The sequence below is a fragment of the Planococcus citri genome, chromosome 1, assembly GCF_950023065.1.
Source record: "Planococcus citri chromosome 1, ihPlaCitr1.1, whole genome shotgun sequence".
NCBI classification, from domain to species: Eukaryota; Metazoa; Arthropoda; class Insecta; order Hemiptera; family Pseudococcidae; genus Planococcus; species Planococcus citri.
The window spans coordinates 33,742,899-33,847,968 of NC_088677.1; the positions used below are offsets into that span (position 1 = coordinate 33,742,899).

At 33.0% G+C, this 105,070-nt stretch overlaps 18 protein-coding genes and 1 long non-coding RNA gene across 28 annotated transcripts; 8 read left to right on the top strand and 11 right to left on the bottom strand.

Annotated features, from left to right (window-relative positions):
* The first annotated feature begins 8,239 nt into the window (after nt 1–8,239).
* On the top strand, nt 8,240–11,390 carry LOC135831516 (RNA-binding protein 1-like). Of its 2 annotated transcripts, none has more exons than XM_065344075.1 (5): nt 8,240–8,460; nt 8,770–8,984; nt 9,079–9,234; nt 9,798–10,414; nt 10,774–11,390. In XM_065344075.1, exons 2-4 carry the CDS (start codon nt 8,779–8,781, stop codon nt 9,883–9,885), a joined length of 450 nt encoding a protein of 149 aa, XP_065200147.1. In that variant the 5' UTR covers nt 8,240–8,460; nt 8,770–8,778; the 3' UTR covers nt 9,886–10,414; nt 10,774–11,390. The 2 variants fall into 2 exon arrangements, with proteins under 2 accessions (XP_065200147.1, XP_065200146.1); XM_065344074.1 differs by lacking the exon at nt 9,798–10,414 and having other exon boundaries at nt 8,245–8,460; nt 10,774–10,907; nt 11,070–11,390.
* An 80-nt stretch (nt 11,391–11,470) lies between these two features.
* On the bottom strand, nt 11,471–13,792 carry LOC135831515 (3-hydroxyacyl-CoA dehydrogenase type-2-like). The gene has a single exon (XM_065344073.1). The coding sequence runs from the start codon at nt 12,332–12,334 to the stop codon at nt 11,567–11,569; it is 768 nt and encodes a 255-aa protein (XP_065200145.1). The 5' UTR covers nt 12,335–13,792; the 3' UTR covers nt 11,471–11,566.
* Nucleotides 13,793–13,934: 142 nt separating this feature from the next.
* Nucleotides 13,935–14,776, bottom strand: SmF (small ribonucleoprotein particle protein SmF). The gene is made up of 2 exons (XM_065344076.1): nt 14,588–14,776; nt 13,935–14,279 (listed from the first exon to the last, which is right to left on the bottom strand). The coding sequence occupies exon 2, from the start codon at nt 14,256–14,258 to the stop codon at nt 14,004–14,006; it is 255 nt and encodes an 84-aa protein (XP_065200148.1). The 5' UTR covers nt 14,259–14,279; nt 14,588–14,776; the 3' UTR covers nt 13,935–14,003.
* Nucleotides 14,777–15,003: 227 nt separating this feature from the next.
* mew (multiple edematous wings) lies at nt 15,004–37,717 on the top strand. 3 transcript variants are annotated; one of them, XM_065344070.1, is made up of 19 exons: nt 15,004–15,432; nt 17,128–17,255; nt 21,541–21,567; nt 26,731–26,834; nt 29,266–29,378; nt 30,001–30,206; nt 30,350–30,566; nt 30,734–30,877; nt 31,133–31,274; nt 31,352–31,608; nt 33,049–33,265; nt 33,376–33,619; nt 33,700–33,857; nt 33,927–34,171; nt 34,242–34,477; nt 34,567–34,823; nt 34,901–34,995; nt 36,118–36,244; nt 36,335–37,717. In XM_065344070.1, exons 1-19 carry the CDS (start codon nt 15,233–15,235, stop codon nt 36,536–36,538), a joined length of 3,321 nt encoding a protein of 1,106 aa, XP_065200142.1. In that variant the 5' UTR covers nt 15,004–15,232; the 3' UTR covers nt 36,539–37,717. The 3 variants fall into 3 exon arrangements, with proteins under 3 accessions (XP_065200142.1, XP_065200143.1, XP_065200144.1); XM_065344071.1 differs by lacking the exon at nt 21,541–21,567; XM_065344072.1 differs by lacking the exons at nt 21,541–21,567; nt 26,731–26,834 and having other exon boundaries at nt 15,292–15,432.
* On the bottom strand, nt 16,995–20,161 carry LOC135831518 (uncharacterized). Its single transcript, XR_010556190.1, has 2 exons — nt 19,938–20,161; nt 16,995–17,370 (listed from the first exon to the last, which is right to left on the bottom strand). It is a non-coding gene; the product is annotated as an uncharacterized LOC135831518 (long non-coding RNA).
* Nucleotides 37,718–49,014: 11,297 nt separating the features above from the next.
* Nucleotides 49,015–51,353, top strand: LOC135831532 (uncharacterized). The gene is made up of 4 exons (XM_065344096.1): nt 49,015–49,962; nt 50,109–50,229; nt 50,724–50,905; nt 51,101–51,353. The coding sequence occupies exons 1-3, from the start codon at nt 49,877–49,879 to the stop codon at nt 50,877–50,879; spliced, it is 363 nt and encodes a 120-aa protein (XP_065200168.1). The 5' UTR covers nt 49,015–49,876; the 3' UTR covers nt 50,880–50,905; nt 51,101–51,353.
* kraken lies at nt 50,925–53,893 on the bottom strand. Of its 2 annotated transcripts, none has more exons than XM_065344089.1 (6): nt 53,741–53,893; nt 53,132–53,302; nt 52,900–53,060; nt 52,581–52,819; nt 52,005–52,191; nt 50,925–51,929 (listed from the first exon to the last, which is right to left on the bottom strand). In XM_065344089.1, exons 2-6 carry the CDS (start codon nt 53,205–53,207, stop codon nt 51,645–51,647), a joined length of 948 nt encoding a protein of 315 aa, XP_065200161.1. In that variant the 5' UTR covers nt 53,208–53,302; nt 53,741–53,893; the 3' UTR covers nt 50,925–51,644. The 2 variants fall into 2 exon arrangements, with proteins under 2 accessions (XP_065200161.1, XP_065200162.1); XM_065344090.1 differs by lacking the exon at nt 53,741–53,893 and adding an exon at nt 53,459–53,658.
* A 150-nt stretch (nt 53,894–54,043) lies between these two features.
* LOC135831526 (transmembrane protein 19) lies at nt 54,044–57,003 on the top strand. The gene is made up of 8 exons (XM_065344086.1): nt 54,044–54,519; nt 54,618–54,786; nt 54,863–54,967; nt 55,040–55,177; nt 55,257–55,406; nt 55,477–55,581; nt 55,649–55,864; nt 55,948–57,003. Exons 1-8 carry the CDS (start codon nt 54,517–54,519, stop codon nt 56,103–56,105), a joined length of 1,044 nt encoding a protein of 347 aa, XP_065200158.1. The 5' UTR covers nt 54,044–54,516; the 3' UTR covers nt 56,106–57,003.
* A 472-nt stretch (nt 57,004–57,475) lies between these two features.
* melt (melted) lies at nt 57,476–62,356 on the top strand. Of its 2 annotated transcripts, none has more exons than XM_065344080.1 (18): nt 57,476–57,776; nt 57,900–57,955; nt 58,033–58,193; nt 58,273–58,417; nt 58,496–58,670; nt 58,748–58,911; nt 58,984–59,193; nt 59,264–59,478; nt 59,560–59,703; nt 59,776–59,897; nt 60,018–60,288; nt 60,429–60,535; nt 60,672–60,827; nt 60,897–61,018; nt 61,104–61,239; nt 61,320–61,588; nt 61,666–61,917; nt 62,007–62,356. In XM_065344080.1, the coding sequence occupies exons 2-18, from the start codon at nt 57,908–57,910 to the stop codon at nt 62,247–62,249; spliced, it is 2,940 nt and encodes a 979-aa protein (XP_065200152.1). In that variant the 5' UTR covers nt 57,476–57,776; nt 57,900–57,907; the 3' UTR covers nt 62,250–62,356. The 2 variants fall into 2 exon arrangements, with proteins under 2 accessions (XP_065200152.1, XP_065200151.1); XM_065344079.1 differs by having other exon boundaries at nt 57,477–57,776; nt 59,776–59,918.
* A 191-nt stretch (nt 62,357–62,547) lies between these two features.
* On the bottom strand, nt 62,548–64,723 carry LOC135831525 (caspase Dronc-like). The gene is made up of 8 exons (XM_065344085.1): nt 64,361–64,723; nt 64,119–64,255; nt 63,863–64,025; nt 63,630–63,800; nt 63,311–63,549; nt 63,124–63,239; nt 62,937–63,046; nt 62,548–62,842 (listed from the first exon to the last, which is right to left on the bottom strand). The coding sequence occupies exons 1-8, from the start codon at nt 64,496–64,498 to the stop codon at nt 62,735–62,737; spliced, it is 1,182 nt and encodes a 393-aa protein (XP_065200157.1). The 5' UTR covers nt 64,499–64,723; the 3' UTR covers nt 62,548–62,734.
* Nucleotides 64,724–65,301: 578 nt separating this feature from the next.
* Nucleotides 65,302–66,149, bottom strand: LOC135831534 (U6 snRNA-associated Sm-like protein LSm7). Its single transcript, XM_065344098.1, has 3 exons — nt 65,991–66,149; nt 65,670–65,850; nt 65,302–65,598 (listed from the first exon to the last, which is right to left on the bottom strand). The coding sequence occupies exons 1-3, from the start codon at nt 66,003–66,005 to the stop codon at nt 65,465–65,467; spliced, it is 330 nt and encodes a 109-aa protein (XP_065200170.1). The 5' UTR covers nt 66,006–66,149; the 3' UTR covers nt 65,302–65,464.
* Nucleotides 66,150–66,269: 120 nt separating this feature from the next.
* par-6 (partitioning defective protein 6) lies at nt 66,270–68,382 on the top strand. The gene is made up of 5 exons (XM_065344091.1): nt 66,270–66,504; nt 66,677–66,899; nt 66,970–67,097; nt 67,158–67,424; nt 67,501–68,382. The coding sequence occupies exons 1-5, from the start codon at nt 66,469–66,471 to the stop codon at nt 67,699–67,701; spliced, it is 855 nt and encodes a 284-aa protein (XP_065200163.1). The 5' UTR covers nt 66,270–66,468; the 3' UTR covers nt 67,702–68,382.
* Nucleotides 68,383–69,295: 913 nt separating this feature from the next.
* On the bottom strand, nt 69,296–71,511 carry LOC135831527 (gamma-glutamyl hydrolase-like). Of its 2 annotated transcripts, XM_065344087.1 has the most exons (5): nt 71,045–71,511; nt 70,813–70,924; nt 70,463–70,692; nt 70,146–70,358; nt 69,296–69,489 (listed from the first exon to the last, which is right to left on the bottom strand). In XM_065344087.1, exons 1-5 carry the CDS (start codon nt 71,335–71,337, stop codon nt 69,330–69,332), a joined length of 1,008 nt encoding a protein of 335 aa, XP_065200159.1. In that variant the 5' UTR covers nt 71,338–71,511; the 3' UTR covers nt 69,296–69,329. The 2 variants fall into 2 exon arrangements, with proteins under 2 accessions (XP_065200159.1, XP_065200160.1); XM_065344088.1 differs by having other exon boundaries at nt 69,296–70,358.
* A 189-nt stretch (nt 71,512–71,700) lies between these two features.
* LOC135831531 (fer3-like protein) lies at nt 71,701–73,686 on the bottom strand. Of its 3 annotated transcripts, XM_065344095.1 has the most exons (6): nt 73,168–73,686; nt 73,048–73,062; nt 72,516–72,732; nt 72,282–72,414; nt 72,036–72,199; nt 71,701–71,965 (listed from the first exon to the last, which is right to left on the bottom strand). In XM_065344095.1, the coding sequence occupies exons 1-6, from the start codon at nt 73,204–73,206 to the stop codon at nt 71,958–71,960; spliced, it is 576 nt and encodes a 191-aa protein (XP_065200167.1). In that variant the 5' UTR covers nt 73,207–73,686; the 3' UTR covers nt 71,701–71,957. The 3 variants fall into 3 exon arrangements, with proteins under 3 accessions (XP_065200167.1, XP_065200164.1, XP_065200166.1); XM_065344092.1 differs by having other exon boundaries at nt 71,701–72,199; XM_065344094.1 differs by lacking the exon at nt 73,048–73,062 and having other exon boundaries at nt 71,701–72,199.
* Nucleotides 73,687–73,828: 142 nt separating this feature from the next.
* Nucleotides 73,829–77,281, bottom strand: LOC135831524 (XK-related protein 7-like). Its single transcript, XM_065344084.1, has 6 exons — nt 76,477–77,281; nt 76,290–76,394; nt 75,993–76,210; nt 75,759–75,917; nt 75,404–75,674; nt 73,829–75,318 (listed from the first exon to the last, which is right to left on the bottom strand). The coding sequence occupies exons 1-6, from the start codon at nt 76,761–76,763 to the stop codon at nt 75,138–75,140; spliced, it is 1,221 nt and encodes a 406-aa protein (XP_065200156.1). The 5' UTR covers nt 76,764–77,281; the 3' UTR covers nt 73,829–75,137.
* Nucleotides 77,282–77,346: 65 nt separating this feature from the next.
* LOC135831523 (XK-related protein 6-like) lies at nt 77,347–79,879 on the top strand. 2 transcript variants are annotated; one of them, XM_065344082.1, is made up of 6 exons: nt 77,347–77,495; nt 77,605–78,251; nt 78,352–78,438; nt 78,515–78,723; nt 78,809–78,961; nt 79,044–79,879. In XM_065344082.1, the coding sequence occupies exons 2-6, from the start codon at nt 77,878–77,880 to the stop codon at nt 79,607–79,609; spliced, it is 1,389 nt and encodes a 462-aa protein (XP_065200154.1). In that variant the 5' UTR covers nt 77,347–77,495; nt 77,605–77,877; the 3' UTR covers nt 79,610–79,879. The 2 variants fall into 2 exon arrangements, with proteins under 2 accessions (XP_065200154.1, XP_065200155.1); XM_065344083.1 differs by lacking the exon at nt 77,347–77,495 and having other exon boundaries at nt 77,526–78,251.
* Nucleotides 79,880–80,053: 174 nt separating this feature from the next.
* Nucleotides 80,054–91,015, bottom strand: Ack (activated Cdc42 kinase). Its single transcript, XM_065344078.1, has 12 exons — nt 90,635–91,015; nt 88,646–88,757; nt 87,521–87,792; nt 85,172–85,363; nt 84,859–85,081; nt 84,476–84,778; nt 84,167–84,390; nt 83,870–84,096; nt 83,308–83,577; nt 82,035–83,221; nt 81,800–81,939; nt 80,054–81,271 (listed from the first exon to the last, which is right to left on the bottom strand). Exons 2-12 carry the CDS (start codon nt 88,739–88,741, stop codon nt 81,166–81,168), a joined length of 3,240 nt encoding a protein of 1,079 aa, XP_065200150.1. The 5' UTR covers nt 88,742–88,757; nt 90,635–91,015; the 3' UTR covers nt 80,054–81,165.
* Nucleotides 91,016–91,479: 464 nt separating this feature from the next.
* On the top strand, nt 91,480–97,124 carry LOC135831519 (E3 ubiquitin-protein ligase SHPRH-like). The gene is made up of 17 exons (XM_065344077.1): nt 91,480–91,892; nt 91,964–92,073; nt 92,155–93,144; nt 93,216–93,368; nt 93,464–93,668; nt 93,748–94,021; nt 94,096–94,195; nt 94,259–94,498; nt 94,572–94,894; nt 94,977–95,147; nt 95,225–95,370; nt 95,446–95,675; nt 95,758–95,919; nt 95,996–96,262; nt 96,346–96,453; nt 96,530–96,687; nt 96,765–97,124. The coding sequence occupies exons 1-17, from the start codon at nt 91,706–91,708 to the stop codon at nt 96,919–96,921; spliced, it is 3,981 nt and encodes a 1,326-aa protein (XP_065200149.1). The 5' UTR covers nt 91,480–91,705; the 3' UTR covers nt 96,922–97,124.
* Bet1 (blocked early in transport 1) lies at nt 96,723–98,007 on the bottom strand. Its single transcript, XM_065344097.1, has 2 exons — nt 97,669–98,007; nt 96,723–97,580 (listed from the first exon to the last, which is right to left on the bottom strand). The coding sequence occupies exons 1-2, from the start codon at nt 97,679–97,681 to the stop codon at nt 97,240–97,242; spliced, it is 354 nt and encodes a 117-aa protein (XP_065200169.1). The 5' UTR covers nt 97,682–98,007; the 3' UTR covers nt 96,723–97,239.
* Between the last annotated feature and the right edge of the window lie 7,063 nt (nt 98,008–105,070).

The following is a 105,070-nucleotide window of genomic DNA, read 5'->3' on the forward strand; positions in this document are numbered from 1 at the left end:
GGACATACAAGAATTTAAAATAGAATTCAATTCACAATACCTATTTGTCTCAAATTTAATGACCATCATAGCATCTTACCAGCATTCTAAACACACTTATGAGTTATGATTGTTTTAATTTTTCAGTTGATGGATGATGATCGAAGTTTCGAAAACGCTCTTCTCAATTATTTATTTGCGAAGCAGTTTTTGAGTCGACAGCGTCATCAAGGCGATGTCAGGGAATTACAGCAAAAACGCAGTTATTGGAAGCAATGTGCTTTTAACGCCGTTTCTTGCTTTGGTTGAATTCAATCTTTTAAATGATTAATGTATTCTAAGATATTTTATTATTTTAAAATGCTTGATGTATTTTAACTTTTAAGTACTAAATAGATAAGTATTATAATATGGTTGAAATAAAATGTTTAAAGCATATGTATGTACTGCTTGCACTAATTTTGTGAAATTAATTCATTTTTAATCAATCGTTGAGACATTTACTGAAGTTTTATTTTTACACCAATGTTAAGGGTGTAGTTTAGTAGGTAAAATGAGTAGATAAAAACCTTCAATTTTCATTACAAAACTACGCAAAAACTACTGTTCGGATAACTTTCATTTTTGGATATGTTGTTTAGACGGATGAAATCTTGGGTGCTACGAAGCCCTTTTTGAGAAATTTACTTTGATACATTAATTATAATGATTTTAAATATTGTAAAAATTAGCTATTTTCACTTGAAAATATAATGCTTGGAAACGAAAACTTCGAAAAAACGGCTTCGTAGCACCCATCATTGTAATCTTGAGAAGTTATGTTCCGAATTCTGAATAGATCGGTTTATTATTCGTTGCGTAGTTTTGTAACGAAATTATTCAATTTTATTAGTTGATATTAACAATGGCGGACCTAAAATTTGATTGTTTACAAATTTTAGTTGAAGCATTTCAAATGTAGAGTGCGTATCAATAGTTTTCGTTGATACCTGTACTTAAGAATGAGAAAATTCGTTCTTTTCATCATAAACCTCTCTGGCCACTTTCATTTATCATTCAAATCTTCAAAATTACTTCAAAAGCAAAAACAATTTCGAAAAAGTTATCAATTATCATTTTGAAGTGGAAAAAATTGCTTTTGTTCTCGATATAATTAATAATTCTCATCAATGTGTAACAAAATACATCTCATAGGTACCCTCACAACAACTAATAAACCATGTACCCACTTACATTTTATTCTTTCAAAGTTTCAAGTTCGTAATGCGGGGTGCTTAGTTATCAACTTATTTATTCAGAGTAAGTGAGTAAATTTACGAATTTTGACCAAACTAAAATCTCAAAATGAAGTATTCCTACTTGAAATAATATCATGGTTTTGAAAATTTACTATTTTTTGAACTTTCCCTGGTTTTAATTGATTTTGTTTGCATTTTGTCGAACTTTACTGAAATTTCACAGTGATGGCAAAACTTTTTCATTTCAGTTCAAGTTTTTAGTTTTTAGTTTCAGTTTCATTTTTTTCAGTTCAAGTTTTCAGTTTTTAGTTTCAGTTTTATTTTTTTCAGTTCAAGTTTTCGGTTTTAAGTTTCAGTTTTACTTTTTTCAGTTCAAGTTTTTAGTTTCAGTTTTCAGTTTTGCTTTTTTCAGTTCAAGTTTTCATTTCAGTTTTCTATTTCAGTTTCAGTTTTCAAAATTTTTCTTGAAGTTCAAAAGGAAATGAAAAAAAAAATTATTTTCTTTCATGAATTTTTTCATACACTAATCTAATTTGCTACTTGGCAACAAAAACTTCAAATTTCAAATTCAATTGGCAACAAAAACTTCAAATTTCAAATTCAAACATTTCAAACTCAAAAATTATGAATAAATATGCAGGGTTGTGCAGAGAAAATCCGGGCCTGGGGGGGGGGGGGCCAAAGAAAATACAAGTTATGCTATACTTGGGAGGAAGATCGCATCGTCCTTTTGCCGACAAAAAAATGTTATTTTGCCACAATAATCAAAATTTTAATTAAATGCTGAGCAGTGAGCACTGTATAGTATCAAAAAACTTTGAAAATCCAGTGGTTCTATTCTGTTCAGAAAAAGTGAAAAATTTGCATTTTTTGTACACCTACTTACAAGTGGGTCATTCCATGTCAACACAACCAAAAAAAGGCGATTTTGAAAGTCATGTCTTTCGATTTCGCTTAATTTTTTTTACAATTTCTACCCACACAGTAAGTAAGAAAGCCGCAATCAGTTTGGCCCCAGCCCCCTCAGGGGGCGGGTGGGGGGGCTTCCATTATTTTCACATTGTCTCGAGGTACTCAACTTCAGCAGCCCATTCCTCCAAAACTATGATACTTTGATCAAAACTGATTTCACAGTTCGAAAGGGCATTGAATTTTGAACTTTTTAAGTATTTTGAAATTTTCAAAAGTTGAAAGTTGAACTTTCAATTTGAAAGTTCAAATTTCAAAATGGTGCTGTAAAGGGGAGCTACCATTTAAAATTTTGAAAAAATTTCTATAGATGTACATTTTGATACTTTTTCGAAATATTTAGGTTTCGAGATGGTACTCGTTGACGGAAGGGGAGCACCCCCACCCACAATTTTGGGTGAAACGTTCGAAAGAAAATCTGGGGCATGTGATATATCGAATGGTATGTTTTTGGCGACGCTGAACACGAATATGACGTTAGATTTTTGATAGGACCCCATCCACAGCCCCCAGCACCTCCCCTAAGCGGGTAAAAGTTCAAAAAAGTGTTTTGTTCATGCGACACATGGAATAATATGTTTTTGGTGACGCTGAACACGAATATGACGTCAGATTTTTGATTGGGCCTCATCCACGGCCCCCAACAATTTTTTTTGACTTTTACCTATTGGGGGAGGTTCTGAGGGCCATAGGTGAGGTCGATTAAAAAAATTATGGCTATATTCGTGTTCAGCGATATCGAAAACATACTATTTCATGTCTCACACGAATGTTACCATTTTTTTTTTGGTTTACCCGCTTTGGGGAGGTGCAGGGGGCCGTGGTGGACGGGTCAAATCAAAAATCTGATGTCATATTCGTGTTCAGCGTCGCTGAAAACATACAATTCGATATATCACATGCCCCAGATTTTCTTTTGAACGTTTCACCCAAAATGGGGGGTGAGGATGCTCCCCCTCTGTCAACGAGTGCCATCTCGAAACCTAAATATTTCGAAAAAGTATCAAAATGTACATTTATGGAAATTTTTTCAAAATTTTAAATGGTAGCTCCCACTTACAGCGCCATTTTGAAATTTGAACTTTCAAATTCAACTTTTGAAAATTTCAACATACTTAAAAAGTTCAAAATTCAATGCCCTTTCGAACTGTGAAATCAGTTTTGATCAAAGTATCATAGTTTTGGAGGAATGGGCTGCTGAAGTTGAGTACCTCGAGACAATGTGAAAATAATAGAAGCCCCCCCCCATCCGCCCTCTGAGGGGGCTGGGACCAAACTGATTGCGGCTTTCTTACTTACCGGGTGGGTAGATATTGTAAAAAAAATTGAGCGAAATCGAAGGACATGACCCAAAAACGTTGGTTGAGTTGACATAGAATTACCCAAGTAGCATCTTGAATGGCCCCAGCGAAGCGAGGGCAAAAGTTTTCAGCTTTGGAAAATTTGTGATTTAAAAAGTAGAACGACATCAATTGATTTTATCGAGAAAAAAAAATGGGTTTTTCTTTTTGGTTTTTCTGATCTCAACATTTTTCAAATTCAATAGGTTTCTTGAAATTGTAACTCTGAGAAGAGTATCAAATTGACCCATGCAAAGCGAGGGCAAAAGATTGGATAATTTGCAGTTCAAAAAGTAGAACAATATCAATTTGAATGAGAGAATTCTTGGCCCGAGCGAAGCGAGGGCAAAAATTTTTGAAAAAAATAAGAATTTTGAGAATAGATTGATGATTTTGTCGAACAAAATTCAGTGAATGGCAAAACTTTTACATTTCAGTTCAAGTTTTTAGTTTTTAGTTTCAGTTTCATTTTTTTCAGTTCAAGTTTTCAGTTTTTAGTTTCAGTTTTATTTTTTTCAGTTCAAGTTTTCAGTTTTCAGTTTAAGTTTTTCTCATTTCAGTTCTAGTTTCAGTTTTAGTTTCAGTTTCTCCATTTCAGTTCAAGTTTTTAACCAGTTTCAGTTTTAGTTTCAGTTTCAGTTTTCCATCACTGAAATTTCATTTAATTTTTACAATTCTTAAACTGATTTTAATGCTTTTTCGAGTGTTTTCATATAATTTTGTCAACAAATCTTCACACATTTTTGTCAAATTTTAATGAATATTCGACATTATTTGGTGATTTTAATGACTTTAGGTAATTTTGGTGATGATTTACAAAATTTTTGCTGCATTTCATCGTTTACTTACAAGGGAACCCCCCCCCCCTAATGATAACCTCCAATTTGAGTGAAACTCAGACTGCTGGAAAGAGGACCTCAAAAAACACCCATCCCCCCCAATTTTAAGCTGCTCAAGTTGATTTTTACATTTTTGGCGAGCGTTTGAAATTTTGTGTACACAGCTAAAGCTGTTTAATAACTCAGAAAACGGAAAAAAATTAAAAATATCCATTTCTCCCGCGTATCAACTTCCAGAGCTCAAATTTTGACCAAATGCAATTTTTTAGATTAGCCGGATCCGGCCTTCCAGTCAGAAAACAGTTTTTTTTACTGTTTTTTCTCTTATTTTTGGTGAATTCAAAAAATGACTGTTTCTCCCCACCACGTAAACTTGAGTAGCTGAAATTTTGGCCGAAGGATATCAGAAATCAAATTTTCTGTCCATCCGGTGGTTTATAAATGCTATTGAAAAATTTGAAAATTCAATAAAATCAGCTCTTGTAATGAATTCAGGAGCTCAAAACTTTGGTTAAAAAGTCTGTGGTAGATACCAAATCGACCCATACACCATTAGCCGGATTCGGCTTTCTGGTCAGAAAACCGGATTTATTACTTGTTTTCTCGTATTTTCGGTGAATTAGAAAAACGACTGTTTCTCCCCGCCAAATATTAAAAATTTCAACTGCTCAAGTTCATGTGGTGGGGAGAAACACTAATTTTTCAAATTCAACGAAAATATGAGAAAAAAAGTAAAAAATTCTGTTTTCTGAGCAGAAGGCCGGATCCGGCCAAGGGTGGTATGGGTCGATTTGGTATCTAGCACAGACTGTTTGGCCGAAATTTGAGCACTGGAAGTATATAAGATGAGCTGGTTCAACTGGTTTTTCAATTTTATTTTTTCAATGACAGGCATAAAAAACCAGATGGACAAAATATATTATTTCTGATTATAATTCCACATCCGGCCGACGGTAGTGTTGAATGTTTTTCCAATTTTCAATATTTCAATTTTGGATTCAGTTTTTGTGAAATACGCACCGTATCTCCATACAATTTTGAGTAAAAATGAACTGATTGTATATTTAGCCGAAAATGTTTTTGTACATTTAAAAAAAGTTTAGAGGCAGACAGGTTTTGATTTTTGCGATTTTTGATAAAATGTCATGACCTATCAAAATGAAATAAAATTTCACGAGAAATTCTAATACTCTGACAAACAATTTTTTGAGCATTTTTGAAAGACTCTATTTGAGCCCATAATCGAGTCATGAATGTCATGATTTCTGAAGTTTCTGAAAAAGGCATCATGCAACGCGCAGAAATGGGTTAAAATATGGGGAAAAATTACAAACAAAACTTTTTTTGAGCATTTCAGAAGAATTTTGACCCAAAAACTTGATCATGTTTTTCAGAGTGCTCGAAAAATGTGACATGTGATCTATCAAAATGGGTTTTACCTCCCCACTTTTTTGAAATTCCTCTGTTTATTTCACAATTTGCCAATCAGAAGTCCTATTTTTGGCAAACTTACTTATAAGGTTCTGCTTTTTTGTTACCAAATTTGCCTAAGTCATGCTGTCATGTTTTTGGAAAAGTTGTCAAAAAGCATCAATTTTTGGTAAAATAATCAAAAAGTATCCATTTTCGTCGAAATTGTCAAAAAGTAAATATTCTTGGTAAAATTGTCAAAAAGGTATAATTTTTGACAAAATTGTCAAACTTTCCTGTTCTTGTCAAAATTCACCAAAAAAAATGCAGTTTTTGCCAAAATTGTCAACAAATTCTCGTTTTTTTACAAAATTGTCAGAGAGTGTTAATTTTTTACGAATTTAGCTTTTCGATGAAGTATAATCAAAATGGTTGTAATTTTTGCCATAATTGCTAAGGGACTTGTGCTTTTATGATTTGTTGGCCAAGACATCCAAAAAGCAATCATTTTTTTTGCCAGCCTAAAAAGTCCTCTTTTTGTTTTAATGTTTTCCGAACAACTAACAAGTCCTGTTTTCTCAGAAAATTGCTCGAAAGCTTATTCATTTCCCCTCTCCCCAATTTCATTTCTATCAATTTTTATGACAAAGTTTTGATACTTTTGGAATTTACTTTAGAGGCACTGCGGGCCCCCATAAAAAAATTTTCCATTAAAAATCATGTCAGAAAATTAAATTTTGAAAAATTGAAAAAAATATCCTCGTATTCAGTGTACTGAAAATTTTAAAAAATCATTCTGAAAATTAAACAAATCCGCCATTCGTTAAAAATACTTTGTGAACCCAGACATCAAATATTATAGCACATTAAAAATGCAGTAAATGAAAATTAAAATATAATTCTCCGGCTGAGCGCGTCAATTACAACTTTCCACGACAACGTCGTGGAGAAAAAGTGGTGACGCGCTTGGCCAGGGAAATTCTGTTACTCGCGGTTACTCGTGACAATCGAAATTCGGAATTATTTTGGAAAATTATTCGAAATTAAACGAAAAATTCGATTTGGCAACGCTTCCAACGTATTTAATAACAATGTGTGCGAGTGTGAGTGCAACAATTATTGCAGAAATGCGCACGCACAATTTTTAATAATTCATTCAAAATAAATTCACAAAAATTATTCATTTTTCGTTCGCGAACAAATCGGTAATTTGTTTACTGATAAAATTAAAAAGTATAATTTTACACTCTCGATTTGGCAGCCAAATATTTTTCAATAAAAGTTACTCATTACCTATTTTCTCGGGAAATCGGAAGCTAAAGTACACCCTTAAATCATACTTCTAGGCCCAAGTGCCAGTGGTCATTGATTTACATACTTGCTTCTTGACTTTTTGAAAACAGATTTTATCATCTACAAACTAAACCCCCGACCGAAGAAAATTAGTTATCATTCAAAATCATTTGAACCTTTAGCCTTTATGCATTAGTGTAGTGCAATCCAAAATCCAAACTCAAAACTTTTCAACCTCTAGAACAATGAGGGGCTGGCTTCAAAAAGCACCAATGTCAGAACAAAACTTGACACTATAGTTTAGCTTTTGATATTTTTATCTCACGAAAAAATGTTGCGAAAAAAATCAAACATCGTCATATCTTCAAGTACCCTCAATTCGTAAGGTGTATTTCGTTTTGTTTGTAGTTTGTACTAATGAAAATTACAAATTATTTTCAAAACATGGCTCTGATGCTCTGAAGTCTGAACTTTGCTCTGACTGAAGTGAACAGTGAACTTTCACTAATCATTAATCAGTATAATCTATATCGTAATAATTCGCAAGTAGGTAGATGTATGTATACAGAACGTTTCGTACTATTTCACGAATTGAAATTCAAATTTCAAAACCGTCGTTTTTCAGTTTCAGTCATCTTCATCACATCATGAGAAGATTCATCAAAAATACTCTATTCAAGATTCTATCATTTTCAGTAGGGTCTATACTGAATTTAACCGTAAACTTATTCCCGTAACTTAAGAATAAGACTGGTTTATACTGAATTTAATGTCCATCAACATAAAAGTTGCCTTTGTTTAAGGAGGGACTATACTGAATTTAACCGTAAACTTAAACTTAACCCTAGAAGTTAAACAAAGGCAAATTTTAGGTTAACGTACGTTAAATTCAGTATAAACCAAGCTAAAGTATAAGTTAAGGGAATAAGTATCCCCTTAAATTCAGTATAGCCCATCCTTCAATTTCTAGGGTTAGGTTTAATGTTACGGTTAGGGTTAAATTCAGTATAGCCCCTCCTTTCAATTTTCATTTCATTTCTATCATCATATATTTTTTTTGAAAAAAAAGTAAAAGATGTTGTTTTGTAGTTGCATGAAACGCCGTCGCTAGCGTTGCAAAGTACTAATTTCATGTTTATGGTTTTCATCCAGTTACTGTGCTTGTAGTTGTATCGGAGTAGTTTGCGGTTGCGGCAGCGAGAAAAAATTTCGATTTCATTCAACTTTGTATTCGCCTCCGACTCTCCATCGCATTTTTCTTGTTTAAAAGTTCAATTTGTTTCAAAAAGTTACCTACCGCATCATTGAAAGTTTTAGTAACATTTATATATTCTTTATTGGTGAACAGTTTATCGATTTTAAGAAGACAATCATTTGCAACCGATTTGAAAAGTAAGTCAATATTGGAAAACTTCATTTTTCTTTCCCCATTGTTTAAGATGGTTGTAATTGTATCTCTGTAAATGAGGCGATTCTTCCTTTAAACACTTTTTGGCTAATATGGTTCATATGTTCGCATATTAAATAACTCATAATTTAGTTTCCTCTTACTGTTTCCTTTAGAGACATTTGGCTCATTTTGTGCTTACGTGTTCGAAACTCCAGTTACAGACTTTTTCTTCTGATTTCAACTTTTCAGCTGATTATGAAGATTTTCAAAATACAACCACGGAAGCTGTAATGATTATTTAATGATTTCAGGTTTTGAAAATGGCTCATAGAAACTGGGATTTAGCTTGTAAAGTATACATCGGAAATTTGGGAGATAGTGCTTCCAAACATGAAATCGAATCCACATTCAATAAATATGGTCCTCTGAAGAATGTTTGGATCGCCAGAAACCCTCCCGGATTTGCATTTGTCGAATACGAAGATCCACGTGATGCTGAAGATGCGGTTCGTGGGCTTGACGGAACGTAAGTTCGTTTTCTTGTCCTTACAATCAAAGAGAGTCATCTTTGTTTTGATTACTAGTTCAACATTGAAATGTTTTCATTTTTGCTTTTGTAGGCGCTTATGCGGGAATCGTATTAGAGTGGAAATGTCTTCAGGTCGTTCCAGACAACAATCTCGTGGTGGTCGAGGTGGCGGTGGTGGAGGCGGTAGAGACTATCGTCGTTATGGAGGAAATGATAACTATTCATCGAGGAGTCGTGGAAGTTACAGGTGAGGATGTGACACTTGGGTGTTAAAATTAATGCATTGTTTTGCACAAAAATTTAGGTTTTGTCTCTCTTTACCCTGAACTTTGATTTTTCACAGTAATGTCATTAATTTGAAACATTATGATGAGGTAAAAGTTGTGAAGTTCCCTAATGGCATTTTCTCTTGTAGCTTGAGCATTTGTTGGTATCGGTTGTATATTTATGTACTTTATTGAAACTGATCTTTTTTCGTGTTTAACGTAGCAGTTCCTTTAGTTGATTTTTGATATGTTGATCTTTTTTCAAGCTGCGTTGTTTTTACTCGTTGAATACGAGCTTGATTTTAATTCTAGTTGATTGAAAAAAAATTAATTTCTGAAATTATTCCATCACATTTTTAACAATTGAAAATAATTTGAATTCTTGAAACCCCTGCTTTCATTTTTCATTGCCTACATAATTATGTTCTTTTTCGGAAAAACGTTTTACCATTCGAACGGTTTTTATTTTAGTTATTAGTTAATGACGTATTGACTATTTTAGGAGGAAAATTTAAATTAAAATAATTTTTGGGGTAATTTACAGGAAATCTGGAGATGAATTGAGTCACCTTTTCTCCTTACCTCCATTAACATACTCTACCAGTATTTGTACTGCGTTTTATTTCGTATAAACACCAGACACACCTTTATCGTGGTTCAACCAGACGCTTAAATATTCTTCGTTCAGAATCGTTGCGCCGAAGAGTTGCTTCTGTGATGACGCGACTAACGAAAATATCACACCGCCTGATTTCTTTGAAACGAAATTTTGGCGTTTTTTCTTGTTCGTTTTATTCGTGTGATCGCAGAAGTGCGTGCGTTAAGCTTAAACTAAATCAAAACATCTGAGAAACGATAGTGAAGCCGTATAGCCCGCATTACATGAAAAATCAGTCTTCATACCATTTCTTCTTTTCCACGACGAATTGATTACCTGTGTGGGGCACTTTATCTGGCATTATCAGCAAATTCTTGACAACAATAAATAACTTTTGTTCGATACAATTACTGCCTACGGGTTTACCACCATTCGCCTTAAATCTCTACTCTACACTGCACAGCTCAGATTTTTTTCAACCTTACAGAATCTTCTGTGTTAATACCTTCTTAGTAATAAAAACGCTGTTGAATTTTAATATTTATTTGCGATCACTGATTTACGTAAGTATGATCGCCTTATTAATTAAACATAAAGCAAATTTAGCTCATGTACTTATGAATCTTTTATGAATTGTTTGATTTACTAATTTTATCTCTTTGAATAAGTTACCTACGTATATTGAGATTAATGCTATGTTTGAAAAATACGTTGTATTTGTGTGTTCGCTATTCTCGTTTATTCTGCTGTATTGGTGATTTTTTTTTCATTTCTTTTCTATGCTATGCCGAAATCAAATAAGCGAAAGGCAATAATTATCAAGTACATACTTGCAACGTATTTATCATTTCATTGCATTATTGATATACAAGTAGTACATTCAAATCTACATTACGTTTCAAAGAATTGGTATGTCTTCTAGATCTCGTTCACGTTCTCCAAAACGTCATGCATCTCGTTCAAGAAGCGCCTCTCCAAGACATTACCGTCAAGATTCGCGAGAAAGACGATAATTTTTCCGAGTTCCGTTGTCGTGGATTTCCATGCAGTTTTAATGTGAGTCATTTGGCTTCTTCTCCAATGACAAGTTCCATGAATTGTTGGCTAATTTATTTATTCTTTTTTTTTCGCCATAAAGAATTCATCGATCATTTTTACTAATGATTTTAATGTATTTTTATTTAATATATTTATTTTACAATTGTAATATTATTTTAGGATTTCGATTCATTGCTGCTAATGTCATTGTGTACTTGACGTGAAAACCATGGCATCGCATTTTTCGGCTGGTACTCATATAATTTTTTTCACTTTCGCGTGCTTAAAATACTTCTATCAAAATCAATTTTAGCGCTTTTTTGTATTTATTTTATGTATGATACGGTACATGACTAAGAGTACCCTTGAATGTTTCTTTGCCTTTTTGTTTACTTCTTTTTCAAATTTTTTTCTTTTATGTACGAAACTGTGTTTATTCCTGTAGTTCAGTTGTTTTTAATTCAACGAAAAAATAAATACGCTGTTCGTTTCATTTTTTAATTGATTTATCAACGTTATTTACTTCATTCCTAGAAGAGCAGAAATATTCGTATAACATAGTGAAAATAGAAAAACACGAGTAGAGAAATTTTTTGTATTTTCATCATATAAACAGCAAGAAGCAATTAAAAAACAATTGTATTCAAAATCTATCACTACTAGTAATCTAAAATTATCTACATTATACGTAATCCAGCATCCAGTCTAATAACAGTGCCATTTAAGAAAGGGTTTTCGATAATATGTTTTACCAGGAGGGCATACTCTTCGGGTTTACACAATCGATAAGGAAATATCGTTGATCGAGCTAAAAATATACGAACTTTTTCTGGTAAATCGGATACCAGAGGAGTATCACAAACACCTGGAGCAATAGCACATACTCTAATTCCAGCCGAAGCCATGTCTCGGGCAAGAGGTACAGTCATCCCCGCGACAGCTGCTTTACTTGCGGCGTACGCCACTTGGCCAGAGATACCATCGAATGCGGAAAAACTCGACGTATTTATAATAACACCTCTTTGATCATCGGCGTTTGGAGTGTTTTCGTGTATTAATGCGGCTCCCAACCTGATAACATTGAAAGTTCCAACTGTGTTGACTTGTAAGACACGATTAAAATCGTGTAATTCGTGAGCAGTGTTCTTTTGAAAATTATATGTCTTGAACGCCACAGAGGTGCCGGCACAATTCACTATCGCATTAAGTTGGCCGAAACATTCTTTTGTAACGTGGAAAGCATTTTGTACTTCATCAATAGAACATACATCGCCTGATACGAATTTTACATTTTCGCCCAAATTCTTGGCTACTTCGTCTCCTTTAGAGGATGGTAAATCATATAGTAATACTTTGCTGCCTTCTTTTACCAATTTCTCCACAGTGGCTTTACCAAGTCCCGAAGCTCCGCCGGTAACAAATGCAACGAGTCCTTTACAGTTCATGGTGAACTCAGAAAATATATAGCAAAGAACACATATAATACTATAAAACACTTGGAAACACTAATTATTTCAATTTACTTTCACATTTAGACAGAAATTTTGTTCTTACATCATTCATCATGCTCTTTTCAGATTATTTATTATCACTAGCCGGATTTTTTTTTTTTTAGAAAAACCAAAATAAACTTTTTTTTTTGTCTTTACGAAAACATTATTCATCAAACGTGCCGTGAAAAGAAAAAAACGTGACGATTTACAGGTGTGGCTACCACACTTTTTCAGTTTTCTCTTTTCCACTTCTAACATCAAATTTTTTTTTTTAATTTTTTGGTGAAATTCGGCGGGACGCGGGACAATCACTTGATCAGGATCAAATCAAGGCTCGATCAAGATCAACGATCGATAAAAATTTTTATAAAAATTTCAGAAGTAATAGTTAGTTAATGTTTGATTGATCAGATGTGAGATGATCACTATTCACTATTGATCTTCTAGTTTCATATTTAATTTATTGCCGCCTCGCCGGTCGAGTACGATCATTTTTGTGATCCATTTTTATTTTTTACCGTTTTTACGTTTATGAACAATTCGAATCGAGCAATCAAGGATTTTGATAAATTTCCAAGTAATAATAATAATTATCGCTTTGAAAATGTTTAAAGAAGAGGCTTACTATCTATAAAGACTTAAAGAGGCTCTTTTGGATGACGATCCTATTGAATTCAAGGGAAGAAAATTGAGATTATAAGTACAGATGAAATAGAAAGTGATAAGCCTCTCTTGAACTGAAGAATTACTACATTACTAGTAATTAGTTAGCTAAACAGGTGTCATTCTATAGTGTAAATCTGAATTTTGAATTTATTTTAGATGAAAGTGGAACCTCTCTCTAGCTTTACATTGTACAGAGGAAAATTCCAGATCATTTTTCGTTACCGTGATGAATTGGTTTTTCTTGATAATTCTCATAATATTAGTGACGTTTGTTGTGGTACTTGGCATTGGCTACTAACTAAGTGAAAAATACTCAACATTTTTCACTTGGTGTAACAAACTCCTCGTACGTCAATGTGTCATTTATCCAACATAAACCTATCTTACTATATAATTACTTTGGTGTTTTATCCATCATCCGTAATCGTAATGGATTAGGTTTTTCAAAGTCAAGAGAAAAATTTAGCTTTTGATGCGATATTTCATTTACATACCTTCTTATGATATTCTCGTATCGTGATGAATCTCTACCACGCACTTATTTACATTTAATTTATGCAGAACGCCAAAATCATGAAGCGTATGTATGTAATTTTGTGCAATAATGTGTTTCTTATATTCATTTGTTGAATGAAATCAAGTTTTAGTAATGTTTTGAGAAGTTATTACTAGTTGAATGTTCGCTTTCAATGTGATTTTCTCAATGGATCAAAATTTATATACTTTTTTCGTTATAATCCTGTATATTGATATAGAAATACGTCAATTAATCTCTGCCAACTAATCGTGGGACGAAAAATCACGAATGTTTACTGCCGATGATCGCGTATTCAATACGGTACGGTTTTCTCATCATTGATATCACATATAACAAGTTCAGCGAGAATAGAACATTAAAATTTATATATTAAAAATATTTACAAAATTACCAAAATTAAGAATAAATGACGTAAAATTATTCGACCATAAACCTCGGATTACTCGATTTTCTAATATGGAGGATATTGTTGCAACGTACCAGCACATCACCGATTTCGCCGGTTATTTCTCCGTTTATAATTTCCTGCGTACTGGCCAATAACACGTTCATGTACGAATCAACGGATACTAAATAACCTTCATACGCATGGCCCCACTTCAATTTAACAACTACTGCTTTGCCGGTCAATTCGTTGAGGAAGGGTTTCGGATTTAAGGGCATACCAGCCATGATTGGAAATTGTGTGTAACTCTGTAACATAAAAACGGACAATGGTATTACGAAACGTCAAACATTAAGAAACGTGAAATATTAAAAACACAATAAATTGGCGATATTCAGCTTTGTGAATTGTACATGGGAGAGTACATTATTCAGCGAACAATCATTGAGACAACAGTGTAGTGGGTGAATTTGATGTAGAATTTTTGCAGAAGTTGAAAATACAATACGAATACAATTATGTATTCGCATATACTTGGACCAGATAAGAGCAATCACCTAGCTTAGTAGTTGATTATAGGGATAGGGTTCGAATGAAATATCTGAGTAACACTTACGAGTCTTAATTGAAACAACACTTGAATAAGAAAGCTCTGCGGTTCTCCTAGAAACGATCAGTTCTTCAGTTCACTTTTAGTATCAAAAGTTGATCATTAAATCAATTAAAATTATCAAAAGACGCAAAGTTAACCGGCAACTGGCAAGCGCGTTTCCAAAAATTTCAGCTTTTTTGGTTTTCATCATTTTTTGTTTTTGTTTAATGAAATGTTACCAACTTTTGTTTGATTCACGAAAAAAAATTCCCAAAGTGTTTTTCCAATTCCAACGTTATGTCCTCACGTCATGTTTGGTGTTGGGCGGGCTGCATAGCGCAAGATGCAATTATTCGGTGCAAGAATGTGTGAAGATGGAGAGGGTAGCAGGGAGTGACAGAGCCAATAACGTGAAGTGTAAACAGAGAATGAGAGAGAATGCATTGTTAATTCGATGTTCGAATGATATGAAAGTGATATCGTCGAGTGTTTCGTTAATTATTATAAAAAATAATTAAAGATTAATTATCACGAATGAAATTTTATGCCAATTTTCTGGAAAATGATATAATAATGCTAATGCATAGCCTCACTATAATGAATTTCCAGTTATTAAATTTTATCCAATTTTTCAAATAATGATATATCTCTGTCGCGAGTGTATGCAAAATGGTTTTTTGTGCTCTTTCAAAAAATAATCATGCAGGCGTTCTGATATTTATTCTAACGAATGGTGTGCTCTTCGCTCATGGATTTAATCTTGAAACGAGATTGCCCTCGGTGAAGCAGGGACATAATGGTTCATATTTCGGATATTCGGTAGCAGCTCATCAAATTCATGATGAAGACGGACGAATCACTGATAGATTGTAAGTGAACTCTCTTTATTCCTCATTTCTTATTTTGACTAAGCTATATAGAAATATGATATCATGCATTTTAACAACTGTTATCAAAAAACAAGAAACACTTTGGTGCATCAAAACGATGTCGATTTGATCCGCGCATCTGAGGGACCTCAGAAAGAATTAAATTCAGTATAATTCTTTCATTTGTTCTAATACGATTTGTCAAATTCTACGTAGGTAGGCATTACTGAAAGTGAAGAAAAGTAAACCCGGTTTATTCGCCTTGACCTCCCTACGATGCAAAAATCGACAAAAAACTTTCATAATTTCAGTTGGGAATTCGGGGCCAAACAAAAGTCAGGCCTTTTTCAGTTTCGTTTCATTTGTGCAGAAATCAAAAAAGTAGAGCCGCAAAACCGAACAATTTTTTTCACTTAATACCTACATGATAATTGACTATTGTGGACATAATTATCTGAGGAATGCTTTGTCAAGAATGCCTGAATGTTGTTCATTAACACAAATAATCTAATTAATAGGTACATGTATTCTGATATGAAAATTTTTCATCTCAATTTCAGCGTAATTTTCTTGAAAAATTTTTCTATCGTCATCATTTGATTAATAAGCAATAAATAATCATTTTACCCATCATTTGAAAATGACCCTCTTTAATTTTTCCTACTCAACACATAAACCCTCACCCCTTCTTCCCTCAGTGGTTTCATTAAAATGAAACATCGGTTGTGTTCGGCTCATTAACATGGAACCTATGGCAAAGACTTTTTTTGGCCCCTTAATGACCGAAATAATTACTTATAATTTTTCCTCATGATTATTTTCAGTGAAGCCAAAAATGTGTTATCTAGACAAGCGAATGAGATTCTTTTCCAACATCATGCTTTGTATTTATTATCTTTCACTCTTTCACTTTAATGGTTAAATTTATATCATAAATCTTTTTATTAGTGTTTATCAATTATTACGAGCATCTTGCCAGAACCCCTTTGACTATATGTAAAAGGACTGCTAGTTGATGGGTTGAAATGTGTGTTTTTTGAAACAGAAAACACGTAAAAGATGAAAATCTTGTGCACATGCTTTAAAAATTTATTGTAAATTTATTGTTTGATCAGAAAACATATGAGGCTAGGCTGCCAAATGCTTTGTTGATAATTTATCCTAATTTTTAATCTTCCGATTGATAATAAATTATAGAATTTTTGGTTCAAGTTGACAATTTTCAATGGAATTTTTAATTCTAACAAATGGAGTAAAATTGTTTAAAGTTATGTGAAGCCAACCTATTTAAATACTTTTTTGTTTTCTCATAGTGATTATTTAATAATTATGCTGTTCGTATTCAATTCTAATCGAACACAAAGTAAGCAATATAGTGCATGCGATATTCTGTTCTGTATTTTTATAAAGTATGTTTCAAAACACTCCGTAAGAACTAGCAGTCTATTTACGTAATAAATATATATAGCCAAAGCAGAATCCATAACAGTAATAATTATCAGCCCTATCATCTCAAAATATACTCTTTCTGTCCATCCTACCATCCAGAATTAATCATAATATAAATATGTAAATGTTTTATTGTTGATTTATTACAAAATACTCGTACGTACTTGATGATTAACAAAACAAAAATGTTATCTCTTTGAACTAGTCATTATTAAAAATCGCTAAAAATTTGAATTGTTTTCACAGGATGTTAGTGGGAGCTCCTTTGGACAAAAATTTGCAACCCCAAACAACAAAATCAGGAGCTTTATGGAGATGCCCACTAACAAACGACCGTAACGATTGTATTCAAGTTATAACCGATGGTCGAAGAGGTAAGCGATCAGTTTATTTTTTTAACCTACCTTATCATTGAGATATTTTTGTTTTGGTTATTCGTTTCCTCAATCCTTTGAAGGGAATGCTCCGGTTATCTTATTCCTTTGTTGACTGAAATGAGTTTTTAATTTACTTATTCAGTATTTCTACTACTTATACTTATCATAGAATTAGAATTTCCTTATTGAAAACTTCATTAAAGTATAACTACCAGCACGTGAACCTATACCTAATGTGTATTATGTAAACGTATACGTATTTAGCTTAAACGTTCAAGTAGGTAAGTGTTGACAGTATTCTATTCTTCGAATCGAAGTTGGTATGTTATTTATTTAGTTAGTTATTTTCAAATCATAGTCTTGGATTTCGTTATTTTCAATTAGAAATTTTTCAAATCAATAAGACTTTGTTGGGAGATAATTGATGAAATACATAGTAAGTCTAGGTGGCTGAGTTGTAGTTAAGTGCCCAGTTCTTTTTTTCTTTTCTTTTTAATGGGGAACATTTTATATGCTAATGAAGATTGAAGTTAAAAATTCGTAATTCATCAATCATAATTTTTAAGCTTGAATGAGTCGCCTATGAGCCCACGATTTTGCAAGTTCGACTGAAAATGTCTAGTATTAAAAATTGTAGCCTATTAGTAGCAGCGGAAATTGAAAATCCAACGACAGTAGACTAAAATAAAGATTGCAAATCAATGACGCATCTGTTCTGTAAACGTATGGGTAGATGGGTTGAGGGATATGGAAGGTAATCGTGTGGCTGAAATTGAAAGGACGTATGAGTCAGCAGTCTGTTGAGCACAGTTGGTGATAATCGATATTTTCTATCTCAAAATCAGCAATCACCATTACTTTTTATTTTTATTGTATTCTAAAAAATTAAAAAAAGTTTTATCAACTTGAAACCGCCTTTTTTCAATTTGGAAATTTTAATTACGTATTCAGAAAAAAAAAGTTCCTCAAAATATACGGGTAGATTTTATATTTTTTTCATAAACTGTGGATCATAGTGACATTTTTAGTCGAAATTAAATAAAAATCTATTCCAGGTTTGCCATTTTTTTTTTTTTTTTTGATTAAAAAATTTCTACAAATGTTAGTCGCACAATCATTTAATTTTCAACTTTAAAGATTGCTAGAAAGTAATAGAGACTCGATCGAGGCTACTAATATTTATTTTGTGACATCTACGAGTATTTTTTCAATACAAATGATGAATTGTGTGGCTGAGTTCGTGATTTGAATAAGAAATTTTTATTAAACGTATAAAATAATAGTTAATGGAACGAAATAAAGAATACAAAGTGCATAATATTGCCTTATGGACCCATTACCTTGCGTTATACTACTTCATTCAAGTTCTCCCTAAGTATTAAAGTATTTTTATGAAAATTTATCGGATATTAATTCAGGTAATTACATTTAACTAGCTCTATAAATGCGGGTTGGTTGCTATTATTGATATGTATAAGTAGATCTATCGATATAATCGATTACCTAGCTAAAAAAAAATAATAGCTATGGGGTGATATAATACCTATAAGGTAGAGGTTGAATCTTAATTAGATATTGTATGTAGATTTTTCCAGTTGTAGTCGTGTTTATTGTTCTATTTCTTCCAAATTCTTTGCTTTTCTTTAATGTTGGTCTATTATGCATTTTTAATTTTGAGACAGCTAATTGAATACTGTAGATCTAATGCTCTAAATCGTGTAAAATGATTTCTGTCTATTTTATATGGGTTCTTATCTGTCCTTTGGAAAGTTTCGTTTACCTAATGAGCTTCAATTTTTACAAGCTCTCAGAAAATATTAATTTCACAAAATCGTAATTTTTACTATACCTACAATTTCTTCTAAATTCTTTTCTTTCTTCAATGTGGGTTTAATAATATGCATTTTCATCATGGAATCTCTTTTATGTGGGTTCGTGTGTATTTTAAAAATAATCCTTTGAAATTTTCTTGTAGGTATTCAAGTTCTAATGAATGAGCTGCTTGCTGTTATAGGAAATACCTACCTATGTGTTGAGTAAAGATAAAGAATCGTTTACCAAAATTTATTGCTCCGTGCTACATTCTAAATGGTTCGAGTAATTTATCAGTTTCGTTGAGATAAGTCAATAACATTTTATGATGCATGTGGTACTTGAAACGAAACGTCGGCTTTTTATAAAATAAAGTTGAATTGTATGGATTTCTGATTGATATTTGAGGGGGAAAATGCATCTGGTTAATGTTAACTTACCAAGTATATTGATAAAAAATAATGGGAGTGATACCAGAAAAATTATCTATATCTGCTTATACACGAATTCGGCTATATTTACTTTGCCAGTAATACCCACTTCTGCATTTTACATACTTGCAGGTCTTCGTATGGGTTATGATGGGTTTATTGAGTACATTACACACAGATAATGATATGGATGACGACAGCGTGCTATAGTTATGCTCACATGTGTATAATTTCAGTCGTACTCGCAAGTTTTGCATTACGAGTACTTATTCCCGTTGGTCTTATATACTGCGGTATGAATAAATTCGAAGGAATTCCGACTATTTGCTGAAATTAAATAATTACTACGTCTTGTGCGGGAGTAACTATTGCCATTGCTTCTGTGTAAGGTTACATTGATCCCATTACTCATATGTATTAAAAATAGCAAACTTACTGGTACTGGTATAGTTAGATAGTCGTATAAAAAAATCGATTCGCAATTTTTTGAAGTAATTTATCAAACGAGCGTAGGTTTAATTTCAATTAGAATTGGGTAATGGATAAAAATGCCCATTGAAAAATTCACTTGCAACGACCAAGTATACTTATACGAGTGGAACACAAAAATAGTGTCATTTTTTTATGCTTCAAGTCGGTGATTATTTCATTTATGGCGCGAACATGCATTATGCTAATTTATCGAGCAACTTAAGTACCTACATGAACGTGATTGGGTGATAAGACATTATTTAAATGCACCTATGGTCGGTTATATTGTGGTTTGTAGACATTTTCAAAGTCACGAAAAATAGCAAGTTTCTTTATATGTAGTAAACTAATGGAGAAAATGTTGAAGTCTTTATTTATCTACCTGGGACGTGATTAATGTCTCATTTTTATGCTTATCTGAGTAAGCTCGTTCAATTTTTCTACAAATTAATTCATTTCTTGTTTATAAATAGGTATAAAGTTGTCACTCAATTCGAAATTAATCCTATTGACGTTTGAAGGGAGGGGGGGATTCAACGAGAGAATTTGGAAATTTTACGTATAAGAGGGAAATTTAAACATTATTTAGATTGCAATTTTTGCTTTAAAAAATTTGGGATTGTTCAATTTCCATTTTTGAGATGGAAAAATTGTTCTGATTGAGTTTTCCTATTTTTGGGGAGAAATTCAAATAATGAATCAAAAATCATTGAAAAACTCACAAAACAGGTGAAATTTCAGAATTGGAAAAAAAACTTTTTAATAATCAAAAAAGTGACATTTGAGGACTGGAAAAAAAAATTTTCAATCCAAAATTTTACTATGTAGTTTTTAATGAAGATAAGTAGGTATTCTGCAATGTTTTCGGAGTAATTTGTAGATCACATACTTGGTAATATTTGCAGATGGGCAGATGTTGACATTTCATCATAATTTATATTATAAAACTTCCAGTAAAATTCTCAGAATAAAATCCCAAAAATGAATTTTTAAAGCTCGAAAAAATCTCTATTTACGTATTTTTAAAGAAAGACGAATTTATTGGTATACTTAAACTGAATGTCCAGATGGAAAAATTTTGAAAAAAATTGAGATTTGATTCGACATTTTTAGCTCAACTTTCACTCAAAAGGAACCTCTCGGTCACTTGGTCATCAATTTTGCTCGGTTTTTACGAAAGCATGAAAATTTATATTGACGGTCCAAAAAAATTCAGGTTCCCAAAGGGAAAATTGAGAGTCTCACAAAATTTTCAATTCTCCAAAATAGTCCAAAAAATTTGACATGCAGCTTTTCACTTTCAAAGTAAAGTGACTGGCCTCAAATTTTTCGTACAGAACCTTTCTCAATCATTAAGAATTTTAAGTTTCCCAAAGATCCGAAACACTAGTTCAGCAAGTCTTACTTATAGTAAATCAATTTAATTCTTAAATCACCCCCCCCCCCATTTTTTAATTTCCAAATTTTCCACTCGAACGATTATTACGATAGTGTAAATATTTAAGTAACTTAGTTTTGATTACCTAAATGCATTCTTTTATTATATAATTATTGTTTGTTTCTTCTAGCCGAGGGCGGTGTCTACAAAACAACTAGTACGTAATTGTCTTTTTATTATTAATACGCAAAGTGCTAAATGTCAAACGCGTTATGTTGTTTTGCTGTTTGTTTTTTTTTTTGTCGAATTTTCTTCGATTGGAAATGAAAGAAATGATGTAAATACGAAATGCAACCAAATACAGTACATACGAGTACATATTATACATATACTTGAGTTCTTGTCGAAGAAAATTCACTTTTCACGATTTCGCAATCGCATCTGTGATTATGTTTGCGCTCAATTTACGCCACGATGAAAAAGCTTCCGCCTCACGCATTTTCATTACTCATTCATCGCATCGTTTGTGGTCGAAAATTTCGATTTTATTGTTCATTATCATCGATTAACTCTCGCTTGCTTGTGTTTTCTATTTGTTTTCTCCTAACTTTTCGATTGTTTGTGTGTGTTTGTGCGTGTGCCGCTGTGTCCTTTTTTGTGATCACGATTACACGATTTACGATTCGGTTTGTTGGATTGATTAAATGCATTATCTATGTATCTATTGTAATTTATGAATGTGTTTGTGTAATAATGCGAATGTCTGTGTACAAAAATACATTGTAAAAATCATTCACTGACAGTGAATTGCGAGTTGAAGACTTAACAGATTATGAAACATAATGAAACCAGAAATCAGGGTATGGGGATGTGGTGCACTAATAAAGTGCGAATTTTTTCAACGCATTTCCTGGTGGAATAGAAATCAAAGTTGATATAGTTCTTCTTTCTTACTTTGTAAAAAATGATTGAAAAAATTGAAGAAAAAAGACGAATAAAAATTGTCTGATTGAAGAAAGACAAACAATATTTCAATAAATTACAATTAAGTAGAATTAATTCGGTTCATCAGCAAAAAAAAAACTTTCTATCTGATTTTCTGTTTTCGGTGACAATTTATGGTAAAAAAATTACTCGTTTCCCGTTATATCTATGTAATTTTAAAAATTAGAGTAAAAGTAGTGTTGAATGAAAATTCAAACTTGCTTCAATTCTTCAAGTAGTGGGAAGGGGAGACTTCGTGATCGCGAAAATATCGAAACTGGAATTATAGATAGGATGTAAAAAGTCTTTTTTGACATTGAAACATCTTTTTTTACTATTCAAGTGCATATCATCATTAATCATTATAGTTATTATCAATCAATACAATATATATCTATATTCTTGCATTCGTAAATCTAATCTTTATCATTACCTACTCATCATTAGTGAAATAGCTGGATATCGTACCTGCTGATATTATTGTACTCTTCAGTTTTAATGAGCTAACGTTGTGTTCCGAATGATTGCAAAATGGAGGAATCGGGAAATCAAAGTTCAATACTAAATCAGTATTTTTTACATCCATAAAATTTCGAACCATACTGGGGGAGGAATCAAAAACTGAAAATTTCGTTTTGAGATTTCTTTGTCCTATTTCTTCTTCAATAACGAAGTTTCATTCAATTCGGATCGGAGACGATGAGGCTAATAATTGATCATTTTCACTACTTTTCCGGAAAATCTTATAAAAATGGCCGCTTCACATAAATGTTTCTAGAAGCGAGAAATTTGCTTTTTCCAATGGCACAATCCCTACACCTCTACCTTAATTTGTTGGAAAATTTAAGAGGGTTTCCTGAAAAATCACTGACAACAACATTTATAAAAATCCCCCCCCCCTTGGAAAATTGGCCAAAATTCATAAAACAACATAAAATGAGTAAAAAAAAATCAAATCCTTATAACTTTTCAACTAATTAAGATTTATAATAACGATGTGTGAAGACTGAAGAGGAACTTTTTTTTTCGAGATTTTCAAGAAAAGTGGTAAAACAATGAACTTTTAGTGGTTCCTGATCAACCAGTGGCGTAGCCAGGATTTTCTCAAGGAGGGGGCAAAACCAGATTTTTAGGCATGAAAAATCGAAATGAGGGGTAATTTTCTGGAAATCTATTGTGACGTGTGGTGATTTCATGAAAATGAAGGCAAAATTACTGCTCGAGCGAAGCGACAGCGAAAATTTTTAGAAAAAATGGGTCTAAACAACGAAAAAACGTCCATTTTTGCGTGTTTTCTTTCAAATTTTTGCTCGCAAGGGGGGGGCCATGACCCCCTTCGCCCCCCTTGGCTACGCCACTGTGATCAACTAGTTCAGTGATCGACCACAAGGAAACATTTTGAATGGCACAAAGTCAAAGTTGTCCAACAAAATTGAATGCAAAAATTCTCCACGAGAGCATGTAACTTGGCTCCTTCAAATTACAGGGCAGGCAAAAATGCATACATGTGTTTAGGATAAGTTGCCTATGTTACTGTTGAACGGGGTTATTTTGTGGCGGGGCACCCTGTAGTTTGTATTAATCCAACGTTTCAAATGGTCATTTCGAGTATTCCTAATTTCGCTGAAATTGCGATGGACGATAATAAGGTATATTTCGAATTGATATTACCATGAATTTTAGCCCGTGTAGGTCGCACCAAAAGGTGGTCAGGGTCAGGGATTCCCATAATTGCGTAATTTTTTAAAAATGGAAATTATTTTAAAAAAGTGAAAAAATTCTCGTACTTTTGATTCAGATTTTCTATAATATATGCCTGACATGAAAATTGAAAAATCTAATTTCCAGCATTTTTGAAAATTTTGACCCTCTAATTCCTTCAATTTCAAAACTATACGCGGTTTCTCTACTGAATATTTTTTATTTGTATTGAAATCGTAGACGTTAAAACAGAATTTACTATTGAATTCTTGGAAATTCTCGATTTCAAAAATTTTAAAAACCTTGATTTCCGATTTTTTTGAAAAAGAATCGTCGTTTTAATAGGTGATGTGATGTACGCTTTTGACCTCATGGATATCATCGACTAAACACCCAATATTTTCATTTCCCGGAGTGAAATTATTTTAATATTTTATAATTTTTAAAACCTCGATGCATTTCGAGTTTTTTTTTTCTCGAACAACCAGACGTGTTGTTAGTTGTTTTATTTAAGGTATAGGAAACGAAATGCAGTTTCCTTGAAACGTCTCGTGTTTGAGAAGTGTAAATAAGCTTTTCGTTGTAACATTACCAACGTTAGATTTGCTTTATTAGCATGTTTTATGTAGTATTTATATCGCTGGTCGCGTCGTGTGGATCAGTTTTATGGTAATAAGTGTTGCGATTATACTGCTGATGTGTTACACGTACCTAGTCCCAGTAGGTTTAGGTTTCTGTTTCTACATTTTGTAATTTTATGAGAGTGTTTAGTTCGAAACTTCGTCAAAAAAAGGAGAAAAATAATCGTACTTATCGTCTTAATTACCAAAAGTACATGTATGGTATGGTGAAAATAATGAGTAATTGTGTACTGATCTGGGTTGTTGTATTAGATACTCATTTCAACCAGTTCACCACTAATTTTTCCTATACATACGAGACATCGAGGTTTCGTCTCGTCATCTGAATACGAGCGGAAATTCCTTCGGTCAATTTTTTTCCACGAATCGTATAATCTACAATTAGCATATTTCCATATTAAAAAAACGTGAAACGGATATCAGAATATGATTTTTGATTCCATGTATGTTATGTACTATTCAACATAGGCTATGATTTCATCTGTCGATGGTTTAGTGTTTGAAATTTTTGATCATACTGTTTTCGAAAGCCAACAACCATCGTCGTCGGTGAATTTAATAACGATTTTGCGAAGAGTTGCATTTATCGACGTCGATACTAGGCTAAAAGTAGTAGGTGTGAACAATTGACGAAAAATAAAACACTCGTAAGCCGGAAGTTGTTTTTCTGCCAACGACACCTCTGTATAGATTTTTTTTTTGTTTACTGTAAGAAGTATTTTAAACGAATTAAACCAACTTATTTGGCGCTGTTATTGAAATAATTACTCGAATAAATTTACAATTGTAGGAGTGCGAGCGTGAAAAAAATGTTTGTACGACGACCTACAGTGAACTAGGTACCTGCATTTAAAGAATCGCAGCACTTATTGGTAATTGATTGCCGATGTGAGTTATGTCGATGTAAATCTAAATGTACCGGGATATTGTATACTAGGTAATGCATAAGTAGTACCTATTTTCAATATACATATAGCTTGTAAATGCACGGTATTGTTGTTCTTTACATATGTGATCGCCATGTACTCGTACGTGTTTAAAAAAGGCTTCCTTTTCCGTTTGTTTGTAAATTATCCCACTGTTCACCAGCATGAAAAGTATGTAGAAGCATGCGTCTGTACATATGTCCTCTTATATTACGAGTATTAATCCTTTATACATATAATTGTGTGTATGTGTTTTGTGTTTTGTTTTTTGTTTTTTAATTCAGCGAAGAGAAGTATCGAAAACTATTATTAAATATGAGATTCTGCAGCTTGAAAATCTCGAGTTATTCTCGTCGCTTGACGAAATTTCAATTCGAGTAGAAATACAAGTATTTCTACTTACGTATTGACAGCCGATGTTGTGATTATATACCTCGAGAGTAGATGGGTGAGGACTGAGGATTTATTTACGGAAATGTATGCAACTCTCTTGGTTAGATATTCATATTGTTCCGTTTGTTCAATTACCTGCAGCGTGTGTATGTTTGCTGGAACCGGTTTCGAGATCGTGGTGTTTAAATTTAAACAGCTTAACGCTTAGGTCATTTTGGAAACGACGAAAATAATATTTTATTGATAAATAGCCAATTTTAATTGAAATTTATATCGGAAAGGTTTGCGAAATACGATACGTGATGCAGAGATACTTACGAAAATACGAATATTTTTGCATAATTACGAACCAAACGTAATTGGATAATTTTTACTCAAAAATGATCTCAGCATTTGCAGAACGATTTTACGACTGACGAGTTATCGAATTTTCAACAAAAATCGCCAATTTTTGATTCAATTAGCAACTCTGAATTTGTATACATGTTAAAAATGTGAGAATTTTTTTTAATGACATCGAATTTATGACCAATTTTGTCCGGTGTAAGTTGAGTGGATCTGTCTTGAAATTGTATAGATATACATATTATGCTTCTCTTCGCTACGTCAGCAGCTATTCATCGCCATTATTACTACCACTTTTTATGTTTTGTCTTTGTTGTGTCACGCGCTTATCCTATTCGTGCATGTGAATAAAATTTCTTTTTCTAAAGAAAATTTTTTTTGCTCGTATAGAAGTCGACAACGATGAATTATCACCACCCAATAGCGATGAAGTAAAAGATGGTCAGTGGCTTGGAGTAACAGTAAAAAGTCAAGGACCAGGCGAGAAAGTTTTGGTTAGTATTTTGCTACGAAATCACTTAGTGAAATGTACAATTTCTATTAGGCGTGTCTAAGATTTTATCAGGGAAAAGAAAATTGAATAAATCATTTGGAAGATTCTACATCTACAAGATTAGGTCTAGTTTAAGGAGTTGGTTCATTGAAATGTGGGTTATCTGGAAATCAAATTGGCCAGAAATAGCTGAAAGTGAAGAAATGCGTCTTACTGACATCTAGAATTTTATACTTTGCCATTTTTTGATGGAAAAAAATTACAAGAAACTAAAAGTGAGCAGTTTTCGCAATTTTCTGCAAGAAATGGTTTATTTTTTTTAGAATTTATTGACGATCACTTTCCCCTTTCAACATGTCAGAGAAGTTCAATGTGAAAATTTCGAAGTTTTCTCACGGAAGGTTGAATTAAAAAATTAGATTTGAAAATTTTTCAATTCTCTCTTTCCCTTAACTTTTTAAATTCTAAAAAATTTTAATGTCTCAAAGCTATCGAATTGCAGCATTTCATTCCATTTTTTTGACATCTTCGACAGCTCATAAAAACAATTCCATATCGTTCTGAAAATGGAAACAAACGGGGTGAGATGTCGTAGAAGTTTTCGATTTTGAGAGGATTTTATTTTTGAATTATATGAAATTAGTGATAAATTGGATAAAAATTGACATTTTTGGTACATAGCAACACAATTTTTATGTTTTTGATATTTTTTTTATGTATGTGTATTGTGTGTGTGAAATGAGAATTTTTATGCTAGCAAGAGTGTAAAAATTTTGAAAATTGATTGAAATTTTGTTTTGAAACGTGAAAGTGAAAATGAACATGTGGCAATCCTATTTCAGTAGGTAACATGAATTTTCACCGAATTTTGAAAATCATGTTAGGTATGAAAATAAATTTTATAGGTAGTCCCAAAAAAATTCATGCTTATGTACATTGTACATACAGGGTGTTTCATAGGTGACTTGACTCCTTCCATCTGATAAGTAGGCAACTCATGTTGAACACAAGTATGTATGTTTGGGAACCTTTTGGATGGAAGGGGCTGAATTATGCTCACATGAAGAATTCGTTTTTCAATTTTTCGTAGCAATTTTAACCGTTCATTACTTACTCGGTTGATGGGGCGGGGGGGGGGCGAGACATTCAAAACTAATATCTGAAAACAATGTGTTTAAAAATGATATAATGAATTTCAACATTTTTTTTTTCTGAAAGTCTCAAAACTGTTTTCCTCTTGACATGTATAAAGTGATATTTTAAGAAACTTTTTCATTTGTATTGAGTGTGTTGTTTTGTAAATTTTGAACAATTTTAGGGATGAAAACATTTTTTTGAACTTTTTTGAATTTTTTGTGGACTGACTTTCCAAGATTTCTAGTTCTCATAACTTTTCAAAAAACTTAGATAGAGAAGTGGGTGTTGCACCGTTGCAACGATCAGACTTTTTTCTTTCAGAAACATAATAGATTCAAACAATTTGGGAGATTTTCAAAAAAATTATAAAAATTGTGAATTTTTAAATATTTTTTTTTTGTTTTGTGTATTTCTTAAATTTTTATGCTACAGTTCGTCTAATTTGATAGGTATACATGAAAGATTATAAAGTTTTCAAACGAAATATGTAATATTACAAAAACTTGAAAAAGTTCCGAACTTTCATTCAAGGTTTAAGCTCAGATTTCAGAAAATTTTTCAAGTTTTTCAAAATTTCAAGGTTGAAACACAAATAATAAAATCTGTCTAATGTAATCTAACGAAACCTTTCCTATTTTCGAGAATAAAATTTTTTCAAAATCAGACATTTTTAGCAAAATGTTATCCCATTTTATTCCTATTTTGTTGTGATGTAAAAAATTTTCCTTTTGAGCTGTCAACGTTTACAATAAAAAAGGGGGCAAGGAAGATAAGCAATGAGATACTGTGTTTTGAGACTTTACATTTTTTTCTTTGTGTTTTGAGGCTTTGAAACATTGTGAAAGAGCTGACCGACAAAATTTCCCGGTCTTAGAATATTTTAAGTATTTAAAATTCTTAACAACTTGACTTTTCGTTTACGTCAACCTTTTGAAATTTTTCTTTGGAAATCTGTACTTTCATTCTGAGTTTGAAGTCGCCTTGCAAAAATTGTAGCCAAGAAACAAAATATCCCTGGATGGTAGATGAAAGCCTACAAAGTGGAGGCTAATTGTAATTTTTCTGTTCTTACTTCTGACTAACTTGGGCGGGAGGAGAGAGAATAGTTCACTATCAGTTCCCCAAAATATGCTGTGTATTTGAGATTCTGCGTCCATTTGATTCATGAAAATCTGAGATCGAGTGGTTGAAGATATGCAAACTGCTCTTTTTTAAATGATTGTGTGTTTTGAGAGTAGGTACAGCCTTTTATTTTAAATTCATTTTGTACTTGATTTTATTTTTTGTCCATCCAGGTATGTGCTCACCGATATGTATCTGGTAATTTCTCATGTCGTGGATTATGCTACATATTGAAGCAAGATTTGGAACTCGAAAAACATTCCGAGCCATGTCAAAGTTTACAAGTGTAAGTCAATTATTAATTATTCAGTTGGTATTAAACTTCTGGTTCTGGTTCTGGGCTATACCTAATTTACGGGGTTCATATGTACCTATGTTGGCGTGTTTGCCTAACTTCTGGTCTGAAACCGAAGGGATGGACTTTGGATTACAATTTTTAATCAACCCTGCACTATTTAAATACTTGGACAGATCTCTAAATATTAAATTTTATTTAGAATTTGAAATTAGTTTCTACATAAATAATCATTAATCATATTAGTAGATGAAGAGACAGATTTGCACATGAGAGAAATGTTTATGAAAATGTGAGACAAAATTTGCCATCCAGAGTCCTCAGAAATTATGGTCAAAACCGAAAGTGAAAATTTTTCAAATAGAAATAATTGTCTTGTCCCTTTCAAATTTCTGCAGTAGGTATCTTAATTTTACTATTGGGCCGGTAACATTTTTTCATTGGCTATCCTTCCTAAAGATATCCTGCAAAAAAATGAGCGAAATCGGTCTCGTAAATGAGAGATCGAGAAGTTTCCTAGTTAGCTTGAAGAACGACTGCATTATTTATTTATACTTACCTATACTTTTACGATATTTCATCATTAATCTCATCGCAATTAATTTCCTTGCAGGGGTCATACAAAATTTGGAAGTTGTCAATCGGGCACCAGTGGTATGATTTTCGAAGACGATAACGTAGTGATCGGAGCGCCCGGGGCTTTAAACTGGAGAGGAGCTGTTACAATTTTGAACGTCAACGACGATCCTCGAAGAGATAAAGAAGTTTTTACAGGGCCTACTGACTCGTGGAACGAGATAAATCCATATGGTTATCTAGGTACGTTGAGTTTATAACCAATACCTACGTGTGTAAACAGATCGTCTTAGTTGTGCCCGTACCTTTTAACGATCTGATGGAAAGGTTCTCTCTCGAGTAAATATGCACTTCTCTAAATGCACTACACACGCACACATTCGCAGGTATGTCCGTGACCGGTGGATATTTCCTGGGTGATAACATCTCGGTATTTGCTGCGGGTGCTCCTCGCGGTAACGAAACCGGCCAAGTTGTATTGTTCGTTAAGAGACAATCGACAGGACCCAAAGATAAATGGATACGGTATTTAATCATAAACGGCGAACAGATCGCATCCAATTTTGGCTATCAAGTTGCCGCAGCCGACTTGAATGGCGATAAGTGAGTTATATCGAGAAATTAAAAATAATCGTGATATATCACGACGAGTCGTCTTTTCTGTAAATTAATCATATAGACGAAATGTACTCGTAATTCACGTAGAAACGATTTGTTTGATAATTTCGAATGAGGAAAAATTGATAATTTTTTTTTTTTGTCTATTTTAGACTGTCTGATCTCATTGTCGCGGCTCCTTTCTATTTCAATTTAAAAACCGAAGAAGGAGGAGCTGTTTATATTTATATGAATGATCCTGTCTATCATTTAAATAGAAGTGTTCCTGTAAAATTGACTGGAAAGCTGGAGTCGAGGTGATTTACGTAGATATATCTTTATACTTTTTTTAAGGCTTATTGTAGATCAATTAGTGTGTCATTGTTGATTTATGTCAAATTATTAGTCAAATTTGGTAGTGTGATTCTTGATATCCGACAGAAAGAGTAAAATTATTATCGTTAGATTGTTATTTATTATTCAACATTACTTTCGTTGAGATAATACTCGAGAGATGTATTTACGAAAAAAAAAAAAATCCTGCTAAATATAACATATTTTTCCATTTTCAGATTCGGTCTGGCTATTTCATCATTGGGCGATTTGAATCGCGACGGATGCGATGATTTAGCTGTCGGTGCTCCTTACGAAGGAAACGGTGTGGTGTACATTTATTTAGGCTCTCGTAATGGGCTTATCACAAAACCTAGTCAGGTGATTAGAAACTAAATTCGAGGAAGTTGGACTACATTTGAAAATTGGAATTAAATGTGGTTTTTTTTATGTTACAGATAATAAAATCGGAGACGATTTACAATAGATATCCTCTTTATACCACGTTTGGTTATTCGCTGAGTGGCGGTGTTGATTTGGATGGAAATGGATATCCTGATTTACTCATCGGTGCTTATGAGAATGATACTGTGGTGTTATTAAGATCTCGACCTATCATAGGCTTCACTACCAAAGTTCAGCCAGAGTATAATTTAACAAATATTGATCCTAATGTGCGGAATTGCTTGATCAATAATACCAATTATATATCTTGGTAGGTAATTGAACGATTTAGGGTATATTTTTTATTTTTTTTTAAATTTACTGATCTTGTTGTGGAATGTTTATAAAAATTCGTATAATACTCGGTAAAAATGATATGTAATTTTTTAATGAATTTCGCCTGAATTTCAACTCCGATAGTATCGTTAAGTACCAAAATAACGTTATTTATTTATTTGGCATCATTAAGTAAATGATTACTGAACTATCGTGTTAGTGATAAGATATGTCCCTATATTGACCATATCGTTGATTAATGATTTGAGATAATTTTTATTAGAGAACAGATGCACTGAATTTATGCGAATAACTTCCTGGAAGTTGAATATTACATTTGGGTAATTGCACAAAAGTTGTTATCAATCGACTATTTCCGGAAAATTAATTTTTGCATTTTGTTTTACGATGGATTTAAAAAAAATTATTATTATTCCAAGTATTATTATGTTTTTTTTTTTTCAAAATTGAATTTCCTAAAATTAGTTATCAACTACTTACTGTTTTTGTGTTTTACTTTTGAAATATGAATTTATTGTAAAAATTTTCTAGCAAAGAAATTAACCGTCCTATTCATCTCAAATTCAAAAATGAACTTTATTTTTCAAATTTCTCGATGATTATTTTGGGTTTAGCAGAGCCTGAGCATGCTTTGGACAAATATAACGTTTCAACATTTCAAGTGAAGAAAATTGAAAATTTTTCAATGTTTCTCTTCGGTTTCCAAAAATTTGCTCATTTTAATCAAAACCTTATTTTATTCTTCGTAATTATTCTGTTACTGTCCTGCTTAAATATGAACGGTGAAATTTATTTTCAACCCATCTGCAGCTATTTTATAAAAAAAACTTGTGCCCAACATTTTTGAGAAAACACAGAAAATGAACTCAGAAAGTTGCAATCAGCGATGGTTTGCTTATTAAAAAAGTGTATCAACTTTTCTTCCCCTTCAGACATTTAAAAAAAATAGGAAAAATAAAAAGTAAAAGTTGGAACGATGAGATAAAATTTTAGTTTAGGTCAAAAAGAGTATTTTTTTTTTCATTCGGGAGATTTTCTTAAATCCCAACAAATCAGCTCAAGTTCGTTAAAATATAAACTTTCTGATATAAATGATTGATATCTGACGAGAATCAAATCTTGAGGTGAAGGATTTTGAAAACAAAAATCAAAAATTAATTTCCACTGATAAATAATCAAATAAAAATGTCCAAAAATTTAGATTTTGGGTTATTTTTTTTACGAGTAAGAAGAATTATGTTGTTTTTTGAGGATTGTTTTACTAAAATTTATTTTCATTCTTAATTCGCCCAATAATAATGTAATTTAACACTGGCCCCCTTTGTTTTTTCTCTGTTCCTACATTACGTTATTGTTAGAAAGTGTTATTTAATTAATTTAATATTATTTAAAAAATAATTTTATTCTGTTTCAGCTTTTCGTTTGAAACTTGCTGCACAATTACTTCTGTCGTGCAACCTTACACGAATCGTAATTTACGAATCCAATTCCAATTAGAGGCGGAATCCTTCGAAGGAAAAACCTCTCGAATCTGGTTCGATGATTTTTACAAAAAAGATCACATTATTACGAAAGAATTAATAATGAACAATAAAACTGAGCATTGTGATAGACATACTGCTTATTTGAAGGTAGGCGCATAACCTATAGGTATCGAGGCTGGCTCAACTACGATGCGTCAGCATATTTTTAATTTCCCAGTTTAATATTTCGAGAATGACTTTATGCGGATATTTTTCAGGAAAACACTTTGGATATTCAATCTCCTATAAAAATTCGAATGTCGTATAAACTTATACATAGAGAACCTGAACAAAGTTCCGGTAGAGATTTACTGTCGTTGGATGACTATCCAATTTTAAACCAACAAGAGGCCGATAAAGTGTTCGAAGCTACGTTTTTAAAGGATTGCGGTAGCAATGACATATGCGAAAGTCGAATCAATTTGACGGCTAATTTATTACTCGATCAGTTGGGTATAAAAGGTAATTGGTATAATTTCAACATTCATTATGCTTATTTGTATTATGCAGATATTTACACATTTCGTTTTGAATTTTCGTAGATTCTGATCCAAATATGTATCAATTGGCCCTCGGTGAACGGAAAAGTTTGATAATGAATGTTACCATCAACAATAGCGGTGAATCGGCTTATCAAGCTCAGCTTTTCGTTCAGTTCCCCAAACAAGTTACCTATAATCAAGCTTACTTAATCAACGACGTAAGTTCAATGATTCCTATCTATTTTTCAACGTACAAATATGTCATGGAATTATTTTTTCCCTTACAGAAAGATCGTTATATTTGTCATTCGAAGTTGGATACGTATGTAGTATGTTCGTTGGGAAATCCTTTAAAACAATCAGCTCATCTCGATTTACAAATTGAATTCGATCTGGAAAACGTCAACGGCTCGGAACCGTTATTAGAATTCAATATTACCGCCAATACTACATCTAATGACAGAAACGCCGCTTCAAATAACTTGAAATTCAAAGTACGAGTTGTTGAAAAGCTTCAGCTATCGATTAATGGGTAAGTTTCGCCAAAATCTCACTATGCTACCTCGCTGTAATATTTGTTCTTACAAATTCTATTTATTTAGTTATTCGATTCCGGAAGAGATACCAGAAATGCAGAATACCGAACTGAAAGGTGAATCTGCCATCGAATACGTGGAAGAAATTGGAAACAAGGTGATACACTATTACACTATTTACAATTACGGCACGTGGAACGTCTCCAATCTACGAGTGGAATTTGAATGGCCATATCAAGTAGCTAATGATAAAAAAGAAGGCAAATGGTTATTATATCTCGATGAACATCCTGTGGTCGAAAGTACGATATACTTTCTTACTTATTTTCCAGCATCGATAATTGATCTCGATATTCTGATATCTTAAACGCTTCCTTTCCATGTTCTATAGACGCTATTGGTCAATGTGATATATCACCAAATGACGTAAACCCTTTGAAGAAATTGACCGGAAGACCGGAAGAATTGACCGCCGCTAATTTTTCCAGTACAAAGAATATATTTCCTGTTGGAGACAAGTCGGGTTTCAACGAAAAGACCGAATCGTCTTCAAATGCCAAGTATAATCGAGTAAAACGTGACACCGAAATGACAGTGACTCCTGAAACGTATTATAAAGATGGTAAAAAATACAAAATCGTGAAAATGGTATGCATTTCAAATAAGAAAATTTTGAAAAATTTGAAATAGATACTGGAATGTTAATTTGTATTTTCGTATTTTAGAATTGTATACTCAAAACGGTGAAATGTTTGAAATTCAGTTGCGAATTGAATTTAATCGAAAGCAAACAGTTCGCTAGTATTATTATCAAATCGAGGTGAGCAATTAATATTTTCATCGCAAAACTACTTATTATAATATATTGCAGCGAATGAATTATTATAAACGTCTTCCTACCCCCTACCCCTCTCTCTAGCCGTAATATCAAAAGTTATTTCACGTCAAGAAAATTTTCCCATTTTTTGTCATTATTTATTTCGTATTATGCGTAAAATAATTTATATTTTTGGAATCCTTGAAGTGGTAGAGTCACAGGAGGAGAAGGACAGGATAGTTGGAATTTTGAATTATTTATGTATCGAGTGTTTTTCCATGTGTTGATAAATTTCAAATTTTTCGGATTTTTTCTTTTTTTCCCAAAAACAATACAGGGTGTCCGAAAAAATGAAAACCAAACTGAAAAGATTTGATCCGCCAAAAAAAACTTACCTATTTTGGGAATTCAAGGAGTAAAATGTCATCTTGAAAAAAAATCGTGACTTTCTACGAAATTTTGCGATGTTTCGTCGACTTTTTAGTCATTTTCAATTGTTTTCGATATTTTTTAAAACATTCAATGTTAATTACACATTTTTATGACGCTTCATGCCATTTTAACAAAATTTCATTCAATTTTTATGTTATTTCATTCAATTTCGGTAATAATTTTGAATAATCTATGCGATTTTTGTTGAATCTTGTTCAAAATTTTGGGATGTTTCATATTTTGAATGTTTTTTTTTGTCTTTTTTTTCAATTTTTGGTGATCTGCTGACTGCTGTGCTTGTTATCCTGATTGATGACTAAAATTTTAAATGCTTATTTTCAAGATTTTTATCAGATTTTTAAATATGTAATGTTTTGAAAATTTTCCCATTTTGGAGGAATTTATTCTTTTTGAAATTTTGGTTGATTTTTGATAAATTTTTGTAACATTTCTCAATTTTAATATTTTGTGTAAATTGTTTCCTACATTTTAGCCACTTTGGAATTTTAGTAAAGAAAATTGAATACGATGGCTGCTTTAAAATCTGACATTTGAACAAAATATCTCCCTTCTTGAACTCAATTCTTCATACAACTTTATAAAATTGGAATCCATTCTTACCTTGATGAATCCTTTTTTTCATTCATCGGTCAATAAGTAATCGTATTTGTGTATTTTCTATTCACATTATAGATTATGGGATGCCACCTTGATCGAAGACTACAGCGATGTGGATCTAATAAAAATAAGTTCTCGAGCAAAAATGCATATACCCAGTTCCTCAGTTACTCTACAGAATATTTATTCGGACGAGTTTCTGGTGAGTTTTCTATCAATAGCTTTTCTCTTTATAATTTTTAATCAATTTTTCTTCATAGAAATATGATTCAACGATTTTTTTTCTCAACAGGTTGAAACCTCTGCCAGAGTAAATATACGTGGACAACAAACACCAGAATCCATTCCATTATATTACATAATAGGTGCCATTCTCATCGGTCTACTGATGTTCATTTTACTCACATTGTTGCTTTGGAAATTAGGTTTTTTCAAAAGAAGAAGGCCAGATCCTACTTTGAGTGGAAACTTGGAAAAACATAGGTTAGATGATTGATAGTCCTGTAACATGGTTTTTTTTTATACATGTAGTAAGTAAGAAAACGGTGATTTACCTACGTGCCAGTTAACTGCCACTTCCTGTGTATGTAATACTTTTTGTTTTTTAATTTTTTAAAGATTCTTTTTACTTTAAAATAGTGTTTTTACTCGTCGCAGAGCAGTCGATTCTAGCTTAAGCTATATTGTTGTATTGTTTTACTAAAAAGTGGGTTAGTATTTAAGAAGGAGGGTTTTTTTCTTCGCTGTCTAAGACATTTATATTTACTTTATTATGTTTAACGCGTGCAAAAACTTTCCAATTAGTGTTAAGATAGGATATCCAGGAGTCTATGAATATTATTACTGTTACTTAATTATGATCGTTGATTATTGCATTTATACGGCCAATCGGTTAATTTTATATTTTTAGCCTATACGGTTTTTATAAATTTTTAATTCAATTATTTTTAACAATATTTTTCATGTACTTACGAACATTGTTTTGTATTTTTGTGATTTTTTTAATGGTTTTATTTTTACGCCTTCGCTTAGTGTATAGTTTTCTTAATGGACTGACGTACGTACATAGCACAATTTATTATTTTATTATTATTGTAAGATTTTATACTCTTCAAGATGATGTCCTTTTGTAAAAAAAAAAAAAAACATTCGTCCTTTTTTAAATCCATTTTATTCTCAAAGTTTTTTGCCTTGTTACCAAATTTCAACCAGTATTACCTTAATGTTTTCTTTATTTATGTGATACGGTTCACGTTTTAAGCGAGTTTATACAATTTTTTAGGTGCTAATGTTGCATTTAAACGACCCAGATTAGATATTTTCGACGAAAATTTCATCTTACAGTGTTAGAGAAGTTTTGTATTTAAGGGATATAGTTGTTGTAATAAAGGGTTATAGGAATGTACAGGATTTCATGGGTCCAAGAATTATTTCAAAGAATAAATGTAATAATTTTTCCTATTTTAATTTAGTCATTTTGTAATTATTTTTCAATGCCATATATTTTCGAATATTTTACTTAGCCATTTCGACCAAGTTTCGGCAGCTTATTTTTAATCAGAACTCATTTATCTTATAAAAACGTAATATGATACAAAGTATATTTTTGTTGTAAAAAATTCTCTTGTATTTATTAAGGAAAAATTGCAATAAACGTGTATTTTTTTGTTCATAAGTATTTTTTTCAAACGTATAATATGAAATGAGATCGAATCCGGTAAATTAATTGTAGCTGAAAAAGTAGGCAGTTAAAATTTACGCCATATTATTTAGGTACCTAGGTAATAAACGAAGTCGTAAATTCGAAATGAGGATTTTGAGATCGGAAAAGTGAATTTTTTTCTCTAGTTGGAGTAATTTGGTGGAAATTTTCAAGTACGTTATAGCTTTAGTAGTGCGGTTTAATGTCGAAGCGAAGACAGATCTGCGGCGAAATAATATGTTTCACAAGTGAAAACTACAAATGGTTCGCAGCTGTGTAACTATACATGAAACAGCATTCGTTCTAGAACAGCCGTTTTGCTTGAATAATTAAAACCTGTAAAATGTTTGCATTGTTGACACATCCTAACGTTTTTCGTGCCTGTTTTGGAATAACCGTCGCCAGTAAAAATGAATTTATTTACTCGTAGAATAGGTATAGGTAGGTACAGGTACCCTACATGAATATTTCCATTTGGGAAATGGTGCCAAATCTGCGAGATTTTTCGCGTAATTCATTTTCCATTCCAATAAATCGAGCGAATCTGATTCGAAAACGTAAAGCTGACCTAAATTATTGGCACCCTGTTGAAAATTTTATACCGGTGCGAAAAATGTGCCACATCTTTGAATTAACCTTGAAAAAAGTAGAGTAATGTGGTAGTATACATACGACGTACGTATGTATGTTCAATGAGTGAACAAAAAATTGGTTTGGTGGAGTTTGGTGTTCGATGAAAATTTTGTAACAGCAAGTGCTGGATATCTGTCTCATTGAATTTGGGTTAAATTCGATTTGAATGAATTTAAATTTTGAATTTTCAAGACTAGATAGGTATGATTTTCTCTAGATTTTTGGGCCTTGTTGCCTAATTCAGATTTGAATTATGGACGGTTGTTAGACCTGGATACGAAGCCGAATTTAAAAATTCTGAAATCCGAGTGCAAAATTTTTTGGGTGAAATAATGTGAAAATTTATTCGGTTTTCATTTATTATCATCTATATCGAATGATTTTTCTTTCTAGTTTTATCATTTTATTCATACCTTTTCTATGAAAAAATATCAGAATTCAACTTGATTCCTGAACATTTAAGCAAAATATCATCATTGGTCCATTAGCAGATCTTTTTTTTTCAACTGTTTTTCGAGATCTTTTCAGGATAGGAAAGATTTCAAACTGAGTACCTAATTTTTTTTTTTTTTGAATCAATGGATTTGCATGACCTGATTGTTTTCAATGAAAATTTCAGCTGCCCAATTGCAAAATGAAGGGGTTTCATAGAAATATCCGGAAGTTCCCAAAATAAAAATGTAATTTTTGTCTTCGTCTAATTCGTGGCTCACTTTTTCCAAGTGACTAAGTGAGTAACCAATATACGTAAGAAGGCAGTATAATTTTTCGAAATCCAATTTGATTGAATTTGTTGTAAAAACCTGGTGGAAATTATTGTTAAAATTTACAATTTTGTAAATGTTATTTTTCGATATAGTAGGTAGGTATTTCAATTTTCCTTGCGTTTTAAAAGATTCATTTTCCTCAAAAATTAAGTACATTTTTAGGGTATGTTTTGTTCCTTTTAAATTAATTTTTTTAAAGATTTTAAAAATCTCTGTAAAACCCTGAGCCTTAATTTTATGAATGGGCATCTGAAATTTCTCCTACAAATTTACATTGAGAGGCTCAAGTCCCAATCTGCAAAGTTATCGAGAACTAGAGAAAAAGTCATTTGTGAACCCTTTCTTCCACAAAAAAGTGACTCATAAAAAAATATTGTCAAATTAGGTCTAGGTATATTTGGATACATTTTTTTAAAACTAATTGTTTCTTTAGAAAAATGAAAATTTTTCAATGAACTTTGGAGATAATTTTGTGTCATCGCTGGAACGTGCCCCAATTGACCTAGGAGGCTAAAATTTGCCATGTTCACCCGTGGAGTGCCCTAGATGTGCCTTTAGAGAGTTTTGACTTTTCAACCCCCCCACACCCCCCCCAATCCTTTCACAGCTGCAAAAATGCAATTAAAAGACGAGTGAAAGGAAAGAAATAATTCTTTGAGCGAAGCCTAGAAGGAGATGTAGGAGGGACAAAGCCCCCCTCCCCTTCGAAAAAAAACAGAAAAAGTGCTGTTGAAAAGCAAAGATTCCCTATAGAAAAACATTTGCGGAAAAAGCTGTTCGATAGTGGATTTTTGTTTATTTTCGTACTGTTTTGTCTGAATATTTAAATTACGATATTTCTACACTCAAAGTACCCATCTATGTATTGTTTTTTGCTAGGTACTTTATCTTAAAGAAAAATTATAGAAATATCCAACCATGCCAATTTTTCCTACTTGAAGAGATGAACACCAATATCAATAAACAAACTCCTACTATCTGCCCTCTCCCGTGTCCAATACCACGAGGGCAAACGTACTATGAAGGTATTTAATTGAATCGATTGAATGATCGTACGTTAACGTAAGTAAGTAAATGTACTTTTAATGAAATGTCTGCATACGTATCCTACTATCTAGGAAGTACAATGATAGTGGTACTCGAACTACATTTCGATAAGGTTAATGGAATAGTTACTGCTCGATAAGTTCAAAAAGATAAGCAAGCATTTCTCATCCATATAGGTAATTGATATTACTATCTTAATTATTATTTACTTCTTGTGAGAAATGCGCAATCAAACATCGATGTTATAATATAATCTACGTTTAGTGAACTTTTGAGCATTTATTTTTCCTTACATGTTATACACGAGTGGGGGGGGGGTCATATCCTGGATAGATTCTAATATTTCTATAAATAGGTAGGCAGAGTCGGTCTAGGTAATAAGTTTAGGTACATCTGACCTGTTGAAAGTCGTGTGAACTTCAGACAATAACGTTTCAATAATATTTGCACCAACTTTTTTTTTTTTTTGTTATGCCATAATGAATCCAAGAAAAATTCGTTATTAGAACGGGACGAAGACGATCGTAGTAATCGCAATATTACAGGCGAATTCGATATAGGTAAGAAACTATGGCAACCTATTTATAAGTGTTTGACGTAAGTTATCCTGAATGTTGATTTAATGAATTTTGTGGTGATGGAGGTGGAGGCATGATGAGGATACAATGTTTGATTTAATATGAAATCATTCGCTGTTTTTGTTTTTTCTGAATTTCGTTTTCATCCTCACCTCCGTCAGCCCCTACACGCAGGCACATATTAGATCAGCACCAGATACCTATATCTTATATGTAATTTGAACACGCACAATTTGTAATAAATCATAGCAATACATACCTATACCTACCTACGTACATACGATTAAAAAATAACCGAAAATACCTTACCCTGGAAACAATCTTATGTACTAAACATCGTTGTAATACCCATGTTCGGCGAATAGGGTGGGCAGAAATATCGAGTACCTACTCCAATGAAATTTTTTTGTTAAAAATATAGGTTGGCAACGTTATATAGATGCATATGATTGATGGAATATTATCACCTCAATCCAACAACCAATCATGTGGTATCATTTTAATAATTCACTGTGACCAACTAAAACATTTAGCATGAGGGTACGTACTTGATATTTCTGCGCACCCTGTAAGTACTAAGTAGGTACCTAGTTTGATTCAAGAGCCAATCCTGCATAAACTGCGTGTAGCCTGTAGGTTGAAGCAGGAGGTGAAAAGTTGAAAAGAAGTTCCTTCGTTAGGGAAATAGGTAGCTAATTAAGAGGCGATTTCGAAGAAATATTGAAGCAAAATTACAATACATACCAACGGTTTTCCAAAGAAAGATAATATTTTTAATAAATGAGCATAATTATATGATTTCTACAGAGCAGATTTTTACATATTTCTCTCAATTAAAGATGATTGAGCGTATTACTTTGATACTAGGGAAATATAACCTTTGACGAGGGAATCACTCATATCGAGATATGTATCTGCCTCCAATTTGAACGGGTCACAGTTTTTGAAAAAAGCATGGCTTGAAATCCCCATAGCCAAATTTATTTCTGGAAAATTTTATGAAAGTCTAAACATTGCCTTTTTAGGCGATTCGAGCTTGAAAAAAAATAGATATCTAGGTACCTATAATATTATTGTTTATTCTGCAAAAAAAGATGAAAAGTAATCCTAAAACTAGGTACCAACTTGCTCGAATTGAATTCAACTATTTTCGATCATTCTGCAAGGAGAAGAATAGCGCGATGTTCGATTCCTCAAGAATTTTTGAAATTTTTCAGAAAGAGTGAAAATTAATTAAAGCAGTTAAAAATTGAGTTGCGACTTATTCTCGATCGGTTTAACCCTCTGGAGGTTCTCTAGGTTCCCATGATGGGGAAACAAATTGCTTTAATCGGTGTAATAGAGTACCCTGCCCAATTGACCAAATCACAAAAAAGTTGAGCTTTCAAAGAAAAGTCATGTTGGAAAATGAAAGTTTTGAAAAATATCAACTCCTTCATTTCCAACAAAACAAAGGAATAATTTTTCAAAAATAATTCAGCAACACGAGTAAAAAACATTAAACAAAAGCACTTTTGAAATTATTTTTAAAGAATTAATGAGGAAAAAAATCGTATTAACGATAGTAAAAAAGGCCGTCTGGCAGTTCACAAGTTGAGCAGAAATAAAAACTTGGTAAAAGAAATGCCTTTGACCAAAAAATGAAAAAAACAAAAATCTATGCCGCTATTGAGAGAGGATTTTTCACCAAAGTCATAAAAATTTGTTGGAAATTGAACTCAAATATGACATAAAATTTAAGAAGATTGCGAGCTTTGTCGAAATTTTTGAAATTTGCCGAATAGCTGTATGTCCAAAACCATCCCTCTCCCCTTTCGCAGAACCCGAATTTCACCATTTCAAACCATTCTAAAGTCTTCTGCACGGTTTCCAAATTCATCAAAATTTTTGAATTTTTCCAGAAGGCGCGAAAAAAACAATTTTTTTTGATGGGGGAGGAGAATCGAAACGCGGAATAGTTTTGGATTATTTCAGATCTGTTATACGAGTTAATCCTAGCTCGTTTGGGCTGATTTCCAGGCGGATACTTGGAGTGGTTTTTTGTTCATAATTACTTCGAAAAATGGGTACCTATACCTATGCAAAAAATCACTCGAAGCTTCCGTCAGAAAATAAGCTCAAAAACGCGTAAAATAACTCATTTAACAGAATCTAAAACTGTTCTAAAACTCGATTTTCAACTGGCCAAAATTAATTTCTACCTACATCTTCCACAAATTCAAAAATTTCAAAGAAATCAAAAACCACGATGAAGGCTTCAGCATAAATCGCAAGGAAATGTTAATTTTGGATTTTCAAAAATTCGCCAAAAAACGAAAAATCAATTTGGAATTTCTATCGGGATTGCATTCAAATCGAAGACGAGCACCTCGTGATTTCCCTTTGAGTAAAATATCCCAACTTTATTTCACATAAATAAACATGGGTAGATATTCCGTCATACGTCTGCTGTTTCCTTAATTTTTGACCTACCTAGGTAGGTATTTTCAAAATTGCGACGTAATAGTAAACCTATTATCTAATTTCAAAAATATTTTTTGAGCGAAAACATTTTTGGAAAATTTCTGAAAATGTGAGAAGAGAAATTAAAGTATTTTTTGAAAATTTCCCTATTTTCTTCAGTCAAATATTTCGAACTTCGATTTCGAAGTTGTTAGTGCATAAGTTCGGCACTCTTAATGATATCTATGTAAATGATCGGTATCAAGATTTTCAAAAAAATTAACATCTATTTTGATAGGAAAAAATATCATACGATAGGATAGATCTTTCAACCAAAAATATTAATATTAATGTTGCACAAAAATTCCTCTTTTTGGGTAGGAATAAAAAAGGGAATTCTTGAAATGATTTTTTAACTTGCAGAGAAAATGAGAAAAAGTTTTAATTCTAGACCTTTTGGTACCCATCAAGACCATCAGTTTCGAATTTTCATCATCACTTTGGTACTTTTTGCTTTGGAAACTTCTGAAAAAAGTAGGCCGGTACCTACTTAATCCCCAATAGGTAATGATTTTGCTTTTTTTTTCATTTGAAATATTAAAATATTATTATCTACATACATTTTGGAGGGAATTTTCTTCATTTTTTTTAATCCATTATAATGACCAATACACAAACTTTACACAAGTACGTCGTAAATTAAAAATAGCATTAAAAGTTGAAAATTTTGGTCTTATCAGCGTCGATGGTGTCAGTGACAATGTGACTGGTTCCAGGTACCCACCTTCTATTGGAAGCTTAAAAATAAATAGTATGTTGTAAGTATGATAAGTACGTAAGTTCAGCTTCATATTTATTTTTATGAAGAAAAATATAAGTGGGTAGCTATAATAGGTACCAGAAAAAAAGAAACATTAAAATGTATATGAGAGGCGTTTCGCGATATGGGTCCTTGTGGTGATTCGATGTTTTTTTTTTTTATTGGCGATTCCGACTTACTTTTTCACGAGAAATCGAATGGTGCAATCAGATTTCGCCTATCTCATCAACTTCTGGTTTAAAAATTACTTGAACATGAATACTCAAAAACTCATATTTTTGGGAAATCGAAAAACAAAGTTTTTGTTTGTTTTTGATTTTTTTTAAAAAAAAGAAAAAAGGTCGATGGAAAAATTATTTTATTGTTGTTACCTATGTAAAATTTCATGGCGAATCCGAATTTCTCGGTATTTTTTTGCGGGGTAGTCTGTAACGTTGTGTAAATTCGCCTTTTCACCACAAGGTCCCTTTTCTAAATCACGGATATCAGGCGATGATGAACGAATTTCGTCAAAATTTCCCATCCAACCTATGCGTAAGACAACACTGCACCCAAAAATCAAAAAAAAAAAAAATCAAAAAAATCGAAGCAATTCGATGTTTTCTCTCTCCTGAAAAAATCGAAATATCACCACAAGGGCCCTTATCGCAAAACCCCTCTCATATAATGTACTATCGATGTTATTTTTTGTTAGCATTTGTGAGCATTTTCAATTTTGTTAAACACGTCCAAAAATTGAATTAGGTACATTCATTAGGTTTACTCACATATACAAACATTTAATTTTAAGCAAAACCACATAGGCACCTCTACCTATGTTCGGGTAAAGTTGCTTTTTTTGCATTACAAAAATAATATGATATGTAGAAAATGATTTATGAAAATTTTATTTTCAAACACTTCGAGAAGTACCTAAGTAAAAGTAAGAAATGAACTGTTGAGTGATTTATCAAGCATTTTGCTTTTATGTGACTGCACATTGGTAAAGAAACATCTGCCTTATGCAGTCGTAAAATGACCAAAAATGCGATATAAAGTTTTATGGTTTACCAACCTGATGTAATGGTTTTGCATTAGGTACTTGATAGTTGATACCTGTATGAAAATTTTGTCGAAATTGTGTTAAGTATTAGGTGTTAGGTAGGTAGGTAAGTAGATAGGTACTGTAAAATACATATAAGTAATCTGATGTGTTCCTAAAAAGCTTCGGTATTCACTTTGGCACTATGCAAGGTAGGTAGGTATAATTTTATTTTCAATTTTCATTCGCTAAAAACATGACACTTATGACTTACATGGGATTATAAGATATAGGTACCTCAACTCAACTCATTTTAAAATCGTTAAAGGCAGAAAAAAAATTAGTTATAATGAAAACGTCGAACATTTCAATTGGACACGGATCATACAAAAGTAAACCCAAACATGTTTATGTAAATTCGTATCTATATAAATGAAGAAAAAAAGTCTGGTCAACCCATTCCTTCTGCTAATGCCTTCTTTTGTCTACCCAGTACTATCTAAACTTCCTGCCAACCAACGTATTTTTCCTATCATGCGGCAGATAGTCAATTACACGTACATACAAATTGTGGAAAAACAATTGTTTCGAAAAAATTTATCAAAAATCCGCCATTTTAAAAACGTTACCGTACGAGTGAGCTTCCAACTGTTGATTTTACCCGGCGGCTTACGCCATTGGAGGGGAAATATGTAACAACACCAACACCTGAACCGATAAAAATGAATAATTATGTGAGATAGGTTACCTTTACTTATTATCAGTGTCGTATGCTTCTGTTCGTCTATTACTTCCAAAATAGTTAAACCTGAGTGTGGTCGCTCTTGCAATTAACGTTTCTCATACCATATACCTCATACATGCAGTATGGTATATGGGGAAGTTGAGATAAATGTTTTATCGTTTACCACTTCAGTAATTCCTATATTGATAAAACTATAGTATGTATACTTCTGATGGTTCAAGTTGAATTTATTCGTTAGTTATTCCCGCGTTTTCGATCGGAAGCCTACCTATGTAGGTTCGATGCTGAAATTTTCCTCGAGTATGTATTACTCGATGGCTTTCGAGACGAATTTTTCATCGTAAAAATAATTGTGGTAAGTGTTTATTATTACGTTTTATACGTTGAAATAATTGCATAATTGTATTTTATTGATGGAATTTTTTATTAAATTACGTGTGGGGTAGGTAATTTTGAGCTCGTGGTGGTTGTGCGGATGTATGGATATATATGTAGGCCTGTACTTATAATGATTCCTCGTGTTCTTGATTTGATAGCGATAGAACGAACTGTGTATAGGTATGCTCAATTTTCTTTTTAGAAAAATTATTATTTGAAATTTTGTTTTTTATGAGGATATAACGGAGAATTTTCTTTTTATGATGTGGCAAACTTTTCTAAAAAATAAAACAACTTAAGGTACCTACTGAGTTTACTAACTATTTCATAAAACTACACACGATTACGATATCTTTATTTCTTTCAAGAAAAACTAATATCATAAATCAATATACTTTACTGATATCAAATCTAATACAAAGTTTTATATCACCGACAATTTTTCGTTCTTGTGCTACGATTAAATTCCCTCCAAAAAAAGTAACATGCTGTAAGTATTATTTGCGAAGAAACCTATCTAAATTTTCTACAAATTCGGGAATCTTTGGTCGAATGTTTTTTTTTTAAAACTTTGCGACAATATGTTGCTTTTAAAATGTAGTTATTTTGATAAAAAGTATTAGGTACAGGGTGTTCTATGTGCAATGAAAAAAATAACCTACTTGTGCAACTATTTTTAAACTATTTATTTCCAATTTTTTAAAAGTAACTATATGTGAAATATTTCTGCGCTAAAACAGGTCTGTAATCTAAATCAACGATATCTATTCATCATCGACTTATACTCACCTAATATAAAAAAATACCTATTAAAAAATTCTTATCGAAAAGTACACAGATCATTGATCCAAAATTCTCCATCCTCGGCGAATGAAATGAATCATCAATAAGCCAGTAAGATCGTGTAAAATATTGGAAACTATTAATTCTTATATTTTTATTAGTATTTTCCAGTCATCCTAAATGAAAATTACTCGTTTATTGTTCATTTGTTCTCTATGAAATGTAGGTAGGTATTCTCAAGAATTGTATGCATCTTTGTATAACGCGAAGCTGAAAATCTAATTATCATAACGCATTTTAAAAACTTATAAACACTCGGATAGGTGGTATACTTATTTATGATTTTAAATTTTTCCTCTTTCGAAAACGTCTAATGGAACGTGAGATTAAATAAATATTCATTAATTTTGAGATTCTATACCTTTCCAGGCATAGCAGTCAGCATCTAAATACAAGTAATACCTACACACTTTCGAATAGCAAAGTACATACTAACGACTATATAGTCTAATGTACCAAAAAAGAATTTCATTAACTGAAGAAGTAGACAGTGAATCTGGGTTAGAATGATGGAAAACTGACAATTTTTCTCATGTATCCTACATCGTCTTGTCTTGAAATAAGATATTTTAATTTAAAATTCATCGATGCTTACCAATTTTCCCAATATATTTGACACAGTTGTGACTCCATTAAACATTTGAAATATTTTAAGAGAAAAAAGTCGAATTTGCTACTTCATTAGAAAGTTTACATTTTTGTATAGGCAATCTGTAAACGCGACTTTCCCTTCAGCTCTGTTGTTAGGCAGATTCACTGACTAATTTGTCTGCGAGTAGTTATAGAGTTTTGAAATTTTTAAAATGTGTGGGAAAAGAGGCATAACATTCAGAAATAATTCTTCCACCGTTAGGCAGACTCATTTTTAAAAAAATAAACTAAAAAAATTGTGTGCTTTTAAAAATTAAATAAATGTCTACAACTGGATAGGTACTTTGCACATTTTTCCCAGGAAATCTCGATTGAACTGGAAAAATATTGACATTTAAAATTAATTATCAAGTTATTCAGTGAATCTGACTTTTTTTTTCTAAATTTTACTAAATACAATCACTTGCAACACTCCTCCACCTCTTTTTCTACATGATTAGGTCTTTCGCTATTGACAAGTGGACTGGAATCTCAGAAATTGAATTAAAATCTTGTTCTCAAATCTGAAATCACTTTTTTTAATTTAAAAAAAAAAATCAGTGGTATTTTAATAAAAATGTCTGTTTAACAAAATTGAATTTGTATATTTTCGTGTGTTTAAACGTGATTTTAGGGCAATGCACAGTTAATTATCATACTTACCTTTTTTGTGTAATTGATATCTTTGCGTCGTTTCATTGTAAAAAAAGTACTTTTCGCGGGATAATTCGATATTAGTTTGTAAATCTGATGCTATTTTTCATTAATAACGCGAATAAAATAAAATACTTATCGTGATCGTTAAAGTTTATTTTAACTTTTTTAAAAGCTCCTAAAATTGATTAGGTAGGTATAAGTATTTTCTCCTCCTCTTTATTCCAAAAACATCAATCTCAAAAATTAATATTTATTTTCTGCTCCTAGTACATAATTTAGTCGAGAATAAGTTTTCTTATTTGATGCTACCATATTTTTCTTCTCAAATGTCGAAGATTTGTGAATTGTACCTATTACTATTATTGTGTTACACGAAAACTAAATACTTGGCGAAGAAGCTCCTCAACTAATCCTCCCAACCAGCCCCTGAATATCGTATCATCAATATGTTCTCCATCAAAGATCATAATAATAATGTTAAGGAAATTTTAAAATTTAGAATCGAGTATTACCTGTATGAATGAATTTTTGGTTTGCGAAACCGGTAAATCGGATATTTTTACAGTAGCTTTGGAAATAATTTTCATTTTTCGTTCTCTCCAGTAGTAGGTACATATCTATAAGTGTAATTCGCTACGCTAGTAAATAATGTAAGTATGTACTTTTTATGTGTTACTCGAATGATTGTACGTAATTGTAATTACTTATTTGAGTACATGGGATAACGACCATCGTTAAGTTGCCTATTTCCTTGAGCCCAGTGAACAAATTGAAGTGATATGAATATTTGTTCGTTCGGCTCGAGTTAAAAGGTTGACTTTAATTCGACTGGAATCATGATGAACAAGTATGTGCTGTTTTCGATATATGTATGTACCTACTATTTAATTTTAAAACCAATTAACCAAAAGAGGTATTGCAACTGAAAAATAGGATAGGATGAAAAAAATGAAGAAAAAATTTCGGTGAACATTTACTCCAAATTACCCAGTGTGTATTGTTATATATATATTATGTTAGGTACCTACCTATTTCGTTATGTTAAGTAAACTCAATTCGTTTTTAAAACTTGACTCATTTTTTAAAAAAAATTAAACGAAGCTCGAAAAAGTTTTTGAATGAATTATTCCATACAATTTACCAAGTATTAATTCGGTATCTACGAGTATTTAAAAATATATATTACGTAAATTGTATCAAGTACCTGGATTATCATTCATGAAAGTAAAAACAAAAATAGTATTTCGAAAAGTTAATTTGTTTAGCAGTTCTCATATTTATGTACCTACGTTAATCATTATACTCGTAAGATTAAAGGAGTAAATTTTATTAAAATAAGTAAAACACTCGTCCGAGTGTTTATTTTCTTAATCCTTAGTTCAATTCATAGTCAGAAACACAATGTTAGTCATTCACAAAAACTCAAGTGGATAAGTAGATCATACATAAATTATTGTAAGCTTGTTAATTAGAAAAAACTCACGGTTACCAAGGTGATTCGTGAATGCACGTATCGTACACATCATACACATGTACATCTAGAAAGCTACATTTTTCTATAAACTTCGGCGATGGATAGTTTATTGAAACCATTGGAAGAAGTATTGCAAGAATATTCCTTAATTGAACTGGACTTGGAACTGAAAATTAAAGAGAAGTAAGTTATTCCTACTTATACATTATAACACATTACGACCTACTAACGTTGAACTTTTCAGAAGAGAAAAAATTTTAAAAAATGTATGATTAATATTTTGGGATACTCGGTGAAAATACTTGCAGTTTTAATTTTTATTATTTCAGATTAGATAAAATTCAAAATGATTTTGCAAACATTAACAAGCATAATGAAAATTCGGATATCGATTCCAACTGGGAAAAAGAAAATGACGAAGCCATGACAAGGAATGAAAATTTATTAAAGGTACATAATTTTCATATTTTAATTTATAGTATGAGCTTGATTCGATTCATTCCACCACCCTCCCTCCTATCAACATCGTTGATCTCCCATTTCATTTACTTTCTGTAAATCTTGATGAAGTCAAGCTGGTGTAATTTTTTGTGATTTGAATAGCGAAAAAGTTTATTGTACATTTGCATGAGTTTCTAATATCGAAAAAATTAAAAAGCACAAATAGGTATCAAAGAAGTACAAATCACTTTTCCAGACCCCATCCGTAATAACTGATTTCATGATCTCATTTTTTACCGTACAGTGGTAAGATAGGCAATTTTGTCAACATTATTCAAAAACTATCAACGCGTCTAACAAGTGAAGGAGTTCATCTATGCTGAAGTTTATAATCTGCAGTTTTAATAATTATGTATTACTAGAATTTATTTTGGTTAAAAGTAATTCAATTGATAATTGCATTAGCGAAAAAATAATACTCTATACGAATTTCAATAACGCAGAATCTGGAACAAACCAAAGCAAAGTTGCGATCGTTATATTGTTACCAACCAGCAGGAGATAACTTGATGGCTCAAATTAAACATTACAAAGCCTTTATGAAGAAGAAGTTTTCCAATAAGAATCCACAAAACTGTCCCATGATTACACAATCTTGAAGAATTTTTTCAACTCAGAAATACAGGTTAATACATCGAGTCAAATAATTAACCAAAAAATATATTTAAAAAAAAAATCCATTAGATGTGGTACATTTACAAAGTAATGATGGTATCACAGATACCGGCAAATTCTTTGGTTTACAATAATTATTGTAATACAATATATAAGTTGAATAATTTGGTACAAGTATTTTCAAAGGAAACTCGTTATGTTACAGATGATGTTCCAAACGAAAAACCTCGAATTAATCCAAATTTTACAACTCGTGCGTTAATTATTCAGCTGGAGGAAACGACAAAGTTTTACGTAATTTCGAAACGTATGCTGTGCTGCCATAGTGCGCGAAGGAACGAACAAACAGTACCTATTTCACAAGTGTTTTTTGAACATAAAACAAAACGATTAATTGTACCAAGAGCGATATATTTGTTTTTTACAGCAGATAATTAAACAAGCGCTGTTCGACTTCACTGTTCGTATTTCAATTTGTTGTTTGCCTGTGATACTTTTTTCCATTTCAAATGACCTCGTTTCGAGCTCTAAATTTTTTTTATTAATTGATGAAAAAGTAGAAATAAGTATATTTTACCAACTTTCGGCATTAGAAAAAATATGTTGAAATTCGATTCAATGTTTACATGCAACGTATTTCATTAACGGTTGAGAGGTCGCTTGCTGACTAGAACTTTTTAACGCAAACTGAAACGCTTCATTCAAAATTTGAAAAGCATAATGTTCAAAAAAAAAGTTAATCCGATCAATTAATTTGAGGTATCGGTCGAGTTTACTTCGGATTCTTTCGGTTTTAAAAATTCAATGATGCAAGGAGCGACCTTTTCTGGTTCGTTTAAATGAACGTGATGTGGGCCATTCACAAATACTAAATTAAAATCACTAGAAGAAGTTTCAATAATATCCAACATCTCTTTATATACTGGCCAATTTTCTTCATCAACTGGTGTAGCTTTAACGTTTAAATATCGACATTTGATTTTTTGGCCACATCTTTTAACGTAGTCGCCGGATAAATACGAAATCCAACCAACCTGTAGAAAATTTGTAAAATAAGGTTGAAATGGTAATTATTAATACATAGAAAAAAATGACCAAACTTTAGTTACTTTAACTCGATTATCTCTAGAAAATGAGTAAGTTCCATCACCGCGTGAGGTCATTCCACGAATCATTAATATTTCGCAGGATTTTCTACTGAGTTTGTTATTATGGCCTTGATAAGTGATGTCGATCATAGTTTCGTATTTCTCAACTGGATCTTTGCTGCTTTTAACGTCGTTATAGTATAAAAATCTGGAAAAATAACGTCGACAAAATATACTTACCTATTTTCTTTCCAATCGATAAAAAAGCCAACTTTTCGCTTTTCTTTCAAAAAGTCACGACTTATGACACGAGTATTGTTCAATAAATTCATCAAGGTCGAGTAATATCACGATAGTAAAATGCGTACGAAAATTTCCTCATTCGTTAAACTATCATCGTGACTTTACAGAAATGTTCTTTAAAATTGCATCGAGAATCCGAGTAGGTAACTAGGTATTTAGCTATTTACTATTCTAATTATGCGAGTTATGCAAATTATTTTTTGGAGTAAAAATAAAACTGAATAAGAAGCGACTGCCTAATTAAAATATAAAATACAAATGTTACGCGTAAAAACTGCATCTTAAAATACCAACCTGTCGATGTTTCTAGCAACATCGCTAATACTGCTATATTTTCCACGTAAATCAAATGTTGGAGCTACCGCATCCAGGGCTATTAGTAAATCAGTTTCATCAGGAAAAACAGAGGCAAACATGAATCCAATTAAGGCGCCCAACGAATGACCCATTATCGACATACTGCTCCAACCGTATTGTTTCATAATCCTTCGTAATAAAATAACTCCATCCCAAATTAAATAATATGGCATACCCTGCAAAAAAATTGATGATTTAATAACAAAAATTATTGGACGTGAAAATGAATAGGTGCAGTCCTACACAACAAACTAACCTCAGGAAAATGAGTTGATCTACCGTGACCAGGTAAGTCGATACAAAAGTAAGAAAAATTATTCGGTAACAGAGGAATAAGGGTGTCGAAAGTTCCAGCGTTATCCTGCCAACCATGGATACAAATGATAGGTCGTTGTTTTTTCGAGCCCCACCATTTACCTATGAAAGTTAGGAAATACTGACATAGAAATTGATGAATATTTTAAACAAGCGTAAAATTTTACACTTACCACAAACAAGACCCCAAGGTACAACAACCATAGTATCTGTAGTAGGTTCTTTCAAACGTTCCGATTCTTGCTCCATTTTTTATAAAAATTAGACGACGTTCTGGTCAACGAAACTGTGTAAATAGGATGTACTTTCGAACTAAATTATCACGTATTTGAATGAAATCAGCTCTGCAAATCAATGAAAATTCAACGTTTCCTTCTAAATTTTGAAGTGACCATGAAGCACATAGTGAATCCTACTTAATAATTTTTTCAAGTTGAAAGAAAAATCAAGTCGGAGGAAGTTCAAAATGATGAAAAATTCGTATAAAAAGTGAAGGTTACCGATGAATAATGGTTTTTACTGAAATTTCATAAATTTATCAACCATGACAAAAAAAAACGTTTTGCGATAAGAATTCTCGATAAGTTCAACTTCAAACCGCAAAAAAGTGAAGCACACGAGTTCGCATAATTTCGGATAAGCATGCGAAAGCTTGTCTTTCAGTGGAAAAAACAGATCGAAATTCTGAATGAATTTTTCTCATATCAACAGCATAAAAAGCACATGATAATCACATGATTCAAGAGAATGAATGAGTAAAGTAATTTGAATAAATAAATTACCTGGTTATTCTTTAATTTGCATCGCAAGTACTGGCACCAATATTCTTGAATAAGCAGCAAGCACATGCAAACGAATCGGTATTCGGAAAAATTTATGGAAAAATGATAAGAAGTCGGTAAATTCATTGATAAGATATTTACAGTAAGTTACTTGGTAATTTCGATGAATTTCATTAATCAACAGGTGGTGCATTGTTTACACAGTGCTGGCTTTAAAACCAAAATTGCTCAAAACTTGGCTAAATTTTCATGATTTTTTAGTTACATGACCTCGGTAACATTGTTTCTTATCAAAATTATTTTTTATTTCACTTATCAATCAACTTCGCGATGTACAATCCGTTAATTAAAATTCTGCTGAGATCGTAAAAATAATTTACACGACGATATTTAGTATTCAACCGTTCATAAATTCTGTTAAATTAATGATCCATTATTCAGTAGTATCGCTTTTCTCAAGAAATAGATGTGAAGTTGTACGAAAAATCAATTGTTCTATTAACCATCTTATCCCAAGAAAAAAGTGTTAAGTAACGTTCAGAGATGAAAATAACTTATTCGGTAATTAACTGACATTGTCACACAAGCTCGGACAGGATTATGATAACCGGAGAGAACGCTGATGTATTTAAATCGAACTTTTGATTGATAAACTGACTTTGGAACCTCGAGTTCATGCATTGTGATAACCGTGCTCGTGACGTGAAATTTATAGTTGAAAATTATTCATAAAATGGTATTTTATTATCGGCTTAATTTTTCAGCGAAGCAATAAAATGGTAAATCAACTTTTAAAATATTTTAAATGCAAATATATTAATTATATGTCTAATCAATATGTATTCAGAAGTACCCTAATGCGAATTTATTATTACAGGAGGAAAATACCAGTTTTTCAAAGAGACCGTACGGTTTTTTTCCTACGAAATCTCAAGCTTTCTTAGTGATAGGAACCATTGTCACAGTAATCCCTGTAGCGTTATTTTTATGGTTAGGAAATGTCGCAGTATCTTTCTTCAGCGCCGACGACACAGATAGTCAAGAAGGTAAGCAGATAATTTTTATGTTTGAGATCTTTATTTTATACCATTTGCTACGGTGAAATGAAATGTCATTTTTCAGAAATAATTTCTCCTTCAAGATGGTTGACTGCCACATTAATTCCGTCTACGTTTGCCATTTGGGGTTATCGCAGAAAAAGTGTGAATTTCAGTGGTGCTCTACTCGGTACGTTTAATTTTAATACGGCGGTAGGCTCTTGTGAAATCGTATTTCTAATTTCTATTTATATTTTTGCAGGATGGATTTTCTCATTTATCCTCTCATTAAGCAGTTATCCATTCTTAGCGTGTCTTATAGCATTTTTCTTATCTGGATCTCAAGCTACGAAATTCCGTGCCGATAAAAAAAGAAAATTTGAAGAAAATTTCAAACCCGGTACGATTTAACGCAATTCCCTCGCGCTGTATTTGGAGATATTTTATACATTATAATGATGTTGTTATTTTACTATCAGGTGGACATCGCAATTGGGTCCAAGTGTTATGTAATGGCGGAGCACCGACGTTCATGGCTGTGTTGTACATTATAGATTGCGGTGTTGGAGAAACGCCAATTGATTTCGATAATTCTTATCATGCGTCCATGATTTCGATGGCTGTTCTAGGTAAGCGCAAATGCAAGCTGAAAAATACCGAATGTGTGCAGTTTGTAATGTTTTGCAATCATCGCTTTAGGTTCATTTGCTGCAGCTTGCGGTGATACGTGGTCATCAGAACTCGGATCGGTTATACAGTCAGCCCAACCTGTTTTAATAACAAACCTGAAACCTGTTCCTCGAGGTAATTACCATTCAAGAATTTTTTCTTCAATTATATCGAATTCTGATTCAATATTTCGATATTCCAGGAACGAATGGAGGAGTAACTGGCCCTGGTTTATGGTTTAGTTTCATAGGAGGTCTATTAGTAGGATTTGCTCATTACATTACGCTGGTCAATACCGTTGATCCGACATTACTGGAACGTGCTCCTGCTCAGTGGCCTGTTGTATTTGTGGGAGGGATTGCTGGGTTTTTGGGAAGTGTTTTAGATTCTTATCTTGGTGCAATTTTCCAGTATTCAGGTCGGTATTACTGGCTTATATTTTATGAAGCAATTTCAATCGTTGAAAGACGTATAATACTGAATTTGACTCTTTTTTTACAGGTGTGCATAAATCCGGTGTTATAGTAGAGCATTCGGGAGATGGAATCACCCACATCAGTGGCAAAGAAATGTTGGATAACCATAGCGTTAATCTAATTTGTACTATAGCTATGGGATTAATTACTCCAAAAATAGCAAATTGTATGTGGACCGGATGAATTTTTGTATTTCAGTACGAAAAAAAAAATTGGTTTATGCTTTTGCAATACATTTCAAAATAGAAAACAGCTGATTAGAATTCGTTACGAAGTTGGAATCTGTGTTTTTATTGTGCTGTTGTGTTCAATTCGTGAGATTACAGCTGGTAGCTTTTTTAGTTTTAAAGATTTTTATAAAATTACCACTGCGTTGGAACTCGGCCAAAACATGCATTTTTTGAACAATATCTTTTGAAGAAGCTATACTACACTAGCTATACCTGAACTCAGTGCTTGATACGTATCTAATAAAGAAAATGATAACGTATTACCCATTTTGTTATTTTTTGTTTTATATATTTTTTATTGTAGTTTATCTTGTGTAATTGTACCTACATATTTCGTAAAAGTTGTTTGAATCAGTTTATGTGATTTCTTGGAATCGTCTTTGTTTTCATTTTTAATTATTTGAATACTGAATTACTTACCAGTGTTAAGTGTACCTATCAATGTAGTCATAATGTTTTATATGATGCTAAATAGGGCTATCTTAAGAATAAATGAGATAAGTATATTTAAACCATGTTGGAATAAGGTTGCCATTCAAGATTTTTATATTTATGTTACCATTAATGTCGATTTTTCAGTCAACGTCGACTATAGTTAGAGTCGACTCCATCTGAGATTGCAACTGATTTCTCAATGCTCCCATAGCAGTTAAAGTCGACTTCAACTAGTAAGTTCATGTTGAATTAATCAACATTAACGGGCCTATCATGGCCTATTTCAGACATCAGTTAAAGTACAAACAAGGTAACGTCGACTTTAACTGAAAATCGACATTAATATTAACATATACATTTTCCTTTAATAAGATATTCCAATTTCCATTTTAATAAAGTTTTGTAAAAAAATCAAATTTGATTACCTGTCCTGTTGTGTTTTTTCGTTTTTTCATGTTGAACGGATTTTATTTAATTTAATTTGAAATTAGCATTGGGTTACTTCTCAATTTAATCTATTCATTAACAGCACTTGTTTGGGGAAACAGCTCTGAATTAAGCAAAAATCGAGTATTTACAAGTTACAACTTCTGTCGGCAGATTTCTTTCGCCCTCTTTTCCCCTCCTCTCCCGCTGAACGTGTACGGATTGGTACGACAGCTGAGGTCTGAGGTAGCCCTACAAATTTTATTTATGCATTATTATGAATAAGTATCAAATGCTACATATCTATGATGAGTCATCATTCCGTAGCATTATTTTCATTTCCTTTTGACGACGGAAAAAAACAGAATGGGAACGAATAAAAAAGTTGAATGACCTATGATCATTTTACTATCGACAACTGCGACAATCGATTCTTCTAATCGAATCGATTTCCTTGTGATCGTTTTCGATCAATCAAATCAACACCATTATACAGGAGTGCGTTCTGTCAGCCGTGAAAAATATGCAAGAATTGCAATTGCATTGCAATAATTCGAAATCGAAAATAAGTACTTAATTTGAAGAACATTACGGTGTTTGTGGTATGAATAAGTGTGTTGGTTACCATAGATGAGCCAAAAACTGGTTTGGCAACACTAGAAATGTCCGAGTTGATAACACGTTACAATTTTTTGTAACAGAAACTGACAAGTAATCAATTTTTTCTCTAATTCCTATGGTGTTTCATTTTCACATAATTCAGGTAATTAATTAATTTATGTTATCAAGTTTTTTACGTTTCATAAGTCCTTATCAGCTTGACTTATCTGATTTTTTCAATATTTAATTCATCTGTTTCTGTCACTTTTATATTTTTCATCTACAGATACCATAATGCACGAATTATTCACTCAAGTACTGAGTAGTAAAGATTTATCCAAGGTAAGTGTAGACTCGAAGAGGTATTAGTACCTCCTCCGCGTATGTAAAGTTAATTCCTATGACATCAATTTGTTTAGGCTGGTGATCTTTTCTCTGTACCTGACGAAGCAATAGCAAGCGGACTTACCGAAGTTATAAATGCCATTTGCGAAATCGCCAGCTCTCCTGATTACGTTAACAATGATAATGATCAGAGTGTTGTAGAAATATGCATTACTCGAGTAACATCTGCCATAAGGTCAGTACCTAATACCTATCATATTTCTGTCATTCACGGTTGGAATTATTGTGTATTATTTTCCACATTACAATTTCAGGGAGACGGATTCCATCGAACAACATGCCGAAGCGATGGTATCTTTGTTAGAATCTTGTTTAAATCATAATCTGAAGCCTTCGGCCAAAGGAGAAGATCCTCCTCATGCAAAAATATCCTCTGATATAATATCTTGCATATTTTTGGTATGATGGGTTCATTCTGTACTATACAAACGTTCAATTAATTGACGAGAAATAAATAACACCGGAATGATTTTACAGCATTATAGTAAAAAGAATGTTATGAAGCGAGTGCTTCCGGTAGCTGTAAAATTTCTACACAAAGGTAATAAAGAAATATCGAGAAATATGGCATCGTACCTATCACTTGCTGCTGTTCACAATGCTCGGCTACTTTCACGACACATTCAGTTAATCATCGATTCGGTCATTTCGGGTATTGTAACAAATGTCAAGTTGATATAGTCACCTTATAAGTTCCTCGATTGTTAATACATTTTTTTTTTGTTACAGGAAACTATCCTTTATGTAGAGTACTTCCTCAAATTTACGAAGAAACCAAGGATCAAATTCACGATCATGCTATGGCTCTCGTATCTCTGCTTCCATCTTGCGATCTTACTGAAAAATTAGCACTTTTACATCTTTTTGCTTTAATTTCGAATAATATGCCTACGGTAAGTCGCTGTAATTTCATTAGAGACTGCTGAGGTGTTTACAATAAATGTTAATGAGCTGAACTTTTCCAGTTATTGGAAGCCAGTTTGCCTCAGTTGTGCGAGTATCTTGGCACATCATCTACAGCCTCGGCTACAATGCAAGTATTTTTAAATATGGCTGAAAAATATCCTCAAATGTTGATCGATTCCATACCAAAGATTAAAAAGGCGGTTGATTATCATCCAAATACTCTTTGCCTAGCTGCTCAAGTTTTAGCTGCCATTGGAAAATTGAGTAAAGTAAGTGTATCAGGAACTGTAGGAAACTCGATGTTTTTCGATATCTTTTCAATCCGCTATGTTTGAACAGGATAAAGCTCAAGATGCGTTGAATTTTGTGCTCGAGTATTTACCGAAAGTCGATAGAGGCAGTCAAGGAATGCTCCTCCGTGAAGCAACTCAACTGTGTTCTAGTTATCCTGTATTATGCACGGATAAGATGCTGGCAGAGGTATGGCAATGTAGCCGCAATAAAAGTAATGAGACTATGAACAAAGTGAACATGACAAATATGGATCGAAATAGGTACTTTTATTTGCCTACTAATTTTCATATGCCTCATCCTCATATGTATGATATTGGATTGTAATCGTTTTGTTTTCCCAGCCCAATAAATCAAACCATGAATGGAATAACGATCGTGAAAGTGAACGGTGAAAACGAAAGTAGTAATTCAAACTGCAAAATGAATTCTAATTTGGGTTCTAGGCCTTTGTCGGTAGTTCATCCTTCTTCAGTGATACACAATGGGTTGGTTTTAATCGTTATTTCATACCATTTTGTCAACTTTTACTTATCAAATTGGTGAAAAATTAATTTCAGGGGTTTCGAAGAACCGTGGCTGAATCGCCAAGAAGTTAATCGAGTTGTTATAACTCCTCGTTTAAGATTGATCGGAGATAGCAGAAGTACTGGCCGCTTGCATACTTCAGCAGCTCACAGAAGTATGACAAAATTGAATAATGGTAGCGTTTTCATACTGCTTAGCATGCTTTAATTATAGGTCGATGAAGATTTTTTTGCTTAATATCACCGATTATACCTTTATCTTTTTTGTAAAACAGCTAGCAACAGTAAAATAGGCTCCATTGGTGGCTTACACAAAAGCATGACAAAACTGAGTTCAAATCAGTTGAATTGCCAGCCTTCGCAACAAATCCAGCTGCTTAATTGCCACGCGAATTCTCAAAATAATAGTTCACAATTGATAAATACTCGTCCCATAATGACCAGCGGATATGCTCATCAATACTCAATTAATTCTCCATCTAATAAAATCTACTGCGGTGGTGTAACCGTAACGACTCGTGATAGTAGCCCAACTAAAAGTATTTTGTAAGTATTTTCGCTCGATGGTGTTCTCATTAGGTGCATGATGATCGATGGAATTGCTCCATGATCGGTAGTTGCTCAGTATCTGTAGAGCGTAGATATATTTTCACATAACCGCATAATTTCGCTGCTTATTTGTGTAGTGGCAGTGCTTCTGCTTTACGAGACGATGGAATAGTTACATCTTCTTCGATCGCTAGACATTCCATTCCAACATATTGCTCGGTTCAATCATCCCATGATTCATCAAGTGAGATATAGATGTTATGTTTTGGTTTTTATAGACGAAAGATTGCTATGTAGATTCGTAGAGTATTGAATATACATATTATATCATATGATTACGATGATACTTATATTTGAGTGTTTTTATTATTTATTCGCAGATTACCATTTGATACAGTCAGATGTCAATCATTTAATGAATTCGTCTTCCCATCACCAAACTTCTGCAAGATTACTGAGCACTCCGAGCAGTTCACCATTAAATCAATCACTGATTTTAAATCAGTCGAGTGTTGGTAATTTACAGTCCATTTCAGGTACCGATCTATTTTTTCTGTGATTAAGAAAAATTTGAGTTTAATTAATGCATTTTTTCACGTTCAAAGGGAGCCTAGAAGCTACAGAAAGTATTCCATCTCCTACCATTGTGGTACCCAGAAAACCAAAGGGTACAACGGTGACTATTGTGAATAATAATCATAAACCATCGGTTTCTTCCCTATCCCAAGTAAATATTACATTTTCATGTTTAAATTTAAGGAATATTCTGTCATGAAAATCTTATCACTTATCGTGAAATATTTCGATTTCAGAGAATAAGTGTATTTGAGCCGTATCCAATGAGAGATACTATTCAGCATTTCTGTGAAAAGCATTTAGATAAAATAAAAACCTACATGGAAAACGTATCTCTGCATATTCCTCCTCCAGCCAAATGTACTATTGAAGGTAAAGAAACTTCAGACAATTCATGAGTCTATAGGGTTTGAAACATATTAATTTCTCCTCTTATATCTATTTGTTCACAGAAAGACGAGCTAAAAAAATGGTAAAATTGCATTTCGCCTGTCAAGGACGTGGCGAACATTGCCTTTATAATAGAACATTTTTCACTATGAAAACACGTTATCCCCGGATATGGATACATCTCATGTTCCTTACCTTGCAAGCACGTTCATCTTCAGCTTTAAGTTCTAGACATGCCGCCGTTACATCTTTGAAAAATTGTTGGGATATTCTAAAATGTGAAAATAGAACATTCCTTACTCTTGTTACGTCGGCGTTCCCTTGTATCAAAGTAGGTGTATTCAGTAAGCGTTATTTTCAAAGTTTTATCATAATTTTTCTAATATAAAATGATCGAATGTTTTTTAGGATCAAGAAGTACTTCTAAACGAGCTACGCCGAAGTGGATTTTGTGACGTTTTCGAGTGTAGCGGTAGCAGAATGAATCTATGGTGTTGCTTTTTATGCAATCATCCTGAACGTGCTATTGGATTTTTACAAGATAGCCAACCTGTGATCGAAGGGCAGCTGAAAGAAAAAAAAGGTCGATGGAAACTGTTCAAAAGATGGAAAACACGTTATTTCACTTTATCCGGAGCACATTTATCATACAAAGAATCGGTTAGTTTGACCGAATACTCGTATAATTATAATAGTAATAATCATTCTAAAAATGAGTTAATCCGTCATTTCTCTTGTTTTATTTGCAGAAAGATGATAAAGAAGTTACTCCGATCGAAGTTCATCAAATCAGAAGCGTAAAAGTGTGTCGAGGAGCGAGAAACATACCAAAAGCGTTTGAAATATTTACTGGTGATCAGTCTCTAATATTGAAACCAAAACGAGGTAAAAATGCCGAAGAATGGGTGCAGTGTTTGTCGATCGTGGTTGCTCATTCTCAAGCGAAAGAAATTCCGTCCAGAAGTTCTAGTTTAATTAGAAATACTACTTGAGAATGCTCTCATTTGTATTTGTAATTTTTTTGTATGCATAGTAATTTTTTCATTGTTAATTCTTATACTTTTACAATTACAAATAGATTTTGGTTTTTTTGTTTTTAGTTTTGTCGCTTCTTTAGCTGAATCAGCATTTTTTTCGTGACAAAGTGTTAATTCTAGTGAAAATACCCTATATATTGAACACTTTGAAGTAGAAAATTTCATTTTTGAATTTTTATCGAATTCAGCATTTCTTACCCTTTGAGATACTTCACGTAATCAGTTTTTCTTCGGCAGAAATCAAACACATTCGAATTGTAAAACATGGTTCATTCAATAATAGGTAAATCAATACAAAAATGATATTAAAAAATTGAGCAAATCTCACTAAATAACAATTGACGTACAGAGTATCAGTCGGAATTCGTTGTAGAGATTTTTCAAAAATAAATTATAGTACACTCTCGAATCTGAGAAAGGTATAAAGGTACACAGAAGTATCATAATCCGGGGTTGAAATAAATTTTTCCCTTAACACCTTGTTCTTTTACTTCCATGCTTTGAATTCCATAAATAGGATCTTTTTTCTTTAGAACCTCTTTGTTCACCTGAAGGGATGTGAAAAAAGAAAAATAAACAATGAAAACACTAAGTAAATACTTGAATTTAAAAAAAACTCGATATAAGTGAATAATCAATTACCGAGTGTAACATCGTATTTAAATCATACTGCCAGGCATGTTCAGCGACAACATGGCAGAACGCATTAACGAACCACGACCCTTCGTGGATGTCTCGTTTGGAATAAGTTCCTGTGAATAAAAAATTGAATATTAGATTAAACTTCTTTGACGTAAAAATTACCGCTCTAGATCTTGAATCAATATACCTGCGCAAGTGGAGTAAACAACAATCGTATCTTCAACGTTTCCAGAGTTCGCAGGTGATTTGTCTCTGGTAATTTCCATATCACGAAACATATCACTAGTATCTTGAGATACCACTCTGCAATGCATGTTTAAGCATTAGTTGAGGTTATTTTGAAAAATATACATCATTTGCAAAATTATACCTACCTACACGCTTGAAAAAAGAATAATTTTGGTTTTTTCTTGAATTGAACAAACGATGGATTTGCATCGGTAAATTGTTGAAGAACCCATCTTGCTCTCAATGTCTCACCATCAGCAGCAGCTAGTAGGATATCTTCGGTATCCTGGTATTGTTTACCATGGCACATAATGAAAACAACCAAGCTATCCACGTTGAGTAATTCTTTATTCATACTAAATGCTTTTATTTGTTGTTTCATTTCCTAATTTAACATTTAAAAGAAAATTAGATTTTCGAGTCGTCAGCTCGTCACTGAAGGAAAATTTTATCTGATCAACTTACTTTTCTTTTTAAATCAGTGTACGGAAAAACTTTGTAACCGATATCTGTGAACAATTTTTTTACTTTTTCAGCATCCAGCTTCGATCCTAATCTAATTTTTTTTGGATCAGGTGACTTGAAAATGTTTATGATTAAAGCTAGTCCTCTAGGTTTGGATCTCATTTTATACGTCTGAAAATTCGGAGATTGATTAAATAAATGCCTACCCTATAGATGTCAAGAGAACCTTTTACCTCGCAAGGAGATTTTTCAACAATATCCATGAATTTTTTCTCCGGATCAATTTTTACAACCAAGTCTTCCACTTTACAAAAGTCAACCGAATCATCTTTATCTTTGGCAGGAGGAATGCTGCTTTTCTTTTCATCAGGAGCCGGGGTAACGAAAGTAGATACTCTAAAAATGACGAAAATAATTACGTAAGTACCTAGGTATTATTAGAAACAATGAGCACATAGCCGAATTTACTAGTAATCTTCAGGAACTCACTTCCAAGAACTTAAAATCGCCTCCGCTTCATCATTTTGAGTTTCACGTAAGATGAAGATGAGGGTCATGAATGCTTTTGGTCCTCGGCAGGTGATCATTTCGTACAATTCTAAGGCTCTGCCTCTCTCATCGGGATGCTGCAGGATAAAAAAAATCGTAAGTATAATAGACGAAAAATATTTGTATCAAGAAACGTTTGCAGTTTCCAGCAGTTGAATTGAATTAAAATTAATTGTACTTACGTTCAAAATGTACCTTGCCATGTAGTGGTTTAAAATTCTTTGTGCTAACAATTTCTCTACTATTTGTTCGATATTGTGTGTTTTTTGAACAAGTTCGCTCATATTATCGTTTATTAAATTCACGTGTTGTTTATCCATTTTCAAAACGGGTTTCAGAATAAAACAAAGAGAAACTAAAAATACCAAAATTGAGAGTTTTTTTTGATCACCTGATCATAATTGTCAGATCGTTTCACTAATGATCTCCAAAGGAGTATGACTAATATCTGTTCACCTGTCTTTCACTTCATCTTTTGAGCTACGAGTGTTTTCAACTTGTTTTCAATTTCAACCGACTGGCAACTTTTGTGCTTTGGCTGATAAGAAAAAAATGGATGTAGGAGAGTGGGAGCCGCAGTAAGAGGAGGGGTTTAAGAATTCAACCATTCTATCAAGAATTTTTTTGACTGGTGTTTGCCTAAACTGCGTCTTTTCATTTTTTTATTTTTTTTTTAAATATCTGAATAAAATTTGATTTTCATTTTTCAACATTTTAATCAGATTTTGCCTTGTGGTAGTTGTGGTTTGAAGTTTTTAGTTTTTAACCCATTGGGCATAGGCAAAAATGGAGAAGCTGAATGCTGACGATACTAAACTATTTTATCAAAAAGTGTTACAAAACTGCTCATTCCAAAATCCGAGCAATTTTGATTTTTGACAAAATGAACAGCGAAGTGGTTTATCGACTTGCAGATGAAAATAATCAGTACGACAGTACGACTATTGATCACATTCATCTGGATCTATATTGTATACACCGGCCAATGGCCATAGAGCACACTGCACTGCACAAGTTGACCAGCATTTACTGTAGCTTATTTAGTAAACTCAGACCTATTCATTATCATACGATAAATCGACATTACAAACCGCGTAAATAAATTTTCAATATACACACAGCATTGTACTAAAAACGAAACTTTATTCGGGATTCTATCCTGGAATCATTTTTACAGATGGAGTTTCGCAGTTGAAGAATGTTATCCATTATTATTTACAGTCTAGTTAAAATAACGCCACCTTACATTATAGGTATGTACAGAAAAAAATCCGCTTCACAGAAGGTTATTGGGCAACAAATGGGTTTGCTATCTGTTCCATGCCGTCCATAGGACATACTAGAATCACAGCAGTTCCACGACAGACAACCAATCCCAACTGCCTAGTATCATTTGACAATTTGAAAAGATCTTCTGGATCTACACAAAAATTAAAGAAATCTAGTCACGAGACTGACCAACACATAAACAGCACCATCAATTCAATTTACCTCTCAAATACTCCGTTGTATTATCCAGCACTAAGTTGACTAATGGATCATATCCTTTCAATATTCCGGAGACTTCCCTGCCACCTGCAAATTTGACTCTGATTACTTTCTCAAGGTATCTCGATAAATCAACTATGCTTTCTTTCTTCTTTCGTTCCTTATGTTCTGAACTTTGATTGTTCTGAAAGTAGAATACAAATGAGAATGAATAGGTTTTGCCGTAAGAGAAAGAGATGAACCTTATCGTTATCATCAGCCAAATGATGATTACAAGCAAAACTTTAGTAATGACCAAATGAAGTGAAGGATTGAGATACTTACAGATTTCTTTTCCATGATGGATAATGCGGATTAAATCAAGAGTACTTCTATTTTTTAACAAAAAACGAGCGTAATTTTCACAAGAACAACCGGTGTTTGCTTTACTTCCGATTTTCTGAATTTCCGAAAAATGAGTTTTTTTTTTGTTTATTTGTGTTTTTGTGTATGTTTGTGTTTTTGAAAAACAATTTCAATTCAGTGTTACCAACAAACACAAGAATTGATAACAGACTGAATCTGCCATAGGATTTCAAGTGCTAAAGACAACAAAAGTTTTTATTTTTATTATGGCTTATGGCAAATCGAAGATCGAAGTACAGCGAAGTGATTCATTTTAGTTTGGTTTGGTTTCATTTTTTAATAAAAATAGATAAATTGCTCATTTAATTATAATTTGAAAAGACAGGACAATACACCAATGATATGATTTTGCCTTGAGAAATTTGCCCATTAGCAATTTGAATTATAAACTTTACCGATGGCTGAAAAAGGAACCGTTGATATCAAAAGTAAAGTAAGTGTTTTTCGTGTTTGCATTTCCTGTATTCAGATACGTTGTATTGTAATGGAATTATAATTGCTCGTGTGCATGAAAAACATAGATTATTAATAAATAAAGGTCGTAATCTAATAAAATCTATCTGCCGTAATGTTTGACTGAATTTCTTTATTCGATTGTGTTACAGTTTGATGCGGAATTCCGTAGATTCTCCGTTAATAAAACTGAAGTTAAAACCTACGATGAATTTAGAAACTTTATAGAAAAATTACACAAGTTAACAGGCATACCTTTTTTAATATCATACAGTGATCCCAGAGATGGCGATCTATTGCCTATAAATAACGACGATAATTTGGCCAGAGCACTTACTGTGAAACCATTACTAAGGATTATTCTTCAAAGAAAAGGTAAAATGTTTGCAATTTGGTGAGCGCTAACCTCGTATCAATCTCCATTAACTTGATCATTTGGTTTTAGGTGAAAGTTTAGATCAAAATGGATATCATCCTTTTAAACCGAGAAACTTGATAAGTTCGATATTAGGCAGCACTCCGGGAAAATCGAAGTCTCATCCTTGGATTTCGAATCCTCAAGATTTCCGACAGGTAGATTTTCATTTTATACTCGCCGTCGTGTTGGAATATTCCTAATAACTATTTTTACAGGTTTCGGCAATTATTGACGTTGATATAGTGCCTGAAACGTGTAGACGAGTTCGTTTATTGAAGCATGGTTCAGATCGACCGTTAGGATTTTATATACGTGATGGTACTAGTGTACGAGTTACGCCTTCTGGATTAGAAAAAGTTCCGGGTATATTCATTTCACGACTAGTCCCTGGTGGACTTGCTGAAAGTACTGGATTATTAGCCGTGAATGATGAGGTGTTAGAAGTGAATGGAATTGAAGTTGCTGGTAAAACCTTGGATCAGGTAAATTGGCTCGTATTCAATGGATTAAAATTAGTCGTGGGATATTTTTAAATATTATCTCGATTGTGTTACGCAGGTGACAGACATGATGGTGGCAAATAGTTATAATCTTATAATTACTGTTAAACCCGCCAATCAAAGAAATACGCTATCCGCTCCTCGACGAGGATCAATATCTAGAACTTCGAGAATTTCGGCCAACTCAATTCAGAGTAACACTACCACGACCAATACATCAGAGGATGACGATCATGACGAGGTAGTAAACTTCACGTAAAGGCAAGTATTATTTCATCAAAAATTATCATTTCTAACTACCTGAAGTCCTAAACCATTTCTACCTATTGAAGTATGAATCGAAAACAAATTTTTTAGATTTCAGTACTTATAACAATTTTGTATTTTTTTTTGGAAAGTGTAGTCTATCGTCTTGATAATAATTTTTAAAATGTTCTTCCTCAAGTAGTTGTGCAGTAATTCTGTCACATTATTTTTTTTTTTTTTTTAGTTTCGTAAACTTATCATTTTAAACCGTACTTAAGTATTCAAAAATTGAAAAAATAAAATAAAAAATAGGTGCTACCAAAGTGACATTTTGTTCTTTACAACTGTAATTATTTTTATCGTATTAATAATCATCAAAAATCAGATGATAAGTTTTTATCCGAAATTGTGATCAATTATAGGATTAATTATGATTATTTTTCTATTTTAAAATTAAATTCTTTTTGATCTTTTCGTGAAGAAAACAAGAATTGAAAATTCATGGTGATCTGATTGCAAGACATATTCGTTATTTTATGTTTGATTTTTTCCTTAATAATATTAAAAATAACTTATGAGCCGCAGCGGGATTCTGCGCCAGGGGACAATTTTTTTTATTGAAATCCCTACAGAACAAGCGATAAAGTGACCCTATGTACGCATTTTTCGTTTTCCAAAATAAATACTATACGTTTATTTTGTAAGCGAGAGGGAAATTTTTATTATTATGCTCATGAAAGGCTGAATCATAATTTAATTATAAAATTATTATTTAAATTTAATTGAATTTTTTACATTCCCAGTATTGAATATTGATGTATGTATTGTTTTATCAAAATTATCAGAATAGTTTATTTAACTGTGTGATATGAAACTTACAACCAATCCGCCCAGTGTGAATTCGTTTTCCCGTTATATATATATTTTTTAATGTTTCTCGGTTGTTTATTTTATTGCTGTTCTATTTTTATTCGTAAATTTTTTTCATTTTCAATTCGTCTCATCGCCATGATTGATTTCATGTACATTTATTTTTAATTGGTGATACCCGTATTCCTTTTGTGATGTAATGAAAATTGGAAAATATGCATATTGTACTTAGTAACAAAAAAATGACTACCGTGGCATCTTCAAAATGTACTATTTATAATTATTTATCATGTGATTTTGTCAAGTATTAGTTTTTATTTTAATCAAGTTTTTAAATGTGCATAACTGTATACATATTTGTTCTCTTCGTGATTATTTAACTCATTAGAGAATGTCAACATGACATTTTTATTGTACCCCGTTTTAAGTCAAGTTCGAGCTTATTCAGTTTTCAACTTTTTATATAGATATTTTATTCGTTTTTTTTAAAATGAATTTTCATTCGTAGTTTCCAAATTTATTGTATCATGTATGTATTTATTATTGCCGTGTTTTTATGATATAATTTTAATATTTGAATAATAATACTTTTATTAGAAATTGGTACATATTTCTTGAAAATAACCTGAAAATACATTACTCATTTTATCAACTTTTCAAGATGATAGGGATATGTAGGTTGTGAAGTTAGTCGTTGATTAGTTTAATTATTCATGTTGGAAAAGATTCGCAATGAATGAACCGTCGTAAAAAATATATTATAATTCATGATTAAAATACATACATTTGTAAATAACTCGTTACTGAAGCGGTGAAACGAGGAAAATAATTGTAAATTAGCGAATTATTTTCTTCATCAATACTAGAAAATTTATTGGAATTTTTTTTGGCGTAGTAGATTAATTGGTCATAAAAATACCGATTGGCTAGTCCAGGGATGGAAGAGCCTTGAATTCAGGGCTCCTGCTCTTGGCTCTGGCTCAGCTCCCCGCAAGTTTTAGCTCTGGCTCGCTCTTGGCTCTTGGCTCTTTTTCTTTACATGTGCTCTTTGGCTCCTTGCTCGCTCCTCAATTCTTTCAAACTCCGCTCTTTGACTCTCAGCTCCCTCTTCCAATTTCTTGGCTCCCACTCCAGCTCCAGCTCTGGCTCTTGGCTCTTTAAATTAGAAGTTAAAATTCGTGAAAAATGATGAAAAAAATGAAAATATTCTGCATTTATTTTCATTTTATATCTCAATGAGAAAACAAACGTAGAAATTCTTCATTTTCTTCACAAATGTGAGTTGAAAGTTGAATTTTTGATAAAAATGTGCGCATTTTTTTACTTTTTTTACTTTTTTTTCTACTTTTAGGAAGCCAAAGAGCCTGAAAAATTTTGTGGGCTCCCACTGGGCTCTGGCTCTTTCCAGATTAAAGACTCCTTACGATGATGGCTCTCTTGAGTAAAATAAGGAGCTCTTTTGCAAGATAGCTCTTGATGTTTTTCTGCACTTTCATTTATTTGGCTCTTGGCTCTGGCTCTAACTCCTCAAAAAATCCGGCTCTTTCAGACTCTAGCTCCGGCTCGCTCCCGGCTCTTCCATCCCTGGCTAGTACAATTGGTTCAGAATGTGGTATATTATGATCAGGATTCCATTCAAAAGACACTTTCTCCGGGTGAAATTGGACTGCAAAAAATGGATATTTCTTGTGTTCTACGCTGGCGATAAATTCTGTATTTTTCAAACTAGTGCTGGTTGAAGTTATTTTCCATTCTTGATTCAGATTTGAATTGTGAAAATCACTCTTATGGGCACACCACCTATGCATGTACAGAGCAAAACAAGGAACATTTTGTTAATTAAGTGCTTGGAAAGAGTACTTTGTTATATTATAGGTAAATAGACGGGCATGTATTTTACCTACCTGTGAAAATTGACAGTACTATTGAGATATTGTAAAGTGTGTGCTTGTCGTATACTCAGGCGTGAAAAAAGAGTACTTTGGAAATATGGGCTCTCGAACGTTATAGGAAGATTTTCGTGACTTACGTTGCACCTTTTTAAAATATTATTTTCATTATTTGCTACAATTAACAGGAATTCATATCCCAAGCAAACTCCCAGAATAGGAAACGTTGTACCATTATCGTTTAACTGGAATAAAAATTGAATATGAAGATGAATTATTATGAAGAATAAATCAGGCTTGTTGACTTGTGTGTTAGTGCTATAAATAAATTATTGTCTGTATACGTAGATAGATAGGTTAGGTACCTCTTTTGCAATTTTGTAAACTATTTTCACTGAGTCATAATAAGGATTTCCATCTCCTGGGAAAGTAGCACCTCCAGGCAAAACTAAACCATTCACAGAATTCATAATATTCCTATACATTGAAAAAAAAGTAATGTAGGTTTAGCTCAACATTTATAGGCTCAAGCGTAATCAAAAAATTCTCATTTAAATAGAAATCATTCACAAAATTATTTCATCAAGTCTACTCTACCTATAGTAAGATTCAGGTTTGTTGATAACAACTGGCACAACTTTGGCTCCAGAGCTTTCGACAGCTTTCACATATGAAGCAGCTATAAAATGGCTAGATGCTGGAAAAAGTTCTTGGTTTCGAAATAAAATCTCTTGCGATAGAATGCCTATAATTGGTGATTTATTCACTTTGACACTTTTCTTACAAAAACCGCATTGAAATAGAAAAAATATATTTAATAAAATTGCAATTTTCGCCATATTTAATTCACATAACAACAACATCGGTAACACAAAATAGAAATACCACATGTACTTGCAACGGTTGTTCAAATGAAACTGAATTGTAGAATAATCAGATGCACTGTAGAAGTTTTTGGAGACATAAGGACAATTGAATTAGATAAACGTTATAGATAACACCATACAGTCATATGGTTAATATAGAAGCGACAAGTGTCTATAGAAACAATGTCATCATAATTATTTTTTAAACAATTCATTCAAGATAAAAATAATATTGGTAGCTTATCTCATATATTTATAACTACTTAAAATGCTCAAGATCACTTCCTATTTGAAATAACAATTCACACAGCAAAACAATTTTAAAATAAAAAATTATGATACCTTATTATTCTAAATGAGGAAATTAATATCACAAAATGAGACAAAATCCACTTCCAAAAAAATTGAGATAGGTATAAATTCTTATAGGATTTGTACTCTTTTTTCATTTCCGAGGTCCGTTACTTTCAAAATAATTCAAAAAAGGGTAAAGCAATTTTTTCAAAACTAACTTCAGAAGCGTTCTTCTCACTTTGATACTAACCTCCTCAAATTATGTACAAAATTAAATACCTACCTATTAATATGTTTCCGCATTCTAACAAAGAATATCTCATCCGGTTGATTTTACATTTTCATATTATCTAGACAACTAAAACAATGTTCAATAAGTTTTATAAATTAAAATTGATGAGATATTAAATTATTAGAATATTCCCAACATTTAGGCTGCAAAGGAGTAGCGCAGTAATATTGCTGATACGAGTAATAACCTCCGGCAGTGGGGGATAACTGCTGAGTATATGGCACGGCATATAACTTGTTCTCATAGTCTGGTCCATATTCCAGCACAGCTTGCAAATGTCGTATGTAACGAATAGCAAGGCTAGAAAATAAATTGGGTAAGTGTTTGTTATTCCAAGTCATAAATTTGGTTTTTTATAAAAAGAGGAAATGACGATGGTTACCGAAGAGATTCTATTTTTGATAATTTTTTACCAGGTGGTTTGCATTGAGGTAATCTTTCACGTAATTGATCAAATGCTCGATTCATATCTCTCATTCTAGTTCTCTCTCGATCACAAGCAGATTTCTTATAATCTATAAACATACGATAAAATGACAAATTTTTAAAATATTATGATCAAGAACGAAAGTTAGGCAATAAAGAAATCAAGTACCTATTGCACAAATATACCTACCTCTTTCAGATTCAAAATTCTTTGGACGAGTGTTCAAAGTACGCTCGAATTTGTAGCACTGTGATGGTTCGGTGTTTTCTGTTGATTCGTAATTTAACGTGTTTAACAACGTAATTGAACTTTTGCTGTCTTCTTCAGGAATAGTTCCCAAGTTTGGTTCTTCTATGCCAATTTTGTTTACGAACATGATTCGTGGCGTTTCTTCTAACATTATATGCTGGAAAATTTTCAAAATTTTGAACACAAGAACAAAAATTTAGGTTACCTAGTACCTATACTTAAACCTAGCATGTCACTTTCTCTTTCATCAGAAGTTACCTCGACTTTACAGATGATTAGTCTATTCAAAAACTTTACAAAACAAATTTTATTCGTTTAATTATGATTATTTAGAAATATCCCATCACTCAAAATTGAAGGTTTGATGAAAAAATTACTGTATTAAATTTGAACAAAATCAATGTAAAGTATTCAACAAGTGGGCAAAAATCGTTAGGAATTTATTAAAATGCATTTTTCTTCAGATGCTTACTTTAAATTTGCTTGGCTTTATCAGGTGTGTTAATGAAAACATGCAATAAAAATTTGAAATTTCATTAAATGCTATATACCTGAATCGTGTATCTAACTAAAATAATTTATATATTTTTACCTCTTGTTTTATTTCATCAGTCGTTTTGCGCCGTTCCATCGTATCAGATTTTTTCTTTATGTAAAATTAACAACAAAAATGACTTATTTTCTCAATCACTTAAACCATTTCAATCTACGACGATCCACTCGCAACGAAATATTCATTTGAAATAGTTCGACAAAACATTCGAAAATTTTTCTCCGTCGTTACACTTGTTCAAACACGGGCTAAAAAGTAAAAAAACAATACTTTGTCGCATATGCACATATGTCATTAATTGAAGGTAGGACGTATACGCCGCAATAAAAAAGGAAAAAAAAACAATTATCATCCACCTGAAGGTAACTAGCATAGCGTACCATTTTGAAAGGGGGCACAAGTAAGCATAGTTCCTTCATTATAACTCATTGTCTCCGCACGTGCTATTAATTTACTAAATGTTCGACTCCAAATAACCGAATTTTGACGCGTGTGGGAATTCATTTTTCGAACTCTTGGCGCTGGAATGATAGAAGAAAGCGGTTTTAAGAAGAAAATCACGAGGAAGACTTCATTTTATCATACTTCCATTACCTATACCTACTTGAAAACGCCATTATTCCAGACAATTAATGTCCTTCAAGAAGAAATTCAACTTCAGTACAAAAGTTGAGGTGCAGATGCAACGATAAAAACAAAATCACGAGTGAAACGTCCCAGTTTTATTTCTTTAAAAATAATATCAATATGCTTAAAAAGTTCTATCACATTAAGATTTAAGAATGATATGAAAAAAATTGAGATTACTAGCTGATTTTATAAATTACGCATGAAATTATCAATACGTGAAATAATTCAGCGTTTTCATATTAAAACTTATGAAAGTTGAAAGCTTTTCCAATAAAATTATAACGTTACTTTATAATTATCAAAATCACATAGTGCAAAATAAGCTCTGAGAAATGAATTGATCATCATTACACCGTCACACTTTGTTTCCTTTTTCACAATAATTATGCTTCGAGTACTTACTATGTCTAAGAAAACAACTTACAACATAATAAAATATTACCATAATTTAAAACGTATTAAACAAAAAAAAAAGTATAACACTTACAATCAACGGTATAAAGACATATAAGAAAACAAATTATGAAGTAGCATCACAGAAATAAGGAGAATATTCATCGTCGTATCGTCAGAGGCTTACTTCAAGTTTGCCTCGAAAACCCATTTCGGCAATACTCAAACAAATTTCAAAGTAAAAGAATTTAACGATAGCTTAGAAAACACTGTCGAAGGAGAAACGAATGAATAGGTAGGTATAAGGTACCAATTTAAATATAACACTTGGGTAGAAGTACAATGTTTAAATTTTAGGTGCAAAAAGTATATCAGCGAAGCAATCAATGAAAAAGGAAATATTACGAAAGGTAACAAAAGTAGAATGGGAAAAAATTCAATTCAGTCACACAAAATAAATGAAATCAAATTAGATTATGGTATCTTCATCCTCCTCAATACACGAAAAAAAAACATATGATATGGCACATAATCATTTTTTAACATTAATGAGTCGTCGAATAATAAATTTTGTGCTAAATTTACGAGTAAAACAAATAACCTGAAAAATGCTCACAAAGAACAATAAATTTCTTTGGTATGCATGCATTATTTTCGATGCATTAAAAAATAGAAATGCTCCTACTTCTTAAGGTCAAACACACGTATTTTAAAATCATAAAATTTTCGTGTCAATTTTAACAAATAAACTCCCAATATGTATATATAAGAATAATCAACGATAAAAGAATATTACAGTTAAGTCGAATAAAACAAAAACAAGAAAAATGATTTCACTCATGGTAACTTAAAATTCATAGGTGTAGCATGCAAATATAAAACGAAAATAATAAAAAATTAAAGAAAAAACATTGGTAATAGAGGAAAAATGAAAAAATATCACTTCGGTGGGATTACACTTCCAGTAATTCAGTGGTTTTATAATCTCAACGATTACTGTTAAGCTCGCGAATTTCATACACTCTATCTCCGATACTCCTTCGATTTGGATGAAAACATCTATAATAGAGTACCAAAAAGAATAAAGATGCGAAAAACGAAAATACTTGTACGATCATCATTCCATAATACAGATCCACATCTGTGATAGGAGCTCCGAACGAGTACCTGAAAATCAATGTTGAATTACCAAACAATCATACGAATAAGAATAACTTTAGAGACCAGTGATAATACGTAACGTAACACTTACCATATGTACAGACAACCAATATTTTCCAGTAAACAAATAGAATAATATGATAAGTACGAGTATCGCTGAGGTCCTCCGTGAGATGGAATAAAAACAAATATATAGGCGATGCCTAACATACAGCTGAGAACACATTCGTCGCAACGACTATGATTTACGTCTTGTTTCAACATCAACCAAACACTCATTAAGGAAGTGTGAATAAGGCAGCCGAGTAAAGTAAATTTCGGATACCACGTAGCAAAAACACTCAATGCAAAAACACGAGAAACTGCGAACACAAATTCAAGATTTTTTCAATTACATATTATATCTTTACATTGCAGAGGATATTTTTCAGAAAGTAAATTCTCACCTGCCCAACTAAACTGGGATATAAAATTCATCACTGTTCCCATGAAAGAAAGTCGTTTCTTATCTTCTCTAATATATCGAACCGTTCTATTGTAAACCGTCAAAGACCATGCGATAGAAAATATGGAGACACCAACGGAAGCATAAAGAAATTTCAAGTCTAAATGTGAAAATTAGAAAAATTAAAAAATAGTATCCAATGTTTGGTTTCCAATTCATTATTTAACCCACCAACCTTCAAATTTATATGTTTTTTCAATTCTATACGTCAATAAAATAGTCAACTGCAATACAGCTTGAGGAGCTGAATTGAGAACACAATAGAATAATCTCAAGAGAGCAGCATCGCAATCTTCATCAAGCATTTTACGATATAGATAATCTTGCTTCATGAGTTGCTTCCTACATCCGGCAAACGAACTTCTTAAACCGTACAACAGTGCATCGAAGTATCTGTAAAATAATGAATATGAATTATTTAATCAACAATTGCTAATTTCTGCTGCGAGAGAGAAAAAATATAGCAACTTACCGGTGAATTTGAGTGATTTGCAGTAGCATAGTTAATATTCTTAGACTCCATTTAATAAGAGATGGTTTAGATGGGGAAGTCTCGTCATCTTCGTCCAAAATATACCTGCGAAAAATTTGCAAGAACATATTAATCGAGTGTTATTTTGAAATTAATAAGCTATAATAGTTACACCGCCGCTACCTACCATCTCATACTAAATCCGGTAGATACGATAGATGGTACTATGATGAATGTAATCGTTAAAACAAAGTACAACATTTCTGTTTTCATGTAGAAGAGGTAAGCTAACCAACAATGCAGTAGGATATCTACTGCAAATGTAATGATGGATATGACAAAACATACGGCGTAAAAGAAACCGAAATCCGCTTCCGAATATAAGGCATCATTTTGTTTATTATTGTTCCTTTCGGAGTCCGGTTCTGCTTTCAGAGTTATGGAATTGAATCGTACCATACGAACACTGCTCATGATGGTATTTTGGTTCTGTATGTGATAGAATGTGCAAAGATAGGAACGATTTTCGGTCAAGTAGAAGTCGAGCAAAAAGAGATTAATTAATTAGGGAACATGTCACAATATTAGGTGGATTTATTTTACAGAACATGATGAGATTAACTCGAGTAATTAGAAACACAAATGAGAGATGAATTTTCACGAAAATAATGAATCAGGACAACAATACGTGATATTCCATCTGTATCACGTTGAAATGACTTATCGTCAGAGAAACACATAATAATTGACAAAGAAATTTTTCTACAGTATCAGATTTCACGTACTAGCTTTAAAAGAAAACATAACGGTATAAAAATAATAGAAATCGAAAACGAAAACCTCGGAAAACCTCGGAAAACTTGCTAAGAAAACAAAAAAGGGGAAATTCGAGGGCATAAAGTAACGTAAATAAACAGAAACTATTCGGGGAAAAAAACAAAAGTGATAAAGTACACTCGTGTTTGATGCACTCGCGCTATCTCTCATGAAAACACATAAAACACCCGACGCCGGAGAGTGCCGGAAAATAGAAAAATGTAGAGCGGCGGCCGTAGGAGGGGCTCGAAGACCGGACCGGCGTGTTGTGTTTGAAATGAAAATAAAATGCTACTCTTTTTTTGCTATTTTTAAATTTTTTATCGATGGTTCAACGTTACTGCCAGTCAATTTATTCGTCCTCTGCGTTTAATTATTCGATTGTTCGACGTAAGTGTTTCTCTAGTTCGTAGTTACGCATGGATATCTATTGTATTATTTTTTTCCTGATGAGTTTTTGAAATCTCTAACGCATTATTATCATTGAAAAAATCAACAGATGACTGCTAGCGAAATCGCCTTATCGTTATGTTCGTCCAGAGAATGATTACCAGTTCCAGTGAATAGAAGAAGCTATTCCAGTGTTTCATTTCGTGATACATTTTGCTGATATTTGGTGAAATTATGAGCATGTTTACGCCGCTCGTTGTGATTGTCGACAGTTATGCGCATCAGAAAAATCCGTTCTAGATGATGGAATGTTCAAAACTAATTCCGAAGTATTCGGATAATGACTTGAGTGGAATCGAAAATCGCTCATTCCGATTAAATTATGACTACAGGCGAAGCACAACGTCCCGTCGAGGAGATAAATCTTGAGGATTTTTCCGAATCGAAATGCCATAGTCCTTCGACAGAAACAACTCCTAAATCCGAATCAAATCGCGAAGAGTCTTCCGAGTTGAAATCGAACAAACCTTTGATAGAAGCAGAAGTGAAACGTAAACCCGAATCAATTTCAACTACAATCACGTATAGATACTTGGGTGGATTATGTTTTTCAATTTTATTTCACTTATTGGACGTCGGTACAGACGTTTATCTTGCCTACCAATATTATACCTTGCAGCAAACTACTTACTTCGTTTTAACAATTAGTTTTGTTGCAATTCCATCTCTGATCATTACTTTGATAAGTATTCGAATGTAAGTACATCTGAATATAGGCACTGGATACTGCCAATCACTTCTTGTATGATTGCTCTGAGAACCTTCATCACATATTATGGATCTTTAATTTTTGAAGGTACGTTGATGATGAAGAAAATGTCTCATACAAAGCGTGGATACTACGGTGCTTCTTGTTGATCTTCCAGTTCGCTCCCATAATGAGGTAATTTAAAAATATTCTCGTTAGTTTGAATTTGTCGACCATAATCTCATGATGTGTTTCATGTTATAATGTTTAGATATATCGAACTCCTTATCCAAGCCGTTAAATTGAAGAGAAACAAGAGCGATTACAACGATGAAAGTTACGAAAAGTATTACAAACCGTTACTAATTAAGGATTCAAATTTGAATCTTCTACGTTTGATAGAATGCTTTCTAGAAGCTGCTCCCCAGCAAGTTCTTCAGTGGACAATATTACTTCGAATGGAACTGAGTAATTTAAATTGTAAGTATATTTATTTTGGAAACTTTCCCAGTTTCAATGAGCGTTAACGAAATTCGTCTATAGTGGTCTTTTTCATTTTTTGCAGCCTATCAATTCATGACAATTTTCACTTCGTTTCTCAGCACTGCGTGGTGTTTTGCCATTTACAATAGATCTGTCCGGTTCGCCAGGAATGAGAAAAAAAATTTAAAATGGATCAGTAGCTACTTTCAAATAATATGGTTATTTTCCATCATAAGTGAGTAATTTTCTCAACGAATTGGTTAAATTCGTCGTATTTCTATGTTCGTAATTCGTACATTGTTGTGTGTTTCTTTCAGCTGCTAGAATTTTAGCAATTAGCGAAGTAGCCTCGATTTTTCCTATTTCCACGTCCGTCGCTTGTTCTATTCATTGGTTCATCATGACGGTTTGGTTATCGATATTTCAACGAACTTGGTTTTGTTACCAATCAACTCAAGATGCTAATAGTAAAATTAGACGAGTTCTAGAAATGTGTTTTTGTGCCGTTTTAGGTTTAGTTTTTATATTCGCATTTTTGACATTCAAAGATGGTAGTACCAAGTACAAGTATATTTTTTATTATACGTTATGTTTCGTCGAAAATTCCGTTGCGGTGTATTTATGGGTTCATTACGGATACGGTACTTTGAAAGGTGTCAGCTGGTTTATACCTTTATTAGTTGCCACTTGCGCTTTGTTTTTTATAGGCATTTTTTCTATGATAATTTATTACAGGTATTACCATCCTAAAATAGGAAAAATGAGTAATAATCTTAGTCTTACTCTTGATGCGGTTATGTCTTCTTATGAAATGAGTCAATTGAGTCCCATTTCTTTCGGTCGAATTGATAGACGTAATGTTGCTGTGCAAGTTGACGTGTGAGAATTCCGTTTCACTGGAAACGTGGTTGACGAGTTTATTTTTTTTTTGCTGGTATTTAAATTGATTTTTACCACTCGAAAGTACTTTTTTAATCTAATATTTTACCAATTTGCTTGAAACTGGCTTCCGACGCTGTTTTGATTTGATCATGACAGCGGTCTTTACGTTTTACTCCAATTTTTAGAATTATTTATTTATTCACGATTTGGTAAATTTTTTTTTGTATTTTGTAATATCGTGTGCTGTGAATGTAATAAATTGTAAGTCGCATTTTGTGTTGTTCATTGGTACTATGTTAATAATTTTTGTAATTAAAATCGATATCACGATTTTGAAAAGTGTCATAATTCTTTTAAAATTATCAACAATTTCTCATCTGATTTCCTATCCTCTCCTCCAACCCGAGGAAGAGGAGCAAGCGCAATTCTAACAACTTCAAATAAATACAAAATATTCGTCATTTTTATTACTTAACAATTGGATATATTTTTACAAAAATCAACGTAACATGAATTCAAATTTCAACGTAAAAAATAATAATAATAAATCGTTGCTTCATATGCATTGTTCAGCGAATAATTCACAGTCAAATTTATAACTCAAATTACAATACACAAATTGGAAAAAAAATCTAGAGGTATAACATTATTTTTTCAACACCATCAAAAGTACGTCTAAAAAATCCATAATTACAATAATGATGTGGCGTGTTGATCAGTATCTCACAAAAAAAAGATCAACATTTTCAATTATTACTACCTACGAGTACGAACATAAAAGTGATATTTTTATAAAATTTTAAATTATTCAAAACCTCAGCTCGAAAAATAAACGCGGTTTTGCTTGAAGGAACGGAAATGAAAAAATTCGCACCAGTTTCATGAATTTTGAGCAAGTTTGAAAAGGACAAAAAATAAAATTCAAATCAGGTTGCTCAAACTCGTGAAAGCATTGGAAGAAATTACATACAAAAAAATGAACACTAAAAATCGTAAAAATATAGAATGAGATGGTAACAATTATAATACTTACTAACTTTAAAAAACAAAAAGCACGAAATACTATATACTAAAGGATGAAAATACTGCTTAACTTTCATATCATTATACGTTTAACAAATACTTTTTTTGGAAAAGAATTATAATGTATATTGAAATATATCTACTTAATTCAAAGACAAAAAATGCAAGAATACTTATTATGACTAAACACATTAATTAAATGGAGAAAAAAACCAAAATGACAATAAGTAATTGGTAGTAAATTATTTTGCACTTTGTGGCAATACATCACAGGGAATAAAATCGTTACTTTTATAAGATGCACTTATTCGATACAAATAATGTTAAGAGTATTCAGACAGCACTTTTATCCGTTTCGTCCAACATTTGATAAATATCACAGAAACAACATTGAATTATCTTAGGAAAAAAAAAATACCTACTCAAACAATAAAATGAAATGCATTATAGGAATTGCAATAAAAATTCGTTGTCCGATAAAATTCAAAAGTTAAAGTAGATATACAGTCGAGCTACAATCACAAGAATTGAATCTTAATCAGTTTTGATCATGTCGAGTATTCGACTTGCAGCCATTTCCACGTTCCAATTGGATTCGTCCAGTGCTCTTTTGCAATTTTGTTTTGAAACTAAACCCAATCTAGAAATTAAAAAAATTAATTCACAAGTGATTAGTACAATCAACCTCATTTCATAAAATTAGGTATACGAATTTACGAAAATGTGTAGTGATACATCGATTCCAACTAATTTGAGGACGCGAGTGTTAAATTCGAATATTTCTTCATTTTTCAGATACAGCCTCTTGGTAACCTCAGTCCTCGCTTTTTTCAAAAATAGACTAAATTTTTAGAAATAAAAATAACCTTATTTCTCGAAATTCGATTAAAACGCACACTTTTATATGGTGATCGAAAAGCTGTCAAAATTTTGCATCACTCTCGTAATTTTTGCTCGTTAAAATCACGATAAAAAGCCAAGATTTTTTTCGACACTTCATCATCCATATGAAAACACTCGCGTACTAGAAGCATAAAATGCTGCCAAAATAAATTTTTGATCCCTTCACTTTCCTTTCCTTTCTATGTCAAACTGGGTTACACGTTTCAGGGCCATTTAATAATACCAAATAATAACAAAATATCGATCATCACGTACGTATACACACCTGTCAAGTTTCTCAAGCTTAATAAAACGGCTGGCGGAATGTATATCCCAATCACAGGCGTTTAATGCTTCTATACATTCTTCTTCGTCGGCACTTCCTTCAAATTCAGCGCATAACCAGGCAATTTTATCTTTAGAAGGCTGAAATCACGAAAGAAAGTCATTTTAAACCAACTGATACGTAAGTACATAAGATACTTCGCAGGATCCTAAAGAATAACAAATTCAATACGAACCGAATTATTTGACACTGGGTATCTGCTATTTGGTTGCACTTCTTCGGATATATAATTATAATAATTGCATTCGTCGGCAACCGAGTCGTAAATATTTTTAGATTGAGTTTCTGGTATCGTATCTTCTTCAGGTACACAATCGTAGACATTTGGCACATTGTTGATCACTCTACCCCCGTATACGGGGAAGGTAGACCTACTATAGTTATTTTCAACATCATTCGACGATTCAGCTTGGTCATACCTGTATAAATCACTAGTATCGTATCTGTTCGAAGTGGCGGTATTTTCAAACACGCTAGCGGAGTAATTTTGCGTATTATCGTAAATATTTCTACTCGTTGATTTGGTCAACATTGAGACTAATTCTTTATTGAACGGAGTTTTTTCGTATTTATCTCCGACATCTTTGTAAATATTATAGCCGTCATTTTTTTTATCGGCTTGAATATTACGTTGGTCAGTTATCCACATCTCACTGAATAAATTCTCCGTGCCTTCGACGAAATTTGAATATCGTTGACCTTCGAGATACGAATCACCTCCATTTTCAGTCACAGCTGCGCCACCGCCATTTATATTTTCAACTGATACGGAGTTAGTTAATCCTTTGGTGACGTTGTTTGATAAATTGAACGAATTAGGTAGAAAAGCACTCGTTGGACGTTCGATGGGTTGGGAATTCGGTGACCTAGGTGACCACGTATTTGAATTTGATTGCGAGGATGAAGATGGCATAACATTGGGAGGCTTTTTCAACGTAGATTTATTCGATTGAGGAGGTGGCCTTAAAGTAGGATACGTGGAATTCGCAGTCGTTTCGTCGATGACGAGTCTTTTTTCCAATTCGAGGATAAAATTAGTATCTGGTTTCTTGGTCGTTGTAGTGTCATTAGTAGTATCCGATGCTTCGTATCTGTTTTTCGAGCCATTCGATAAAGCGATATTAGATGAGCTCGCTGTGTTACTCTTGATACTCTCCAAATTACAGTATTTAGCGGAAGCATTTTCAGTCTCGGTTACGTGAGAGTAGTAACGAAAAGAAGGCGAGCTGTTGATATGTGACGTATCGAATGGATCCTCGTTTACAGTTTTACTCATGCTGGTATTATTGAATTCGGATAAATTATTGTAATAAACTGACGACGCAGCAGGAACGTTTTCTTCGGCGGTATAATCGTCATATTCTGAGAAATATAATACAATAGGGTTATTATTATTATTCTGAAGTGACACACTCGCAAGAAAAATTTAAAATGAATTTTATTATTACCTTCTCCTGGAATAGGCAGATCCAAGATTGACACCGTGGAAACGACTGGATTTGATTTTTTGCTCGTCGGATGTTGAATGGAAGTACACAGATTACTGTTTTTTTCATCAGGCGAAGAGATATCTACTAAAATGCCTTCTCTATTACCGGAAGGAGGAGAAAGAGGTGACTTTGGACTACTCGATTGTTTATTATTCGGGTTCTCATTTTTTAGTTTGAAATAATTGAATTGTTTTTGAGATGACATGGTCAACGGCCTGGGACTGTGCTCTGAAAAATGTAAATAGGCGATTATTGAGCCTGCTGCAAAATATGTCGACAGCATGTCTCAGAATTTTGTCTCAATGGTATAATGAATGCAATTTTTTGAGTTGTAGCTTCTTTTCTTTCGATAAACCACTTTTGAGAGAAATAGGCACTGGTTTTAGACCATGAAACTGGTTTCAAAAATTCAAAAGCAAATTAAATATTCAATTTGTTGATCTTCGTAGCATTATATACCACTGAGATGATTTTTTTGAGACACACTGCACCCCAAATATATTATTTTCGATGGACTTACTTTTTTTACGATCAGACAAAGGTGATGTGAAGTTCATAAACGAACTCCCAGAGGACGAGGCTACATCATTTGTTAATTTTGATTTACGAAACTGAAGATCTTCGATGGTAGTCGGATTACCCCACGATTTTCCATAGAAATCTCCATGACCGGTGTGAATAAATGAATGTCTCAAAGGTTTACTTATATCGTCAGACTGTTTGGGCCGCATTGGATCCAAAATACAGCTAAAAATTGACAATTCTAGTCACATATTCCATTCTTATATTTTTATAACTATTTGAAATTAATTTGTACCGAGGGAATAGTCCGATTAAAAACGATCGTAAATTTTGTCCTCGCCAGTAATAAGATTCAGGGGCTCCTTCTATAACGACGATTGTGTCGCCTTTTTCTATATCCATCGGTTTGTCAATTTCTTTGAAATCTTGCGAGGCTTTCATTACTTGAGGTGTAGAAGTTAAGAGACGTTCGCGTATCGAATCGAAAGACGGCCGATCACTAGGATTTCTCTCCCAACACTAAAAATATAATAATTTCATACCGAATACATTATCGCATTTCGAATAAATCTCCCTAGTCAAAGGGATGGAAAAGTAAAATTACCTTCATCAATAATTTGTACAGTTGCGGCGGACAAGCATCCGGCAAAGGTAACCTTTCACCAGCTTTATCTACTTTTTGTAAAATTTGAGGTCCATTTAACCCCATCCACGGTTCTTCTCCAAAAGTGAACATTTCCCATACAGTCACACCGTACATCCAAGCGTCAGACGCGTGGCTAAATTGTTTGGTTTTCAAACTTTCCGGAGCACACCAAGGAAATGGAACTCTTCTACGTTCAGTCATAATATAACAGTCTTCTTCTTCAGGTATCGCTCTCATTAATCCAAAATCTCCTATTTTAACCTATAAAATTAAAATTACGTCAATTCTCATTCCAAAAAAAAAAAAATATACCATTTTTCAAAAATCAGAACTACGATTACCTTATCAACACTACACAATAGTACATTTCGACAAGCCAGATCTCTATGCACAAAACGTTTCTTTTCTAAATACGACATTCCAGTAGCCACTTGCAGAGCATACTCCCATAAAGATGTAATAGGTACGTGCTGACACTGCTTCCTTAAATAATCACGGAGGCTGCCCAAAGGAGCCAATTCAGTTATCATCATCATTGGTTTGGTTAAAATTATACCATACAGTCTGAAAAAGAGCAGCAATGTATATATTTAATAAAATCTGCAATGGATTACATATATCGACCTCGCGTAGTTCTTCCAAATTACTGTTTACCTTATCAAATGAGGATCATCAAGCTGATGCATTGATTGTACTTCTTTGACAAAATCCTCCATAATACCAGGTTGCGAAAGAGCATCTTGTTTCAAAACTTTAACAGCTACGGGTATCGTTTTACCGGACGGTGTACTCCATTCGCCTTTACGAACAACGCCAAAAAATCCATCACCCAGTTTAACTGATAGGCTGAAAAAGTAAACAATAATAATGTAAACAATGTTGAATAAATATTTGATATTTAAAAATAGAATAACATAAACTAATTTATAAAGCTGCGAAAATAATGTGGGACGTATTTTCAAGGCTGCAGAAATACTGGAAAATGTTTTCATTCAGTCTATTGAGTTGATAGGATTTCTAAGGCTAGAATTTCAACTGCGTAATAAAGAATAACAGGCTTCAAAATTACAATGAAAAAAGTTTTCGATCGATCTGGGAAGTGAAAGTTTAGTCTTTGATGGACAGAATGTTCAAATTTTTGAAAAGAAAATTTTGGATGACTCTCGTATTCAAATTTTTAATTTTTAACTGCTTGAAAATATTCGACAATACTTCTCTTTTACAAAAATGTCACATTAACGTTTTCAAACTTCAACCCCCTCAAAAAAGGTTTCGGGGATGGGGGGGGGGGTCAGAATTGAAAAATAAGGCTATTTATACTTGTATTTGGCATCTTTGAAAACACACTAATTGATATATCACACGACATGAATTATTTTTTTCAAATTCATCCAAAATTGGCGGGAGAGGGTGCTTTTTTTATTGAAAGGGTCAATTTCGAACACAATATTGAGTTCAAAAAGTTACCAAAACATGATTTTCATTTTTTTTTTCGAAATTCAAAATTAGGTAGGATTTATTAAAACGTAGATGAAAATTGACACCAACTCAACATTCGGTGCATATTCTGAAAAATCTACATATTTTGAAAATGAGCATTCCCACAAAAGAAGGGTAGTTCCCTTACCAAATTTGAGTCAAAATTTCAGAAAATAAATTGAAGTACATAGGTACGTGATACTTTGATTGATATGTTTTTGAAGACGCTGAACCCCTTTTAGATCCTCCCTTCAAGGTCCTTATCCTCCCTCCTACCCATGGTCCAAACGACACATTGAACATATGTTTTTAAGGATGGTGAACACGAAAATGACCTTGGTCTCTTAATTGAACCTCATCTCCCTACATCCTAAGTGAAAATTGTAAAAAAATAACATTTAATCAAGAGCGACATAATGAAAGATCAAAACCTTGACCGAATTGATTTGGAATTTCTACGGCGACGAGTCGATTTGATCATTTTTCAATATTTTGACTCATCCCAAAAATTTCATTTCTGGCCAAAAATCACACTAGTAGATAATCTCCGGCAGGAATTTGCTGAGATGGTAATGGATTTATGAAGGTGGAATAAATTAAAATTTAGTTGAGAGCTCTGAATTCAGATCGATGAAAAATGATGGTATTTGGTCATTTTTCAAGTATCAAGCACATGAAACGTTTTCGCGTCAAAAAGAATGCGGCCATTTCAATTGATTTCTTTCTAAATCTTTGAAAATGCTCAAAAAAATTTTGATTACGAGAGCTTTGAAAATTTATGTTCTCAAAGAATATGTAGATAAGAAATCGTACGTATTGTTAAGATCGGTACGAGACACCTCAAAATATTTCCTTGTACGTGTATTATTCTATAAACATCGTGAAAACTTCGGCTCAACTTTTCAATTCATTGTTTTCAAATAGGTCTGTGGTTTTAATTTCACAGCAAAATAATATCATTTCTAAATCAGCAACAGAGATAATGCGTGACTTATACATAGAATTGATGACCATATGAATAACTAATATTCTCATCATATCAGTCAATACGAGTATACCAATTTATCATGAAACTCAATTTACCTAGTTTACACCCACTTTTATGACGTAGGTACTATACTACGTATTAACAAGTAACAGTAAGTATACTGTACATCTGCTTTTACAGCATGACAACTGACAAGGGTACGAAATTTCAGTTAAAATGAAATCATCGAAATTGTTATCAATTTTTCAACTCGTGATTATTTTTTTTACAGCGATGAATCATACATCGATAGTACTTTATTTAATATCTGAGGTTTCCAGACATCTGAAACACATACGCAAAAGTACTCCCGATATTCTCAGAGCCTAATATGTATACAGTTGTTTTGACCAGAAAATCGCACACCTACATAGAAATTTCATTTAAAAAACTCAACCTTGAACACGTATCAACAAGTCAATTTGAAATATTCAACCACAGGACAGGACATGTGACACGAATTGCGCTAATTTATTACCAGAGTTACTTCAAATTACCTGACATCTTTTTCTTGGATAAGACACGTAAGACTGTTGGCACCGGTGGCATTTGTCGAAACGTCAGACGGCTTCTTAGTCGTTCCATTCCAACTGTTATTTTGTTTCGAATTCGACGGTACTGGAATTATTTTATTTATGAGGTTACGTTTCCACTGCATCGTCTTACGCTTCTTAACCGCTTCCAGCAGTCTTCGCGCTGCGGGCTTTCCCATGCCTATGTTCTCTAAATCGGAAGCTTGTACGAAGTCGAAATGCGATAATCTGGTAACCTGTTGAAATGCGATAAAATGAATTTCGGGAATTCGAAAAATAATTATTACATCGTAAAATGCATTTCGTATTTTTATTCATCGCGAACAGATGGATATCTTTCAATAACATGTATTTTTATTTAAAGACGTAATTTTTTCCAATTCGTAAGATTCGCTTTTTATTAATTATTTGGAAAACATCGAGTTGGTACTAAGAAATCGTAATCGATGAATTATTAATAACTTCGTTTCGATGTTAATTACGTTAAAATGGACGGGGAAAATACCCATCAAAAAAACTAACGTATACTCGTACATCGGTAATTTATGAAAGTGATATTTCCAATAAATACGTATTCTTTCAGGTATAGAAATGTCAATATTCTAAGTGCAAAAAAAAAAAAAAAAATACACCTCGATGTAATGCAATGACAGAACACAATGCACGTATTATGAATTAAATTCAAAACAACGGTTGTTTCTTTACACGGAAATAATAGTTTCATAATGGTTAATTACTTCATTTCGACTTTCCGAGAAAGGAAAAAACACACACACACATGTACTAGAAACACTATACGAATACACGTTATGTTTGCATGGTCCTGGATCGAAACGATGGAAAAAATAGCATATATACTAATCCATTTTTTGAGGTAAATAATAATAGGCAGATCAGCAATTAAGCTGTACAAAAGTTCATTTAAATTCAAAAAAATTTCACAAGTATATCAATAAATATTTCGATTTTGAATTACTTTTGTAAAACATACTAAAAATCTGTTTTCAATAAACGAAAATCTTCGAATTCTGAGAAGCCACAACACGTATCATTCATTAAAAAAAAAAAAAAAATAGAATTCATATTCACCTGCAGCTCATTTCGTATCCGAGATGAAAACTGTTCCAACTGTACGTCTTGCAGTATCTCACAAAGCCACTCAATATCACTGACATCCTCTGCCATGTTGACTGGTAATATCCTATAAAAATTTTAATAAATTTAAATTTACCCTATAACTGTACGACATACATATAATAATTCAATGTTAGGTAGGTTCTTGGGCTATTATTAGAAGCAGATCCGAATTTCAAAGTGTAATTTAAATATTTATACTAATGTGCTCCTAACAGGATAAATTAATATAACAAAATAAGATACATCCGGTACCAATGAATAGAGGAAAATTAAAACTTGAAATACATTGCACCTATTGTTTATTTAAGTGACATACCGACGAGATATCCGCTTAAAGAAATTGTTGGTAAATTTTACGACTATTAGGAATATAGAAACTTGTTATTAACACCACAAATACCAGTGTAGAATGTGGATACAAAATGTAGTAATTGCGATAATTTCTATGTCAAACGAGTATATATTCCAATACGCAATCGTTACATCATTTGCCCACCATTTTATGGCAATGACGACCGACGACGAGTCCCCTTACTGTGAATTTTTTCAGCGAATCATCAACTTTCGAAGAGATTTGATGAATCTGCGTGGTTCAAATTTGAAGAATTTCCTATGGTTTTCAAAAAGGTATTCATAAATTTTCAATTGGTTCAGCAAACAGAAGATGAGAACAGGGAGATTGAATTTCATCTCAATGTAAACTGAAACCATCAGTTTTAAATGTGATATGAGATGAATGAGAGTGTTTCTTTCTATTTGATACTACCTTTGGTCACTGCCTCACAGGTTTCCTATCTTCGTAATCCTACATACGAGTTTTCCTTCTCAGTTCTCTCCATCAGATCGATACAACGAAACAATACCAAACTCATTAAGTTGGTATTATGCCTATTTACGAATTTCTAATCACACTTTTGATAAGAAAAATAACAGTTCATGGCGTAAAATCAAAACAGAATTACAAGTTATCTTGAATCAATCAAAAAATTACTCATATCACTTTCCATGCAAATCGCAAATCGATTAAATATCAAACAATCGTGTCGGAGGTCTTTTCGATTGTTAATTCTATTATGCTTAAATGCACCTAGGTCGCTCTACTTCATATTACTCATTTGTAACACAACCTTTACCTATCTGTTTCACAGTGATAAATTTTGCAAATAGGAAACTATTTATCAAGTTTTGACCATTTTTTAAAATTGGATACCAGATTCGAGTTCATTCAGAAAAAAAGTTGTAGTGAGTAAGATGATCTCAAAAATTGAATTCCGATGTTATCAAAAATATCAAGTTCATTCGAGTTCAACTGCTCTGATCTGACGTTATATTTTTTGCATTTGGAATCTATTTAGCAAAATTACATATATGAATCAAGATAAACCAATCTGATCACACCAGAGGTTGAAATAATATGTAAATTTCACCAATGAATATTTTGTTAGTCCTGAGAATTATTTTGTAATGTGTGCCCGGACTGATAATGAGTTGAAATGACGCAGCCAAGGAAGCGTGATCAAAATATCAAGTTCAATATCTTAATTGCTTTCTTATATTTGGTTGAAAATAAATTTTGAAGACACCCTTCGCTGTTGAAGGGTTAATGGAATCACACAATAGGTAGAAGTACACACGTCAAACACAATGCCATTCAAAGTCGCTGCATAGCTGCATATTAAGTGCATACGCAGGAGTAGTAAAATAAACAATGCACATAGACTTGCATGAGTAACAATACTACTAGAAACAATAACGAAATACAAATTCCAAAATCGCATTAATTTCTTACACAATGCACAGGTGAGAAATGAAAAATCTCAAATGATTGAATCGGGCGTAGATCACCTGGGTGGATCGTGAGTTTTGAGGAAGGTCAGGAGCTCAGCAAAAATAATTTACATGCGGGTCAATATATCATAGAAACTGAAGATTTTAACTCACTTGAAAAGTTACAGAACTTCTGCGAATGTTTGAAATGTACCAAGTAGATCACATACGCTCAACAATGCAGAAAGATTTCGAAGACCACATGATTTTTGGAAATTTGATATCTCGAATAACGCGGAACAACAGGAAAATAACACGCAAAATTCATCTACAAATTTACTCGATACGAAAATGAACACATCTCTCGTTTCGATCGACGCCTCAACGACGGTGCGGGGACTAAACCGAAAAGCGAAAACATACGAATGTAACGTAAACTAATGACGAATTACGTAAAAAAAAATTGTGGGGAAGGCCTGGGGGAGAAATTGAAAAAAAATTGTAACAAAAACAAAGCTAATTTGCACCTTTTGTCGAATGAACTGTGAAGTGTGAACATAAACTGGAAAAATTTCATGGGGTATTGGAAACAATCCAAAACAGTAAACACACACGATGTTGAGTTGAACCAGCTGATCGTATTCAACTTCAACTCACCTGCTGTTGTGTTTCCAGCTTTGTTGTGTTGACGTGTTGAATTTTACGTCATTCATGAATTTCTGGAAACGTCAAACGCCCGAACGGTCAAAAATAAAAATGTCAATTCAAATTTCATTCTGTATTGTTAGCGTTGAGTGTTTAATTTAAACTTTTAACCTCAAATTAAGTTATCTTGCAACTTTATTTTATCTTATCGCGAAAAGCATTAATGTTTACAAATGACAAAAATATGAAAACAAAAAGTGTTTCGAAATGGGCGAAAGTTGAATGTGTATAAAAAAGTTGAATGAAGCACTTCATTGGAAATGATTCATCATTCCAGTTTTACTACATAGTACCATACAAAAAAATTGATTATTTAAAAATGTAAACAAAGACCTCAAAGACCTAAACAAGTAAAAATTCATGGAGATTGTAAAGGTACAAACCAACATTTTTCTCATCTTAGTGATGCAGTTGAATAACTCGTGGTAAATTAAATGTCGGTTTTTGATCGTCAACATCCATCTGTTGCGTAGTTACTTTGTTGGACAAAAACATTCACGTCGTTGAAAAGTATCTAGTTATCAGTTTCAATAGGTTAACATGGCTCATTTTGACAGCCACCAAACAATTCAGAAATTCTTCTATGAAACAAGCCGCATTTCAAAGTCTTTGGCTACTGAAGAAGTTCCCATTGAACACTCGCCGTTATTATCGATTCTGAGGCCATACCAGCTCGAAACCGTCAAATGGATGACATGGAGAGAATTGCAAAGTTCTCGTGTTAACAGTAAGCTTGTTTTTTGATACTAAAAATATAAATTCAAACAATCTATTATACTTGATGTTTTCTCTTTGTAGTAGGTGATTGGCGAATAGATACGCCATTAGGTGGCATTTTAGCTGATGAAATGGGTTTAGGAAAAACTGTTGAAATGTTGGCGTGCATTTTGGGACACCGAAAGAAGAAGGTATGATTATGTTATTCTAAGAAAATGTTTTGTTTGTGATGACTTGACCAACATTTATATTCCATGTTTCCTTCAACGCAGAAAAACGAAGACGCAGAAGAGATCGATTCTTCCCTTCAAATGAATTCGACAATTTCATCGTCGGAATGTACGAAAGAAACTATCGACGATAGCGATATTTCACTTCCTCTCAATTCATCCGAATTACTCGATACGGGCAATGAAACAGCAATGTCCCTGGATTCATCAGTTTCTTCTTCAGATGGCCTCCTAGAAAAGACATCGTCATCCTGTGTTTCTACCGAATCAAATGGACGGAAAGCTCAAAAAAGAAAGAATTCAGAATACGATTCACCAGTTCTAGAAAAAAGACCAGCTCTCTCATCTATAAAAATTAATCGAACGATGAAAAAAAAGATGAAAGAATTATTAAAAGAGTATTTTGATAAATTCAAACGACACAGTTTACGGAAACATTCCGTTGAAGAGAGTTTCATCCCCATGTTAGATATCAGCTTCAAAGTCATTATACTAAACCGATTTTATAACGCGTTTAAAGATCATTACTCCAGACAGCAAACTTGGGGATTTCTATTGACAGAGTTCAACGTCGATGATACCGAAAGTATTGGATACTCTGTACTAGAAAGAGAAATGCGAAAGAAAATGTCGAAAAACGAAAAATCCACCGATGATTTTTCAGATGCGGATTTCATGAAAATAACAGCGTATATCGATGAATTTTTAACCGAAAAAATTATGCAGAAATTTGAAAAGGATTTTAAAAACATATTGGCTTATAGTTTACACTTGGATGCTGGAAATGATACTGTTCTGTTCGATGGCGATGATGTAGCTTGCAAATGCGGATCTGATAAAGCACAGGGCAAAAAGATCATGTGCACGAAATGTAATAAGTTTCAACATTTACTCTGCGTGGGATTAGATCATACTTTCGATAAATTCGACGAATATATTTGTCCCAATTGTTGGATTAAATCAGATTTGATAGAGTCATCGGCTACCTTGATCGTGATTCCATCGATGCTTACTCTTCAATGGAAACAAGAAGTATGGTTGCTTTACTTTTATCACAGAAAGGTAATATGATTAATCTGATCTTTTTTTTCTTCTTTCGACAGATCAAAAAACACGCTGCGAACTGTAATTTAAAAGTTCGAATTTACGAAGGAGTCAATAAAGATTACATGTTACCAAATTTACTCGCATCTTACGATGTAGTCATTGCCAGTTTTGAAACGTTGCGTGCTGAAATTAATTACGCTTCAGAAGTGGTAATTGTTATGTGTATTTTCAAATACGAATATTTGACTGAAATCACCTAAAACGTGTTAAATTTCCATTATTCGTCGTTTTTATTTTCATTCAGGTGGATAAAAATCAACGCTCGTTACGCCAGATCAAACGATATTCAATTTTTGGCTCACCTTTAACTTGCATCAGCTGGTGGCGTTTGTGTATAGACGAAGCACAAATGGTGGAAAGTGCCAACCATGTGAGTAAAATGGTCAGTCATCTAAAAGCCGAATATCGTTGGGCCATCACCGGAACACCAGTAGGAAACTCGCTTAAAGGTAATTCTGATAATTGCTTTCAGTTATTCAACTGTTCTAGTTCGTAGAATAAAACTATCACGTATTTTATTATTTATAGATTTATATGGATTGACTACGTATTTGGGTGTGAAGCCTTTCTGCGATTCGTATCAGTATTTTCAAGCATTACTTTATGGCGATCAATCTCTTCTGCACCTTTTATTCGCTCATCTTATGCGCCGGAATACGAAAAGTGAAGTGAGAGAAGAATTGAAGCTACCGGATCTCAAAACCGAAATCAATTGGTTGTCTTTTACACCCGTGGAAGGATATTTTTACCAATATACGCATTCCACTATCGAAAAATTATTTATGCCGAAAATTGAGAAAATGTGAGGAAATTTCAAGTTGATGAGAAATTTGCTTGACATTATTCATGCTGACATTTTTTTGTATTTTCTATTAGAAAAAATTTGGATCAGCGTTTGAGTAAAGCTTGTCGCCGGACTGCGGAGAGTGTTTTAATGCCCATGGTATCGTTACGTCAAGCTTGCGTTCATCCCCAAGTATGTTTCGAACTTCAAACTTTTTTCCTCAATTACATTTTCTAAAAATTATATTCATTACAGGCTGTTAGTAAAGAAAATTTCAATTTATCGAAAACTACAACTATGGAGAAATTATTGGAACAACTGATTAAGAAAGCTAAAACCGATTGTGAAGATATTTTGAGATTGTATATCATGAATATTCACGGCGCTGCAGGAATTAAAATTTATATGGCGCAATTTTCTGAAGCAGTTTCCTTATACAGAACGGTGTTATCTAAAATAAAACAATTCGAACATCTGACTATTGATGATTTTCAGGTTGGTAGTCATTTGTAAGAAAAATAGTTTGCCCATAGATCTTGCAGAATAATAATTTATCGAATGTTTTCAGGTGTTACATGCGATGCATAATCTATACGAAACCGAAGCTAAAGATAATGACATTACTTTAACTAACGAAGAACAAAACATACCCGATCAAATAAAGGAGCTTCAACAAAAATATATTGAAAGAAGACGAGAACCGGTTACCGTTTTATTGCTGAATGTTGAGAAACATTCCAATGAAATCGGGAATTATCTCAAAGATTTCCGTCTAGCTTCATTTGATTGGTGGTCAAGAATGTTCAATCGTCTGGAATTTGATGAAATGAGAACTCGAATTTTATCCGAATTGGATAAAATGAACTTGACTTTGGATAACATTCGAGTATTGTAAGAACTGTGATGTTATGTACATTTATTTTACGAAGAGATTATGTCAAATTTTGCTATTCAAAACCTTGCACTCTTGCAGACTGTCAACTAAGAGTCGTCTTAGTGAAGCGCTCAAATATTGGCTGAGTAAGCTAGAAGATAAAAGAATACTGACTTACTCGTTTTTGGAAAAAATTACCAAACACACTGAAGTCTCAACTCTATGCGATGCTGCTGTCGAGTGTCATTTGAGACAAACAACTGCTAAAAAGTAAACTGAAAATATTTCATATTATTTTTCCTATTTAATGTACGTACTTAATATCCTTATTCAATTTTTTTTTGCAGAGCTTGTTTACTTTGTAAGATGGAAAGTGTCATGATGGAGTACGAGAACATTTTATTCAACGGAAAAATGAAAAAGAAGCAAGATGATAATGAAAAAGCTAATCCTCTAAATTGGAATATGTCTGCTTTCGAGTGTATTTTGAACGGTTCGTTTCGTTGTTAGTTTCGCACATCACTAATTTAATTCAACTTATCATTAATTTTTGATTTACTTTTTTCAGCCATTCTGAATCATGCCCGAGCCGTATATACCAATAACGATCTTACTCGTGCTGCTGATCACTTGAAAGTATTGAGTTTGTTGAAACGGGAATTTAAAACTGTTCGAGCGACGTGGACCAAACAATGTGATCTTGTTCATAGTTACGATGAAGTTGAAATGGCAAAAAGTCGTTTCGATGCAGTTTGTGGCGCCACAGATAAGCTAAATAATCAAAATCCGTTATACCAAGTAAACTCATTTCCTTTACCAGCATTCTTGTGTGTTAAGATGTTAAGAAGTTTCTCAAAAATCATTTTTTCGAATCCATTAGGGCCAATATGATACGTATGAAGCGGCAAGTATTGTAGCATATTCGAGACTGCAGTCGAAATTGGGATCTTTACATTACTTGATGAATTTGGAAAAAAATTATTCAGATAAAAACTTAGCGAACGAGTGCTGTCCAGTTTGTCAACTTTCTGCAGATGAAAGAGTAATCCTCCATCGTAATTTTCTACATTTATTTTGAAAATCTCGGTGCTAATGTTTTATTTTTTCCTATTTTTCAGAGAGGAGTAATGTCGTGTGGTCATTTTACCTGCTTTATTTGCATGATGACTTTGATAGATCGCAGTAACGGCTCTAAAGTTCAATGTCCCATTTGTCGAAATGCTGTGTCGATTAATAATATCACTTATGTTCATGGAGGAGGAAATGCAAGTGCGAATGTAGGCGAAATTCAGGGAAATTCTTCGGTTAAAATAGATGCAATTACCTCGAAAGTGTTGGCGTTGAAGAAAAATGATCCGGGAGTAAAAATATTAATATTTTCGACGGTATGTACCTGTATACTTTGATTTTCAGATAAATCGAATTTAACTCAGATATTTTGTAACTAATCAATTTTTCTTCATTTTAGTGGGATAAAGTTTTGGACGTGATTGAACAAGCTTTTAAAGAAAATGGAATTAAATTTCAAAGATTTATCGGAGGAAAAAAACAAAGAACTTGTATGAAAATGTTTCAGGTACACGACTGATCTGATTTAACTTTGTAGTAATATCTTTTGAAAGAGTTGTTTAAATTCAACTTTCTTTTCACAGGGAAATCAAGAAGTTACCGCTTTACTAATACGTTTACATTGTGGAGGCAAAGGGCTGAATCTAACTGAAGCATCGCATATAATATTTGCTGAACCTGTGCTGAGTATTGCTGATGAAAAACAAGCTATCGGTAGGATTGATCGATTAGGCCAAACAAAGTACGTATTTCACAAAAAATCATTTACTTCTCTCGTAACTTCAACATCATTTAATGTTTTTCACTCAATTTTTACAGGAATATGGTAATTCATAAGTTTATAATGAAAAGTACAATAGAACAACATCTGCTAGAAATGAACGAGGCGATACAGAAAAATAATGCCGAAGTTAGCGAATTAACGTTTCGGGATTTGAAAGAACTGTTCATAGCTTCTGCTAATTCGAATGGTTGAAAACGATTATTCTTAACATTTAATTAATGTTGCAATTTATCCGAACAATATTTATAATTTACCTCGATGTTTTGTATTTTTGTTATAATTTTCGTTATCCAAGTGTGAGTTCCTGTGTTGAACAGCTGATATCAACAACTTGATTTCAAGTTGCTATTTATAAGTTTTTTTTATTACGCACAATAAATTACTCCATTTTCAGATCTGATAATCGTTCATTTTTTTCAAACATCGCGTATACAATTATTAAATAGGAAAATATAATCTGTACCTACAGATGATTAAAACAAAACACATGAGCTTGAAAACTAGACCATGTCATCCAAGCTTTATTACAACATATAAAACAAAGAAAACGAAAACTGCAAATAAACATAAATAACAAATATAATAATTATGCCTGCCTTTACTCAGTCTTATCACTTTATTCAAAGTATTTCCTAAGAAACCATACGTTTTATCAAAAGCATCTTCCATTTCACGAGTCATACGATTGTGTTCTCTCACCTCATTGCCTATATCAATGGTTAACGATTTCAGAGTACTTATCCTTTCACCAAGATGACTCGCCATCTCGTCATTCTCCTGTTCGATGCCATCTGCCGCTTCAGAAGGCAGCGCACTGTAATTATAACCGTGAGCTCTCCGCATTTGTTTTTCTGTTGAATGAAGCACATACGATAAGCTTAGAAAGATCACCAAAAGAATAACAGTAATCTAACGAGTCAATTTATCTGAAATATTTACCTTTTATGCCCATCAATGTACAGGAATAATCGAACACGTAGACAGTTTGGATATGATGCAAACATCAATCCGAACTACAGGAGAAAGGGAAACATAGCACACGAAAATGAATTATTCTCACAATCAGTACAAAAGTTCTTCCTTCGTCTTGGTCATAAAAAAACAGAGAATTATCTTTGAAAATTACGTAAAGAAAAACAAAAAAGAATCTGTCAACTTCTTTTTACGAAATTATTTTAGGTATTTTTCATTTTTTGATAAACAGGTTCCATTGATACGGCAAAAATTAAAAATACAGCAGGAAACTCGTCGACCGTATATAATGGACGAATAATTCAAATCGCAGGAAATGACCTTTGACTATATATACATGGACTACTATCTTCATTGTTGCCGATGAAGCCGAAGTAATAGAGGTACTAGATCGGGAGCATCGGGAATTTTCATGCGCGCGCAGGAATTCCACCCACCCTCGCACCTTCCAATCACGGTGAACCACGGAGCGACGAACACCCTCCTACGTTCCAACAACCGCTACGCTCGTTGCAACGAAATCTCGCGCATGCTCAGAGCCCATGTCCCGATCTAGTACCTCTATTGCTTTGGCTTCACGATTCCCATTCAACAACAATAGGAGATAGCAGTCCATGTATATATAGTCAAAGGAAATGACGGCCACATTTTGGATGCAGAATCCTGGAAACGTTCTGCACATGCGCCAAACATGATGCTTACGGCGTTGGTGGAGAGAGAGACGGGTCTCTGGTACAACCCACGTTCAACCAGTACACCGTCTCTCTCTCCACCAGCACCGTAAGCGTCATGTTTGGCGCATGAGCAGAAGGTTTCCAGGATTCTGCATCCAAAATCTAGGCTTCACATTTTGTCATTTTTTCACCGTTGAATTATTCGTCCATTATATACGGTCGACGAGGAAACTGGAAAACTAAACACGGAACAAAGTTTTTTTTAGCGCCATCTATAAGTTGAATTTTTTATTAGTCAATATTTTTGGATTTTCAATTTTGTCGTTTTTGTCGCATTGTCGCGTTTTAATTTTTGAATTGATCAGTTGATCGCCAGCTGCCTTCTGTCCTGTCCTCCTTTCCGATAATATTTTGAAAAATTATCCTTCCGGTTGAGTTCCGGTCCGGCAAGGGCAAAATAATCAATAATGCAAATTTGTACTTCGTAGTTCGTAGAGACATGATTCATTTTTGGAGAATAGAATATTGAAAGAAAACATTGACGGAATTCAGATGTCGGAAATTCGGAATTTCTGAATAATTCTGATTATAAATCAAAAAAATCAAAATCAATAATAAAACATAAAAGACAAGAGTCAAGAGTGGTAGGTATATTAAACAATATTATAAAAAGAATGCGAGCGCCAGCCGCCAGCAAAAACTAAAATAACTCTCAAGTACGTAGGTAATAGGGTAATATCTACGTATGGGGAAAAGGGAAAACAAAATCATAAGGAAAACTAAAATAAGTAAATCTAAATACTGGTAAGGTATTGGGTATTTAAGTACATACTTTGAAGTTTGAATTGAAAATTGAATGTTCAGTGTGAAATTGAACGATGTAAAATTTAAAATATAGACACTGGACCTGCGCTATAGTTTAAAAGTTTAAGTTTACTCTTTTTGGAGATGCCGATCTTTGTAAGAATCCACAATGGAAAAATTTCTGTTTGTCTTTGCAGATGTTCCACTTCATTTCACCTTATAAAAAATATAGGTACTCATTCAGATTGTTTGAGATGGAAAACAAAAATTTTAAAAATGGTCTTTTTGTCACAAGTCGAGTTTTGTGGGGTTTGGGAGCCATTTTGAGTCTGTACACCCATACTTCAACTTTCAAAAAAATTGCCCAAAAATGGTCGAAATATGTGATTGGGCAACCCCAACTACAATTCTGGGAATCGTCATTTTTTATGAGTTTTGGCGCGATCTGAAGTCTGTAGAGTCTGCGCAACCAAAAAGATACCTATTTCTCAGGTCCAAAAAAATTTCACAAAAATGGTAATAAAATGAGATTGGGCTGTTACAACTTTTGAAATCGTCTGTAAGCTGTAACTCGACTTGCGATTACAAAAGACGATTTCCAAAGCTGTAGCTAAACACCAGCTGCCCAATCACGTTCGATTTTTCCGAGTTCCATTTTTATACAATTTTTTTTAAAATTTTGTACCCAAAAGATACATATCCAATGGGCTCTATGCCTGCTAACAACCAAGATTGCGAAGTACAATTTTGGAAACACGTTTTTTGGATGTATTTGTGACCCCCAAACATCATATACTATATTAAAAAATTTTGCATTGGTGCGCCGTGGTGAAAACTCGGAATAATGTATCTTAGGGGGTGGGGGGTGAAATGGGAACTTTGAAAAAAAATAACTATTAATGAGTAGGGTATCGTTTTCATATGATTCGATACCGCTGAACACGAATATGACGTCAGATTTTCTGCTACACTCACCTAGCCCTCTCCAGAGCCCCTCAACTCTCTCAATTTTCAGTATTTCTGAAATGAAGTTATTTTGATGACATTAATGTCGTTTTCATATGATTCGATACTGCTGAACACGAATATGACCTCACATTTTGTGCTACACTCACCTAGCCCTCTCCAGACCCCCTCAGCCCCCCTCAATTTTCACTATTTTTGAAATAATCAAGCTATTTTGATGACATTGGTGTCGTTTTCATATGATTCGATACTGCTGAACACGAATATGACCTCACATTTTGTGCTACACTCACCTAGCCCTCTCCAGAGCCTTCAGCCCCCTCTCAGTTTTCATTATTCGTTCTCGAGGATTGATTTCAAATAAGAAATAGCTCGGTAATTTTGTTGTATATCAAATTTCTTACAAATTTTGTCCACCAACTCCCTCCCGACCATGTTAAGGGGGGATGAGGCCTCTTAAAATTGTTTTTTCAAAAAAACATACAGTGCTAAACTAGTAACCCTTTCTGTAATAGTATATGAATTATTGCATGGAAGAATAATAAACACTAAGGAGGGGGGTGAAGGCTCTGGAGAGAACTAGGTGACTGTAGTAGAAAATCTGAGGTCATATGAAAACGACACCAATGTCATCAAAATAGCTTGATTATTTCAAAAATAGTGAAAATTGAGGGGGGCTGAGGGGGTCTGGAGAGGGCTAGGTGAGTGTAGCAGAAAATCTGACGTCATATTCGTGTTCAGCGGTATCGAATCATATGAAAACGATACCCTACTCATTAATAGTTATTTTTTTTCAAAGTTCCCATTTCACCCCCCACCCCCTAAGATACATTATTCCAAGTTTTCACCACGGCGCACCACCCAGTAAGCATTGGAATGTCACAGTGACATCACATAATATCACTGCGGAGATGTGTAATATCACTTTGTGATGTCTCTGAGATTAACTGGTGATATAAAATGTACCCATCAAAATGGTCTCACAGACATCACTCAGAAGGGCCCAGTGACATTTTTTAATGTCACAGAATGTCACAGATATGTCACCAGGAAATGTCTATGCTATATTATTGATGTAAATATTTCTAAAATATTCCCATTGAATGTCGTTGAAATACCAATTATTGGGGTTCATTTGAATTGTGAAAATAATAAGATGTATTTTCTGCAAAAATATTCTCTTCTCTCAACTCCTGAAGTTTGGAGTTGAAATTTGAGGCTGTTGACTCCGCCACATTCGGCAGTCTCCAGCGCCCATCATTAATGAGGGCAAATTCGCATGAGGCAGTATCTTCCTTATATACTAATTGTCAACATACTTTATCTGCGAGAAGTAAAAATGGTATAGTTTGAGGCAGAAATGTCACTGTAATATCTTTTAGTGATGTCTATGTGATATCATCAAAGTTATATTTTTGAGACATTGCAGCCAAATATTTCTTTTTCCATTCCAAAGCAATGTCGCAAAATGTCACAGAAATATTACTTTGTAATGTCCTATACACATCACAAAATTACATCACTGTGATATTAATGTCACAGCATGCTTACTGGGCAAAGCAAAATTTTTTAATATAGTATATGATGTTTGGGGGTCACAAATACAGTAGACTTCCGATTATCCGGACTAATTGGGGAATTTGGTTGTCCGGATAAGCAAAAATCCGGATAATGCGGATTCATGTTTTTTTGATTGAATTTCGGTACAAAATGACTGTTTTTTTATGATGATGGGATATTTTTGCAATTTTTAATAAGAAGTGCAAGGAATAAATTTTATTTCTTCAAAAAATAGAGAAAAACAAATTAAAAACAAAGATTACAAATTTTTTTACTATGTATTTGTAAGTAATTCGCGTATGCTTGTCCGGATAGTACGGATTTTGTCCGGATAATCGAGTAGTCCGGATAATAGGGAGAATTTTTTTTCGTCCGGATAATACGGCTGTCCGGATAAGCGGAAGCCGGATAAGCGGAAGTCTACTGTACATCCAAAAAACGTGTTTCCAAAATTGTACTTCGCAATCTTGGTTGTTAGCAGGCATAAAAAAATGAAAAAAACACCATTTTGAGGGGTAAATATGAGTGGAGGGGGTTGAAAATTTTTGTGGGGATATCTACTAAGTATATACATAACTTCCAGAAAAATTTTCAAAATCGGTTGAAATGGGGCTGAGGACTGTGTTATTGAAATTTCAAAAAAGGGGGGTTCCCCAAAAAGGGGAGGTGGTGTGGATCTGAAATTTTTCACGCGGTAGTTTCTCGATGGTACCCACCTTCCATGCTAGTATCAACCCGAACGCTCTCGGGGGCCATTTCACCCCTCCTACACGACGATATCTTTTTTGTGTTTTTTAGAAAACCCCTCTCATTTAAATGGTTCTAGCCCCACCCCCCTTGGGGGTAGAAGGACAGTTGATATATCACTAGATTGGAAATTTGACGTAGAACAAAAAAGTACTAAACTGTTTTCGACGTAAAATCAACCCCTGAGGAGAAATCTACGAAAAACCCATTTTGGGGGGGTTCAGCCCCCCATAAAAAAATTAGCAAGAGGGGTACGGGGTGGTAACTCTCAGGAATTATTCATGGAGTCACCCTCGACAATTTCCCGCAAAAAAAGCTTGGCTAGGTAAAAATGTTTTTTTAAATGCTAATTCGCCTACACTTCTGTTTCAAGCACATCAAACATGTTTTCATTTTGTTATGTAGAATCGGCCAAAAATCGACATTTTGAGACCTTTACATCCCCGTGAGATCCGTAGTTTTGCAATTGGGCAGCTATAAATTTTGTGGTAAAAGATCCTAATTCCTATAAGAACTCTCTCACTATTGAAAAAAAAAAAAAAAAAAAAAAAATGGGTCAAATCGCATCAGTTACTGCACACTTGTGAGATTTTCTTTTAAGAGTTCCATTTTGTTTTGGTTTATGAGTTCAGTTCCTTCAAGTCGATTGGCGAGTGAATTTTTTGACCATTCAAAAAATGAAACAAGGGTCGTATAATGTTGGAATTCCGGTTTTTTTCCACTGAAAGACTGAAAATGCTCCGAAATACTAGATGGGAAAAAAATCGAAATAGTCTAATGTTTTGATTTAAAATTTAAAAATTAAATGAATTCCAATTCCTCGATTTTTCACCAGAACAAGAACGAACTACAAAGTAAACTTGTAAATCGCACCCTTTTCCTTCAATTTGAATTTTTCCTAGAAAAAATTAGGGAAACATCTTTGAAAACAAACGAGGAGCTCATTGCAAAAGTAGCCCTTGTCACATGGACCTATGCAATCTCCAAAGCTCTCCCTTGAGCGTACCCAGTATCATGAATGTAAACTCTATAACGCAATTCCTCTCAGGGCTACTCAGGGTAGATCAACTTGACGGTCATTTCATCATTACAACACGATCTTCGCAGTTGGCAATAGGTGCAATCGAGTGAAACGGGTCTAAAAATTCATGTGACAAGGGCTACTTTTGCAATGAGCTCCTCAAACTTTTTCATCTAATATTTAACCGGAAGAATATTTTCTGACGACAGTCGACTTGAGAAAACTGCAACTCAATTTCCAAGTTTCTGTTTCCGAATGCCATATAAGTTGCCTAAAGAACGCCTGAAGAAGGTAAACACAACGACAAGTCAACGCACTTTTTTCGAGTCGTGATGCATAAAGCGTTTCAAACGGCAACTTATCATACTAATGAAAAACAGCGCAAACACGTTCGTTATGACAGTTATTGAGCGAGTGGAGTAAACTTTGAGCTACTGAAAAAATGAATCGTATCCCTTTATTTGATTCACCAATCAATGCACCGAGTCGTTCATCTTCGATGCCATCTTATTTTTTCTTCTCCTTCATCCTTCAAAGTTCAATTCGGCCGTTGAGTGCAACAAGAAGGCAAAGGATAATCAACAACGATGTCAACGATAACTCGGCGCCAGCGTTGCCAACTTAGCATAATCGATGCTAGATTTGGCATAATTTGATTTCATACGATGCTAAAAAATTGCATCTAGCATCTAGCATAATCTTTTGGCATAATAATTTTCCAATCTGGCATCTTAATTCATTTTAGCATTGTCATTTTTAACGTAAATTTGGGGAAAATTTTTGAAATTTTCGTAATTTTAGTTAAATTTTCATACTTTTGACCCTTTTTTCAACAATATTCCATGAAAATTCCAAAGTTGGAACTGTTGAAAGCCTTCATTTTCGGAAAATACGCCAAAAATCACCAAAAAAATTTAGCATCCCAGTAAGCATTGGAATGTCACAGTGACATCACATAATATCACTGCGGAGATGTGTAATATCACTTTGTGATGTCTCTGAGATTAACTGGTGATATAAAATGTACCCATCAAAATGGTCTCACAGACATCACTCAGAAGGGCCCAGTGACATTTTTTAATGTCACAGAATGTCACAGATATGTCACCAGGAAATGTCTATTCTATGCAATATTGATGTAAATATTTCTAAAATATTCCCATTGAATGTCATTGAAATACCAATTATTGGGGTTCATTTGAATTGTGAAAACAATAAGATGTATTTTCTGCAAAAATATTCTCTTCTCTCAAGTCCTGAAGTTTGGAGTTGAGATTTGAGGCTGTTGACTCCGCCACATTCGGCATAGTCTCCAGCGCCCATCATTAATGAGGGCAAATTCGCATGAGGCAGTATCTTCCTTATATACTAATTGTCAACATACTTTATCAGCGAGAAGTAAAAATGGTATAGTTTGAGGCAGAAATGTCACTGTAATATCTTTTAGTGATGTCTATGTGATATCATCAAAGTTATATTTTTGAGACATTGCAGCCAAATATTTATTTTTCCATTCCAAAGCAATGTCGCAAAAATGTCACAGAAATATTACTTTGTAATGTCCTATACACATCACAAAATTACATCACTGTGATAT

Excerpts from the sequence above, each read along its gene's own strand:
- LOC135831516 (XM_065344074.1), top strand. The coding sequence starts at position 8,779 with ATGGCTCATAGAAACTGGGATTTAGCTTGTAAAGTATACATCGGAAAT. Across the intron at positions 8,985-9,078 it reads GTTCGTGGGCTTGACGGAAC|GCGCTTATGCGGGAATCGTA; the intron begins GTAAGTTCGTTT and ends TTGCTTTTGTAG. Across the intron at positions 9,235-10,773 it reads AGGAGTCGTGGAAGTTACAG|ATCTCGTTCACGTTCTCCAA; the intron begins GTGAGGATGTGA and ends TATGTCTTCTAG.
- LOC135831515 (XM_065344073.1), bottom strand. The coding sequence starts at position 12,334 with ATGAACTGTAAAGGACTCGTTGCATTTGTTACCGGCGGAGCTTCGGGA.
- SmF (XM_065344076.1), bottom strand. The coding sequence starts at position 14,258 with ATGGCTGGTATGCCCTTAAATCCGAAACCCTTCCTCAACGAATTGACC.
- mew (XM_065344070.1), top strand. The coding sequence starts at position 15,233 with ATGGTTTTTTGTGCTCTTTCAAAAAATAATCATGCAGGCGTTCTGATA. Across the intron at positions 17,256-21,540 it reads TATAACCGATGGTCGAAGAG|CCGAGGGCGGTGTCTACAAA; the intron begins GTAAGCGATCAG and ends TGTTTCTTCTAG. Across the intron at positions 33,858-33,926 it reads AAGCTTACTTAATCAACGAC|AAAGATCGTTATATTTGTCA; the intron begins GTAAGTTCAATG and ends TTTCCCTTACAG.
- LOC135831532 (XM_065344096.1), top strand. The coding sequence starts at position 49,877 with ATGGATAGTTTATTGAAACCATTGGAAGAAGTATTGCAAGAATATTCC. Across the intron at positions 49,963-50,108 it reads GAACTGAAAATTAAAGAGAA|ATTAGATAAAATTCAAAATG; the intron begins GTAAGTTATTCC and ends TTATTATTTCAG. Across the intron at positions 50,230-50,723 it reads GGAATGAAAATTTATTAAAG|AATCTGGAACAAACCAAAGC; the intron begins GTACATAATTTT and ends TCAATAACGCAG.
- kraken (XM_065344089.1), bottom strand. The coding sequence starts at position 53,207 with ATGGAGCAAGAATCGGAACGTTTGAAAGAACCTACTACAGATACTATG. Across the intron at positions 52,192-52,580 it reads GTTGCTAGAAACATCGACAG|ATTTTTATACTATAACGACG; the intron begins GTTGGTATTTTA and ends TTATTTTTCCAG. Across the intron at positions 51,930-52,004 it reads CTAGAGATAATCGAGTTAAA|GTTGGTTGGATTTCGTATTT; the intron begins GTAACTAAAGTT and ends AATTTTCTACAG.
- LOC135831526 (XM_065344086.1), top strand. Across the intron at positions 54,968-55,039 it reads TTTCAGTGGTGCTCTACTCG|GATGGATTTTCTCATTTATC; the intron begins GTACGTTTAATT and ends ATATTTTTGCAG. Across the intron at positions 55,178-55,256 it reads TGAAGAAAATTTCAAACCCG|GTGGACATCGCAATTGGGTC; the intron begins GTACGATTTAAC and ends TTTTACTATCAG.
- melt (XM_065344079.1), top strand. The coding sequence starts at position 57,908 with ATGCACGAATTATTCACTCAAGTACTGAGTAGTAAAGATTTATCCAAG. Across the intron at positions 58,671-58,747 it reads CATCGATTCGGTCATTTCGG|GAAACTATCCTTTATGTAGA; the intron begins GTATTGTAACAA and ends TTTTTGTTACAG. Across the intron at positions 59,919-60,017 it reads TATGACAAAATTGAATAATG|CTAGCAACAGTAAAATAGGC; the intron begins GTAGCGTTTTCA and ends TTTGTAAAACAG.
- LOC135831525 (XM_065344085.1), bottom strand. The coding sequence starts at position 64,498 with ATGGATAAACAACACGTGAATTTAATAAACGATAATATGAGCGAACTT. Across the intron at positions 64,256-64,360 it reads TGGCAAGGTACATTTTGAAC|CATCCCGATGAGAGAGGCAG; the intron begins GTAAGTACAATT and ends TTTATCCTGCAG. Across the intron at positions 63,550-63,629 it reads ACACTGATTTAAAAAGAAAA|GAAATGAAACAACAAATAAA; the intron begins GTAAGTTGATCA and ends ATGTTAAATTAG.
- LOC135831534 (XM_065344098.1), bottom strand. Across the intron at positions 65,599-65,669 it reads TACAACGGAGTATTTGAGAG|ATCCAGAAGATCTTTTCAAA; the intron begins GTAAATTGAATT and ends ATTTTTGTGTAG.
- par-6 (XM_065344091.1), top strand. The coding sequence starts at position 66,469 with ATGGCTGAAAAAGGAACCGTTGATATCAAAAGTAAA. Across the intron at positions 67,098-67,157 it reads ATCCTCAAGATTTCCGACAG|GTTTCGGCAATTATTGACGT; the intron begins GTAGATTTTCAT and ends CTATTTTTACAG. Across the intron at positions 67,425-67,500 it reads CTGGTAAAACCTTGGATCAG|GTGACAGACATGATGGTGGC; the intron begins GTAAATTGGCTC and ends TGTGTTACGCAG.
- LOC135831527 (XM_065344087.1), bottom strand. The coding sequence starts at position 71,337 with ATGTGGTATTTCTATTTTGTGTTACCGATGTTGTTGTTATGTGAATTA. Across the intron at positions 70,693-70,812 it reads TTTACAAAATTGCAAAAGAG|TTAAACGATAATGGTACAAC; the intron begins GTACCTAACCTA and ends TTTTTATTCCAG. Across the intron at positions 70,359-70,462 it reads AGTACTGTCAATTTTCACAG|GTGGTGTGCCCATAAGAGTG; the intron begins GTAGGTAAAATA and ends GTACATGCATAG.
- LOC135831531 (XM_065344092.1), bottom strand. The coding sequence starts at position 73,206 with ATGGAACGGCGCAAAACGACTGATGAAATAAAACAAGAG. Across the intron at positions 72,415-72,515 it reads GAATTTTGAATCTGAAAGAG|ATTATAAGAAATCTGCTTGT; the intron begins GTAGGTATATTT and ends GTATGTTTATAG. Across the intron at positions 72,200-72,281 it reads TCAAAAATAGAATCTCTTCG|CCTTGCTATTCGTTACATAC; the intron begins GTAACCATCGTC and ends TTTATTTTCTAG.
- LOC135831524 (XM_065344084.1), bottom strand. The coding sequence starts at position 76,763 with ATGAGCAGTGTTCGTATGGTACGATTCAATTCCATAACTCTGAAAGCA. Across the intron at positions 75,675-75,758 it reads ATCCCAGTTTAGTTGGGCAG|TTTCTCGTGTTTTTGCATTG; the intron begins GTGAGAATTTAC and ends TTGTGTTCGCAG. Across the intron at positions 75,319-75,403 it reads ATTGGTTGTCTGTACATATG|GTACTCGTTCGGAGCTCCTA; the intron begins GTAAGTGTTACG and ends ATTGATTTTCAG.
- LOC135831523 (XM_065344082.1), top strand. The coding sequence starts at position 77,878 with ATGACTACAGGCGAAGCACAACGTCCCGTCGAGGAGATAAATCTTGAG. Across the intron at positions 78,439-78,514 it reads CAGTTCGCTCCCATAATGAG|ATATATCGAACTCCTTATCC; the intron begins GTAATTTAAAAA and ends TATAATGTTTAG. Across the intron at positions 78,724-78,808 it reads GGAACTGAGTAATTTAAATT|CCTATCAATTCATGACAATT; the intron begins GTAAGTATATTT and ends CATTTTTTGCAG.
- Ack (XM_065344078.1), bottom strand. The coding sequence starts at position 88,741 with ATGGCAGAGGATGTCAGTGATATTGAGTGGCTTTGTGAGATACTGCAA. Across the intron at positions 84,391-84,475 it reads TGTACAAATTATTGATGAAG|TGTTGGGAGAGAAATCCTAG; the intron begins GTAATTTTACTT and ends TTATATTTTTAG. Across the intron at positions 81,940-82,034 it reads ACCCAGTGTCAAATAATTCG|CCTTCTAAAGATAAAATTGC; the intron begins GTTCGTATTGAA and ends TCGTGATTTCAG.
- LOC135831519 (XM_065344077.1), top strand. The coding sequence starts at position 91,706 with ATGGCTCATTTTGACAGCCACCAAACAATTCAGAAATTCTTCTATGAA. Across the intron at positions 92,074-92,154 it reads TGGGACACCGAAAGAAGAAG|AAAAACGAAGACGCAGAAGA; the intron begins GTATGATTATGT and ends CCTTCAACGCAG. Across the intron at positions 94,022-94,095 it reads ATGCCGAAAATTGAGAAAAT|AAAAAATTTGGATCAGCGTT; the intron begins GTGAGGAAATTT and ends ATTTTCTATTAG.